Below are 144179 nucleotides of genomic sequence, written 5' to 3' on the forward strand. Positions count from 1 at the left end.
GGACATACGCACACATGTATACATCTATATGCCAGGGGATGATGCCACAGTCATAACCATCATTACAAAAGGTTTTCCTTCCCCAGCCTCCCTCATCTTCCATTTGAAAATGTAACAGGTAGGGCGCCTGGGTGGCTCAGTCAGTTGAGCATCTCGATTTTGGCTCAGATCATGATCTCATGGTCCATGAGTTCGAGCCCCGCATCAGAGCCTGGAGCCTGCTTCGGATTCTGTGTCTCCCTCTCCCTCTGCCCCTCCCCTGCTCATGCTCTGTCTGTCTCTCTCTCTCTGAGATAAACATTAAAAAAAAAAAAATTTTTTTTTTTTATAGCCCATTCAACACTTAAAGTTTTGCAAGCACAGCTCACCCCAAGCTATGATGTGACAGGGTGGGGAGGGGTGTCTGAGACACAGTCTTCGCCAGGCAAAACTCACAGGTGGGGCAGACACATGGCACAGATAATGCCACGTGGCTCGACTCTAGAATGAAGTAGCAACAGTGTGAGGTACATTCATTATGGGATTCAAAGCAGAAAGGCTCAGGCAACCGTAAGAAAAGGGAGGAGGGGCATCCTACTGGAGCCGGAAGGTTTCAGGACCGCAATCTACAAAAAGGAAGGGGACACGGTGTGCAGGAGCCTGGGAAGAAAACTGTCTCCCCCCAGGCATTCACCCAGGCTACACACATGTCCCTGCCAAGCACCTAAAGTCAGGAACACAGAGGAATGAGGTCTAAATCCCACAGCACTGGAGCCAGCCCCAGGGCTTAAACAGAATGGTATTTCTCGCAAAGGGAACAACGAAGGCAAGAGGAGTTTTGACGACCTCAAGTCCCCGTGAGAATGCAGGGCCAGGGGACTGGGCAGAGGTTGGGAGGAGCCAACCTGTGTTTCAGTTCCCATTCAGTCCCGGATTTGATAGGCGCCTCCAGGAGTCACACTCTCAGATCCCCTTTATGAGAATAATGATCATGGCAGGGTGACTGAAGGTCTAGCCAAGAGAGGCACTGGTGTAGAGGCCCCACTGTTTGCAGTGGCTACACCATACAAGAAAAAAAAAAAAACAAAACCTGTGAGGTGAAGTTTAGCAACAGGGAGAAATCTCCACGGGTGTGGTCAGCAGTTGACCGCCAGTACCACACAAGGCTGAGTGGCCCCTGCCCCATGGTAGTCTCCTTCCGGCGGAACACCCAGAGTCCCCTGGCCAAAGAAGCTTGCAAATCATCAACGCCTCTCCATCCTCAACCCTCAGTGCCCATCTTGCTAGAGACATTCTGAGTGACTACAGAGGAAGGGGACGTGTTTGCTCTGCTTTCCTGCTCACCCTCACCCTCACCTCTTGTAAACCTCTGTCTCCGTTGCCCCCACAAGAGAGCCTTTCCCAAGGGTCATTTGCAAGCCTTTTTCTTCATCCACAAACCCGCAGTTCTCCACTGACCCCAGCTGTCCTGTAAAGCCTACTTCGATGGCCCATCTAGATCATGGACCACCATCCCCCTCCCAGCCCCCTCACCGGGCTGGAAGGTGGCAACCGCGGAAAAACAGGGCCACTCTCCTCGACGGGGCTTCGGGTGACATCACATCCTCCGAACGCGAAATCTGGCTCCTCGGCCGGCCGGCGAAGGGCGCAACTTCCCCCCTCGGGGTCCCACCAGCTCCTGCGCGCGTCCGCTCGTGTCACTCAGCGCCGAGTGCGCCATGGCCTCTCCGGTGACTGCCCAGCTCCTGCCGCTGGCCTTGCTGCTTCGTGAGTTGGCGACCCTCGGGGAGGGCGGGGGCGGGGCAGACGCGGGGAGCCGGGCTCCCGGCTCAGTCTGGACACCTGCCACCCGCAGATGCCGCCGCAGCCGCCGGGCCGAGCCCGTTCCGCTTATCGCCCAGGAAGGTGGAGGGCAGCCTCGGCCAGCGGGTGGAGCTGCAGTGCGAGGTGCTGCTGTCCAGCGCGGCGCCGGGCTGCACCTGGCTCTTCCAGAAGAACGAACCTGCCGCCCGCCCCATCTTCCTGGCGTACCTCTCCAGAAGCCGGACCAAGTTGGCCGAGGGGCTGGACCCCAAACAGATCTCGGGCCAGAGGATTCAGGACACCCTCTACAGTCTCACCCTGCACAGATTCCGCAAGGAGGAAGAAGGCTACTATTTCTGCTCGGTCGTGAGCAACTCCGTTCTGTACTTCAGCGCCTTCGTCCCGGTCTTCCTGCCAGGTCCGAGCGCCCAGGGCGCGGCACCTCTCGGTGTGCGGTTTAGGACTCCTCTCTGAACCCGTGTTCACACGAACCCCCCGCTTTCGAGCCTCTTAGAGACCTTTTGGGGGGGGGGGCTCCTTCATACTGCTCCCATTTCACAGACGAGGAAGCTGAGGCTAAGATGCGGCTGGGTCGAGGCTGAAGATGGCTTCTTAGGTCCGGCCGATTTGGGCTCGAGTTCGGGTGCTCGTCTACTCCTGGGCAGTTACTTAAATTCTGTGAGTCAGCGTTTGCTCGTCAGTGACCGGCGGATATCAACCCAAGCCCGCAAGCTTGCGGGTTGAGCCATGGAGAGAGGCTGGGTGACCGGGAGCGGGCTCCTGCGTTCCGGTCCGAGGCGCCGGGTGCGCTTGGCGGAGCCGGGGACTCGGCAGGGTACCGCGCGCGCCGCAAAGGGGTGAGCGCGAATCCTCGAAGTCCCTAATCCGTCTCCCCGCCTTGAGTGCAGAGATCCGCGAGCGCGGAGGAGGCGCCCCCTGGGGCAGAGGCGCGTGGGGCAGTGGGGAGGGTTAAGGTAGATGTCCCCGGTCCGACTCCAACTAGGCTGTGTTTTTCCCGCAGTCAAGCCCACCACTACGCCCGCGCCGCGACCGCCCACTCAGGCGCCCATCACCACGTCGCAGCGGGTGTCTCTGCGCCCGGGGACCTGCCAGCCTTCAGCGGGCAGCACAGGTGAGACAGGCACAAGGTCCCGGGGCGGGAACCGGCCAGGGGCCGTGCGGACCGCAGGGAGAGCCCCTGCTAGGGCCAGCCCTGATCCTGGAGGTAGAGGCGAAAGCTGTCCACGTGGTGGGAAAACAGACCCGGACCCAAGAGACAGGCCCAAGCTGGTGGTATGGGGTGGGAGGATCGCCGGCCGGCTCCTAAATGTCGGCGTTTTCGGTGTCTTCAGTGGAAGCAAGTGGGCTGGACTTGTCCTGTGACATCTACATCTGGGCACCCCTGGCTGGGACCTGCGCCTTCCTTCTCCTGTCGCTGGTCATCACCGTCATCTGCAACCACAGTAAGTCCTAGGGAAGCGCGGAGTTATGGGAAGCGGTCTGCTCCACTGGCTCCGACTGCGCGGCTTGCTCTAAGCAGCCCTTGCCCGCAGACAGGATGGAGATTTCTGGGACTCCGAGCTGCACTGTAGGGTAAGGCAGGGCCCATTTTTTTCCTGGAGACAGAACTCGAGAAAGTCCCTTGTCCCTCTGCTTTCCACTCTCCGGGACATTTTCCCGACGACAGAGCCCTTATCCCAGGGGCCGTAGCTGTGGTGAGTCCATTGGCTAAGGACAAGCGAGCGCACAGATCCTGGCTTATCCCAAACGCCCGCGGGGGAGGCTGCCGCTGTGGCCCTGGGACCAGTGCCCAGAAAGGCTGGTCAAAACCATGAGGAGTTGAGACTGACCCTTAGCCGCCTCCTCATGAATCCCTTACTACTTTGGGTCCCACCGTGGGTGACTGTACTAACCCATCTTAACCCACATCTGTATTTTCAATGCTTTTTAAAATTGATGAGAAGAGGGAAGGAAAATTCCCTTACCTGGCTCTCAAAAGTTATAATCCTAAAGAAATAGGAAAAGGGAGGGAGAAACTCTATCTGGGGACTGTTGGGGGGGGTCAGTCACTTTACCCCTTCTTTTTCTTATCCAGGGAACCGAAGACGTGTTTGCAAATGTCCGAGGTGAGTGTTTTGTAATCCCTGGGCCTAACACTGGGCAGCCCTGGGCAGAGGCCGGGCTTCCCAAACAGTAGTCGGTGGGAACCCTTCCCAGAGAGAGGCCACAGCAGTGGAATTCTGGGAGCAGGGAATCAGCATAGTTCTTGAGCAAAGAGAGGCACAAGGCAGGCACTGTGGGGGAAATGGGGGCACAGGTTGGGCTAATGGGGAGAGCAGTGTGACTATAGTAAATCTCCCTCTTATTTGGCCTAGCACCAAAAATCCCATCTGAAGCATTCCCCCAATGAATCCTAGCTCCTCAAAGACCTGAGGTCTCTTCATCTGGATGATTCCAGCTGGCTTTTATTGTTTTCTTAAGAAAACTTTTCCTTCCCACTTGCTTGTTCTAGATTTTTGAGAGTCTAGTGTTTTGAGAGAGAGCCAATCTTCTATCAGGGAACCAAATAAACAATGGTCTAGGTTCCTAATTTCCCTGTGTCAATGCAGGGCCTGGATTTATGACCAAGGACTGGAATGGAAGAAAAGGGAACCAGAGGCAGGGGCAGTTAACTATCTGGCAGCTCAAGTGACTCCCTGATCCAATTCCAGGCTGTGATCATTCTGAAATGATCAGGAAAGAAACAAAAACAAAGACCAGTGTCTGGAAGAGAGGTCTCCGTCTCCACTGTCCTTTGAATTTAGGCTGAGGCAGCCCTGCCCTAACATCTCACTGGCACCACTGGAGCCCTGCACTGTGGTGGGGCTACACTCAGGATCTCTCTTATCCACACAGCAACCCCATGTGAGAGATACCACAGTCCCATCTCACAGATTAGCAGCTCAGCTCAAGAAACCCACCAAAGACGGCAGAGACATGATGACACCCAGATTATCGATAATAATAAACCACTTGATAAAGCCTGCAGAGTCCCAGCTACTAGCCATATATATACGTGTATATATATATATATATATATATATATACACGTATATATATTAATTTCAAGTTTCATAACAATTTTACAAGTAGTTACCATGACCACCATTTTTCAGATGAGGAAACTAATGGGTAGGACATTTAGTGACTTGTCCAAGGCCATACAATCAGCAGGTAGCAGAGCTGCGATGTCTATCCAAAACTCAGGCTGCTTCCTACGATTGGGGGGTTGGGGGATGGGGTTGTTTAAGGATAACATGTAAGAATTATATTCACTGGTTTCTTTCAGTAGATAAAAATATTTCAAGGTTTGTTTTTTAAGTTTGAGAGAGAGATAGCATGGGCGCATGCACACACACACACACACACACACACACACACACATACACACAAGCAGGGGAGGGGCAGAGAGAAGGGAGAGACAGAATCCCAAGCAGGCTTTGCACCATCAGTGCAGAGCCCGATGTGGGGCTTGAACTCACCAACTGTGAAATTATGACCTAAGCTGAGATCAAGACTCTGACACTTAACTGAGTCATTAATTTTTGAGGCGCCCCCAAATTATTTCAAGTTTCATTCCTAGGGTTTGCATTTCACACTCCTTGATATTTCCCTGCAGGAAGTCAACTTCACTATCGCATATATCTTTATATATATATATATATATATATATATATATATATATATATGTAACAATGGAAATGTAATGAATTTCCAATGCCTGTTTTAAATGCTATAACAAGGGGATAAAGACCCTTTCAAAACAGAGAAAGATTTTTAGCATTTTCAAGTACTCGGGGTGCAGTTGGGAGCTTTTGGAGGAGAATCATCCCTTATCTGTATCTTTTCTGAAAATTCTCATTCTGAAATGAACGGAGAGGAGCACCTGGATGGCTCAGTTGTTTCAATGTCTGACTCTTGATCTTGGCTCAGGTCATGATCTCACGGTTTGTGAGTCTGAGCCCCACATCAGGCTGTGCACTGGCGATGCAGACCCTACTTGGGATTCTCTCTCTCTGTCTCTGTCTCTCTGCCCCTCCCATGCACTCTTTCTCTCAAAATAAATAAAAAAAGAAAAAGGAACTGAGAACGCAACTCTGCCCTAGAATGCAAAGCTATACTGAGTAAGCATATCTCAGGGAACCACATGCCTGAGTTAACATATCTAGTGATGACTGAGGGCAGCTCAGCTTCCACAGAGACGTTTGGGAGGATGGTGTGTGTAGACATGACACTCATGATGCATTAGCCCATTTAGGAGGCACTAGCCCAGTACTGAATTAACACACATTTTTAGTGTGACATCAAATGTGGGTTGTTTGTGTGAGATAAAGTAGCTCTGCGTGGCTGATGGTGGTGGTTTGCTCACATCCTCCCCTATCCCTGTGATCCTCCCAGGGGCTGAGAATCAGGTCAACTGATGATGTTGGTTATCAGCCTCTTTTTGTCACCTCCATGGGTACCCTGACAAAGGCTCCAAGAAGCTAGACAAACTGGTTTCAGACCCTGGCTCCACCACCTCCTGGATATGTGACCTTGGGCAAGTTCTCCAGTCTCTCATTCCCAGTGCCCCTCACTCCTCAGGTAGCTGTGACCGCGAGACGACAGACACGTGATGCTTGACAGGGTTGCTGACATCACTCACCCAGCCCCATGCTGGTGTTCCAGGGACAAGTCCTCAGGCCCTGTAGGGGCCGGGAGGCTGGAGAGGGTGGGGAGACATGCATGGATGTTGCATCACACCGTGGGGGCTCTTGCTGCAGTAACAGTTGGTCACCTGTCTCTCTTTCAGGCCCGTGGTCAGAGCAGGAGGCAAGCCTAGCCCTTCAGAGAGATACGTCTAACATGGAGATGGGCCCCATGCACCAGCCACTACAAGACCAAATAAAACTCTCTTTATGAGGACAGTAACAGTCCTTCCCTTTCTGTTTTTCCAGCTTCCTTCTTAATGTATCTGTTCTCATTATTATTTTCATGGGGGTGGGGTGGGGAAGTGACTTTTTCTTTATGTGTTTTCCTCAGTTGACACAAAACAAGACTGTATGTCTACAGTACACCACAAGGGTTACGATACCATTGTGTGCACGCACTGGGGTAAAGGGTGGGCAGGCCAGAGCTACTGTGAGCCATGTTCTCGGAATCTGGCGGTTAGAGCTGGTGGGGGAGGAGGGAGCCTTGACATAGCTTAGCCCAAACCTCTTCAGTGGACATCCAGGGATGGGGGGGGGCGCAGCTTGATCAGAGTCACAGCAAGGTTCAAGGCTCTTCCTCCAGCCATTCAGATCTTTCTTCTGGAGACCTCTGTTTCAGCGCGGGGTGTTGTGTCTCAAACCTCAAGGGCACAAATTATTTCTTGAGCACCAGTGATAGAGCCATAGCCCCAAAGAGGTAATAGAATAAGAGAACTTCTGCCTTTCAGAGTTCGATAATGTAGTTGAATAGTATCAGACTTTGTAAATTATGAAGTGTGAAACTGTATGGAGTAGGAATGCCTCAAAACGGAAAGGGTTAACTGAATCCTGGCACATGAAGAAAATCTCTGTGAAATCTGCAGGGGAGGGGGACAAAACTGCTCGCCCAGCCCTTGCATTGCAGAGGGGCCCATGAAGGAGGGGAGACCACTCCTTTCCGAGTGTGATTTGCGTGTCAGTCTGGTAAGGAAGCTGAGAGCCAAGCATGCTGCCCTACATGCACACTTCCTCTCTTATGGACTTGCGGAAGCAGTGAGTGCTGCTTGGAAGAAAAAAACGTAGATAAGGAAATAAGAATCACCTGTAATTCTTTGTCTCGGGTATAGTCCATTGTTAATATTACGGTGCACATTCTCTATTTTCTATGCATGTATGTGAAGTACATACTTCCGTTTTTAAAAAGTGGGATTGCACTGTGTGTTTATAAATGGCTTTAAAAAACAAACATTTATGGCATGCTTTTTTTTTTTTTTTTTTTTTTTTTTTTTTATTTATTTTTGGGACAGAGAGAGACAGAGCATGAACGGGGGAGGGGCAGAGAGAGAGGGAGGCACAGAAGCGGAAACAGGCTCCAGGCTCCGAGCCATCAGCCCAGAGCCTGACGCGGGGCTCGAACTCACGGACCGCGAGATCGTGACCTGGCTGAAGTCGGACGCTTAACCGACTGCGCCACCCAGGCGCCCCTATGGCATGCTTTTTAAGGACAAGATAGCACTCCGTTTTTGATTGTAGCATCTTTTATGTATTTAACTATTACTCAGGATTGAAGTTTCCAGTTTTCACTACTGTAATAACGCTGACAAAACTTTGCACACAGCTTTGTTTCTTTAGGGTAAAAACCTAAAAGTAAAATGACTGGGTCGGTCCCTACTTTCACTGTGCACTCCCCTATTTTCACATCAGTTAAAACTGGTTAGCCTTGGGGCCCCTGAGTGGCTCAGTCGGTTGAGCATCCGACTTTGGCTCGGGTCATAATCTCATGGTTCGTGGGTTTGGGCCCCGAACTGGGTTCTGTGCTGATAGCTCGGGCAGAGCCTGGATCCTGTTTTGGATTCTGTGTCTCCCTCTCGCTCTCTGCCCCTCCCCTGCTTGTGCTTTTTCTCTCAAAAATCGATAAATAAACTTAAAAAGAAAAACTGATTAGCGTCTTCTCGCAACACCTTGTCTTTTGTTCTTTCGTGGTAACAGATGAGCTGATACCTCTAATAAGGAAGCATAAAATCTTCAGGCTGTGGTTGAGGTCAAATATACATACTGAAAAGTGCCCAAATCCTAAGTATACAGCAGCTCCAAGACGTCATTACGTGAACACACTCAACACAGCCAGCACCAGGTCCACAGAGAACTTTCCCTGCCTTCCTAAAACTGCCTTCTGCAACCTTAATTTTCAAAAACCAAAAGTTTTAAGGAACAGAAATCAAGAGGAAAAAGTGTCGCAAATGTGAAAAGGCAGTTGTGAAAGCTAAGAAACTTCCCGTAAGACAAAGTCTTGCCCCTGCCCCCCTCCTCCCCGAACATATCCAGCTGACCAGAACCAGACGCCAGTCCAGGGACTGAGACTCAGCTCAGAGCTGGCTCCAGGCTCAGAGCTGCCTGTGGAAGCTGTCCCTGGGTCCCTGAAAAGGGTGACAAGGAGCATCCGGCCTCCTCATGGCGCTGGCTGTGGAGGGCCAATGTCAAAGAACCAGGGCCAGGGTGAAGGCAGGAAAAGGGCCTTCCCTCCTCCACTTTCAGCTCAGGTGATGAGCAGCAGGGAAGCCGCACTGAGGAGGCTCTGGAGAGGGTTCAAGACTTACTGATTTTTTCATACTCCCTAATTTACCACACCATACTTACCACAACTAAGATGGTAAACACTACTTTGGGGATTCAAAGTATCAACATAGGAAAAGGTATGCATTAGAGTTGGCGCTCAGGACCAGGGAGAAAATAGAAAAACAATGTGCAGGCTGAGGCCTAAAGCATGTTCAAGGTGGGCTGTGAATTTAGGCTCAGGGCTTGCTGGCGACCACAAACACCCGCCATTCATCCTGCACAGGCACAAGAAGCACCTCATGGTTCAAAGCCGGAAGCCTCAGGTCCAGGTCATGGTTCACTTGCAAGTTCTAGCCTGAAGCATTGGTTCTACAAACTCCCCCTGGAGGATGATGCCCACAACACATTCTTTGGACCCTGAAAAACAGGAAGTAGAGAAATGAGTTCTCCATTATGCAGTTAACTTGGTCACAGTTGGCTGGAAACAGCTCCAAGGCAGTTCACTTAACATTCATTCATTCAACAAAACATACCCCATTGGCGGAAGAAAAAAAGTCAGAGAACTTTGTCGTTTCTTTCTCCAGTTGTGACACTGCTCTTCAGAGATCCCACCCTACACTTGAACATCCCGCATGACTCCACAACCACTGAGAGGGGGAGAAGTTTCTCTTTTTCACCAGCAAGAAGCCACCCCTTCCTCCAGCCCCGGGGGCAGATTCTTCCCCCCCCCCCCCCCCCCACAGTTTTGTGACCACGAGGGTCAGGTACCACCTAACCTGCTCCTAAAAGAAGCCTGAGCTATGTTTCTCCACCAAAAGGAACCGAAGGAGGCCACGATTGCCTTAGATTAAGTTAAATGCAGAGGCTGTGAAGGCAGCTTCCTGGCTCTGCTACTTTGTGTGTTCTCTAGCAAGCACTTAAGGCCTCGAAACTTCTGTCTCCCCACTTGTAAAATGGGGGTAATGATAGTCCCTACCTCAAAGGTTGTTGGGAAGGATATGAGTTCAAATGTATTTTTAAGCTCCTGGAACAGCTCCTGGAACATAGTAACAAAATGTATACGAAAAAAGTACCAATTTTTCAAAACTGGTGTAGTACCTATTACACTCTGAATGCAGTCACCTGATTCTCCCAATTCCTATTCTCAGAAATGGGCACACAGTAACCATTTCCAACAGATACACATTTATGTGTGTACCCAGGGATCTCAGCATCCCAGTGCTAGGGAGGACAACCCTTCCTGCGCAGCTCACCTCAGGAGAGCTCACTCCCAGATGCACACAGCCTTCACACTGTCATCGAAGCTCCCCTCAGCCTCACCTTCTGAGTGCCACCCCTTACGCCCCCCACCGCCCTGCTGCGAGAGAGCTCCACCATCCTTACAGCCGTCGAATAAAGTTGGCAGAGCAGAAAAAGCCTGTGTGTTCTACCATTTTGTCACCTCACCACCTACTGAAGCCCCCATCACTTTGGGAAACCTCCCTTTTGCAGGCCAGTTACTAATTCCCCTTTTCTGCTCTCCTTTAGGTGGTTGTGATCTGCAGATGTCATTTGTTCTTATGTTTTAGCGACTGAAATAAAATAATAGCTACCAGTTATTTAGCACTCGGCATGGGCCCGCTCTCTCATTCGGGCCTCATCAGAACGATGAAGTAGGAACTGGTACCATTCTTCTTACAGATGAGAAAACTAAGGCATAGGAAGTTTTGGTCATTTGCCCAAGATCACACTAGAACCTGGTGGGATCAAGGTCTGAACTCAGGTCCAATCCTGTAGCCCAAACTCTCAGCTGCTACGCTATTACTGAGTATCTTATCTGCCTTTTTTTTTTTTTTAATATTTATTTTTGAGAGACAGAGCAAGCGAGTGCATGAGCTGGGGAGGGAGAGAGAGGGAGACACAGAATCCAAAGCAGGCTCCAGGCTCTGAGCAGTCTGCACAGAGTCCGACGCGGGGCTCGAACTCATGAGCTGTGAGATCGTGACCTGAGCCGAAGTCAGATGCCTAACCGACTGAGCCACCCGGGCGCCGCCCCCCCGCCCCCACCTTTTTTTAATTGAAGTATAGTTAAGACACGATGTTAGTTTCAGGTGTACAACATAGTGATTCAACAACTCTATACACTATGCTATGCCACCACAAGTGTAGCTACCATCTGTCACCATATAATGTGTTAATAATACCATTGACTATATCCCCTACATTGTTTTTAATTTTAAAATTTAGAAGTTCTCTAAACTCTCTGTAAGCACCTCAAACCAAAAGTGTTTTTTTTCACCTATGCTGCCCAAGGTAGAAAACGAAGGTTACCACCTGCTCTGAAATGAAACAAATGGGAAAGAGTATGTTCTAGAACAAGGGTAGAGTAGGGAATCCTGTCTGAAGTTAGGGTGAGGGCTTTGCTTCTAAAACAAATACCAAGAGGGGCCAAGAAATGCAGCTCATGGAGATGGTTCAGGGATAGCTAACTCCTCATTTGTCTAATATCTCAGGGCAGGTGGAAGGCTGCACTGACTGCTGGTGCTGATGGTTTATTCCTTTATGTGAATGAAATGTCACCTGTTTCCTGGCTGAGATGCACAGTGCAGGGGGGTAGAATTCGCAGGTTGCTTGCCTACCAACCATTCTCCCCTTTTCCCTTACCAGCAGAACCCTTGTTGTATTACAGGGGGTGACGTGCCCAGACATTTCCCAGACTTGCCCCCAGCCAAGTGTGGCTAATAAGTCATTGGCTGGAGCTTCCAGGAGACTCTTCAAAGGGGCTAATTCAACTGCAAGCTCCTTTTCCCACCCCTTTCCTCCTCTTTTTGCCTAACACAGTTATATGTCTAACAAAGGGGTGAAACTGAAGCCACACCTTAAGGTTGTGGAGAACAGGAGCCTGGGCCCCTGACGGCAAAAACCCTAGACTGCCTACTCTTCACATGCCACTGGTACACACTAGTCAAGTCAAAGGCCATCCGCCCAAATTTCCTGTACTACTTCTCAAAGCTTTCATGACAATTTAATAATGTCCTGTACAATTCCTCTTTAGGACTAATTGATGAACTCACTAATCTAAAATCACTAGAAGCAACAGGGTCTTAAGAATGGAAGGAAACCTAAAATGCATGTTCAGAAACTCCCAAAATGATTAGTCTTGAACACTGACAAATAACAGGTTTCCTTTTAAAGAACACTTTTCTTCTAGAGGGGAAACAACATCAAAGTCCTTTCCTTGAACGGCGGCCCTTGCACAGTGGCTGAATGCAGCCTTCAAACGGAGTTAAAAAGATCCCTCCTGACTAGAAATTGGCAGAAAATCATACAACCCATGTAGTGTAGAGACCAACATATAGAGTCTGAAGTGAGAAATTCACCTTTCTAGAAAATGTAGACGACAGAAAGAATGGAGAGTGTATTTTAGAACACCAGGGCAAGGAAGCCCATCATTTAAGAGACCTCACCATAAATTGGTTCTCTGAATTATAAAAACGTTCAGAGCACTGACATTTTATGATAAAAACATCTTGCTGGGTTTTCTTCATTGGATTTCTCACTCTCACAATATCTGGGTCTCCACTGAGTAGAGACCAAGTTTGTCTTGTTCACCATTCTATTCTCAGGACATACAATGCTCAATACTCACTTTAATTGCTTACTGTACTGGCCTCCCCTGCTCTAACCTCATCCCCTCCCCAACCATCTTTCATCCTACTGTAGCCAGAGTGGGCCTTAAAAATACACAACTTATGGGGTGCACGGATGGCTGTCAATTAAGCATCCAACTCTTGAATCCAGCTCAGGTCATGATCTCATGGTCTGAGATCGAGCCCCTCGTAAGGCTCCATGCTGAACGCAGAGCCTGCTTGGGATTCTCTCCTTCTCTGCCCCTCCCCCACGTGTGCACACTCTTTCAAAATAAGTAAACATTAAAAAAATACACAACTTATTACATCTCTCCCTTCTCATCCCTCCCATTGTCCTCCAGTAGTTAGGTCACTGGTGGGAATTAACCTCACCAGAAGGGTCTTGGTGCTCTACTTTTCTCTACCTCCCAGCAGTCCTAAGCTGCAGGAGGCCCAGGGAGGGCCCTGTTCTCTCTCAATGCCTTAAAAAAACCCCATGTCGAATGACTGAAGGTGCCATATCATTGTATGTAAGATGTTTTCTGCATTTAACATACACACATCTGGGGCGCCTGGGTGGCTCAGTCAGTTAAGCATCCGCCTTTGGCTCAGGTCATGATCTCATGGTTTGTGGGCTCAAGCCCTGCATCAGGCTCTGTGCTGACCGCTCGGAGCCTGGAGCCTGCTTCGGATTCTGTGTCTCCCTCACTCTCTGCCCCTCCCCCACTTGTGCTCTCTCAAAAATAAATAAAAATGTTTAAAAAATTTTTTTAGACTTTAAAAAAAAGCAAAAAAACCATACACACATCTGTCTGTTATTAAACGAAAGGATTCTAATGCACAAGCCAGTATTTAGAATGAAACACTGGCTTTTCCAAGGAAACTCAAAATTCTCTGTCACATAGCGCTTTCCTAGGCACTACTTACAATGTTGAGGTATGTTACGTTAGCATAGAAGATTCATAGGAGTGTTAAGAACACCCCACTACAAGGAAAAGTTTTGGAAAAAAAATTAAAAAAAAAATGAGTATAATACTTTCTGTCATACATACATATACTGACAGAGATTTCAAAGTAGCTTTGCGAATGGATCATTCTCTTGTCCCTTAATGCAAAGTTTTTAAAATTGGATCTCGACCCATTAGCAGGTCATAAAATCAACTTAGAGACTTGGTGAACATTAACAAATAAATCTAAAGTATCAGTGTTATCACACTTTAGAAGCATTCATTTTGTAAAACTTGTCTCAGAACTATAAACTTTGTGTATACAGGGTTATGAGATTTTCTTACTGGCTGCCACAAAACAGTGTGTCCTCTGTGAGAGGGTGAGGGGCACCAAGCTACTGTTTAGTTTGGTCTAAGGGTGCATTTCCAGGCTTTATCTTGCCATTACAAAAAATCCAGTTTTCCATCTTTGGTGATCATCATTGCCCATTTTAGTGGGTAGGGGATGGGAAATGCATTTTGGCATGCTGCAAATACAACACTCCTTTCAACTGCCTGGGTTTTTATTTATTTATTTTTTTTTTTATTTTTATTTTTTTTATTTATTTTTTAAAAAAAAATTTTTTTTTTTTTAACGTTTATTTATTTTTGAGACAGAGAGAGACAGAGCATGAACAGGGGAGGAGCAGACAGAGAGGGAGACACAGAATCTGAAACAGGCTCCAGGCTCTGAGCTGTCAGCACAGAGCCCGATGCGGGGCTCGAACTCACGGACCGTGAGATCATGACCTGAGCCGAAGTCAGACGCTTAACCGACCAAGCCACCCAGGCGCCCCCAACTGCCTGGGTTTTTAAAGAAATACACTGATTTTTAAAGTAACTGTACTCAAACTGAATTCAAAGCACACTAAATTTAACTTTTCTTGAGGACTCAAGTCTTAATCATCAAGAAAAGGGTAAATTTTGCCCAGTGGGCGTGATCCTTACCTCAGAAAATAGGGGACATCCGAGAGTCTCCTCGTAAGGGAAGCCAGTTCTCTCACAAGTGTGCAGATTCTGATTCAGAAGATCTGGGCTGAGGCCTGAGATTCTGCCTTTCTCACAAGCTCTCGGGTGATGCCAACACTGCTGGAAACTCCACTTCTGAGTCCTAGAGAGCCCCACACGTTGCAGGGATAGGTGGTGAGCTCTTTGGCCGGGCTGGCCAGACCTCACCTATATACCACCTGAGCCACTAGCTCCAAAAGCAACGGGGTGGGACCCAAGCGAGGACCCACTTGTTCCCAAGTAGGAAACATTCTGAAATCTCCCATGAGTCTTAAAAAATACACAAAAGCAGCACACAAAGATCCTTGGTCTCTACCACCTTAGCTCATCACTGAACAGGATAGACAACTGAGCCTGCTTCTTCTCCCTGGCAATGCCGACTGTGCGTGCCCCACTCTACCGACAGCCCGAGTACAGCGGTCTCAGGGCTCCTCTTCCAGGTGACACGCATCGATCACTCCCGTCAAAGGGTCCCGGCTATGCACAGGGTACAGGAGCCTGCAAACACTGATGTGAGCCTGCCCTAGGAATTGGGATGGTGACCGGCCACCTCCTCTTCTTACACTGCTATGGCACAGAACAGGACGGGATGGAGACAAAGAGATTCTCTTAAATTCTTTGCATGCAGGCCCTTCACAAACACAGGCAGCAGTGTCCTCTTCTTACAACTGACGCCTCCATGCTCCCCTGCCCTCGTACCTCTGTCAGCTGTCACATTTATACAGACGGGTTCCACAAAACACTTTTTAAATGTGCATTTCTTTAATTTTTAAAAATATACACAGGAGAAGCCATGTGTTTTACATAGGAATACACACATTAACAAAGCATTTGTTATAGTTTTCCAAAATTCTATTATATCAGTCTGAAATTTATAAATTAAGTATAGCAGAACTTTTAAAGTCAAAATGAAATCCCTGAAACTACTGGATGCAGTGGACTTTTTCCAAAATCAAATGAACAGAGAATATGAATATGGTTTGTGTTAAATAAGGTTTATTGTTAGCTTTATTGCCTATAGTCTATAAGATGCAACTTTATTGTGCCTTTGCAAACAGGATACATTTCTTAAAAAACTGATCAAAATTTTCCATACATATAGCTCTATATGATAGATTACAGTGCAACACTATTTTTGTTACATAATTATAGAAATACTATAGAACCCAAGAGCACAGCGTAAGCAAAAGAAATACAATCCTGAGCCATCTGAACAAGATGATTTAATGAATCCTTTTAGTGTAAGTTTAGAAAACACGGAGGAGAAAAAAAAAAGATACATGCACACTGCAGTCATGAGCAAAATACATTAAATACCTGTTCCTTGCTAGACACAGGTGGGGGATTATGGTGAATTTCAGACACATGCACACGCACTCACACTCCCATCTACTCCTGCTTCCCTCCCATCCCCAATACATTCACTCCCACCCCTTCCCCAAAGAAAAGATCAGGCACTAAATCCTAGTGAACCCCACATCTGCCTTGCTGGAGAACGTGAAGGGACTGCTAAAATAAGAGTAGAAATCCTCACCCACAACATGAAACAAAGCATGTGCCGTAAGCCAATTCTAGCTGCTTTTGCCTCTTTGGAAGTAAACGAAGCATATGCTCACTACAGTTTACAACTGTAGAGGGAAAGGTCTTGAAAACAAAACTGTTTTCCCTCCCTATCCCCTGAAGTAAAATCAACAGCGGAAAACTCACCCTAAAACTAATTGCCTCATCTGCTATTAAAATACATTTGTCATTCTATTTTTGGTATCTATTCAATCATAGTTCAGTAAGAACAGTTCATGAAGTTTGTACCTGCTTATAGTAAACACTACTGTACCACATAAAACCCACCACGGCTGGACAGGCTTATGAAGCACCAAACCTTCTACGTGTGTGTTCCTTGCTAACATTCGCTCAAGACCACAGCATCCTAGTGTTACCAAGGATAATGTACGTAGAGTTAAGTAACGAAAGGTATTTGGTTTGTGTCTTCACCTTACACATCCTGGTGATGAAATTAACCAAACCATGCCTTCCCTGAAAATAACCTGAGTCTGCTGACTACGCAAACTGACCAGCTCGACTGTCAGTCCACTAATCAGAGGTTGAGCTGGAAAACCAGAGGGCTAATGTCTACCAGCAGCTTGTCTTGTGCGGATAACCAAGAGTTCTTGGTTTTTGCAGTATCTATTGTCCCAAAGGCTGAACCACTGAGGTGGAAAGAACTCACAGCATCAAGAATACTGAACGAACTACACAGCCTGCGGGACTGCCTGGAGAGAAAAGAGGATCCTCATTCCCCACAGGATGTGCTGTGGGTTTTAGTGTCTCTGTGTACATCAGCTGCTACAGAAAGAAAAAAAAAAAGATTAACTCCATAACTTTCTTATTTTCAATTAAATGCTCATACACTCACAAAATACTCACACACCCTATGAATATGAGGTGGCTCTTCTCTTCAACATTTTTAAAATCAAGAGGCACCAATACCCGTTCATTTATGTATTAGAAGTCTCACAGAATCACCACCAAAACGACAGAAATGGCATTTGTGATCACACAAAGGAGAAAAAAATCGAAAGACAAATTTAGCCGCTGTATTTCAGACTGTACTTGAAAGCACAGACGCTCTGGCTAAATTAGAATCTAAGGTTCTAATAAGGTTTTCTTGGTTTCGCATAGTCCCATGGCCTTTGTCCGTGACTGATAAATGGAATGGTTCCTAAGGTAATTGAGGAAACCACTCTGCAATTCTGTTTTCGATGTATATTATTATAATTAGTCTGCCTAGAAAAAAAAAACCCTTGGCTCTGTCATGGCCTTCTGCAAACAGAGGAAGAGCATGGCGAAGAGCATCCTCCTGCACTGTTGACTACACGGCCTCGGCAATAAGGTCCTGACGCCACTGGTGAAGGGGGTTCCAGAGCAGAAAGGACCACATGTTGTATTTCAGCATCTTTGGTTAAGGTCTGGCCTTGTCAAATCCACCTCTCCGTCCCATTTCGTCACCAATGTTTTAAGCCCATGCCTTTAGTTAAAGGTCACAAGACATAATTTTCATGTCAAATCAAGAGTTTCAAATTTCTGGCCCTACCCTGCCCAGTAGGACTGTAAGGACCTTACACAGGAAACTGTAAAATCCAATGCTTCAGTGAAAAGCATGCTCTTTTTAAAGTTTCATGAGCTGCATAGAAAACTGTCAACAGGATTCCCAACACTGGGAGAGGGACAGAGCACTTTGTCCTTAAAAGTGGCCTGAGCCAACTGTATGAAGTGTGTGGCCCCCCAAAATATTTACCACCAGCCTCTAGAGCAACATCTATATTGTACAAATCTTATGTGAAGCCTAAATGTTTTATACGTTTTTCAGGTGGAAAGGTGAGAATAAGAGTTGTGAGTAAAGCTAAATCTGGCCTAGTGAGAAAAAAGAAGTAAACAAACAAACAAACAAACAACCTCTGGATTTTAATTCAAAGGAAAATATAGGTCATAAACCTGTTTTACATCCTCAGCCAGAGTTGCCTGGAATTCTCTACCTTCTGTTATGGAGTCCAACGAGCTTCTCTCTGCTCTCTTCCTTCAATGCTTAACCGGATAGAGGGGAAACTTTAGGGAGGGTTCCAACAGGAAAGCAGAAACATGGCTAAAGTCCCGGTGGGGCCAAGACTGGCGAGGTCGGACAGAGCAAGCGTCGTGCCTGGATAGCCTAACGCTGCCCAAAGCGGTCACCCGGAAGCCTGACCACACACAGCAGTCAAGCAGCGTTCTCCTGCAGGTACTCCTTTCCTTTAGACGTACCCCCGCTCTCCCAGACAAACATTTCAGGACAAACCACCTGGTCTGGTATGGGCTGGTATGCTACTGCAAATGCTGACACTTTCCAGTGAACTCAGCACCAAACCTGTTTTCTCCCTCCCTGCGGAAGAAACCAATCTGCAGTTTAAAACACAAAGTGTCCCAGTCCTTTACTTCTGTGTTTTCTTCTTTCTCCGTTTTCTCATCAAAGTTTTCCTATATTGACGTTCAGTTCCATGTCAGATGAAATAAAGTTGCAAAATATTTGGTGATTTCCACAGAACATTCTTCTCGTAATGAACTGACTTAACGCGCTTAAGTCAAACTGACTTAACGCGCTTAAGTCAGAAGTATGTCCAAAGAAGTCCTTTCCATGTAGTTCGTTCATCATATAGAGAAAGACTCTTACACATGGCTATTTCTGGACAGTGCATTAAACGAAGATACCTCACAAGAGAAAAGATCATTATCTGTATCCATTAGAATAATATACAGATTCACAGTCAATGAGATGATACACTTTGCAGAAGAGAGGCATTGAACGGTATACTATTCAAATACAAAAACAGCAATAAACATATTCTGCACTACAGAAAATATGCTAACTTCTAACTTTAAGGATTTAAAGTAATGAGTCTGGTAACTGCATTTTAGGACTGGAACATGCTTCTTCCCTTCCAGGGACACAATGTTTGATGCCGGTGCACATATATATATACACACACACACACAACACTGTGTCTGCAATGATATACAAAGAGACAGACAGCCAAGTCCTGAAGGCAGATTTCAGAGAATAGGGCTACCAAGACCAAGAGAGCAAATATTAACTTAAGAACACCTCTAACTTCAGAATTTCATTTTATTGAACACACCTTTTAAAACAAGCACCTCTTGGCAATAAAAGCAAAGAAACACGAGTACTCCTTCCACTCTGTTCTAGTGGAAGGCTTCTCACACCAACCTGCTAAATTCATGATGGAATCAGAAACAGGCAGCCCACTGGGGCTACAAGCAGAGCTCAAATGCAGGTCTGCTAACTTCTCGGGGAGAGCTGGAGCAGAGGAAAACACCAAAAAGCAAACTGGGCATCTATCACAGCTTTCTTCCTTAAGCAAAACAAATGCAAATTAGTTTTATAACCACAATTCAGTTTTTCAAACTTTTTCTGAAGAATTTTCATTTAATTTTGTATACATAACAGGAAGTAAAACTTTTTCACAAACATTCTCAAACCTTACAATTATCAAGAAATGACTAAAGTAAAAGCAGGAGAAATATTAAACACATGGCAGGGAGGTTGATTTCTGTTTCTGCTCTTAAAAAGTAAAAAAATCACCATATAATTAAGTACAAAAACCTGCATTGAATGACAACTGCTGGTGTATTTACTTGATCAAAAATGAAGACCAAGAATATAATAAAGCCCTATGATAATATTCATCTGGAGCACTCCCCTCAGTGTGTGTACACTAAAATGTTGGCAAAGTTTCTGGAGCATTAGCTTATATAAACACGGGAGTCCTCAGTTAGCTGCATTAAATGGAACGTTCTCTTCTGAAATGCGCCACAATTCAGTTTCACTTACAAATCGCAAATTAAAGTTATCTCTTCAGAAAAATATCTGTTTGGCATCTCCTGGACTTTGTTCCATTGGACAATATGGACATTTTAATCTAAAGACAAGAAAGAAAACATTGAATCAAGGAACAGGATCAGTACTGAGCATTCAATTTTCCTCTACGGAATGTCAATGTCTTTAACAGTCACACACTCTCCACACACTCACGTCTGTATTTTGTTTTGAGGGTTAACTGTGCTTTCCCTTATTATACCAGCCAAGCTCTGAAGGGTCACAAATAAATACCAATCAAGCCAGATGCTAAACTGAAGGCTTTCCTTCAGTGGAAATGAGTGAAAACTGTTTTGTAACAAACAAAACAAAGACAACGGTTTTGAAAATTGCTCTTTTAGTTTCAAAAGTAAGCCCAATTTTCCTCCTCCAAAGTTTAGGCTGTGCCTGTCTTTGAACAAGCTTCAAATGGACTGGTCACACAACCCACTCAAGTGCAGCAAATCTGATGCCAGCGGCTGAGCCTAGAAGGCTTGCTGCCGACAAAGAACGACGCCCAGAACCAGCACGGTCTAGTCACCATCCACCGGCACCACCAGGGTTGCTGCATGGTCTGGGAAGGGCACAGATAGCTTCCTTACATGCGAAGACTTTCTTTTAAAAGAAAGACTTTACCATAACAGGTCTCAAGTGAACTCCAATGAAAAATGTTCTAACTGCCTAAGCTAGAAATAGGCTTTTGTGACTTTTTTCTTTTTATTATAAGTTGGGCCCGGTATGAGTATAAAAATCATAAATGTATATACCCTGCGAATTAGCAATTCCAAGTCTACAATTTATATATCACATGTAGATAAAGTAATTCTCTTTACAACAAAAAAATGTTTAAATGTTCATTGATAGGGAATTGGTTAAATAAATTATCACATTTCCATATGGTAGAATACTCTGCAGCTCTAAAAAAAGAATGAGGGCTCTTTCTGTAGCACATAAAAGACCTTCAAAATACATCATTAAGTAAAAAAAGCAAACTTGAGTACCATATAGGGTATGTTACCATTTGTGTAAAGGCAGGGGGAAAATGACAATGTACTGCCTACCCAAAAGTTAAGAGTTAAAGATCATGCTTATAAATCGAATCATCAAATTCATGAACAAATAAAAAGACTGGCAAGAAAAGAAAAGAAAAGAAAAGAAAAGAAAAGAAAAGAAAAGAAAAGAAAAGAAAAAGAAAAAACATCAGATACCACCTTCCCACTAAGTTTCAAAAGAAAATTTTTTTACCAACATTTAAAAAAATCACTTACTTGCTACCATTAAACATTTTATTCAGGGCATCTCTTGATATAATATGACCACAGACCAATTTCATGGGTGGATTGTTATCTGTTGTTTGCTGACGAAGAATGGGACAGGCAAATATAGAGTGATACCAGCACTTTTTACCAAGGTCCACTTCAATCTTCAAAAAACAGTAAAAAGGCTCAAGTTACATCTCGGAAAACCATCTACATGTCAATACGCACTGGGAAGCAAAAACATTTATCAGTCTACTCATCCAAATGTATCTTTTTACAGCACTCTTACCTCAAAGACAGGCAGTCTTAGGGATTCAAGCCTTACTTCATAATTCTAATTAACCTTCAAGATTATTTATAACACTACTTTTCAACCAAATTCTGATGTCTGAGGAGTCAAAGGAAGGCAATGCTCTAGATGTCGAACACTCCTGAAAATCTGTCAGAATAGATATACCCTAAGAGCAAAGCCCACCAGAAACCCTGTTTTGCAGCACACTCAGGTAGGTGGCAAAATTCAGTGTAATAATTCCTTTAAAGACAGAATAAACAAGGCTTACTTTTATGCAAGCTTCAGATCTGAGTTTCCCATGTTCTGTGTATAATGGTCCAGAGAAACTATCTGAAACAAGGACTTTAAGCTCAAGTTCAGCAAGACCTCTCACAATCTGTACATCAGAGCCATGGTAGGTGTACCAGTCATTTCTCTTCACAGGGAACAAAACAAACAAAAGCTATGAAATCACCTAGCACAATGGTTGGCACACGACAGCGGGCTCCACAAACGTCAGTTCTTTCTGTTTTCTTTCCTTCCAAAATGGTTATCAATATAAAGTCTATTACCCAGACTCTTTCAAGAATGTTGACCAAGTGTAACAGAACAATCCTGAGAAATAATGGTCCGATCATCACCTCCCATTGCTTTACTACCCCAACACACAGGTGTCAGGTGAATTCAGACTTCAGCGTGCTCTGTGCTCATGCACAAATGTCAGAGATGCACGTAGCACAGCTGGGAAGCTGCCAGATTCTTGCAGGCACCTTCCTCAGCAAAGCAAGTGAAGGCTCAACTTCTTTTCACTTGTTCAAATAAGCAAGCAGCAGTCAAGCAGGGGTGCTGCCTGTGTCCTGACCACACTCAGACTGGGAATGCACCTGTGTCTTTAATCAAAACAGATCTCTGAGGAGGAGCTGGGGCAGCCAACCGACAGTTACCAGCTGGAAGGTGACTGTGGATAAACCTGTGCACAGGCGTGGCAGACAAAAAGCAAAAGCCAAATGCGTATTTAGCCTTTTAGGATCCGTGACACAACCGTGACAGGCATGATAAATGCAGTCCAAGTTTTAGTGCTTACTGTCAAAGGTCACATACAATGACCTTTGCCACTCCATGTCATAACTCCTATGGCAGCAAAGCTGGAGTCCCTACTATGTGTCCCATGTTATTCTAAGCATACCAGTTATCTCTAGTCTTTAACAGCCCCAGAAAGGGAAGGAAGGTACCACAAACTACTGCTTAGAGAAGTAATAGGGTTGGCAAGTGACTAGAGGTGATGTTTAAAATCATGGCCAGGAGAGCAGTGGACACGCAGCACTGGAGGGCCGCTGAGGACTGCACGTGTACCAGGGACAACCTTTATTTTAGCAGCTCTGTGCTTATTTTAAGCACAAACCCATGACTTCATAAATATCGATGCTTAACACAAAACTAAATTAATTCAACCAGTTGACTCACCGCTCTTGTATTTTAAAAAACCGTAGTCCGAGTGGTTTCTCCAGGGCCCTGCAGAACACACTGTGTGCCACAGTACAGACGCCACGCACACCTGTGACGTCTTCCTTCACTAGCTCTCTACGTCAAAATTGTATTCGTTTTTTTCTACGTCAAAATTAAAGACCAAAAACTCCAGCGCCTCCAAAACGTACTAGCTCCCCATTTCTATTGTTTTTAATCATGTCTACACATGACATACAAGAATCCTGGCTGAACGGCTACAACGGTGTTCTCTCGTTAAAAGGCAAAACAGGCATTTTAAACCCTTAGCATCCATGTTCTTCTCATGGCAGGAAAAAACAGAATGGTAGAAAGTGGAACTCACAGGTAATTCATCTTTCTGGTTCCAAACTCCTGTGCACTGCCTCTGTTCTATCACGGCTTTGATATTAATTAACGCTGGCAGTGCCACACAACCTGCTGAGAAACTGGGAGAGAAGAGGAAATGTCAGTGCCAGGCCAGGTGTCAGACAGCTTGGTCCCAGGAAACATCAATCCCTCCAGACTCCATGTGCACAGGGTCCTGGCCATTGGACAGGGCACAATGCCCTCTGCTTTGTTAAATCAGTGCCAAGAAAAAAAAAAACAAAAACCTTCACATTTTACAAAACCACCAGATTCAATGGGCTCTGCTTATCAGTCATTAACGATATCCTGAAACAGTTTCTTGCTCAGCCTCCTTCTAGACCCTAGACCAGGATGCCCCTGTCCAGGGCAGAAGTGCTCATTTCTCAGACCCAGAAATGCTCGCAGTTGTCTCTCAGCGGAGTCCCTCTTCAGGACTGCCCTCAGTTGAAGCAAGTCACCTGACCAGGGTCACATCTGATGACTGCTCTGGGTAAGGATACAGAAGCCCAGCTTGTCGCCCTAATTTGGAACAGCTTCACAGGCCCACCGTGGCGCCAGATCTCCTCAGGGATGTGCTGAGGCCTCTGATAAGACTACTCTGCAGTCCAACTTACCCTAATCCTGCTGCTTTCATTCTGCCACGGGGGCTCATCCTAACAAACCTCCCGCGTGTCATCTCCACCATTTCACACTCTGTTCCCCCAGAGAACCTGACCTGCAGCCTGCTCATGCATTATAACAAACTGCCTCAGTGTCTCCTATGCTCAGCTGGAACACCCCACGGAAGGCAGAAGGTACCTTGTTCACCTTTGTAGCTCACACAATGCCTGGCACATAGCAGGGATCTAAAACACTTGAGGAATTAAATAAATAGGAGAGCTAAAGAAGTTATTTTCTTAAACAGGTTCATCGACTTCTTGTTTTCAAGACCCACTTACATGCTTAGATATTAAGAATCTCAAAGGCATTTGTTTCTGTGGGTTATATTATTGTACTAGAAATTAAAACTGACACATTTAAAAAATATCAATTTGTTTAAAATAATAAATATATCACATTATAAATAACATTCTTACCAAAAAACAAAACAAAACAAAAAATCCATATTTTCCAATCCAAAAATTGTGAGAAGACTGGCACTGTTTTACATTTTTACAAATCTCTTTATGCCTAGCTTTATAGAAGACAGATTCTTATATCTTGTGCTGCATTCAATTTGTTGCAATGTGTTCTTTTGATTTAAATAAATGGGGGAAAAAATCTGGCTTTAAACAGATAGGCAGTAATTTAATTGCCTTTTCAGATAATTGTGATATTCCTTTAATGCCACACCAAAACTCAACAAGTAGTAGATTCTTAAAGGTTAGTTGCAGAGTGGAGTGAATCCTTGCCACTGAATTTTTTTGTTTTCTGCTACATTAAAATCCAATTGTCTGTCTCACACTGTGAATGAATCTTTTACTCATGCACGATTTTATAAGATCACAGTGAATTAAGATCTTCTAAGTGTTAACACATTTCATTACACAATCTCAAAAAAATAAAATTCATTAATATCACCAATCTCATCAGAAAAGTATTGGGAAGGGACCCCTGGGCAGTTCAGTCAGTTAAGCATCTGACTTTGGCTCAACTTAGGTCATGATCTCACGGTTCATGAGTTCCAAATCTACACTGGGTGAGCTCAAGCCCCACTGCAGGAGCACTGTCAGCACAAAGCCTGCATGGGATTCTCTCTCTCTGCCCCTCACTCACCTGTGCACTCGCTTGCATGCTCTCTCTCAGATAAATAAGGGAAGGAAGGAAAAGAAGGAGGCAGGGAGAAAGAACAGTATTGGGAAGCTGCATGCCCACAGTGGCAGATACAAGTTTTCCAAAATTGTTATCTTAGCTTAAACTCATGAATTTAAAAGATACAAAAAGATATAGTCAGTTGCTTTCCTTGACATGACAGGCTCACTTCATACATGTGAAAAAACATCTGCCAAAAACCTAAGTGTAATTAACTGTAGTGATTCTAATTTTTTTTTTTAATGTTTACTTATTTTTGAGAGTGAGAGAGACAGAGCACAAGCAGGGGAGGGGCAGAGAGAGAGGGAGACACAGAATCCTAAGCAGGTTCCAGGCTCTGAACCATCAGCACAGAGCCCGATGCAGGGCTTAAATCCACGAGCTGTGAGATTAGGAACTGAGCCAAAGTCAGACACTTAACCAACTGAGCCACCCAGGAGCCCCAGCTGTAGTGATTTTTTTCAAGTAAGAACTATTTCATGAAAAAAACAACTAGCGGGGGCACTTGGATGGCTCAGTTGGTTGAGCGTCCCGACTTTGGCTCAGCTCATGATCTCATGGCCCCGTGAGTTCAAGCCCCGCATCAGGCTCTGTGCTGACAGCTCAGAGCCTGGAGCCTGCTTCAGATTCTGTGTCTCCCTCTCTCTGACCCTCCCCCACTTGCACACTTACACACACACACACACACACACACACACACTCTCTCTCTCTCTCAAAAATAAACAGTTAAAAAAATTAAAAAACAACAACAACTAGTGTATTGGCTCATAACAATCAAGCAACATACACAGGTGTTTTCTGAGACAAGAGGATACTTTGGCTTGAAGTTGAAGTGCTTTATGAGAACTTCCCACTTTGTCACACAGAATATCAAAAAGGTGTGTACTCAAAGGTGAAGATGTAATAAAACTAATAATTTTAAATGTTTTGTCAAGAGCAATCTTTTTTTTTTTTTTTTAAGAACAGTCTTAAGTAAAACTAGTGTGTCTTAAACTGCAAGTGTGTGGTGAAGTATGATGTGTGGGGAATATGCCAAGTCCTTTAGGAGTCTGGGACCGCTCTGCTGATCTGTGAGCTAAGGCTCAAGCAGTTTAATACACCACTGCTGCTGCACCATCTGTGGAAATATCGGCACAGTGAAAAAGGCTCTGGGGGACCCCCAGAGGTTCACAGATGACACTGCTCTAAGACTGTTTCATCACCAATTGTGATGATCTCCTGAAATACCAACCGTACTCTTCTTCAGAAAGACAAACATTCTCTTCAAAAGCTAGACAGGAAATTAAGAAAAACTAAAGCAAGCAGTGCATATTTCAATAGCAGGACCCATTTCCATACCTGACGCTGAGAGGGGACTCCACCGAAAGCCCCAGGAGGGCACAGGCGTCCCGAGTAAAGATGTCACAGATGTCAGCCCACTGGTTTGCATCAAGTAGGTGAACATATGGGGAGTTCTCAATCCCTTGTCTCAGGTACACAAGGCTTCCCATCAAAACCTGAATGTCTAAACAAAACCAGTGACAATTTGGAGGTATGAATGAGCACTCCTGAAATAGGGGCTGATGTGGGGGTGGGAAGCTGAGAAAGGCAAAAATTCCCCCAACTGACATAGCCTAAGTTATTAACAATGTCTTTTAAAATTCTGGTCCTTGGGGCGCCTGGGTGGCTCAGTCGGTTAAACGTCTGACTTCGGCTCAGGTCACGATCTCGCAGTCCGTGAGTTCGAGCCCCACGTCAGGCTCTGGGCTGATGGCTCAGAGCCTGGAGCCTGCTTCGGATTCTGTGTCTCCCTCTCTCTCTGCCCCTCCCCCATTCATGCTCTGTCTCTCTCTGTCTCAAAAATAATAAACGTTAAGGGGCGCCTGGGTGGCGCAGTCAGTTAAGCGCCCGACTTCAGCCAGGTCACGATCTCGCGGTCTGTGAGTTCGAGCCCCGCGTCAGGCTCTGGGCTGATGGCTCGGAGCCTGGAGCCTGTTTCCGATTCTGTGTCTCCCTCTCTCTCTGCCCCTCCCCCGTTCATGCTCTGTCTCTCTCTGTCCCAAAAATAAATTAAAAAAAAAAAAAAATGTTGAAAAAAAATAATAAACGTTAAAAAAAATTTTAAAAATAAAAAAATAAAAATAAAATAAAATTCTGGTCCTTAAGCTTGGTTTATCCCTTCACTGTAAATCAAAGAAACAGCATTGAGAGAAAGGGGAAGAAAAGGAAAACACTGAATACGAACTTCAAGTTACTTTACTCTTATACACAGCATAGTGTAACTACCATTATCTAGATGAGTAATGATAACGTCGTAAATGGGGCCACCAAACATTTCTGGCTGTAGAACTGGCCAGGACTCCCACACTGACATTCGGTGTCACTGCTGCCACTTTGGACACTTTGTGGTGGCATGCCTGCCTGCTCTTTCTCCTATCTCTTACATACAGAATCCCCAAAATGCAATGTCTCTTTCTGACTTTGAATCCAAGAGGCTTCAATGTTTTACTTTTGTTCTAGGTCCAATCAGCGATCTAATAATAATCTAAGCGATTAGCATCTACAATTATTTTAGTTCCTTAGCAAATTGGTATTAGATCTCCTTAAGATAAACCTAAATCCCAGTGGTGGCTATAGGTCTGTTCCAATTAAAAACATTTGACTCTAGACTCACCTTTTTGATGATTTAGGGCAAATGGCTGAAAATTTTTAGCATATTGTAATGCTTCTCGCTGATTCGTAGTTCCGCCCATCAACAAGCTAATAAAATACAGTCTGTGTAGTTTAAATTCCAAGGAACTGTTTTGGGCTATGAGCATTTCTCGGTTTGATACTGCCCATCTAAAGGAAAAGCAGAAAAGATTTTAACAGTAATTAAGAGCCGGCAAAGAGTGTCAAAAATTCTTTGAAACCTAACAACACACAAAAAACGGTCTGGTCTGCCATCTTGTGGAAATCAGTGGTAACATCAATCCCTTGGCCCAGAGACTTTTGTAAAGAAAATAAACAGAACTACACCCAAAGAGACACTTCAGCTAGTGAAAGTAAGATAAAAATAGTTAAGTCAGATGACAATTAAATATTTAGTAAGGTTTTATACCAAGACAAGATGGACTCTGATGAGTCACAGGATATATTTGGAACTTGTACAAGGCCCACTTTGAAGCAGGTGTCAGCCATGAGATTCACTACTCAATTGCCCGTATCCACTACTCTTTTCCTGTTAAACTGGCATGGCATATTTATAAATGAATCATAAGATTCTGAATGGGAACCATCTATTTTTAGACTTTTTGGGGGCACAAGATTTTGTGCTGCACACTTTGAGATTAAAAACAGCAAACAAGGTTATTTGTGCTTCAAGGTGTTTCAGTCTAATCCGGCAGATAAAACTACATATATATCACATTTATATCACACTGTGCCATAACGATTTGTACAAACATACTGCTAATGAAGGAAAGAATATCCAGTTCTGAAAGATCCAAAGTACAGGGACTCAGGACTCTCCAGTACACACAGTTGGGATAACCAATGTTGAGCTGGGTCTACCACTCCAGGTGGGCACTAGGCAGAAAAGTGTACCAACCAGCTGTTAAAATCAATTTTGCAATCAAATGGTAAGGAAGCATTACTTTATCTCTTTAAACAGATTAAGATGTAGAAGCCATATCATATTTTTCATCTGACTTTCAGTTGGACAAATATTCTAACCCATTTCACCAAGGACCAGTGGAACGTGAACTGGGTATGATTATAAACCCGGAGCAGCTCTGCAAACTACAGAAGTAAAATGTTTCAGGTTCCTCATAATGATCAGTTGAATGGGATTAGACTTCACAGAACTCTACTGTTACAGGATCCTACCCTAAGGGTTCCACATGCACATGGGTATTCTAATCAACCTGTTGATGCATCCACATCTTAGAGTCCAAACGTGAAGCTTCTGTGACTTCAAAATCAAGGTTATTGCTAAAAATATTTTAAAACTATATTCATCACTTAGACTTTGGCAATATTTACTTAAATTTAAGTAAGCTTTGAAACCTTGCCTGGTCGCAACACCAAGTCTGAGATAAATCCTGCTGACACCAGCAACGTACTTTTGGCAGCGATCTTTCATGAATGCCCAGTGCCAACTGCCAGTACCAAAAGTATTGAGCGTCTGGCAATATCTAGCTTGTCAGGGACCTTCATGATTTCCAGTTCCAAGGAGTACTTTTATTTTTATTTTTATTCCAGTATAGTTAATATACAGTGTTGTATCAGTTTCAGGTGTACAATCTAATGATTCCACACTTCCATACATGACCCAGTGATCAACATAACAACTACCCTCCTTAACCCCCTCACCTATTTCACATATCCCCCTACCCACCTCCCCTCTGGAAACCATCAGTTTGTCCTCTATAGTTAAAAGTCTGTTTCTGGGTTTGCTTCTCTCTTTTTTCCTTTGCTTGTCTGTTTTCTTAAGTTCCACATGAGTGAAATCCCATGGTATTTGTCTATTTGGCTTTGCAGCTCCATCCACTTGGCTGCTAATGGCAAGATTTCATTCTTTTTTATGGCTGAGTAATATCTCATTATGTGTATACACCACATCTTCTTTATCCATCTATCTATAGACACTTGGCCAAGCAGTACATTTAAATCATGTTGCTTACCAAAAGTTTATCCTACACCCCTCACTCATAAAATCATGAGTTAGTAGGAAAACACACGTTTTCCTACTAACAAGGAAGGAGAGGCAGCAAGCTACTTGTTTTCTGTTTCTGATATGAGGTACATGTGTAAGAGTCTACAGAGTCCAAGAAGGGAACTAATAGAGAGTAACTACAAATTTTAATAAACAATGAAAGTCAACAGAGAGGGCAAAGTCCTTATGTAGGCAATTCACAAAGGAAAAAATCTATTTCATTTTCACAGGCAGATTTTCAGGATATAATATTAAAGGTGGGGAAAACTGTCCTGTCTAGGAAAAAATAACTCCCAGTTACAAGAAACTTTAATGGTAATGACTCCAGGGAAGCTGGACTGCATGCACTGTTCACCAACTGTTATGGTGCATGGGCTACAACAACCCAGACCAGGGCATCAACTCTCAGAGCAGCACCAGGAGGCCAGAAATAATGGGAGGACATAACGGTGGTCCAGAGGACAGTGATTAACACAGTCTATGCTGTCCTACGTTTTACAAAATTACTTTCAGTTAAGAAGGCAGTAACTTTTTAAGCAAATGCAAAAGTAAACGAAATTCTTAACTTCTTTTTTTAATCAAAAAAGCTAACAGTAATTGCAAATTACATTTCCTAAAAGTAATCCAAGCCATGAGTTATGATTTTAAGCTCTGCAAACTATATATGTATATGTAACCCATTTAACTTGGAGAGGTATTTAAATACTGGACAATGTAGTTCCTAATTTATCACTTATTTTTACTCACTTTCAAATTTAGCTATAAACAAGGCTACAAAATAATCAGAAAAAAGCTAACATTGCTAGTTCCTAACCCCCAGGCCCACCAAGAAATTTTCAGGAAAAGTAAATAGCTATTTCATTACAAAAAGGAGCTGGAGAAATGTGGGGAAAATGAAAACTCCAAATTCACAGAATACAAGTTGTCATGTATTTCTTAAATTACATTTCTTGACCTTCTGTCTTGAAACAATGTATTATCTTAACTTTTGAATATTATATTAAGCCTAAATCTCACAAAGCAAAGCATTAGATTAACCATTTCTAAGCTTCTCCCTTCCTGGCAAAATGTCATTTTCTACACTAAGGATCTCTGCCCTCAAACGTGTAAACATATGTAAGTAAGCATTAAGGTGAAAACCTTGCCTTATAGCACCTCTCCCTCATACCTCCAGGCACCCACATTTGTATTGTCCTGACCCCAATTCCTTGGCCACAGTTGACTGGCCAGGTAAACATGGGTTTTAAAGTCACATTCTTGTGGTGTCTCATATAAATGAATTCATCTATCCCTTATCTCCTTCATGATCACTTCATGATCCTGTATCTTTTGTGCTTGAAGTTCTTAATGATTGCCTTCCTTGACAATCAGAACATCTGCCTTAACTAATCTCTGGAATCTGGGTACAAATTTCACAGCAGCATTTTTATCTACACTAGCAGCCTCCCCAGAGAGCTAAACGTTAGCCAGTTCATGATGACTTCTGAATTGATGAAACCATCTTTGGCAGTAAAGTTCTTCTTCAATCTCCTTATAATTACTGTTTTCTTTCAATACGGCCAACTGCCACATGGCCAAACTAACCTTTAAAAAAAAAAAAAAACTGCAATCCAAAGTAGAAGTAAACATTCCTTTTAAACCATAAGCAGCTTTCTGTTCCTAGTGCAATTTAAATTACAGAATGTCAAAGTGGCTCTACCTTGATTTTTCACATTCATAGTGCTTTTTCAGTACGGCTTCTATCATGACTTTGTTCAGGCCTGCATCTCATCCTGGCTCCGCTCTGTCGATGGCATTTTCAACTTTTTTTTTGTTTTTTAATGTTTATTTTTGAGAGACAGTGTGTGTGAGTGGGGGGCAGGGGGCAGTGGGGAGAGAGAGAGGGAGACACAGAATCCGAAGCAGGCTCCAGGCTCTGAATCATCAGCACAGAGCCTGATGTGGGGCTCAAACTCACGAACTGTGAGATCATGACTTGAACCGAAGTTGAACTCTTAACCGACTGAGACACCCAGGCACCCCTCAACTCTTTCTAATCACGTGCAATTTCACTTCTAGCAATTCACCTTTGTTGACCAAGCTCCTCTTTCAAAAATCCATTTCTGTAATATGTTGCACGTGTTTATCTCTGGGGGATGAGGAGGCAAGACAACTACATGCTTGCTGAGGGGTAACGAATGTGCGGTGACCAGTCACTGACAGACTTGGAAGAAGTGATGTGGTTGGCTGTGATCAAGATGCACATCTGTTATTTATGTGGTGATTTGTTATTTATGTGGTGATTTGGGAGTAAGGTTTGTAGCTTATGCAATTACTTACAGTTTACACAGAACTCGAAGCAGGATCCAGGCTCTGAGCGGTCAGCACAGAGCCTGATGCAGGGCTCGAACCCACAACGGCAAGTCATGACCTGAGCTGCAGTCAGAAGGTTAACCAACTGAGCCACCCAGGCACCCCAACTTTATAAAAGCCAAGAAGGCCCAGAGTGGCACAAAGGAGAAAGATGCAATGTTTGAAGAACTAATAAGCAAGTCCACGTGTCTATGGCACAACTCTTTTTAAAGTAGGCTTCGTGCCCAATGAGGGGCTTGAACTCACGACCCTGAGATCAAGAGCCGCATGCTCCACCGAGCCAGCCAGGTGCCCTCACTACGGCACAACTCTTAAAGAAAGAAAATTAGGTTAGTTTTCTTTTTCTCACCAAGATCCCTGCCCCTCCACTTTTCTTAAGCAGCACAGGGGTAGGTGTCGGCAGGAGCAAGAAGTGGTTGGCCAATAGGAGAAATTAGAGGTGTTTGTCATGTGGTGTGACAAATTAAAGGAGGAAAATAATGAGACTAGAATGGAGACACAGGTTCAGGCCAAGAACCTGACATCTGAACCTAACACATTCAGATAACCTGATCTAGCAAACTTCATTACCATCAAGAGTGATGTGTCCAAGTGAATGAAAGCTGGTCTAGATGGAAGACCTGTTTGCTTTGTGCAGTGAGAAGCCATGATCCTACCTCCCAGTGGCGGTGCTGGTTAATTTTTTGCAAACGAACAATCAAACACAAAGTGAGTAGCTGAGAATAGAGCAGAAAAACTCAAGGGCCAGGCTCAATTGCCACATTTTCTACAACTTTCCTAAATAATCTCTGCAGCCACAGAACTCTTGACGTCCCTTGTATCTGAACCTCTTACATGGCTCATCTCACATTTGTAGGATAGTTTCTGGTCTTTTATAAGGCAGGGACTCTGTCTTGCTCATCTTGGCACACCCTGCCTACTCTGAACGGGGTATACTGATAAAGAATACAGGTTAGTAGAGTCAATTACGCGTGGACTTTAATCTTAGCTCTGCAATGTGAATTTGGGCAACTGAAATCTGTTTCCTTACTGTAAAATGGGGGTACCTCAAAGGGTTGTGGGCATCAAACAAGGGGGCTAGTTAAAGCGCTGAGCACAGAGATGGGCACAAATAGATATTCAATAATAAGCAACTTAATTTGTATTTACTGAACGGATGAACTCTAATGGTTCTTCAAAGTCATGATTTTTAATAAGAAAATTATACTTAAAAGACAAGAATTATTTGGGCGCTTCCATGTAATACTCAAGTAGTGCTGCTTTGGTTTTTACAGTCTCAACTGTGTTGGAATATGATGATATCCATGTATCAGTTAACCCTCTTCAAAACATTCAAATTTTTGTAGCTAGAAGTTTACATTGAATATTCACTTGGGTATTTGCTTCTCTGAGCAGGAATAAGAGGTAGAAGACCGTCAGAGCCTTAATTAACCTGGTAATAACCAAATCCAAAGCACAGGAAACTACAAAAGCACGAAATATAATTGGCCCCCAAAACTTAACCCACTGCCTATAAAGCAATACAAGACACATACAAAAAAATAGTTGAGATGTTAAGAAATAGAATGCTATTTTCTAGATAATGGCATTTCCAACAGAAAACTTTTGATTTTTAATTTTTAAAAGAAAACAACTAGTACGATACACAACCAAAAAGCCAACTAAACATTCAATTATAACTTCACTGTGATTTGTTAAAAAAAAATTCTGATCCCAAATCTCCTATGTGGGTTATTGAGAGCACCATGAGCTTTAGAACTATTCCTCATTTAAAGACACACTGTTGGGGCACCTGGGTGGCTCAGTCGGTTAAGCGTCTGACTTTGGCTCAGGTCATGATCTCTCGGCTTGTGGGTTCGACCCCCACGTCAGGCTCTGTGCTGACAGCTCAGAGCCTGGAGCCTACTTTGGATTCTGTGTCTCCTGTTCTGCCCTCCCCCGCCCCCCAAAAATAAACATTTAAAAAAATTTTTAAAAAAAGACACTGTAGACAACCCCCCAAAAAGGGCTAAAAGGCACCCAGTAAGGTCACTGATATCACAATTATCTCTGTTCACTGCCACTCCATTCCCTAATAAAGAGACCTTTTGTGCCTCTTCCATAAAAAGACCCCAAAACAATACTACTGACTTAGGTGACTAAGTTAGAAGCAACCCACTCCACACAATTATCCCACAAAGCATTAAGCATTAATTATCCTAACTGTCAGGCCTCTGAAAAGACTTGGCACATTGTTAGCTCCATATTTAGAATTTCCATGTTATTCCAAAAATAATTAAAACAAGATCCCACCTTCACAGTTAGCTGCTGTCCCCCAGGAACCTAACTGACAGCCTCATCTATTTACCTCACTCCTCTTATAATTTTGCCAATCTGGGTTGATGTCTATTTCTGGTAATAATGAAAAATATATCTTGCCAATTCCCACAGACACTCCACTACAACCTTTCAGAAAATTTTTAAAAGACTTACAAATATATTCTTTTTCTGTTCTCCTCTAGGGCTATATTCTTGGGCGGCGGGGGGGGGGGGAGGGGGTGGTGTACAAGCTTAAGTTCAGTGAAATGAATGACGTTTATTTACTCCACAGACGTGGACTTGGCTCAATGTTATTGGTGACCAAATCAAGTGCTTAAAAAATTCAGAGAATGGCAAAAATGACAAAAATCAAAGTTCAGCCAAAAAAGGTTAAGAATCCTATAACTTTGCTTTAGAGACCAAAAAGAATAGCTTAATATTTCTTTTCTGAAATATGTGCAAATGGCAGTTTCTCAGATATGGACTGAGTTCATCACTGGAACTACTAACATTTTATTCATCTCAGACTGGTGTGAATCTTTGTCCTTCTTACATGCTATTTTAAAAAACAATACAGGGGCGCCTGGGTGGCTCGGTTAAGCATCCGACTTCAGCTCAGGTCATTATCTCCTGGTTTGTGAGTTCGAGCTCTGGGTCGGGCTTTGTGCTGACAGCTCAGAGCCTAGACCCTGCTTTGGATTCTGTGTCTCCCCCTTCTCTGCCCTTCCCATGCTCATGTTCTGTCTCTGTCTCGCAATAATAAATAAACGTTAAAAACAAAATTTTTTTTTAAATACAAACTATAGTGTTACGCATTTAATTTACTTCAAACAAAACAAAACAAAACAAAGCAAACAACACGCACACTTTTAATTTGAGCCTCTCCATAATGCAGTGTCTGGTAAGAGTCCCAAAAGCAATGTGAGGCAAGTGGCCACCATGCTGGACGACACAGTTCTACCAATTAGCGATTTTTTTTTAAATAAAGTTCTTAAATATGACATGCTTTTTATTTACTGCTAATAAATAAACCCACAAACCATGAAATCATGACCTGAGCCAAAGTCAGACACTCAGCCCACTGAGCCACCCAGGCGCACCTCAATTGGTTTCTTTTTAATAGAACAGCTCCGTCTCCACCAGACTTAGCGCATGGGCACAGTGAGTTAAAAATGTATCCCTTAACTCACCTTTTCTGCCTTTTCAGAATTAAGAACCATCCTGAACAGCAACAACAAAAAACCCAAAAAGAACAAAAATAAAAACAAAAAACTCAAGCTCTGGAAAAAAAAAAAAAATCCAACTTGAATTCCTTTTCTCCAATGGTATATCTATCAGAGCCTTCTTTCTTCTGTGGTTCTATGTGGCTATTAAAAAATGTCTGAGTCAGCAAGACTGCCCACCTACAGGAAGCCAAAACTAAAAACAAGAAAACAAATACCAGAAACTGCCTAATCATTGTCACCCTCATTGCCAGTGGTAGTCAAGGCTCTGTGATCAGGTACTTCAGCTTGCTGCCTTCATTTTCATTTTCTAAAAACTTTCTCCGCTTATAAATGGTGTTTTATTCACAGATACTACAATTTCTCTAAGTCTGGCAAACACTTTCTTCTCCTTAGATCCACTGTTCATACCACAAAGAAACTACAATGGTTAAGCTCATCCTAATCCCTCTGTGGTTTTTATTTCTAGCCCCACCTAATCACTAGGCTTAGAGATGGAGTCCTTTCATTTTTCAACAGGCGGCCTCATACTGTTCATGGCCTGTCCAATCTAAAATTCTTCTGTGGTCTAAACTAACAGAATATTTTTCTCTCTTCTGTGAAAAAATCTTTTAACTTCTCTCTCTCTGTCTCCTTCTCATAACCATTCAGTTATTGTCTGTTCCCTCACAGTGTTCTATTGAGGCTTTGCAAACTCTATTAAACTGCAAATTCTTCTAAACAAGTGCTGGGGGCCCCTGGGCCTACTCCTCGGTGTTGAAAAACCAGGTTTCCAAGTCTGCAAGGTTGTCAGCCAGACCACAGACTGTGGCAAATCCAAGAAGGTGGTATTACTCTTTGAAACACCTTTAAGGAAGGCAACCTGAAGACAGGCTTCCCCTGAAGACAGCACTTAAAATGTCAGTAACTGGCTCATACCTATAACAACAGTTTCTGTCTCTCTAATATTTCTCTATCCCTTTGTGTTAAGTTGCTATTACTCTCTTGTTGACACGAGTTACTTTTGGCTTGACCTCTATCTCCCCCATGAAGGAAGAGGTCTCACGTTTGCTCAAAGTTCTCCTTCTAACTATTCCATCATTTACTGAAGTATGCCATACGCTTATGAAGTAAAGCACCATGCCAGGTGCCAAGAAGAACTTAAAAAATAGATAAGGCAATCTGGAGGAGAAGAAAAATCCATATATAAAGTCAGAAATATAAGGGGGCAGGAACAAAAGAGTAGGCAGTGTCCTAACCAGCTCTGTGTATATAATTAGCTGTTGTTCTGCCACTTCTGCCATATCAACATTCTTTTCTTCCTTCTTTCCATTGTCTCTTACCATTTGCAACTGATAGCTAATGCTCTCCAAAGTTCCTTTCATGGCCTCTATCCATACTAATCTGTTTGGTTGGCTTCTGCCTCCCCAAATGTCTAGACTGCCTGGAGGAAGTGCTGCAGCCCCTCGTGGATGGTTCCATGCTGCTGCCTCTCCCAGCGTGGACAAATAGAAAGTGCCACAATGACTGAAAGATACTCTGTCTTGTACCTGAACCAGAATTCTTCAAAAACTGATGTCCCATATTCGTCAACTTTTGCTATGAGCTGAATAAAGTGAATTCTCTGTACTTTGGACATTAAAGATGCTGAGGAAATAATGGCTTTGTAGCCACCAGTAACAGGCAAGAATTGGAAAAGTCAGAGTTGTTGTAACAGACATTTCTATTAAACTATCATTTTCAAAGCTTGTGTTCTGTAGGTCTCCAATTTTGTGGGTTTTAGCGTTTTGGGGGAGGGGGTTGGGGACAAGAACAAGGATTCTGTGGTCAGATATGCACGGGGAACATGGAGTTTGGCGACGTTAAATGTTTCTTTAGGACTGCTGATGACCCCTGTAATGTGCTAAAGTAATAAGTCTCTTAGAGAAGAGTATTATTCACGGGACATCATGTGAAGTGCTTCTCATGTGACCTTTTGATTCCATATCCTTTTCTTCCACAAAGCACCTGCCAGGCCTCGATTCGTCCTCTATAAAATGAGTATTTATTTCATAGGGTTATGATGAGAATTTAATAAGTTAATACACGTAAAATGCTTAGAACAATGCTCGGTATATAAGCACTCAAGAAAAGTTAACTGTAATTGCCGCCACATCCCCCTATACTGATAATATTTAATATGGCAACCTTCCCATAAAAGTGAAGTAACAAAATTTTTACTGTGTAGTAATTTCCACTATTACAACCAAGGGGATAGAATGAACCCTGCCTTTGCCTGAGAGGCACTGCTTGAGGCTACCAGTTTAACAGAAAATATTGATAGAAATAATTGATACATATGATATAGTTATCAGTAAGAATCTTAGATCTTACAGAAAAAGCATAAAGTTAAAAGGGTGTTATCAATTTTCTTCACTCCAAAAGGGAAACGCCTTGAGTACTTTGAGAGGCTGAGGTGGTCTAAATACTCAGCACAGTCTGTGGCACATGGTAAGCACTCAACAAAAATTTGATGAAAAAAATCCTGAGAAATTAACGGATAAATGACTATCAGTTGAATAACCCAAATATTATTTCCAAATCATTATGTAACAAGTGGAAAACCCATACATTTCTATATTTAGGCTCCCTCACTCTTCTCTATAGATGTTTAATCATATAGGTAAAACATGAAAGTAGATGGGAGAGTGGCTATTTAAGAGTTATGACTGGTACTTGACAGAATTTAATCTCCCAGGTGTGTCAAAATCTAGTATCTGCTAAAAAACAAAACCCAAAAAAACTGTAAAGGTAATGTATGCCATACACAGTGGTACAATTTGATGTCTATCTTTAAAGACACAGGACCTACCTGCCTCATATTTATAATGTATACAGGAATTTATCATTTATAAATGTACACAGGAATCTATCTCTACATGTTCATCTGAGCTTGTTTCAAAACACTGCAAATCTTTTAAGAACTGATAAATGATCAGAAACAGAAAACTAAATATGCAGAATTAAATAGGTTAGTGGAATTTTACAAAAAAAAAAAAAATCAAAAATCTTCCCACCTTTTTCTGAAAACAATACTCTCAAATACTTCCAATTTTAAAATACCAGAATTCTATGCCTAGAACCCCATAACAGTATCACTGTTTCTATCATCCAGTTTCTTCCTTTTATTTTATGAGTTTTTGTTTTTTTTCTAAACCACCTGGTAATCCTCACATTAAAAAATTCTAGGACAGGGGTCAGCAAATTATGGCTAAGGTTCAAATATGGCTTGCTGCCCATTTTATATACCAGATGGCCAAGATGGTTTTGTGGGTTTTTTTGTTTTGTTTTTTTACATTTTTAAAGGGTTGTAAAATAAAGCAAAGAAGAATATGTGACAGAGACCTTATGTGGCTTGCAAAACTTAAAATATTTACTGTCTTGCCTTTGACAAAAAACCTTTTTTGATCCTGCTCTAGGGTATTACTTATCATAGCTTACTCAGTAATTTAAGATAATTCATATCAATGACAAGTTCACAGTGAATCATTACATTTTATAATGTAGTAATGAGCACAGAACTCCTTCATAACAATATCTGCAGTCTTCCTGCATACCACTTAGTTCCAATAGCCAATTAAGTTGTTTTTTTTAGAATGCTAGCACAGAACCCCGCACATTATGGAGGTTCAAATATCAAACTGAGACCACTTGAACAATAGTACTTCAGTTACAATGCTAGTCTAAAGTAGTAGAATAGCCTGGATATAGGAAACCCTTTTTCTCTTCTGGGAATTCAGATCAACTGATAAGAAGGCTCTAACCATTTTCTCATATTTGTCCATCCTCCATTCTCACTTTGCTAAAACAAAGAAAATAATTCTTCTTCACTTTCTCTGAAGTCTACCCCAGGTGAGATATATAGAGGGGTACAGATATACGTCAAAATCTCTAATGTGTTTTCTAATTAAGTTTCCTTACAGAGAGTTCTCCCCAAGTATTCAAAAGAAAACAAACATAGGAACTCACTCCAGAGCAGGTCTCAGAACTCTGACTTTTAATGCTTCTAAAATTCTATTTAACTCCACAAACGGTTCTTTCTGACTTGGGTCTACAGAAAGACCAGATTCCTGAAAAAACAGAAAGAACTTTTGTTAGCAGTAATCAGACAAAGAAATATATTAAAAGCATATTCTAAATTATAAAATATGAGGCAAGCCATTAAAAAATAATTTTTAACGTGTGTTTCTATGGTACAGACTGATGACTGAGTCCTACTAACATTCCTTCTTCTTTCCCAAAGTAGCAGAGCCCCCAGATTTTAGCCGAGTACATAACTGTATGGAATAAAGCTGTACTCCATAACTGTATGGAGTATGACTTTGCGAGATGGAAGTTCTGGCCGGTGAAATACAAACATGTACTCTTTGCCCTTTCTTGGAATACCAAAAGGTGTACCTAGAGTTCTGGTTGCTATCCTGGACCATAAGGACAGGGGACACCTTAGTAACAGCAGAGCTACACGGAGGCTAGGTCCCCAAAAGCCTCATGGATCATAGCTACTATACATGCTGTGGATGGCTTACTACTACCTATTTCTGTGCAAGAGAAATATAATCCATTATTTTTAAGCCAGTGGTATTTTGGGTCTTTGTTACTTATAAATAAGCTTAACGCTAAAAGACACAACTCACTTTAGGAAATTTACATGGACACACACAAAATTCCCATAAAGGTACAGAGAAAGACTTGAATTATTGGCTTTCTGAATTATTTAAAATAGAAGGCTGCCTGGCTGGCTAAGTCAGTAGAGCATGCAACTCTTGAGCCTGGCGTAAGTTCAAGCCCCACGCTGGGTGTAGAGATTACTTAACAATAAAATCTTGAAAAAAAAAAAAAAAAAAGAAAAAAGAAAAGGCTTAGATTAGAGGTCTAGCTTACACACTGACATTAAACTACTGAATTTTTATAGTCCTTCACTTTTCTAAACAGAAAATACAATAACATATGGTGGACTAAAAGGGAGTTTGAAGACACATGAATTTGGGACTGAATCCTAGTTTCTTCACGAAGAACCCATATGGCTTTGGGCAAGCTACTTCTCCAGACCTCGGGTTCCTTATCTGTAGAATGGAAGCAATTTCTACCTCACAGGATTGCAGTAAGGAATAAAGGCAGGGCTTGACCTGTGGCTCTAAATACATGGCAGCTGCCATTATTACAACTAGGTAGAATGGATGAACTATTCTGAGATCCTTAGGTTCATATCTACTAGCAATAAAAGGCAAAGCTGCTCACTGAAGTAAATTTTAGCTTGAAACTTATTTGATAAACAAAATGCTGCAAGTTGGGCCAGATCAGCAGAACATACGTAAACTTCTTTATCCTCTTCTTCTCTGCTATACTACCTTCCCTAACAAAAGAGGAAATGGAGAAAGTAGTATCGCTTTTGACCCCTTGGTTGATTACCTGGGACCGCTGTGATGAGGCAGGAATAAGGAAAAAAAACAACTCAAATAAGAAGTTCTAGAACTGTGGGGCATGTGGGTGGCTCAGTCAGTTAAGCATCTGCCTTCAGCTCAGGTCATGATCTCACAGTTCATGAGTTCCAGTCCCACACTGAACTCTACACTGACAGTGCAGAGCCTGCTTCGGATCCTCTGTATCCCTCTCTTTTAGCCCCTCCCCCTGCTCGCGCTCTCACGTGCTCTCTCTCAAAAATAAACACAAAAAAATTCTTCAAAAAAAAGAAAAGAAAAGAAAAGAAAAGAAAAGAAAAGAAAAGAAAAGAAAAGAAAAGAAAAGAAAAGAAAAGAAAAGAAAAGAAAAAAGGACTTCCTAGTAAAATGAGGTCAGCCCTGGTACTTAACATATTAAAAATCTGTCTGTGGCCAAAAGAAAACTCCCCTGAGTTCCCTCATTTTGTATCATGTTCTCACCCACCGGCACACTGTTAGCAGGCACACTGTTACCTGGCAGAGCTCCTCAGCTACGTCCAGCATCCCTTGTCGAAAGAAGTGCTCCACCATCACCTCATTGAGCAGCCTCTGACTGTCTGCCTGCCAGCAGCCATCTATTCCCACACTGCTAATGTCAGAATCAAAATTCTGAAAAAAAGAAAACAAATCATGAGTTGACTAGGATATACCATTTTATATGATCTTCACCCTACCTAACAGAAAGAATACCCTTCGTTTCACTCAGATATCCACAGTAAGTACCCAATTCAAATTATCTGCAGCCTACCACAAGAAGTAGTTTTTCCACTGCTTTCCAAAACTGCTGGAAGAGTAAATGGGTACATTTTCAGAGGGGATTTGAGAAAATACATACATTTAATCATTTCTGTGGATAAACTGATTTCTAGTGAATACAGCAATATTTTCAGGTATACAGTGCTAACTATACAAACATGTTCAATACAGCACTAACTGGAAAAGAGAGAAAACCCATACGCCCAACACAGGATTAAATAATCACGGCAAGGCCCAACAACTGCCGTGCCAAGGTAGGGGTCGGGGGGAGGGAAAATGGCCAAGTAATTAAGAGAGCAGGCTCTGAGGCTAATCTACCTGGGTTTGAATCCTCATTCTCTCTCTTACTAGCTGTGTGATCTTCGCCAAATTAGTCAAAGTCTTTCAGCCTCAGCTTCCTTAAGTGGAGAAAATAAAAGTACCTTCCTATTATGGGCTGAACTTCATCTCAAAATTCCCATGTTGAAGTCCTAATTCTCAGTACCTCACTAAATTAAAATGAAGTCATTACAGTGAGACCTAATCCAACAGGACTGGTATCCTTATAAAAAGAGGGAATTAGGACACAGGTACAGAGGAAAGGCCATGTGTTATTAACTGAATATCTAGATGTCCCCATCTCCACCCCCCCGGAATTCCTACATTGAAGCCCCAACCACCAACATAACTGTATTTAGAGACATCTGTGAGGAAGTGATAATAGTTAAATGATGCCACAAGGGTGGGGCCTTAATCTGATAGGGCTAGGGCTCTTATCAGACAACAGGAGAAACACCAGAGTGTTCTCTGTCTCTCTACCCTGTGAGGACAGTGTGAGAAGGCAATCATCTATAAGCCAGGAAGGAGGCTGTCTGCCCTCAATAGGAAATGAATTGGCCAGCACCTTGATCTTAGACTTCCCAGTCCTCAGCACTGTGAGAAAAATAAATTTCTGTTGTTTAAATAACCTAGTCTATGGTATTTTGTTTTGGCAGTTCAAATGGACTAAGACACCATGTGAAGACACCAGGAAAAGATGGCTATCTACCAGCCACGAAGACCGGTCTCAGAAGAAACCAACCCTGCCAGCATCTTGATCTTGAACTTCCAGTCTCCAGAGCTGTGGAAAAATAGAGGTCTGTTTAAGCCACCCAGTCTGTGGCATTTTGTTACAGCAGCCCTGGCAAATTAATACACTCCCTTATTGGTTAAATGAAATGGTAGTTGCTATTATTCTAGTATTACCATTCACAATGAAAAAGTGAGGTTCATTACTCTACATCTACTAACACAGAAAAATGCCCAGGACACCTTAAGGGGAAAAAAAAGCAAGTTTTACAAAATTATGACCCCATTTTTGTTTAAAAAAAAAAAAAAAAGAAATTCTTGTAAAAGCTTAGGAAAAAGCCTGAAAGAATACACATTAAAGTTTTAGCAGAGATTATCACTGGAGATTACCACTCTCCACACAAAGAACAAATGTTCCTTTTATAAGAAAATAGAGGATTTTTTCAAAACACATGTTAAGAGTTCCAGTTCTGGGTAAGATCATGTAAACACATTCCACTCTATCCCACTGAACACAGTTATAAAATCAGGACAGAATGAATGCAGCAGCCATTTAAGGACACTAAAAAGTAACTACAAGGGCACTTGGGTGGCTGACTTCAGCTAGGTCATGATCTCACAGTTTGTGAGTTCAAGCCCCACATCAGGCTCGCTGCTGTCAGCACAGAGCCTGCTTTGGATCATCTGTCCCCCACTCTCTCTGCCCCTCTCCTGCTTGTTCTCTCAATTAATTAATTAATTTTTTAAAAAGTAATTACATATGTTCCTCCACTTATGATTACATCCTGATAAACTCATACGTTGAAAATAAGGTAAACTGAAAATGCATTTAATACACCTAAGTTACTAAACATCGTAACTTGGCCTAGCCTATCTTAAACATGCTTAGAATGCTTACGTTAGCCTATAGTTGGGCAAAATCATGTAACACAAAGCCTATTTTATAATAAAGTATAGAATATCTCATGTAATTTATTGAATATTATAATGCAGATCATACTGCAAAGTATCACTAGCCCAGGAAAAGATCAAAATTCAAAATTCCAAGTACAGTTTCTACTGAATGCCTATCACTTTCACACCATCATAAAGTCAAAAAATTTTAAGTCAAATCATTGCAAGTCAGGGACCATAACAGTAGTAAGTGGATTGAGAAGAGGGTCACAGAACTAGTAGTGAGTTTACTATTTTTCTCCCACCACTACCTCTCATACAGCCAAAACACAGAATGAGGCACCCAGAATATGGACACAGAACTCCAGGAGAAGCCCTCTAGTTCTGGCATGAGAAACAGGAATGGGTTTCTCCTACCGTTCAGAAAGACAGGAAGGGAAATCACATGTTTTTCCCCTCCATTTTCTTGCAACTCTAGCTCAAGGCAGTCTGTAGGTGCACTAGTTTTTGACTGTTAATTTAAATCAATTTTATTATCTCACAGCTTGATAGATCAGAAGTCCAACAGGCTCCAGCAGTTTCTCTGTTCCAGGTCCCACGAAGCTGAAATCAAGGTGTCGGTGACCTAGGCTCTTGTTTCGAGAATATGGAACGAATCTGCTTCCAGATTCATTCAGGTTCTTGCAGAATGCAGTTCCGTGCAGTTTTAAGACCAGGGTCCTTGTTTCCTAACTGGCATAGGGAGTGTTTTCAGCTTATAGAAGCCACTCACATTCCCTAGCTCATGGCCCCCTCTATCTTCCAAGCCAACAACAGAGGTGACATCCCTCACACTTTGAATTTCTTTCTACCAACCTCTACTGCTTTTAAGAACTCATGTGAATTATACCAGGCTCACCTAGATAATCTCCCTATTTTAAGGTCGACTGCTTAGTAACCTTAATTATACCTGTAAAGTCCCTTCACAGTGGTAACTAGATTAATGTCTGAATAACCAGGGGACAAGAATCTTGGGAGGATATCTTTAGAAATCTACCTCTACAGCGAGCAACCTAAAACTCTGAGGGGGGGGGGGGGTCCTTTCTCTCTAATCAGAAGAGCTGTGGTCCCAAGAAGGAGGGGCAAAAACCTCTACTGCATCTGCTCTCTATCCTTCTACCACCCACCCCCAGGTACAGGCATAATCTCAGTAAATACACAGAGCAGGGTAAACAAAGCCCCGGCTTTCAGGCTGAATGACCAAAACAGCAGCCCCAGAGAACCATAAAGTCATAGGGAGATCCCAGAGAGGGAAGAATTAAACAACATGACCCTTTAAAGTTGTTTCTGAACCCTTGGGTTCACTCTCAAGTTTCACGTGCATGGGTTTGACCCTAAGGAATATGCCAGACTTTGAAAACTAAACTAGGGGACAGAACTAGATTCCAGGTTCCAGAATGGCTGTTGGTTGGCATACAAACAGGACACATTAAAATAGCTCAGACACTGAAATTACAACTCAGAGAAGACTGACCAGAACTTACAGCCTGAACCCAACCAGGTTGACTGTCTGCTAAAACAAAAACATTAACATTCTCCATAGAATTTACACAAGACCCAGAATCTCGTAACATAACATGGGTGACCCTTGAACAACATGGGTTTGAACTACAAAGATCCACTTATATGTGAATTCTTTTTCTGATAAATACAGTAAGATAAATGTATGTTCTCTTCCTTACGATTTTCTCAGTAACGTTTTCTTTTCTCTAGCTTACTTTACTGTAAGAATATAGTATATAACACATGCAACATACAAAATGTGTGTTAGGGCACCTGGGTGGCTCAGTCGGTTAAGCGTCCTACTTTGGCTCAGGACATGATCTCACAGTTTGTGGGTTCGAGCCCCGAGTCAGGCAGGCTCTGTGCTGACAGCTTGGAGCCTGGAGCCCACTTCAGATTCTGTGTCTCCCTCTCTCTCTCTCTGCCCCTCCCCTGCTTGCTCTCTCTCTCAAAAATAAAAACATTTTAAAAAATGTGTGTTAACTGTTTATGTTATCAGTATGGCTTCTGGTCACAGTAAGTTATCAGTTTCGGGGGAGTCAAAAGTTATATGCAGAATTTCAATTGTGCAGGATATTGTTCAAGGGTCAACTGTATTTAATTTTTTTTTTTTTAACGTTTATTTTTGAGACAAAGAGAGACAAAGCATGAACGGGGGAGGGTCAGAGAGAGGGAGACACAGAATCTGAAACAGGCTCCAGGCTCTGAGCTGTCAGCACAGAGCCCGACGCGGGGCTCGAACTCACGGACCGCGAGATAATGACCTGGGCCGAAGTCGGCCACTTAACCAACTGAGCCAGCCAGGCGCCCCTAGGGTCAACTGTATTTAAAAATGTCCAGGATACAATCCAAAATTACTTGGCATACAAAGAGCTAAGAAAATCTAAACTCACATGGGAATAAATGTTCAGCAGACGTCAATGCCAAGAGAACAAAGACACTGAAATCATCAAAGACTTTAGATATCAAGTTATAAAACTGCTCTAATAAGGAAGAACAAACACTTTCAAACAAAAGACAGAAGGTCTTAGCAAAGAAACAGAAGATACGGTAGTCAAAATAAACTCATTGGATGGACTCAATAATAGAATGGAGGTGATAACACAAAAAGCCAGTGAAAATCAATAGAAACGATCTAAACAACAATAAAAAGGGGTGCCTGGGTGGTTTAGTCAGTTAGTGTCTGACTTCGGCTCAGGTCATGATCTTGCAGCCTGGAGCCTGCTTCAGATTCTGTGTCTCCCTCTCTCTTTGCTCCTCCTCTGCTCGTGCTCTCTCTCTCAAAAATGAATAAACATTAAGAAAATAATGAAAATAAACAAAAAAAACCTGGAAAACATGAAGAGAGCGTCAGAGACCTGTGGGACAAAAAACACCTGACATGCACTTCATCAGAGTATCAGAAGGAGAGAAGAGTGTAATGTAGAAAAAAATATTCCCAAGTCTTACCGAAAGACATAAACCTACAGATTCAAGAAGCTCAGCAAACTTGTAAAAGGATACACTCAAAGAAATTCAAACCCAGACACCTCACAATCAAACTGCTGAAAACTGAAGACAAAGAAAAAATCTTGAAAGTTGCCAGAGAAAAGTGATGCACTGCTTATAGAATTCTCCACAGAAACCATGGAGACTAGAAAGAAGTGGCATGTTTTTCAAGTACTGAAAGAAAAGAACGGTCATCCCAGAATTTTATGTCAAGTAAAAATATCCTCTACAAATGAAGATGAAATAAAAACATTCCCAGATAAAGGAAAGCTGAATTTGTTGCCAGAAGACCTGCTCTGAAACAACTGTTATAATAGGTTCTCTAGATAGAAAATGATACCGTAAGTAAACTCTGAACATCAAGAGTAAAGGAAGAAAAGTCTACTTTGTGGTCCTAAAGCTTTCCCTGACCAATTTTATTTCTATTCCCTAAATCTTTCATAGGCATTACCCCCTAATAACCTTCTTGCATTTTTTAAGTACATAAATTTAATTAGGTAAGATCATTTAGATTTAACTGAAATTATAATCCTAGGAAATCACTGCTTAAATCAGACCAAGAAACACAGGATTATTTTATAGCACATACAACAACAGGCAGGAACTACTAATCACCTACCATTTACAATTACCACAATGAAGGAGTTGTCCTCTCCCAAACTGAGCATCTCTTTCTTTAAAGAGCTATCTACCCTATTTTTAGATGTCAACACATACATCAAGACTAAGACTTATTCAGACAAAAACCAAAATGAGCAATCCAAAATTACTGTCAGAGTCTAAATTTTTATTTACTTGTTTTTTATAAACATCTTTCTTGGTCTAGTACTTAACGTAAAGAATACTAATAACACAAAGCACCGAGACGCTAAAGCAATAGCTTCCACACGCGTACTAAATCTAGGTTGCCCCTAGCACTGAAGAAAAGGCCACAAATGCTTGGATAAGGCTCTCTAATTTCAAATCAGCTTATGAGATTCTGCCTGTTGAGAGATGCCTTCATAACAGTTTACCAATGCTTCTGAGTAGATTATTGTAGCTTTATGCCGTCTATGACCACTAGAACGCTAGAAGTAGAGATGGTGCTAATTCTGTTCCTCTTCTAATACTGTCCAGTATCTGTGGGTACACAAAGCCCCAAGCAAATGGTCATTCAAATGAATAAAGGAATGGGTATCTGAAGATGATTTCATTTATATATTTGATTTATATATATTTACATATTCATTCATAGATATTTCATTTTTTTATATATTTCATACATATTTATATATTCGTTTATATTATATATTTATATATTTCATTTATAACAAACTCAGGAATCTGCCAGTATTTCTCTAAATGTCTAAGTGTAACCTATAAGCAAGAATTATTGAGACTACATAAGAAAGATTCCTCACTGATCTGTCGACCTCATTCAATCCAAACATAGTCTTCAGACTTCCAAATATTCATTTAGTAATTATTCTCCAATCCCATCAATCTCCAACAAATTTATAAGGTATCTGTTCTGTAGGAAAGAAATGAAACAACTTTGGAAGACATACTTATCAGCTCAAAGGACAGGACATGTTAAAAGAAACTATTTCATTTGGTAGTACATATTAAGTCCAAATTTTAATAGCTACCATCAGATAGTAACTGCTCAAGAATTCCTTTGTGGCACCTGGGCGACTGAGTCAAGCCTCTAACTCTTGATTTCAGCTCAGGTCATGATCTCATAGTTCATGGTATCAAGACCCGAGTCGGGATCCACAATGAGTCTGGTGGGATTCTCTCCCTCCCTCCCCAACTCTCTCTCAAAATAAACATTAAAAAAAAAAAATCCTTCAAATCTTCTCTTAATATACATAAAAAAGTAAAATTCGACCATTTGGAAATGTTAAAATTTAATATTTAAACAAATTTAAACAATTTTACTATGCCCCTCACATACCTTTATTTCCATAAGGTATGCCATGGTCCCTGTTACACGGGTAAGAAAAAAATCAAACACTCACGCTCACGATGTCTTTTTACTACGTTCAAGTTCTATAACTTATTTGGTAGGTTTGGAAAATATAACTAAGCATGAATAAGCAATGTACTAGATGAAATGTTCTGAGCTCCCTTCTGCCGTTCTGACTTTCCAGTATAAACTACTAAGAAAATAAAATACTTTCATAGCTTATTTTCTGTTCACCTATAGTAAAAATTACAGCTAAAATTATAAAAAGCGGCTGAGGAAATGCAACACAGTGTTAGAACTCCTTTTGTTATAACTGCACGTTCTTACTGTTGCATCAGTGCTAGGATCAGTTCCAGCTTCTGTTGCTAGGTGACCAAATTCGTTTGCATGGCTGTAGGAAATCAGTAGCATTGCACAGAAGCCAAGAAGTGGCTAATAAAAAGAAATATCTATTATTAGTACTTCTGTTTTACTGTACTTTTCCCTCTCATATTTTTAAAGAAAAAAGGATGTGAGAAGAGGTTCTTAAAAGGTGAAAGCAGGATTCAAACATGAATCAAAAGCAAAAGAGCACACATTCAAGGGTGTGTCTGTCTGAAGAGGATGTTATAGCTTAGAAAGAAACTCAAGGATACACGAATTCATATACTACCTCATATATGTACTTCGTGTCATTCATATTTTTGATGAATTTAAGTTTTAAAATCTGGAAGCTGAGACAGAGAAGGAATAAATGGCTTTAATAAAACATTATGAGGGGTGCCTGGGTGGCTCAGTCGGTTAGGCAGCCGACTCTTGATTCCAGGTCAGGTTATGATCTCAGGTTCTTAAGTTTGAGCCCCTCATCGGGCTCTGAACTGACAGTGAGGAGCCTGCTTGGGATTCTCTCTTTTTCTCTCTCCGTTCTTCCCCAACTTGTGCTCCCTCTCTCTACTTCAAAATAGATGAATAAACTTAAAAAAAAAAAAAATTACAAAACTATGAAATCTAAACAGATCATCCTCTTTGGCCACATCACGAACATGCTTACACACTGGTTAAACTTTAAGGACTGTTTTTGACTGTTCACCATCCAAAACCAATACACTTCTGAAATACAGTTCATGAGATTATAATTATTGAGAAAGTGGTAACAATACATGATAAAACTCAGAATATGTTTCAATTCTTAAGTACAAATTCTTTAATACTATTAATAATATTTTTAAAAACTACCTACTTTTGAAGAAAAATTGGTGTTATAAACCTAACAATGTGCTATTGTTGCACATACCAGGAATCAATTCCCCTTCTAAGCATCCAGTCAATCTGGTTTAGCAGTGAGAGACAGAGATAAACTGCAAAAAAATGCTTAATAGGGAATAAAAAGACCTGAATTCTGGTTACACACAATCTAGAAAAAGAAATCTACTTAACATATGTACATATTTTACATACATCTAAAAGAGGTGTTTTTTTAAAATTCTTCCCAAAATGAGAACAATCAAAATCCCCCAATCAATAATAAAGACAAACAACCTAACTGAAAAAAATGGACAATGAATAAGAAATTCACAAAAGAGAGACATTCTGATAGTCAAACACATGAATCGATGTTCAACCCCGAAGATGATGATGGAAATGCAAATTGATACAACTAGATAATATTTCACATCTGATTAATTTAAGAAATCTTAAATCTGATAATACCAAGTATAGGTGAGAAGTGAGAAAACAGGGCTGATACCGTACATGTTTGGTAGGACTGGAATTTGGTATAAGCTTTTCAGGGAAAAATGCAGCAAACCTAGTAAAGCTGATGATGAGGTGCAAGGCCTCAGATGAAAATAACCCATATTTGGGCATATACCAGCCAGCAGTGCCTTGCAAACTATGGCTGGAAAATAAACTCAGTAGTGTGTCATAATCAGCATTTGTAGATGAATTTTTAGATGTAGATACTACCTTCTTAGGCATTCCATTCTGTCCTCTCTAGAATATTCATACCTCTATTTTTATTTTCAAAATAGAGAGGTAGGTTGTGCCAAATCAAGGAAGGAGGAGGGGAAAGCCACACTAGTAAGTTCTTACCTTATAAACGAAGGGGAGAGTAATGTGGTGTGGTCAGAGATATGCCTGACTTCTGTGCTGGGCTTTTTAAAATCCTTAAAATGCTCCACAATCTAACCATCTGTCACATTTGCATCCTTATCCCTCACAATTATTTTACATACCTTCCTGCTCTGGTCTGACTGCCTCCTTATCTGAACAGATTACAGAAATCTGAGGGACTATTTTACTAATTCTCCCAAAGATGTCACATACCTCTTTCCACTCTAGATGCACACGAGAGAAATTCATACATACAGTGGCTACCCAAGGACACCAGGAGTTAATTCTCTCAAGGAACTCCAACTGAGGAAGTTTCTTCAAAGTCATAAAATCTGAGTATTTACCCAGTTCCTCCATTTGTTTTCTAGTTCTTTGATCAAAGTTTTCCCATCTGTATCTGTGGACAATCATCCCTATCTTACAAAGTGTTGATAATAACTTATCCTAAAACATCTATCAGGACCTATCCCACAATAAGCCTTCAATACACAGTAGCTGAATCAAAAACCAGGCCTTGCCACCAAATCCTCTGATTCTACATTTAAGAGAGTCTTCATTTTAGAAAACATAAATAAAAACAAAAAACACATTAACAGAAGCATTAATAACAAATTCATTAATTTAAAAATCACTTGAATACAATTACACACTGGATTAGTTGGCACAACTTACTGGGTGTAAGATCCCTTTTCCCTCTCAACCCAACCTGACCAGGACTCTAGAACAAGCTAGCTATTTCATCTTCTGGCCTCAGGCCAAAGCGGGTCTGTACCACCTCCAGGTTCAGTGGGATTATCTGATCCTGTATCCTAATAGGAGACGTGATTGCAAAGGTGTAGGCTTTCCACTGTGGACTATACTTTAATGCAAATAATTATCATTACCAACTAAAGAATATAGTTTCATTCCGCTTGAAACAGGGTAAGAACAATACAGGCCCAGAGCTTACAGCTAATGACGTAATGTAACAGATGGCAAAGAAAACAGAACTTAACTCATCTTCGCTTTTGAGAATGATCTTCAGACTGAAAAAGGCAAAACCACTATTGTTTCAGAGAAAATGGAGCCCAACACAAGTGAAGAGACCCAGAGAGCATCTAGCTGCTTACGTGAGTCAGGACTCTTCGTTCTTATAAACAGAGAAGTCTGTTTTGCCCAAACAAGTTGGATTTGAAGGACGCCCAGGTAACCAGGGGTAGGTAAGAGGGTAACTGAACCTCAAAAAATGTTCGTTCCCTCCCCACCTTTTGCCTCTATTTCTCTCTGCGAAAGCGTTTTGTTTCCTACAACAGACCAGACTCTTTCAAGGACTACTAATCACTTCTAGGCTCACATATTCCCAGCCCTTCCTTCCATTAAGAGCTCTAATGAAAAAGGTCCTACAAGAGGACTTTGAGGTACTCACCCTGGAGCAAACAATTGTGGCCAAGCCTGGGGGGTCAGATCCATCCTCAGACCATGCACTGTGGCCAAACCCAATGAGGTATTGAGGATGCAGCTGCTCCCAGTCAAATCACATAATTTAAAAACAAACATCTTCCATCTTGACCACAAAGGTATGAGATTTTTATTTAGACACATAGTCTACTCCATTTCCTTGCATTACTAAGTAGTAATTTGGGGAGAGGAGTTAGTTTGACATGTTTTATTTTATTTCTAGGGGACTATATTCCTGGCTTTTTATTATTGTTGCCTTTTTCATAATTTTGTTAACCATTCCTTTTCAGTAATTCTAAAAATTCCACTCAAAATATATTATCAAATTATCTGTCTATATTTCAGAACTCAACTTAGGTCTTTTTCTTCTCAGAGTGAAATTTCCATTTCTAGTCATTTTAATTTCCTTTTTCCTTCATTACCAGTAACATCTCTCTACTACATAAGGATTTATCCATTACATAACAAAACTTTAGAGCTAGTACATATCTGACTTCACCCACTCTGTATCTATATGGCTAAATCCAACACCTTTTCTCCCATTGGTATCTTTTTCTCCTCTCATGCCACAGTCAAACCTACATAAAAGGCAGTTCCAGATGGTTCACACAGAACTATCTTAAATATTCTACATTTCATTTTTTATAGCTTTATGCCATTTTTTAACATAGTCAGCATTTTGCCTCACCCATGCAGATGCTCCATCTACTGGTAGAATATCAGCTTAGGCTTATGGTTTTTATTTTATCTTTTTTTAATGTTTATTCATTTTTGAGAGACAGAAAAAGAGAGAGCACGAGCAGGGGAGAGGCAGAAAGAGACGGAGATACAGAATCTGAACAGGTTCCAAGCTGTCAGTACAGAGTCCCCCAATGCAGGGCTTGAACCCACGGACCGTGAGATCATAAACTGAGCTGAAGTTGGACAGTTAACTGAGCAAGCCAGCCAGGCGCACCTAGGCCAATAGTTTTTAAAACTACTTTTTAACCCTTATTTTCTGCCCTTAAAACACTACTGCCCCTGCAAAGGCCTAACTGATTTCCTAGCACAGTGTTTAAGCACAGACTCAGGAGTGAGATCTTTTTCCAAAACCTGATTCAGCACTTCCAAGCTGCACACCTGGGGTATGTTACTTAATATCTGAGTCTTAAAATGGGAAAAAAGTACCAGCATCATAGAATATAGATATATGTACAGCACTCAGCCCAGTAGCTGGAACATTGTCAAAATTCAGTAAGTGACAGCTATTATCTTCCTACTCCTGACTTCTCCTTAGTCTAATTTCACCCTATTTAATGAGGGCAAGCAAATGATTTAAGCAACTGCTTAAATCATTCACTCCCTTTTCCCCTAATCTCAAATCATTAGGCTTTCCATCAACCTGATCCTGCTTTTTCCTGATAAGGCAGCCACTCCAATTGAGTCAGTCCCTGAGAGTCTTTCACAGTCCAGCATTTATTTCACTGTTGTTCAGCCTCCTTCTCAGCCTTGCAGAAAACCACACCTCACTCTGCTGTTTTGAAATCTTACCTGCTCTTCCAAGTCAAATTTAAGATACCAACTCCACAAAGCTTAAACAAGGGCACAATGATCTTCCATTTACAGTAAGCAAAGCCCATCCCATGCAAATTTATTTTACATTGCCTCAGAAGTTTTCCAGTTCTTTCACGTGTACAAGCAGCACTCTTACGTGACCAACTAGACCATAATCTTCTAAAGAACATGGACTATGTATTTTGCTTTCAATTATCCCACAGCAAATTTCAGACAATTTCAAATCTTAACACTATTTATTTTAACACACACACACACACACACACACACACACACACACCCCTAAAGCAGTAATCACATATCTAAAGCAGTAATGGTTTTATTGACTTTTCTTACTTAGGAAGTAAACTAAAAAAAAAAAAAGCCAAAAGACTAAGTAAAACACTAAGTAAATGCCCTAAGCAGGAGAGAACTCTAGATGTTCTTAAAATGGTAAAGGAAATAAGAAATAGCCCAACACATTGTTTTTACTAAAAATAACTTGCCACAGAACCCAATGGCTGATACTATTTATTTTAAATAGTGATCATACTGTGGGCATCTGAAAAGAGTCAACACATTAAGGCAGAAATCTTCAATAATTTTTTATGTTCACAATAATTAAAAGCCAGAAAGTGCCTTAGCTAATGCCACAAACTTCTTTTCTGCTTACTTTAAGTGATGACTAAAGAACTTTAAAACAAGCATTAAAACATTAAAGGAAGAAAAACCATCAAGCATGTCAAAAATTTACTCATGTTCCTCACTCAAAACCAGCCTGCTCATAAAGGAGTCACCAGCTTCTCTGTCCTCCTCTTGGCAGGGTGGAAAAATGTGTCCATAACATGGTGCTCACAGGCTGCTTCACAGCATTCCAGTTCATTACTCAAGTCTGTTTGTGGTACTTAAAGGCTTGTGCCACAATGGCTTCAGCTTCATCCTGTTTGCTCACCACCAGCCCAAAGGAGTCCACCCTGCCCTGTTACAACAGGTGGCCCTGGAAGCTTGCACAGATTTATTTACCAGATCTAAGCTAAAAGAAAAGGAAGACTTTACAAGTCAGTGGAATCTTCTACAACAGCCTACACAGAATTCCTTATGTATGCAGGAAGCACAATGTCTGGTTCGTTCTAGTGGGGTAACAGCTTCCTACAGCTGAGGCCAAGCAGATACTCCCACCCCGAAAAAGGGGGAGGGAAGGAGAAAATGCAGTGAAACATGTTAGAGAAGTGGGCTAAAAGATCCAGGCTTTCTTCTGTGCCCCAGGACTATAATTCAACAAACAGTTATCAATATCAACCTAACAATGTAGTTTCATAGGACGGATCAGAAGAATCTGGAATCCAGGTCACCTAAAACCTAAACTACTTTCACAGCAACATAAAGCTCCAAAAAAAAAAAATAAATAATAATAATAATAATAATAATAATAATTTTTTTTTACTTGAAAAAGCCCTTATAACTTCCACATACATGAAAAAAAATGTCCTCAAAAGAGAAATGAGTAAATTAAAATATATAACTAGGAATATCCACCTCAAACACATCCCCACCAAAAAAGCCAGAACGTAGATTACTCCTCATGCATTCACTGGGTATCCATGTTTGTTTGTCCCAAACAAAAAGGGACACTTTTGTTTCGAGTACCAAATACACTTAAATGTTTTGTCTCAAAGATTAGCCAAAATATCTGACAAGCATTATGAATATTTGTAAAGACCTGGTGGATCAGAAGGAAGACACACTTCCCAATTCACTGATAGCTGAGGAACAAGAATTAAGAAGAGGATTCTGATAATCATGACAGGACAACAGGCACAATCTAGGAAATGAGGACAGGTGGTCACCCTGTCAGTGGTAGAATACAGAGCTAGTGAATTACTGGCCCAAATGCTCCAGATCCTAGTGGCCAGCAGTCCAAGTACTTGAGCTATGGCTGCTGAGGCCATCCTCACCTCTCCCGATTCTCAGATCTCTTCTCAGATTCTTTCTCTGATTGGCTGTGAAAACTTCAGCTCTTGCCACTGTCATGGCCATCTTCTGGTCTTACTCTCCCCCCACTCTGTCATAACTACAGGCAGCCTGATGGTCAAGCAGATGCCTCCTAGAACGTCTAGGAACCTCCAACCTCTAGGTTTGAACCATCAGAACCATTAGATTGCCTTGACCACTGTCAGCCACCAAACCCTGAAGCTTCCTAAATAGCACCAGTAGTTACTCTACCTAGAGAAACTGAAGGTTCCTCACCCACAGTGATTTAAGATTCTCTCTAAAGGCCCCATCACCATTCCAGTAAGTACTAAAGCCAGTACAGGCCAACTGAAGACTTCCAATCCCATAGCCCCCAAAAAGTCTAATACCAAAGCCACTTCCAATGCTGTGTTCACTCACTTGGAGTCACCAAATAGGCATCACAACCTCAAAGCTATTTCAGAGAATACTCACTGCCTTCCCAGCCTTTGCTAGCAAATGCCATCACTAACCCAAAATGGGGCTGCTGCTGCCAACACTACTTCTCTGGCCTCGTTTGCGGAGTTGAAGCCCTCAGCACTACGATAGTGGCAAAAGCTCTCTCAAAGGGCGCTAACACTTCTGTAAACCACAGCTACCCAAACAATCCCGAGAGCCTCTGCCACACACAGTCCTGCCACACTGTACCTACCAGTTAAAGAGATCTATCTCCTTAGAAGCATATAGTTCTGCCTTAGGCTGCCTTGTCTAGCCCTTCAATACTACTGCTTTATAGGGTAATTTCTAACAGCTAGGTTTACCCATGAGTTAGACAAAGCCACTCTCCGGATTCCATGAGTTTCCATCTACATCATAGCTATTAGCTCTCTTATATACAAACTAAGTAACTCATAGGACTGCTTTTGCTACAAAAAGCTCTTCCCAAAAGTTCTTCCTACCTTCCCAGAAGTTTACAATGGGTCAACAAAAACGTCCATAACCAGTTACAAACTCCCCAATGGCTGAGGTAGTCAGGGGTATCACATAGTAACCTTATGCCTCTTCTCTTAGGCCCCACTAGGACTATGAACTCCAAAGGCAAAAGTGGTCCAGTGCTAAAAATAACTGCTTATAAGGAAGATTCAAGAGATGTCACTGGAACAATCACCCAACAGAAATGACTGGCCCTGCTGGCTAGCAACCAACCCACTCACTCACACAGAACACAACACTGGAGAAAAGCAGCTAGCATGTCCACAGGAAGACAAGAGTTAGGATGATGCAGGGGAGACGGATGCAAGGGTGTTATTCTAATTGCCCCATAAGAGAGACACAGCCAGGGAACTACTCAGGAAGGAGGAAAAGTTACCCCTGTAAACACACTCCCTCACAGTAGCTAAAATTTCTTTGTAAATTTACTCATCATGATACTAGGAACTGCAATCATACAAGCAAATGGATAAACAACAAGGCTGTAACAAGATTTGCTGTATTTTTCTTTTTCTTTTTTTAAATGTCAATAGAAAACTTTAAGAATAACATAATAAAACCAGATCTGCAGAAGTTGTTAAAAGCAAGCATAAAATAATTGGAGAAAGCAAATGTTATCAAAGCAGTGACAGGAGATGAAGGATGCTTTTTAAAAATCTCAAACACTTCCTTCAACACCATACCTTATCAATGGCTTTTCCAACCCGAGAAACACTGCTGTGGATGTCTTTGTGGTCTGAGGCCAATTTTTGAACAGTATCCTTTATTCTTTTACAGCACTGTGTCAAAACAAGTGAAAGTGTCCCTGATAATTCAGCATCTTGGCCTATAAAAATGAAAGAAAGAAAGAAAAGAAAGAAGGAAGATTGGTTACTCATGAAAGCAAACCCAAAAGACAGCAAATTTCAAATAGGCCCTTTAGAACATGAGAGTTGGAAGAAAAGTGAAGAAAAACAAATATCTGCTTTGAAGCAGATGGTCACACTCACAGATAACATTTTTCAAGTGAATGCTAAGAAAGCTATCTTAATTTATTTTTTGGAATAAATAAGAAAACTTTACTAGGAAATAAACCACTTTTGTAATTACCAAAATAGCACAGACTGTGAATAATACTGCCAAGGCATTTTTCAAAAAATATGTCTAAGTGAATAAACTCAGTTATTCAATCCACTTAAAGTAAACTGTTCAAATTATTCTCAAAACAGTTTCATCATTACTAAATTTCCCGAAGAGATTATTTAGTCCAAATGCTTTATATTCTATATGAAAGATAGGAAAAAACCCAACAAACTTCTTTGGATACCATGTTGAAAAGCATGAACATAGCAGAAAAAGTTATCATATCCCCATGTATAAGGCACAGTGAGCCATTCTTTTTTTTTTTTTTTTTTAATTTTTTTTTTCAACTTTTTTTTTTTTTAATTTATTTTTGGGACAGAGAGAGACAGAGCATGAATGGGGGAGGGGCAGAGAGAGAGAGGGAGACACAGAATCGGAAACAGGCTCCAGGCTCCAAGCCATCAGCCCAGAGCCTGACGCGGGGCTCGAACTCACAGACTGCGAGATCGTGACCTGGCTGAAGCCGGAGGCTTAACCGACTGCGCCACCCAGGCGCCCCACAGTGAGCCATTCTTATAAGGGTTCCCACCACCCTACCTGATAACAGAGGCTTACTGTGCCCTAAAGTGTATACAATGTGGTTTATGATGAATTCCTGCTTTCCTTATGGGAGTCTAGAATTACGCTATACGCTAAGGCAGAGAGTGCCTATATGACCAGTCCCCGATAAACACCCTGAGCACTACCTCTCTAGAGAGCTTCCCTGGTAGACAACACTTCAAACTTACTACAATTTGATGTCAGAGGAATTAAATGTGCCCTGCCTGTGTGACACCACACTGAGAGAGGACTCTTGGAAATCTTTTCCTGGTTTCCTCTGGACTTTGCCCCATGAGCCTTTTCCCTTGGTTGATTTTGCTTTGTACCCTCTTGCTATATAATAAACCTTAGCCATGAGTGTGACTACATGCTGAGTCCTATGTGTCTTCCTAGTGATCACTGGAATCTAAAGGTGGTCTTGGGGACCTTGATACACATGACAAATCAACGGAAAGTTACTAGAATTTAAATCCTCTTTCCCAGTGCTACCTCCTCCTCAGGAAAAAGGGAGAAAAAGAAGATGGGAGGAAGAGAGAGAACAAATTGAGTCATGTTGTCAATTACCTCATATATCTACATATCCCCACCTGTGAGTAACACCCCTGGCTTCTAAACCCCTACTCACTATAACAGTGATTCTTAAACTGTAATTTACATCAGAATCACCTGAAGATCTAGTTAAAACAAAAGAGTTGCCCCCCCCCCATCCCCAGTTTCTAATTCAAGAGCTCTGGGATGGGGCCCAAGAACCCGAACAAGAACAACCACAAAACTACAGTAGTCCTAGGATGTTCATTTATTCAACAAATATTTATAGAGAACTCATTATGTGACAGGTATAGCAGTGACGCAAAACCATCAAGTACCACCATCAAGTACCTAGGTTGCCTTAAAACGTACCTTCTGGTGAGCAAGATAAACAACACTAAGTATCAATTATATACAGCATGACAAAAGATGATATATGCTACTGGGGGAGAAAAAGTTGTGTAGAAGAGATGGGAAGTGCATTTGAACTGAACAATCACAATCTTAAACAGAGTGGACATTATAGGCCTCACTGAGAAAGTCGTATCTGAGTAAATACCTGAAAGAAATGAGGGAACCAGCCTTGGGGCTACTGTGGGGGTTGAAGGGCAGCATATCTGCCACCCTAAAATTAGCTTCTTTGGCATAAGGATTATTTTGAGCATATTATTGTGAGAAACAGCAGATGCAGGAAAAACTCTGAAAACAGTAAAAGTTACCCTTTTGTAAGGGAAATTTACATTTAGAAATCTCCATCGGTAAGAATGTTTCCCTCTCTATACTTGGAAAAGAAGAATGGCACTAAATCATAAGAAACCTATCAATGAAGAAGGCTCAGATTTATACCTGAATAACAAACTTTACTCTTACTGTGCTTTTCCTGATAAACTGGTCTCCCCACACCTTTCCTGAACTCTAAGCCACCTTTTTGACTTGCTCATTTTTCTCCGGGAACCTCCCACATATATATGAGGTATATATGTTAAACTGTTTTTCTCTTGTTAATCTGCCTTTTATTACAGGGGTCTCAGCCAAGAACTCACAAGGTTAGAGGAACAATTCTTTTTCCTCTCCTTCAGGGGAAAGCATTCCAGGCAGAGGGAGCAAAAGCCCTTACAGAAATATCCTAGATTATTCAAGGAACAGCAAAGAAGCCAGTGTGGCTAAAGTAGATGTCTGGCAAAGAAAAAGAGGAGAAAATGTTTAAAAGATTACGGGGTCATGATCTTGCAGGGCCTTTTTGGCATTATAAAAGGCTTCTTAGACTTTATTTTGAGTGAAAGGGATATCCACTGCAAGGTTCTGAACAGAGCAGGTACAAAAACTGACACATTTTAGTATGGCCATTCTGGCTCAGGACAGGAGTAGAAGAACAGAAGCAGGAAGAGTAATTAGGAGGCTGTGGCAGCAATCTAGATGAGAGGACAGTCGCTCAGCCCAGGGTGTTAGACGTGGAGGTGGTGAGAAGTGGCTGGATTCTGGATATATTTTGATGATAAAGCCAACAGGATTTCCTAAGTATGAGGAAAGAAAAGGACTTACAGATGACTCTAAACTTTTTAGCTTAAGTCAACTGGAAAGATGGAGTTGTCTTCAATTAGAATAATATAGATGAAAAGCTGAGCAGGTATGAGAGGAAGAAGAGATAGAGTTCAGTTTCAGCTTGTTAAATTTCATATGAGAGCAGTCACCTCAGTGCACATGAGGAGGAGTTACATATACAAACTTGGGAGTTCAAGAGCAAAAACAGGGCTGGATATATAAACTTGTGAGTCACTGGCATGTAGATGATACTTAAAGCCATGAGGCTAAATCAATGAAATCATCAAAAGAATCAGTACAGACACAAAGAAGTAGTAAAAGACGAGAGTCCTGGAAACTCCAAGTTTATAAGACCACGATAAAGTCGAACTGGAAAAGGAGACTAACTGAAACACTGTGATGTAGGAGAAAAATCAAGTATGGTGCTGGGGAAGCCAAGTAAAGAAAATGTGTCAAGGAGGAAGAAGTAACCAAGTGTATTAATGCTCTGCTATGTTAAGTAAGATGTGGACTAAGAGCTGACCACTGGATTTATAATGTGGAAGTTATCAGTGACCATGACAAGAACAGTTTCTCTCAAATTTCAAGAAAAGAAACCTAGAAGGGGCATCTGCATGGCTTAATTGGTTGAGTGTCTGACTCTTGATTTTGGCTCAGGTCATGATCCTATGCTGACGGTTCAGAGCCTGGTTGGGATTCTCTCTGTCCCTGTCTCTCTCAAAATTAAAGGAAAGGGATAAGGGGGAAGGGGGAAGGGGGAAGGGGGAAAGGATAAGGGGGAAGAGAGAAGAAGGAAGTGGGAAAGGAAAGGAAAGGAAAACAAAGGAAAGGAAAGGAAAGGAAAGGAAAGGAAAGGAAAGGAAAGGAAAGGAAAGGAAAGGGAAGGGAAGGGGAAAGAGGGAGGGAAGGAAGAAACCAAACCTAGGGACTTCTAGGCACTATGAAGAAGGGAATATGTTTGGTTCAGTGACAACCACTGAGAGAAGTAAAACGATAAACAGACAGAAAATAGTGTCCATAAGGTAAGCAATCCAGTATGATGTGGCCAAAATAAATTGCCCTGATCTCTATTTACAATTATACGAAGTATGTATCAGGTGCTTCCAACATCTAATAACATAATTTAAGCTAAGAGAAGACCTGGAAATTCAGGAAAATTTCAAAATCTGTCTAAAAGGTATTCCATACATACCTTGAGCCAAAAGAATCTAACTGCTTCAGTAGCTCTACTCTGGCCATTTCTGTATCTAAACCTTACCTAACGTCAATAGCTTCATCTCCTCTATAAATCTCTCTGTTCACCGATTCGAGTGAATCTCAATTCCTAATTCGAGTCTTCTCAATTCCTAATGAATTCTGTTCTCTCCACCATTCCTCTGGCACTGAATCATATCCCACTCAACAATTTTATGTATAATCCCATCATCCATCTCAATTAGATACAAGTCCTGAAGGGAAGACAGATTCTTATTGTTAACTGTGTATTCCAGTCTTATCCTATTGCCTTGCAGTTTCATGCGCTATTAATGTAAGTATTTGGATTGATGGCAGAGAGAAAAAAACAGGTAAAAAGAATGCCATATTCAACAAATGGTGCTGGAATAACCAGACATGCAAAAGAATCATACCATATACAAAAATTAACTCAAAATGGAATGAAGATCTAAATATAAAAGCCAAAACTATCAAATACCTAGAAGAGAATAAGAGCATTCTCGACCTTGGATTGAGCAATGGCTTCTTAGACATTATACCAAAAGCACAAGCAACAACAACAACAAAAAAAACCAGACAGATAAATTAAATACTTAATTCCTTCATTTGTTCAGTTGGCCTTTACCAAAACTAAAAACTCTTGTGCTCCAAATACTACCAAGAAAGTGAAAAGATAATCCACAGAATGGGAAAAAACATTTACAAGTCATATGTCAGATACGGGCCTAGTATCCAGAATATATAAAGAACTGTTAGAACCCTACAAGACAAATAACCCAATTTAAAAGTGGGCAAAGAATTTTAATAGACATTTTCTTCCCAGAGAGAATAAGACAACCATAAAAACAGGAAAAGATGCTCAACATCATTAGTCAAAAGAAAAATGCAAATCAAAACTACAATGAGAAACTACTTCACTCCCACTGGGATAGCTATGATGAAAAAGATGGACAACGAGAAGCGTTGGGGAGGATGCGGAAAATTTAGAACCCTCATATATTGCTGGTGGCTGTACAATGGTGTAGCACTGAAAAAAACAGTTTGACAGTTCCTCAGAAAGTTAAAGAGTTACTGTATGATCCAGGAATTCCACTCTGAGGTACATACCCAAGAGAAATGAACACAGAGGTCCACACATAAGTTTGTACATGAACGTTCACAGCAGCATTATTCATACTAACCAAGAAGTGGAATCAATCCAAATGTCCAAATGATGAATAGATAAGTGGGGCATATCCATAAAATGGAATATTATTTAGCCATAAGGAATGGAGCACTAATACATACTACAACACGGATGAACTTCAAAAACACTGTGTTAACTGAAATAAGCCAGACACAAAAGGCCATACATTGTGTGGTTCTACTTATATGAAATCTCCAAATCCATGGACAGAAGTAGATTCATGGGGGCCAGAGGCTGGGGAAGAGTAGAACGAAGAATGACTGTTAATAAGTTTGAGGTTTATTTTCGGAGTGATGAAAATGTTCTGGGATTAGATAACGGTAATGGGTGCACATCTCTGAACATACTGAAAGGCAGTGAGTGAATCATACCCTTTAAAAGGGTGACTTTTATGGTATGTGAACTATTTTTCAATTTTAAAAATCTTAAAAATGCAAGCTGTAAGTCCTATCCATTCTATCATATTTTTTTTTCCTACACTCAGTAGACAGCAAAGTAAACAAAAGGTTAAAGAACAAAACGGCAAAGACCAAAGCAGAGGATAGAGGTCATCTGGAATTTACCAATTGAACTTCCAAGCCCCAATCTTGAAATCCATCATTTTCCAATCTCAGCAACTTAAATGTCTGAAGTTTGGTGCCTTTGTCATCTCTTTTTTTCCTTTACCATCTACAAGACCCTCCACTTTTTGTTTTTCAAGTTTATAAATGACAGACACTAGTAGCATAAGGTCGATTAATAAACACTGAGAGTTTTCAGTATGCCCCAAGGAAAAATAATTTCTACAATGTATTTGGAAATGTAGGAAAAGTACAATGGAATAATCTGAAAGAGAACCCTGGGAAAGCCCTGTTCAAAGAGAAAGATTCCACTAATGCATTTTCAAATGGATTTAGTGGAAAGCAGCCAAAGGTAAAAACAGGTTTAGAAATCACTATAATAATCAAATTGACTGAGACCAAACCTCTAAGTCCTAAAGGGAGAGTTCTAATGTTCTTCTGATTTCTCTGTCTTAAAACGAAACCTGCTTCTAGGAGAACCTTTCTGTGAAAGAAATCTAATTGGATTTAGTTCCTAGAAATAAAGTGGGAGGATTACTGTGACAACCATCTTTACCATAACTAAACTGGATGTGAAAGTATATGTTAGAACCCCGACTGGCCACTGCAAGGGTCACTTTTTACCCAGAATGACGTCCTGTGCCAACCGTCTTTCCATGCAGTAAACCTCTTTGGACTCAAGCCCCATGCACAAGCATAAAAGAAATAGTTCTGAGGCAGTGCTCATTACTTACAGTGACCAAAAGTATTTTTTTAAGACTGTTTTTTTAGAGCAGTTTTAGGTTTACAACAAAATTGAGAAGGAGATACAGAGATTCCCCATTTTCACCTTGCCCCTATGCATGCACAGCCTCTCCCATTATCAACATCCCCCACCTGAAACGTACTTTATTTTTAAAACAAGGATGAACCTACGCCGACACATCATTATCACCCAAAGTCCACAGTTACTGTAGAGTTCACCCTTGGTGTTGCACCTATGGGTTTTGACAAATGTGTAAGAGCATATATCCCTCACTATGGTATCATGCAGAGTATTTTTACTGCCCTAAAAATCCTCTGTGCTCTGCCTCTTCATCTCTCTCCTCCACCCCACCCCTGGCAAGTGCTAATTCTTTTGTCTCCTTCCATAGGTTTCCCTTCCTCAGAAGGTTAGATAGCTGGAATCACATAGCACGTAGCATTTTCAGATTGGCCTTTCATCTGGTAATACGCATTTTTAAGGTTCTTCCATGTCTTTTCATGGCTTGATCCTTTCTTTTCAGCTATGCATAATATTACATTATCTGCATGTACTGCACTTTAGCCATTCACCTAACTAAAGAACATCTTGGTTGCTTCCAAGTTTTGGCAATTATGAATTAAAAGCTACTATAAACAGTCTGTGAAGGTTTTTGTATGGGCATGTTTTCAACTCCTTTGGGTAAATACCAAGGTGCACGATTGCTGCATTTCATAGTAAGAGTAGTGTTTACTTTTGTAAGAAATTGCCAAGCTGTCTTCCAAAGTGGCTGTACCACAAAACTACTTTTTACAATTTTTTTTTTTTTTTTTTTTTTTTTTTTTTTAATTTTAGAGCAAGAGAAAGCAGGGGAGAGAAAGAATCTTAAGCAGGTTCCATGCTCAGTGTGGAGTCCAACTCAGGGCTCAATACCACAATCCTAGAATCAGGACCTGAGCCAAAATCAAGAGTCAAACGCTCAACTGACTGAGCCACCAAAACACCCCTAAAATCACTTTTATCATTATTTAATTCAACAGATAAAATAATTGGTACATCCATAAGAGATTTTAAATCCAAGCAAAGAACCAACACACATGGTTGGTCTTTCAATACAATAGAATGATATTCTCAGAGACTAGAATAATCATAGTCTCTTCCAAAATCAGACAAACTAAATTAAACATATCTGAGTGAACTCCTAAACCATTTTTTTTTTAATTTTTTTTTTTCAACGTTTTTTATTTATTTTTGGGACAGAGAGAGACAGAGCATGAACAGGGGAGGGGCAGAGAGAGAGGGAGACACAGAATCGGAAACAGGCTCCAGGCTCTGAGCCATCAGCCCAGAGCCTGACGCGGGGCCCGAACTCACGGACCGCGAGATCGTGACCTGGCTGAAGTCGGACGCTTAACCGACTGCGCCACCCAGGCGCCCCAAAACCATTTTTTTTAATAGAGCACAGCTATGACTTCAAGCTCTACCTTGGGCTTCATTTACTGCCTAGCGATTTCAAGATTTATGTCCACTAGTTTCACAGAAATAAACTAGAAAAATGTTTGTTTCCATAGCATCATGTACTTCCCTATCAGAGTTTCAGACTTAATTGTAAATATTTGTCTATCACCCCCATGAAATTACTTGAAGACAGGAAACTCGATTGCTTAATCTCCAGTGTTTAGCATGGTAACTGACATATATTAGGCATCCAATAACTATTTACCAAAGAAATAGAAAAATAATAATTTTTTTTTTATTTAAGAAGGCTCCATGCCCAACGTGGGGCTCTATCTTACGACCCCAAGATCGAAAGTCACATGCTCTACTGACCGAGCCAGCCAAGGGCCCCTAAAAATTATGTATTACATATTCTAATTTTCAAGCCCAGCACTGGAGACTCCCGGCACTATGACATACTCTGAACTAACTCCCTCTGAAACTGCAGGCAGTGTCACACTCAGCAGCTCACTCACCTTCCACTTCCTTCCAGGATGTTTAGTGCATACTACACAATAGCATTATGGCTTAAAATTTCCAAATACCAAATAAATAAATACACACACACACAACACAAATTTCCAAATAAAACACATTCATAGAATAGAGTCCCCAGTTGTAAGCACCTTCCCCTTTCCAGATAATGACCAATCCCTCCCCTCAAAAACCTTAAATAAGTACGTAAAGACGTGGAAAAAAATTAACAGGCTCGTGTCTGAGCCAGTCTGTGTTTGTAAAACAAAATCATGCCACGGTGTGTCGAAAAAATGACACACATTTCAACTTTAGTAGATACATGTTCCTATAAAAGTACACCCCAAGTCAAAATGTAGGAAAGCAGGACAAACTTACACAATTAAGAGTGCCCTGTTCCCACAAAGGGAAAAATTATAAAATTCCTATTTATACCTTGGTTTTTATAAATAACTTTTCAAGGCAGTCTATCATTTTTTACATTTATTTATCCAATTATTTTCCTTCAGTACTAATCACATGGCTTAAGACAACCATAGGTTCAACTATGTGACAAGATTTACTCATCACTTTGGCTAATCTAATACAATCAAGACAAAGATGATTGAAAGCTATGTTCTCATCCCTACTCAGTGTTTACATTTTCAATTTGTTTGCCATTTATTTTTATGGTATCAGGAGGAAAAAAAACCCTCAAATAATTGCACATACTGTTAAAGAAAGATAAACAGCTTGTTGGTAGGCAGCACTATAATGGTGTGGCTTGATATGTCTGCTCATGGACAGATAATTAAAAGTTCTAATTTGGTCTGTAAAAGGCAGCTTAAAGGTGTCAATTACACTATGCAGTGCATGCTGCCTAAGAGTCCAACACATGAGACTATAATTAAGAGCATTCTATAAAAAAGTGGTGAGGCACAACACAGGAAGGTGACTACTATGATGATGATTACTCAGATGTCCAAAACGGCTGAAAACCTTACCACCTAGGACTACAATATTTTGATAGAAGCAAATAGTAGCATTCCCCAGAAATCACGAAGACTTGACCTTACAATCTTATGAATATCATGGAGGCAGAAAAAAATTTAAATATCCAAGTTTATAAATATTGTATATATTGCATTTGAGCTCCTTTGCATTATTAAAAGTTAATTTCACTTCATAAAATGGACAGAGATCTTAAATTTGGAATTAACTGGAAAGCAAAATGGCACACAAGTTTTTATATAAATACAAAGAAATCCACTTAGTAAACATAATCCATTTAGTCAACATAACTGTGTCTAAATGAAAACCCAGACCTCATAGAGCTATACCCCAGAATTCATTCTAGTTTAGTTCCTTAAAAAATATTAAAATAAAAAAAGTCAAAAGAAGGCTGTAAGGGGGCAAAAAATTCTACATTATCCCATTATATTATACCACTCTTAATACCTTCAAATAAACAAAATGAGACTAGACAAAGACAAAACAGAAAACAACAGCAACAACAACAACAAAACACTAAAGTCAAAAGGGAGAATCATGACATTCAGAGTCAATTTACTGAGTGCAGAATACCCATGTCAGTAGTGTTCAAGGTACAGATCAAGTATTTTAGATTAAGAAATTTAGGATGTGAATAAAAAGAGAAAAAATAAAATGGTCTAAGATTGATTCTAAAGAAGTCACTGAAAAGGGCCATCTGGGTGGCTCAGTTGGTTAAAGGCCTCTTTGATTTCAGCTCAAGTCATGATCTCACGGTTTGTGGGATGGAGCCCAGCGCCAGGCTCTGTGTTGACAGTACAGAGCCTGCTTGGGATTCTCTCTCTCCCTCTCTCTCTCAAAATAAGTAAATAAAGCATTAAAAAAAAAAAAAAGTCACTGGCAAGGTGAACATGAATCTACTTGTAAAATATTAAAATAGGAAAACTGGCATCCTGAAAAGGTAAGGTTTGTATTTAAAAAACAATAAAAGGACTGTTTCATACTGTGAGTAGCAAACTAAATTGTGGCCTATTGGAGCTTGGGGCTTCTTAAGAGCTACCTCAGCACCTAAGGCACAGCAGCTGCTCACAGAGATTCACTCAAAGGAGGAAGGGGAAGGCACAAATAGAGCACACCCTTTTTCGTTTCTAGGGGCAGTATACACTGAAAACAATTTTCAGTATATTAATTGGTGGTAAATCTACAAAGTACAGTATTTTGGGGGTCAACCCTGACCTTTCAGAACAAAATAAAGGTTCAGACAGGTGTGTTCTGATCCAGTGCAGCAAATCGCAGCCTAGTGTGCTGCAAAACCAACCATGGGGGGAGGGGGGGGGAGTTTATATTTAAAAATGAAATTACATGGTACAGACTAATAGTGTTCCTAGAGCAGAGAGCTAGATCAAAATGAGTGGCATAGGGAAGAAAGGGAAGACTTCAAAAATACACAATGAGGCAAGACTGAGAGAAATGACCGAAAAAAAAAAAGAGGACACAAAGCACCAGTTTTGAAATGTCTGTGAGACAGTCCCACTTTATAGAGCCTGTTCACTCCCTTCTAATTCAAAATAGAATTGATCTCTAACCATCTCCTTATTTATCTCTGAAATGAATGACTGAACCAGATGAAGTTTCTTTTAGTCTTTAAATGTAAAACTTCATACTTAAAAATCAAACTCAAATCTCCACCTTTCTCTCTCATAAACTTCCTATTTTCTATTTAGTTCCATAACTGTCTACCTCTCACTCATGCTCAAACCTTAGATTAACCTTTGATTTTTCCAACCCTTCTCTCCCATTCTGCCAGACTGCATCCATGCACCGAGTCCTGGCAATTCTTTCCCTCAGGAGATCCCATGCATGGGTCCCTTTACAATCTCTACCACCACTACCCAAAGACAGGTCCCTCTTTCCTCAGATCTAAGCTGGCACTTAACTAGTCATCTTGCCTGTAGCCAAACTGCACTCCCAACTCCAGTCAACCTAAATGCTGCTAATCGGTCTCCGATCAAGTCCCTGCCCAGTCCCTGTTCGAAATGTACCACCCACCCAAGTCATTCAAGGTCTTCTCAGTCTACTACACTACTTTCCCTGGTATCTAAGAGTCTGTAAACCCTGATTCCAACTTTAATTCTTTATTCTATTTCTCCCCACCCTGGTCCTTCCTTGTTCCCAGAATGCCTCTTGTATTCTCAGTCTTCTGCATCTTTTTTCTTGCCAACCTCCACTCCTGGCACTTTGTCCTACCTTCCTACTATCCTCATTCAATCTCTGTTACTGAAACTTGACAGGTTAGAAGACTTGGTTTCAAATCCCACCCCTTCTTGCCAGTACCACTCAATCAACATTGGCCAATACACATGGCCTTGCATTATAGGGCACTGTTTGTTAAAAACACACCAATGTCATCTCCCTAACTAGACAGAAAGTTCTTAGAGCACAAGAACGATTCCTTCTCCTTTGTTAACCCCCACAAGAGTTAGCCTAGTCCCACATATATATATATATAATTGGCGATTAGTAACTATTGACCAGGTGCTCTAAAACTCAAGTGAAATAACAACCCCCCACCCCCAGCCATTCTTTCTAAAGGTTTCTTCTCCTCCCATTTCTCTGAACTGCTAGTATTTATACCAACCAGAAACACTGTTATACTGTGCCAAGACAATGACTTTCTTTTCCCCTCTCAAATATACATGTCTGGTCTCATTAGCCAACCAAAGTTCCTTGAAGATTGTTTCTTATACCTTTTGAATATTCCTTATGGTGTTACAGGCAGACCACTGGGCACAGAATGGTAGCTAACATACACCAATTAAAAAAGATACCTAATAGTCAAAATGTCTTAATTAAGACAGTGCTTAACACTACTTAAAGGCACAGACCTAAAAAAAAAGGGAGGGGGGGCACTGATCTTAAAAATAACAAATACACCTTGTTAAAAATAACAAATACACCAGATTTTAAAGCCAGTTTATACCAATTGACTATTTAATTCCCGTAACTCTTGCAATGTAAGTTACCAGTTTACTGAAGAAGAAATAGGTTAAGTAAGATTATAAAACCACTCAGCAAAGTGGCAAACACTCAAACCCAGATTTCCCTAGCTCAAGGACAATATTTCATGGTCTACTCTCCAAGTGGCAGACTCATTTTCTCATCTTCTATCTCCCTAACTAGCCTCCAAGTTCCTAGAGGGCTAAAGCCATGTATAATCCTTCTTTTAAATCACTCCTTATCTCCTCTTGAATACCTTCATATAATCACTAATAAATTCATTATTATACCATGTGTTAGCTAACCTGGATTTAAATGAAATTTAAAAGTTAAAAAAAAACCAATAAGAAGATACTGAATCTATATAGATCCCACAGATAGAGCAAACTCTTCAAAGATAACACACAGCCAGACACTGTGCCCCAAAATGAGAAGAAATTACCATTCAGGCTCAATGTTAGGTGTTAAAAGACTTTGCAATACAGTCTTATGGACTCCCAGGACAAGGCTACCTAAGAACCACTCTGAGCTCAGCCATACTATCACCAAACCCAAATAAGGCGAAACTATTATTTCTAAAAGCTTCAGGTCTTGCTGGAGATTCTAGTCTCTGTTCTTTGTGGCATTAGACAAGAATCTAATCCAAGAGAAAGGACAGATGTTTATGCCACTCTTCTACAAACTCTTGGAGCTTTCCAAAACATGCCAGTCTAGAGAGCATCATGTCCCTGGTATCTATCAACTTCTGGGGGTTACACAGAGTACCATGGGGCTCCAATACACAGCGCAGGGCCGGGACCCTCTAGAATTCTCCCCTATACTGCATTTTAGGGTCATTTTCAAAGATTTTACAGATGAAGAAGCAGGGCCCCAAATAAAAACAAGTCAGTTTCAATGTCCTAAGTGAATAGTTTACTAAAACAGCATTTTCACTTTCCTAACCACTAAGAGACTAAGACATGGAAACAATGGAGATTTCTTTATATACTCTAGTATGATAGTATCACAGAAGTATTAGCAAGCTTCTCCTTCACAAATATTATCCAGGGTTAGAAACTACTTAAGATATAAAATAACCTTAGGAAAATGATTTTATTATGCCAAGCATACAAGCAATTTCAAGTAAGTTCCCAAAGGTAACATGAACCAAATTATATTTTTTAATCTATAGATTAAGTTGTCCTAACAACTCAGTATTTGAACTGTTTGAACATTACAGTTAGGAGGCAAGACAAAAGCTGAGAAATAAAGGTTTGGCTAGTCAAGAAAACATTGCAAAGAACATTGCTATTAGTCTAACTTGCAGCTGCTCAACTATAATAGCCATCTATCACTTTTGTCTGGATACAAGTTTTCCTTCTTAGAACTCTCTCCTCTGTATGATCACACGGCCGTACATCTCCGTACACAGGGTAAGCAAAGACAGCCCAAGGTGGCCAATGGACTCCATGCCCTGGCCCCTGTTACTGATTCAAGAAAAGGTTTATGACCCTTACCAAGGCAATACGGACACTCCCTGGTAATTTTGTTTTTGAAAATACAAGGGGAAAAAAAGGCATGTTCCTGTCTTTAGGATCACTAGCAGGATAAGGATGACATGAACTCCATTGGCCACCTTTAACTTCCGTGTAGAGAAAGCTCCTCTGAGAATGAAGCCAACCATGGAAAGCACAGGTGAGTGAGGAAGAGAAAAAGACCAGTCCTTATGGTACCTTCTCTAGTCCTGGAGCCAGCTGGCCTTACCTCAGCCTATTTAGTCATGAGTCAACAAAGCCCACTTTAATTAAAACTATTTGATTGCCACTTGCAATCAAAAGAATCCTGAGTAATATACTAGTCTCCTGGTGTATTGAATGAATGAATGAATAATGAGCCAAATAACAAAGAATTATCTCCTAAAAGAGCCTGGAAAGGAATGGCTGACAAAGTTAAATCTGCTTCTAAACCTAACTGGAGATGCCCACACTAACCTATTCTTCTCACCATCTAAAACAGCCCAAGTAGTGCCTTAACTGCTCTATTCTTCTCTTAGAGTATTTGAACAATGACTACTGTTATCCACCCTAACTTTTCTGACCTACTTATCTGCTACTTTCCACACTAGATGTTAAATGTAGATATCAAATTTTATTCAATTCAAAATTTAAAGTCCTTATTCTCTCAATCTTGTTAATATTTAGCAAAAAGTTCAGTTGACAAATGAGAGACCAGATACCGTAGCTTACTCCAAGTACACCAAAGAGTGAGACTGAATAAGTAAACTATTCCTCTACCAAACTCTGATCCTTTAATAATTCATTCAAGATCACACATTCGACCCTGGGAGGCTCTAAAAAGCACAGAGAATTTACGTGCATAAATAAGCATGCTTTTCAATATATACAACTCAAATTCTAGAATGAAAAGTTATACCTACCATGTGGCCCTGAATCTGTGTTCTGTCTACTGATACAAACCATACCATAGAAATTAGTGAAAAACATGACCACCACAATTTGCCTTTTCTTTCATGCTTAATTGCCTACTTACCTTCTCATTTATTACCTTCAAATTTTAAAAACTGGAAGCAGTTCTGCAACTAGTAACTAAATATTCTTTGAATCACCAAAGAGAGAAAGATGGACGGTTATGGTTTAAATGAGTTTTACTACTAGGAGTCATACCCCTCTCTCTCCCTCCCTCTCTCCCTCTCCCTATTCCTCTCTCTCTCTCTCTCTCTCTCACACACACACACACACACACAAGGAGTTTTAGAAGCTAACAAATACATGTATTGATCACTCCTACAAATTAAGTTGTCTTTACCAGCTTGCAAACTGCAATAATACTAAGCTTAAATCACAGTAAGTAGAACTACATGTTCCGTACCTCAAAGTAAAAAGGAATAGTGACAAATTACCATTTCCCTGAATTTTCTTAAAAATTTTCCTGGAAGCAAGCTAGCATCTTTGTATGAGGTAGAAGACTAGGTGGTCCAGAAATAAGAAAGAGTAGGAAGGAGATTTCTTAGTGAGTATCCTTTTTTATTATTTGAATTTATACCATTTGAACGTACTACCTACTCAAATAAAATTAAAATTTAGAAAATTCACTGAGACTCATTTTCAGAAAGTACATTATAACTCTCTGTAATAGCCTAGAAATAATTTTTTAAAAATACTGCACACTTTTGACTCTTACAAAGATAGTAATTTTCCAAAATATACTTCAGATACATCATAAATGCTACCCTCTTGTTTCAGTCCATTCTCTACTCACCAAATGTGAAATCAGAATACCAGCAAAACATGATATACAGTTCTTTTTTGCTCTCCCTTCCAGAACAGAAGTGCTAGTGGGAAACAAAATGTATTTGCCAAAAGAAAAAAATTGCTAAAAAGCATACAAATAATCACAAGTCAAATCACCAAAATTTATCCATACTGTTAATTAAGGGTTGCCCAAAGTATGGTTTCCATACCATTGATGCAAATGGTGACTTTAATTGTATGTGAAACAATATTTTAATAGTTATGAATTTGCTTTTAATAGTTTATTATACCTAGTACACCAAATCAATGACTTCACAAATACTAGTGCCTACAATGAGGCTAAATCTATTTAAGTGAAATCATGAATCTATCTGGGAAAAAAAAAGAGTGCATATGTGTGAGTAAAGTTTGAGAACCACTTGTGCATTACCCAAAGATCAAGGGCTCACCAGGAACGACCACCAAACAGAATCAACCATACTGAATCCTAAATTAGCTCAAACCTCATGCATATGGGGGAACTCACTGAAAAGCTGGTACAACTAAATGACACCAGTGCTCTCCTCTTTCTTAAGAGTTACGGAAATTAAGCAAACCTGAAGTTTAAATAAAGTAAGGGTAAGACTCAGAGCTTGGTACAATCCTTGAACTTCTGGCTAATGACGCTAAAAAATGGTATTCCTTTCCACAGACCTTTCATGTGCTGTCAACAGTCATGTCTAATCCCTTTTACCTCAGACACCTCACTCTGCAGGCTCTGGCTCACTCTCCCATCCTGCAATCTACCACCCTAAGGTTTCCAAGGCAGTTCTAGGGCCTGAAGAAAGCCTTTACAGTCGATCAGTCTCCAGGAAGAGGAACGAATCAGGCTCCGGCAGAACTTCTGTTTAGTATTCTCTGTGATTCTTTAATGCCTCTTCACACTTCTGTTACTGCTATGTTGCCCCTCAACCACCAAAACACTGGCCACGACCCAGTCGAAGCCTGCACTTATCTGTCAGAGCCTTATACTCTGAAATTACTCCTCGGTCTCAGGCCTCACACTCCCATTAAAAAATTAATTAAAAAAAATTTTTTTTTCCTTCTCCCAGGCCGGACTTGGTGAGGAGTGGATTAAATGGCAGAGCACAAATTAATCCTCCAGGCGTGAGTGACCATCCACCTCACCTTATTCTCCCAAAGGTATCTGAATTAAGAAAAGTGCATTTTAAAAGAAATAGTTAATTAAAGAAAGTTTATATGAAAGAATTCTAGGCTATATAGAGGCAATTTAGAGCAGATGAAAAGAGATTTTAGGGCTCACTGCAGGACTACTTCCAGGCCATCTGCCAGGCGAGCCCCCTCTGGGCAGTCTCACAATCTGGAATAAGAGTGATGAGGGTGGACAAGGGTTGTCAATGGGCTTCCTAACTAAACTTCATTTATGCATGATCAGTTCCCACCACAAACTACCCTAACTGTCCTCATTTAGTATGGTTTGCTCACTTTAGGAAAAAGACATCTAAACACAAGAAAATGTAAATCACCCTCAAAAACTATACTGATCCCCTGACTGTAGCCAAAAAGATACTTCCAAATCAGACAGTTACTCGCCATCAGTATGATGCCATGTTGGGGAATCCATATGGTTCTCAAGATTCTACTTTATGCACATTACATTCTTACAAGAATATTATCACAATAACCCCAGAGAGTGAGATCCAAAGCCCTGACAGATGGTCCCAATTGGAGACCCTCTCTCATGTCACAGGAGCCCACAATATCAATTGCCTAGACAAGCACATTCACTTGAAAACGCAGTTCTAAATTCAGATTTCAGTAGACCTAACTTTAGAAAGGGTATATTTAAGATACAAATGTAATACCCACATCCTGAGCAAAGAACATTAGAAATTATCTGCTTTGAAAATTACCATAACCCAGATACCAAAGCATGATGTTTGCCTTCACACCTAAGAACACCATAAGAAAAACCATTCTGTTTTGGAAACTAGACCTGGCACTTGCAGTATTTATTTTTTCTTTTATGTTTCATAACTGCCTTTAGTCACTTGATCCTATTAATAAAGAATTCAAGAAAATTAAAGAATTGCAATATCAAACTGCAATTTGGTAGACACAGTAAAAAACAGGTTGAAAGTGGAACACAGGCAATTCACCAAGTCAGACTGTTTGAATAGCATGGCACAATCTGTGGCTAATACCCTCAGACCACATATATTCCTTGCAAAGTTACCTGATACCAAGCAAAAACAATTTGTCTAAAACAAACTCCTGCTCCAGCAATTTCTGGCAATTATCTTATCCGTCCAGGATGGGTCCCAAATTCCCTAAAATGAGGCTTGCAATCACATCCCCTTCAATTAATATCCCCCCCCTCTCTTACAGGAAAGTATTTCACTTTTCATCTCTCTCAAATTCTGCCTATCCATCCCCTCAATCCTGACCTGGTCCCTAAAAAGGAAATGCTCCTTCCACCTCTCCAAGTCTAGACCCTTGACTCATTCTCTTCCTTTCAGCCTTTAACAAGACATAGATTGCCTGGAACGGATGGACAAGCAGGTGGACACACAAGGACACACACACACACACACACACACACCTTTCCCACCGCTTTACTTAAACAGCTTTAGGCTTCCCTACACTTCAGTTTACACAGCTTTCTTAACTCCCACTAATCTAGTTTATTTTAACTCTATGAAGCTCCAAGCACAGAGGGTCACTGACTCCCAACAGCCCAATACCAGCTGACCAACTTCTCTTTTTCTAAGCTCCTACCCTTTTCTGTTTCTGCTGGCTCCTCCATGGCCCTCTACTCTCCAAGAGTTCAAGGTGTGGTTAGACCCTGGAGTCTTTCCTCCCTCCAGCCTACATGACTTCCTTCACTCTCCTCTGTAGCAATGATACCAGGGATCTATATTGGACCTCACTTTCCCCTCAGATTCTAACTATGCATCTTTGGCCACCAGTAAACATTAAGCCCTTGCCTCCATCCTCCTTAGCCCTTCCGCTTTGTCCCACAACCAAATTCACCAGAGCCTTCCCAGGATTCGCACTCAACTCCCACCTCCACTTCCCCCTTTACAGGCAGCCATCTAGGTCTGCTTATGTTTCCGTATTAATATTTTAACTCCTATTCCCACTATGGTTGCAGGCTTGCTCCTTCCCCAGAGTTCCAAAGTGACTGCCATGTCCAGAATGGGATGTTATGGACTCCCTTACCATGGGCTAGCACTTGCTCTCAACTGAAAGGAGTCATGAAAGAAGGGCACAGAAGGAAGGAGAAGCTCAGGTGGTGCCCCTGCCTTCACGTCACCTGCCAAAGTCCTGCATTTCACCCCAAATACCAAACTTTCCTTTCCATAAATTTCTGTCTAACCTAGCTGAGAACACTGCCCCAAACTCTTGAATAAGTCCATTAAATAAAATCCTTTTTTGATCAGAAGAAATCACTTCTATGAATACTGCAATTAAAGGTACCAGACCTTCAATGTTATTGAAAAAAACAAAACCAAAAACCCTTCCCAATCAGCTTCCACAAGCTAACTTCGGCCAAGTATCTGCCCCCAGGTCCTAGAGCAATAACAAAATAATCTAGGTAAAACACCTTCTATAGAAAATCTGTTTTCTAAAGGGAAACAAGTAAAAATCTGACCAGGTAAGGCAAGTAACTAACAACGCGTGCCACAATTTTCTTCAGGAAAGTTGCCTGTTCTTCCTCATGCTACACTAGGAGAGCTGAACAGCTCGATTCAGCTAGCTTCCTAGGAATCAGGTCTGTGCTGCTGCGGAATTGAAGAGCTGCTTCCTTCCACACAGCAGTCAAATCATGAAGTTGCAGCAGCGGCTGTTCTGTTAACCCGCAGCTAAGAATAACACTCGACTTTCTAATTTTAAAAAAAAGAAAAGAAAGACAAAAAAAAAAAAAAAAAAAGACTTGGAAAGTAAGTCCCTGGGTCAAGGATCTGGGGCACGAGAAGAGGAAGAAGGGGCTTCCTGCACTGACCCTCTTATCACCCAGACCCTTGGGTCCAACGCAATTAGCGCACCTTCAGCCCGCGGGGACAACCCGAGAGCGCCGGGCGGGGTGAGGGGCGCCCACCTCGGGAGGGCGGCAGTTTGCAGGTGCCACGGACTGGCCACCCACGCGTTTAACCCGGCTGGAACTCGCGGTTCGGGGATGGGTTTCCGGGTGGATCGCGCTCACTCTCAATTGACAACGAGGTCGGGGCAGGTTCGAGAGAAACAGGAGGAAAAGTCACAAGAGGGCTGAGGAGGAGGGGGTCTCCGCGCTTCGGGGGGAGGCGGGGACCCGGCCCTCCAGAGGGCACCCCTGCTGGCCCGCCGGGGCCCGGCCCTGCCCCGCGCGCCCACCCGGGCCGCCCTACCGTGGCTCTGCAGGATCTCGTGCTTGAGGCCGCCGGTGTAGTCGATGAGCTCCTCCAGGCCGCGCTCGCACAGCTGCCCATAGCCCGAGAACTTGTGCAGCACCTTCTCCAGCTCGCGCTCCACCGTCACGCACTGATCCATCCCGGAGGCGGCGGCGGCGCCAGGCTCCCCGGCGCCCGGGTATCCGCAGCCGTTCGGCCCGGGCCCGGCCGAGGCCGCGTCCTGCTCCTCGTCCCCCAGGCGGGCGGCGCGGGCGGCTGAAGCGGCCGAGGCAGCGGGCGCGCTAGCCGCGGCGCCGGGGGAGCCCCGCGCAGCCAGTGCCCGCCTGCCCCATGCCCCCCCCCCCCCCACGGCCCCCGGGAGCGTCGCCGCCGCTCCCGCTTGCTCTCCCCACCCGGCCCCGCGACCCTGGTCCTCACTCGCCGCGTTCGGCTGCCCGCAGCGGCGCCGCCGATTGTTTTTGTTTTCACGGAAACCGACCGATGACCTGGTTCTCCCGGGCGGCACCAAGCGCCGCCGACCCGAGGGGGGGGGGGGCAGCCACCCCAGCAAGGGAGAGAGGCGGCGCGGGCTGTACCAAGCGCACACTAGAGAGGGGGGCAGCCTGGAGAGCGCGGGCGGAGGAACGCGACGGGCGTCCGCTCGCGCCGCCGCTGTAAAGGTGTGGGCAGTACCACGCGGGTAAGCGTGCAAGGGAGAGGGCGAGGGTGGAGCAAGAACCCAATTGGTCCAAGGAGCTAAATAAGGAACTTTGGAGACAGCCCCGGAGCTTGCAGAGCGCTACAACTACGCTCTCCGTAAACAAGAGGGTGGAAACCGTCCCTAACCACTCCGCCCAGAAACGGGGAAAAAGAACCAATGGGCGCGGAGTATACCTAAGGAACAAACGTCCTCCAATCCCTGACCGAGGCGTAAACCTTCAGCCAATCCGAGTCTAGGGGCCAAACCAATAGTCTCGCTGTTGGAGGGGGTGACTTTGGAGTACATACTGGAACCAAGTTGTTTCTGGAAAGCCATGAGGGAAAATAAGACAGAGATGAAAAGGTCTGTTTCCTGTAGGAGTTCGCTCATGTCATAATTTATGTCATCTCCCCATTACTCCTGGGAGCACTGTCATTCCGAAGTTTTGAAGGCTGGACTCGCCGCCCCGGACGAAAAACCGAGCCGGGCGGGGCGGGTGGTGCTGCGGGAGGGAGTCACTGACGACAATTCCAGGCGGAGGTGATGCTGGAGGGCGGGGGAGGAGAGCTGCTTGCTAGCCGCGCGGGCCGGCGCCGGGAAGGGCCCGGCGCGACCAACGGTGAAGCCCGGACGCGGGCGCCGCGGGGAGGTCACACTCCCCACCCCCCGCGGGCCTCAACCCCGTGGCCCCAAGGCCTGGGACCTCTCCGGACCGGTAACCTCCCCACCGCGCGGACAGGCAGCTTCCCGCGGTGGAAACTCTCGTGGGAGAGTGGCTCCACAGCCTGGCTCCCGCTGTCGGGCGCCTTATTCCATCGATACGAATTGAGTTACCTCCTCTGCGTACATTCTTCCCCGGACTTGCCGTGGTGCCTCCAACCTTGGCCTGTATCCCCTTGTTCACTCAGCTTCAGTGGCGCAAACGTTACCTTTCCTCCAAAAGCCATGTTAGTAAATTGCTTCACAGCCTCTGCATTTACCCTTTCCTTTGACCGTACACCTTTCTCATCCTGAAGTTCTCAGCTTACTTGTCCCCTGAGGAGGGCCCTCTCCCTGACCACTAATAAAGCCTCTACCTTCCCACACTCCTCCGTGGCTGTATCATCTTAATCATATTTATTATGCTATCAAGTGTATCCCCAGTTTTCGTATTTTCACCCCATTTATTAAAAGTTTAAATGATCTGGTTCGTTTATCCGTTTACTTTTCTCCTGCACCTCTCCAGTAAATCTCTATAAAGGCAAGGCTTGCCTGTCTTTTTCCCGGCCCAGGAACAGTGCCTGGCAACGTAGTAGGGATTTTTTTTTGTTTGTTTTTAAATTAAGGTGAAATATTTTTGTGTTTCAGTTTCCTTTTTTTATAACTTGCAAATAATTGGAATTAATACTTAATTGGATTCTTAGGAAATTGAGATAATATATCAAAACATTTGTAGTAAGCACGCAATAGCCACATGATAAATGGTGGTGGTGGTTGTTACCATTGTCAGTTCCCAGATGTAAATCTGGGATGGCAACCTAAAATGCAATCAGGTTGGCGTAGTCCCCAATCCTTCCATTCATTTCTTGGTGATTCTCAAGGGCAGCCCCAGACTGCTATTACATATCTCCTTTCTCCTCCCCACCTAACCCATTTAACTTTCTCTTTCTTGACAGATGGCCCTGATTGCAGTATCACTGAGAAGATAAAAAACTCAGCTCCAGCATCCTCTGCCACTCTTCTCAAAGTATTTCTGTCTGCACCATCAATTTTGTGAACTGTTGTCAAGTACCTGGAGGAACAGGAGCCTCTTTTCCCTTCTAAGTTGCCAACCCTTGGCCTGCTGGCTTCATCTCACCTCCGTCCAGATCTTCTTCCCCTGCTTTGCACTAGGTTCTGCTTTCAGACTGAATGGAACTCGCCTATCTGGGGAGTTGGGGTGGGGGTGGGGGGCGGTGAGGGTGGAGGTAATCTTTATTTATCCCTTTCCAAGCTGTTTCCCTTTTTCTCTCATTCCTTTCACAGCCAAAATGCCCAGACAAATCCTTCACACTTGTTCCTCCCTTTTCTCCAAGGATCTCCTTGGTAAGCTCAGTCACCTTTTTCACAGTGTTTTTTTTTTTTTTTTTCCCTTGACCTCACTGCAATGCAAGAAAATTATGACTCACTTCCACTTGTAAAATTCTCCCTTGACATTGCCCTAGTATGGTTCAGTCACCCTTTCTTCCTTGCTGGCTCTTCTTTCTCATTTAGCGCTCTGGGTGGGTGGGCATTTGCCCCAGGTTCTATTCTCAACCTTCTTGTTTCTCTTTACCGGCTGTCCTGGGACAACATATTACAATTGCCCATCTCCATCCTTGATCTGCTTCATAAAGTCTAACTTCACATTCCCTCCAACCAGCAAGACATCATCGTCCAGAGGACTCATTACCTCTAGTCAGCATGTCAAAAAACATTGATACTTCCCTGCAAAATCAACTTGTCTCCCTTTTACTCAGTTTTTGTCCGCATTACCTTGCCTCCCAGGTACGACTGCCACTTTTCCATCCTCATCTTTAATTCACCTATAGGACTCTCAAAAATCTTTTCTTTATCAGATTCCTCAACTCCACTAGTGTGTTTCCATTGCCACCTATCTTGCCAAGATCGCTTTGCTAAGTCAACTGCCTTCATTCACCCCAGAATCCTTGGTGTTCCCCAGGATTTTGTCCTCATCAGTATCTCTAGGGATACAGATTGTCTCCTCCCTTTTTCAATTCACCCTCTACATGTAGTCAGATGTCACGTTCTATTGAATCTAACTTCCTAATGTCCTAATGAGGCTTTTTAACTTCCACATTCTCATCATCAGTACCTCAGAGATATTTCCAAGATTATAATTGCTTCTTTTACCCCTACGGTGACATCAAATAAATCTTCATTCCCCTAAAAAGGTTGTTATAATAATTAAGTGAGATATAATCCATCTATCACACTCAACATAATGCTGACCCACAGTAAGAGCTATTATTATATACTGATCAGATATAATCATACAAATACCAAATCATGTTGTACACCTGAAACTAATATAATGTTACATATCAATTATACGTCAATTTAAAAAGAAATAACCAATTGCTCCCCATTTCCTGCAGCTCCAAGTCCTAACTCTAAGCTGCATCTACACTGGTCTGCCCGGTGTCGTAACCCATCACAATCCCCCCATCCAAACACTGGACGTTTTCACATTTTCAATGTGAAGTAAGCACAGTTCATGTTTTTTTCTTCTCCCGGAATGCCTTTCTTTGTCCTCAGCCATTCAAATCTTCCCCCTTTCTTCAAGTAACAAGACAAGTCCTCCTTTATTGGTACCTTCTAAATCTTGGCTTGCACTCTTCAATATGGTAAGTCACCAACTCTCTGTAACTTTTTAAATTAAATGAAATTAAAAATTCAGTTCCTCGGTTGTACAGGCAGCATTTCAAGTACTTAGTAACTACATGTGGCTAAGGGCTTCTGTTCTAATCAGTATAGAGTGAACACTATCATCACTGTAGAAAGTTATATTGAACAGTGCAGATCTAGACCATGACCACAGTGGAGTTACCAGCCTGCTATAGGACTGCTATAGGACTTCTCTGTGTTAAGTCATTTAATTCCTAAGTGCATAGTGCTCTTTTCTTGGTTAACTTTTCCAATATGTTCCTTGTTTACTCAATTAGATTGTTAGCTCCTAGGTCGGGGCTGATGTTTCTTTTTTATTTAATCAGAATATAAAAGGTGTTTTAGGTGTTAAAGGAAAGAGCATAAATAAGAGAAGAGACTTCAAATTTAACCAAGGAGAGAAAAATAGTACTTGTAAGGGCAGAGATCTTTATGTTCCCTCTTTAGTTTGTATTGGCCCTTCCTACCCAGTGCATAATTGCTTTAACCCTATACCTTGATTTCTCAGAGTAGGATCTCTAGAAGCAAGAGGGGAAAAAAATCAGTTTTCAGAACAACTGAAAATTATTTATCTATGGTTGCATTTTTACCACACAACAAAAAAGAATTCACACACAAGGAACCTGGGTGGCTTAGTCCATTGAGCATCCGACTTCAGCTCAGGTCATGATCTCACAGTTCGTGAGTTTGAGCTTTGCACTGACAGCACAGAGCCTGCTTTGGATTCTCTGCCTCCTCTCTTTCTGTCCCTCCCCCACTTGTGCACACTCTCTCTCAAAAATAAAGAAACATTAAAAAAAATTCACATACAAACACAAACAAAAACCCCACTCTAGTATCAAATGGACTCCTGCTCCACTTATTCTGTTCAGTCTGGAGAACCTCTCATTTACAATCATTCTGGACTTTGGTCTTTCCCTTCACTTTAAATTGGATTCTCTGTAACATTTAAGTAAACATGAATGAAAAGAAAGGGAAAATGTATACCCTTTGTCTTCTGACCAAAACACATATTCATTGTAAAGAAATAAGAAAAAAAATACATAAATATTTTGTGATCTCATGAAATCACAGAAGCCAGAAAAAAATGTTTTAACATTTGGGGTGAATTTCCAGAATTTTTCTTCTGTGTGTACATATACCCATATGTGCATTCTCATAAAAGATAGCTCTTTTTATATATATTTTGTAAACTGCTTTTGTTGTACACTTAACATTTCTCTAAGAAAAAAAAAGCTCTTAGAACTGCTTTTGTTTTTTTGAGTAATCTCTACACCCAACATAGGGCTTGAACTCATGACCCCAAGATCAAGAGTCATACACTCTTCTGACTGACCCAGCCAGGTGCCCCAGAACTGCTTTTGACATCCTTTGAAATGTTTAATAGCTGTTGTACATAACTAGAGCTTAGCACTCACCCTTATTCAACATATCTCATATATATTTTTTTCATTCTCATTTATACTTACAAACCTGAAATTACACAAAGGCAAGATAGAGAAAGTCAAGGGGCACATGGGTGGCTCAGTTAGTTAAGCATCTGACTCTTGATTTTGGCTCAAGGCATGGTCTCACAGTCATGGGATCAAGCCACACATTGGGCTCTGCGCTGACAGCGCTGAACCTGCTAGGGATTCTCTCTCTCCTCTCTCTGCCCCTCCCCTGCTCAGGCTCTGTCTCTCAAAATAAATAAATAAACTTAATATGAGAAAAAAATCAAAATTTCATCTTTCAGATTTGAGACTATTTTTAAAAACTGCTTTAAAAATGTACTTTCATGAAAAATACACTTAAGAAAGATGGTTTCTAATCATAATCATAAAAAAAGACCTTGTAGAAAAGATCTTGCTAATTTACTGACTGTTGTAGCTCATGGTTAATATAAAAGTAAGAGTAAACTGACAAAATGGATAATGAAATACTGAATTACAAAAAATATTCCTCCTCATCACTTAAAAAAAGTCAATGTTCATCATTTTCAAGCTAAAAAAAATTTCCACACATTGCTGGAAATTGTTACTAAGACCACTTTAATAAGTAGGTAAAAGTACCACGACAAGCAAAAAATATCCTTGTGAATGTTTTCCACTTCTTTTACGTCTCCTGTGGGGTTTGGGGCACATTGCCACTTAAATGCCTGTCTGCTGGCTGGTTAGATGATACTTGCCTGCCATTATGACCTACTGTTAGGAATTGGATGGGCAGTGTTGACAATGACTTGTCTTCTGTATCCACCACCCCCTTCTTTCAACCCCACTAATGTTTGTAACAGACTGCCTCTCTCACCAGCAAAACTTCTCCAGTGTAGCCTTCATTGCTTCCAGGAGCCAGGACACTTGTAATTTGTTGTCCACCAATTAAGCTACACCCCTTATAGATCTCTGTGAGGATGGTGTGCAGGCATTGCCCTCATTCATGGGGACCAACCTTTAGGGAGGTATTTATACCTTTTGTACCCGTCCCCACCTCCCCAGATGTTATTGGCCCAAATCTTTTTCTTTCTGGAATCTGGGATGTCTTTCTGTACTTTATTTCCTGCTCACTCTTTTGTGTGCTTTACCAGGTGTAGCAGGAAGGGTGCTGACACTGTAACTCTGAAGTAATTCATTCAACCCCTCCCAACCTAAGTTTCCTTATCTATAAAATGAGAAGCTTGAAATAGATGACCTTTTAGGTCCTTCCAGTTTTAAAATTACAGAGATGCCGATGTTTATTAAGCAACATGTGAGGTGTGTGACACAACCAAACAGGAATGAACAGATGCACCCTCTCTGCTTTTGAAAGCTTTGAGTCTGAATCATTATTTCCTCATTATGGAAATGCAGTGGGGTTTTTTATTTTTTGCTTTATTTAGCCCTAATTATAATAATAGCTACCATTTATTGAGTGCTTACCATATGCCAGGCACTTTGCTTTAAATATGTGATTATCCAAAGCAACCTTTTGAAGTAAATATTATTACAGTTATCCCCATTTTACAGATGAAGAAACTGAGGTATAGAGGGGTTAAGTAATTTCTCCAAGATTACACAAATAAGACATGGTGGAACTGGAATTTGAATTCGAATCTGACTCCATAGCCCACAAGCCACTATGCCCCCAAAAAGCAAAGTTATGCTTTGTGATTATTTGTTAAGCACAGGATTTCTACTACAACAAAGGGTCATTTACCCTAGGTAGTGTGGTTTGGTATCAGGAGCTCAGGACTAAGAGTCACAAAAATTGTAACACTTCTACTTACCAACCTTAGGCAAGAACCTTAACCAAACAGCCTTTATTTTTTTTGATACCAATATCTGCTCTACCTACCTTGTAATATTGTTGAGAGTAATATTTATATTTATGAAGTGATATGAATATATAGTAAATATACACTTAACCAGTAAATATATGAGTGTGTGTATACATATATATGTATATACATTTGTATACATGTATATACATATATATGCATACAAAGCATTCTGTAAACTATTAAGCCCCATAAAAACTTAAGGTATTGTTATTTCTTCATTTTATGTATGCATTTGATTCATCTATTTAGGTATCTTCCTGTGCATCTGTTCAGTGCAGAGTCTAGGCTGTAAATTGCTACAATACAAGATTCATGACTTTTGACAACCTGGGGAGATTCTAGGTAGTAAACTAAGAAAATATTTAAAAATGGCCTTTGGGGCACCTGGGTGGCTCAGTTGGTTAAGCGTCCAACTTCAGCTCAGGTCATGATCTTGCAGTTCACAAGTTCAAGCCCCACGTCGGGCTCTGTGCTGACAGCTCGGAGCCTGGAGCCTGCTTCGGATTCTGTCTCTCTCTCTCTCTCCCCCTCCCCGACTCATGCTCTGTCTCTCTCTCTCTCTCTCTCTCTCTCTCAGAAATAAAGAAATATTAAATAAAAATAAAAATGTCCTTTTAAGGAGACTTCCAATTCAACTGACATGAAGTAATCCCATTCCTCTGGGTTTCCCTAAAAAGCCCTAGACATGGCACAAAAACTAAGCACGGTAATATTTAGGAAGGTAAGAAGGTAAGGAAAAGTTGGGCTGCATAGGAATCTGGAGACTTAAGGAATGACACAATGGTAAGTTTCCCAGTTTCCTTATTTCCTCTCATATCTCAGAGCACTATAACATCCTCCAACCCAACACTACGAATGAGCACAGGCAATAAAAGCTCAGCCTGTTCTCCCTAGCCAAAGGATGGAAAAAAGAGTGGCTTAACAAAGGAAAGCCTTATTGGCAATTTTGTCCTACTTAAGCCAAAGACAGAAAAGCTACATGGTTTTCAGCAGAGATGAGCAAACAAGGAGTTAATTTTCCATTCGACCTTTCATAATACATGGACATGAGAGGCAGCATTCCAGTTCCCCTGCAGGATGGTTTTGGCATAGCTGGAGTGGGGAGCTGACCTTCCACCTCCTGCCTGGCAAATGCAGGTGGTGCTCCATTTTCCCCAGCAGGTGGTATCAGCAGATTGATAGGGGAGCTGAGTTTATGCCCCCACTCAGATGCAACGAGACAGTGGGGGTTGGTGCCCCACTTTCACTGGGAAGTTGTCAATGGAGTAAGGGGAGAGCTGAACTCCTACCCCACCCATTTGCAACAAGGCAGTGTGAGTCAGTGCTCCACTTTTGCCAAAGTGGTGTTGGCAGGGCTCAGAGAGAAGCTAAACATACACACCCAGCAGCCCATGTGCTAAATCTCAACAGGGGACTTCCTGCTTTAAAAATAAATTCATAAATAATTGATTAAAAAGGATCTAGAGCTTTATAATGTAATACAGTAAAACCTTGGATTGAAAGTAACATGTTCTGCAAGTGTTCCGCAAGATAAACAAATATTTCTAATAAATTTTAACTTGATAAACGAGCAATGTCTTGCAATACGTGTAGTACGTGATGCCAAACATCACATGATCACAACTAAGCAGGTTTCCTCTCTCTCTCTCTCTCTCTCTCTCTCTCTCTCTCTCACTGCGGGATTGTGGGTGATTGCTAATGAAATGTCACATTTCTGCGAAATCCTCAAGAGGAGGCAAAAATCCTCATTGGATACATTCGTTGTTAAATTTACACAAAAAGAAAAAATTCTATTCAGCCAATAGATAGCAGTAATTCCTTTAGTGATAGTGAAAGTTGTTCTACACAATAACCCTCCTCTCTCTTGTCTCCCTCATACCAGCCACAAAGGTTTTCAAAGGTAAGTGCAGATTAATTTGTTTATTTTTCTTTATATTTTATATTTTTGCTATTATTTTATATTATATTAAATCATATAATTTTTATATGAATATTTTTGGGTTGTAGAATGAATCATCTGAGTTTCCATTTCTTATGGGGAAATTAGCTTTGATATACAAGTGCTTTGGATTACAAGCATGTTTCTAGAACGAATTATGCTTGTAAACCAAAGTTTTACTGTATCCAAAATGTCCAAGATTAAAAAAAAAGAAAAAAAATCACTCATCCAAGAATGAAGAAAATCACAACGTGAATGAATGAGAAAAGACAATCAATAGATGCTAATAATGAGATAAATCAAATGTTGGAATTGTCTGATAATTATGTTAAAGCAGCTATCATAAAAATGCTTCATCAATCATTTATAAATACTCTTGAAACAAATTGAAAATAAATATTACAGCAAAGAAATAGAAAGTATAAAAAAACTAAATGAGGGACGCCTGGGTGGCTCAGTCAGTTGAGTATCTGATTCTTTTGTTTATTTATTTTTGAGAGAAATAGAGCACAAATGGGGGAGGGGCAGAGAGAGGGGGAGACACAGAATCCAAAGCAGGCTCCAGGCACTGAGCTGTCAGCACTGAGCCAGACCCAGTTTCAAACTCACAAACTGTGAGATCATGACCTGAGCTGGAGTTGGGCACTTAACTGACTGAGTCACCCAGGCATCCCTTGACTCTTGATCTCAGCTCAGGTCTTGACCTCAGGGTTGTGAATTCAAGGCCCACGTTGGGCTACATGGCATGAAGCCTACTTAAAAACAAAAAACAAAACAAAACAAACCAGCAACAACTAATTCGAAATTATAGAACTGAAAGATACATGAGTAAAATTAAAACAAACCAAAACCATAAGAGCTCAATAATAAACTGAGGATAACAGAGTTTAGAATCAGTGAACTTGAGGAACAGACCAATGGAACTTAGCTGAACTATTGGAGAAAATAGTCTGGAATAAAATTAATGGAATCTTAGGGACTTTGAGATATATAATTAAAAAAAAAAAGTAGCAATCATATCATTATCACCAGAGGAGAAAGAGAAGAACTAAAAAAATATTCAAAGAAATAATAGTTGAAAACTTTCCTAACTTGGCAAAATACATAAACCTACAAATTTAAGAAGTTATTTCACAAAAAAAGACAAACCCAAAGAAATCCACTCCAAAACATACAATTAAACTTCTGAAAACTAAACACAGACAAAATATTTTGAAAGCAGCCAGCGAGAAATAACTTTACTTATAGAGGAACACCAATATGAAACACAGCAGATTTCTTACCTGAGGTTCTGTGGAGACCAGAAGGAAGTGGCACAATATTTTTCAAATATTAAAAGGACTGTCAACCCAGAATCCTATACCCAGTGAAATATTCTTCAATAATGAAAGGGAAATCAGTTTTATTAATTTTTAGTTTATTTTTATTTTTAAAGTTTATTTATTTTGAGAGACAGAGCACAAGCTGGGGAGGGGCAGAGACAGAGAGGGACAGAGGATCCCAAGCAGGCTCTGCACTGACAGCAGTGAGCCTGATAACCGTGAAATCATGACCTGAGCAGAAGTCAGAGGCTTAACCAACTGAGCCACCCAGGCACCCCAAAAAGAATATTTTCTAAACAGAAAGACAATGGTAAAAGAAGGAAACTTAGAACATCAGGAAGAAAGAACACAATAAGCAAAAATATTGCTGTATACAATAGACTCTGCTTGAGTTTTATAAATTTCTAAGTTGACAGTTGCAAAAATTATAACACTATTTTATGTGGTTCTAAATGTATGTAAAGTAGGGGCGCTTGGGTGGCTCAGTCAGTTAAGCGTCTGACTTCACCTCAGGTCATGATCTCATGGTTGGTGGCTTCAAGCCCCGCATCAGGCTCTGTGCTATTAGTTCAGAGCCTGGAGCTTGCTTCAGATTCTGTCTCCCTCTCTCTCTGTCCCTCCCCCACTCACTTTCTGTCTCTATCAAAAAATGAATAAACAGCAAACTATATATATTTAAATGTATGTAAAGTAAATGTTTAACACAATTTTAAGCAGGGAGGGTATTTTTTACCTGTTGTATAGTTTTTTTAGTGATTGCTCTAGGTATTACAGTATATATACATATCACAGTCTACTGGTGTCATCATTTTACCAGCTTAAGTATAGAAGCCTTAACTCCCTTTATGTCTCTGCCCTCCCTGTTTATAATTGTCTTAAGTATTTACTCTATATACATTTAGGGGCACTTGGGTGGCCCGGTTGATTAAACATTTGGTTCTTGGTTTCAGCTCAGGTCATGATCTCACAGTTTGTGATTTAGAGCCCTGCATCAAGATCTGCACTGACAGCATGGAGCCTGCTTGGAATTCTCTGTCTCCCTCTCTCTCTGGCCCTCCCCTGCTCTCTCTGTATTTCTGTCTCTCTAAATAAATACATAAATAAATAAATAAATATTTTTTTAAATACTAAAAAAAATAAATACTATAGACAAAGGGGAAGTGGGGAATTACTGTTTAAGTGGTACAGAGTTTCTGTATGAGATGAAAGATTCTATAAATGGGTAGTGGTGATGGTTGCACAACATTGTGAATGTACTTAATGCTCCTGATTTACACACTTAGAAATGTTTAAAAATGGTAATTTTTATGTTATGCATATTTTACCAACAAGGAAAAAAATAGCTAAATTTAAAAAACACTATAGAAGTGGCAATCAATTTTGCAATATATCAGTGTATCAAATCAACACATTGTACACCTTAAACTTACACAATGTTACATGTCAATTATATCTCAATAAAGTTGGGGAAAAACACTATAGATAAATTAGAATTTTCAAAAATGTTCAAGTAACTAACATGATGGCAGGAAAAAAGAAACTACAGAAATGGAAAACAGTACACACAGAAAACAAATAAAATGGCACAATTAAGTTGTATCATATCAATAATTACATTAAATATTAATAGTCTAGTATACCAATTAAAGGATAAAATTGGAAGAATGATTTAAGAACATGGCCTAACTATATGATGTGTACAATAAGGTCATTTCAAGTACAATGATAGAGGCAAGTTAAATGAAAAGGATTTAAAAAGATACATCATACAAATGTTAAAGGAAAACATGAGTGACTATTAATATCACATATAGAAGACTCAAGAACAAAGAAAATTATCAGAGACAGAAATGGCCATATTGTGATAAAAGGGTCAGTTCACCAAGAAGACACGGCAATTCAAAATATGCATGCACCAGACAACAGAGCCGCAAATAAAATGTGAAACAAAAACTGATAGAACTAAAATAGGTAAATTCACAATAATAGTTGGAGACTTCAACACCCTTCTCTCAACAGCTGGTAGAACAACTAGACAAAATCAGCAGGGATATAACAGAACTCAACACCAACAACCAGTAGGATCTGGTCAACATTTATAGAATACTTCACCCGATAATAGCTACATACATATTCTTATCAAGTGCTCATGGAACACATACCATAATAGATCATTTCCTGGGCCATGAAACAATTCTCACTCAAAAGAAATGAAATTAAAAACAAAAAGATGAAATCCTACCGACTATGTTGTCCAACCACAATGGAATCAAACTAGAAATAAGTAACAGAAAGATAACAGGAAAATCTCCAAACACTTGGAACTAAGCACACTTCTAAATAATGCATGGGTCAAAGAAAAAGTCTCACCTCAAAGAACTAGGAAAAGAAGTGCAAAACAAACTCAAAGCAAGCAGAGGAAGGAAATAATAGATATAAAAGCCGGCAGCAATAAAAGCGAAAATAGGAAAACAATAGAGAAAATCTATAAAAGAAAACCTCTAGCAAGATTGACAAAGAATAAAAGAGGCATGACACTAATTATAAATACCAGGAATGAAACAGGGAATATCACTACAGACCCTCTAGACATTAAAAAGATAACAAGGAAATACTACTACAACTGTATACATATAAATAGTTCCTCAAAAAAACACTCAACTACTGCAACTCACTCTATATGAAATATATTATTTGAGTAGTCCTAAGGCTATTAAGGAAATTGAATTCATAATTTTGAAACTCTCAAAAAAGAAATCTCTAGACTCACATGGTTTCACTGGAGAATTCTGCCAAATCTTTAAAGAGTAATTAATGCCAATTCTATACAACCCCTTCCAGTTTAAAATATGAGATGATGAATACTTCACAATTCATTCTGTGAAGCTAGTATTACCCGGACACCAAAACCAGATAAAGATAGTAAGCCAAAACAAAACTATAGACCAATATCTCATGAGCTTAGTTGCAAAAATGCTCACAGAATAGTAAATTGATTCCTGCATTACATAAAAGATTTATATATCATAATGTAGAGGGGTTTATTTTAGGAATACAAGGTGGGTTGAATGCTCAAAAATCAACTAATGTAATCAACCATATCAACAGGTTAAAGAAGAAAAATCATATGATCATATCAATTGATGCAGAAAAGGCATTTGGTAACATCCAACATCCATTCATGATTAAAAGCCTTAGTAAGCTAAGCATAAGGGGGGAATTCCTCATCTTGTTAAAGAAAGACTATAAAAACCTACAGCTAATGTCATAACTACTGGTGAAAGGTTAAAAAGACTGAATACTTCTCCCTAAGATGTCCTAGAATGTCCACTCTCACCACCTAGTGAAGCAACAGGAAGTGCTAGCCAGTTCAGTAAAGCAAGAAAGAGAAATTGGAAAGGAGGAAATAATACTGTCCCTATTTGCCAATAACATTAGTGTCTATGTAGAAAATTCCAAGGAATCTACACACACACATACACAGTCCCAAAACTTAATAACTAAGTTCAGCAAGGTCACAAGATGCAAGATTAACACACAAAACCCAATTATATTTCAATATACTAACAACATTAGTTGAGGAAACAAATTAAAAACAATGACATTTATAATTGCTTCCAAAGAAAAATGGTTAGGTGTAAATCTTATGAAACGTATACAGGGTCTATATTCTGAAAATTATAAAATACTGATGAAAGAAAAATACCTAAATAAATGGATAAATATACTGTATTCATAAATTGAAAGAGTAAAGATATCAACTCCCAAATTGATTACTATAGATTTAATGCAATTCTGATTAAAATCTCACAAGGTATTTTGTAACATAGGCAATTTTGCTGTAAAATTTATATGTAAAGGTGTAGGAACTGTAATAGCTAAAACAACTTTGAAAAAGAAGAATAAAATGGGAGGAATCACTCTATGCAATGTTAAATCTCAGTGTACAGTGACAGCAATCAAGACTGTATGGTATTGGCACAGGGATAGACACAAAGATCAATGGAATAGAATAAAGAACCCAGAAATAAGCTGACACGAATATGCCCAAGTGATTTTTAACAAAGGTGCAAAAGAAATCAATAGAGGAAGAATAGCCTTTCAGCAAATAGAGTCATAAAGTATTTTGAGCATTCATAGCTGCCCCTCTCCCCCCCCAATAACCTTGATATAAGTCTCACAGTTTTTACAAAAATGTTATCAGGGCACCTGGGTGGTTCAGTCAGTTGAGCATCTGACTCATGGTTTTGGCTCAGGTCATGATCTCATGATCCAACCCTGTGTTGGGTTCTGCGCTGACAGTGTAGACCCTACTTGGGATTCTCTCTCCCTTTCTCTTTGCCCCCCCCCCCCCTCTCTCTCTCAAAATAAATAAACATTAAAAAAAAAAATCCCAAAACAGATCACTGACTTAAATGTCAGACAAGTAATACAAAATTTAAAACTTAAAAAAAATAGGCAAAAATCATTAGGGCTAAGCAAAGAATTTTTAGATTTGACACCAAAAGCACAATACATAAAATGAAAAATTGATTAAGTTGAATCTCATCAAAATTAAGAACTTTTGCTCTGTGAAACGTCCTGTAAAGAGAATGAAAAAGACAACTATAGACTGAGAGAATATATTTGCAGACCACTTATCTGCCAAAGAACTTGTATCTAGAGTATATAAAGAACTCTCAAAACTCAACAGTAAAAAACCAAACAATCTAATCAGAAAAAAGCAAAGGACATGAACATAATTATCACTGAAGAGGGTATACAGACAACAAATAAGCACATAAGAAGCTGTCCGACAATCATTAACAATTAGCAAAATAAGAATTTAAACAATAATATCACTACACACCTGTTAGGATGGCTAAAATAAAATATAGTGATATACCAAATGCAAGTAGGGATGCAGAGAAACTGGATCACTCATACATTGCTGGTGGGAATGTAAAAAGATACAGCCATTCTTCTGAAGCAGAGTTTGGCAGTTTCATACAAAACTAAACCTGCACTTGCCATGTAACCCAGAAATTGCACTTTGGGGGCATTTATCCCAGAGAAATGAGAACTTATGTTCACACAAAAACCTGTACACAAATGCTCACAGAAGTTTTATTTGTGTTAGCCCCAAACAGGAAACAACACCAATGTCCTTCAACAGGTGGCTGGTTAAAAAACAAAAACAAAAAATGTCGTACAGTCATACCATAGCATACTACTCAGCAATAAAAAGGTATGAACTATTATACATGCAACATCCTGAATGAATCTCAAGGGAATTATGCTGGAGTGTGGGGAAGCCAGTCTCATAGTTTCCTTTTATATCACATTCTTGAATAATGAAATTCTAGAGATGGAGAACAGATTTTGAATGTTGCCAGGGATTAGGGATAGTAGGAGGGATAGGCTGGCTGTGGCTACAAAAGAGTAATATGAGGGATCTTTGTGATGGAACTCTTCTGTCTCTTGATTGTGGTAGCCACACAATTCTACATATGTAATAAAATTGCATAGAAGCTTGCCTGTGCACACACACAAGTGCATATAAAACTGGTGAAAGCTAGAGGAGAAAGCAGGAACAAACCTCTCTGGCCTTAGCCACAGCAATTTCTTACCTGACACATCTCCAAAGGCAAGGGAATTAAAAGCAAAAATGAACTACTGGGACCTCATCAAGATAAAAAGCTTCTGCACTGCAAAGGAAACAACAAAACTAAAAGGCAACCAACGGAATGGGAAAAGATATTTGCAAATGACATAGCGGACAAAGGGCTAGTATCAAAATCTATAAAGAACTCACCAAACTCCACACTCGAAAAACAAATAATCCAGTGAAGAAATGGGCAGGAGACATGAATAGACACTTTTCTAAAGAAGACATCCAGATGGCCAATAGGCACATGAAAAGATGCTCAACATCACTCCCCATCAGGGAAATACAAATCAAGACCACACTGAGATATCACCTTACCCCGGTCAGAGTAGCTAAAATGAACAAATCAGGAGACTATAGATGCTGGTGAGGATGTAGAGAAACAGGAACCCTCTTGCTCTGTTGGTGGGAATGCAAACTGGTGTGGCCACTCTGGAAAACAGTGTGGAGGTTCCTCAAAAAATTAAAAATAGATCTACCCTATGACCCAGCAATAGCACTGCTAGGAATTTACCCAAGGGATACAGGAGTGCTGATGCATAGGGGCACTTGTACCCCAATATTTATAGCAGCACTTTCAACAATAGCTAAATTATGGAAAGAGCCTAAATGTCCATCAACTGACAAATGGACAAAGAAGTTGTGGTTTATATATACAGTGGAACGCTACTTAGCAATGAGAAAGAATGAAATATGGCCTTTTGTAGCAACGTGGATGGAACTAAAGAGTGTTATGCTAAGTGAAATAAGTCAGGCAGAGAAAGACAGATGCCATATGTTTTCACTCTTATGTGGATCCTGAGAAACTTGACAGAAGACCATGGGGGAGGGGAAGGGGAAAAAAAAGTTACAGAGAGGGAAGGAGGCAAACCATAAGAGACTCTTAAATACTGAGAATAAACTGAGGGTTGATGGGGGGCGGCGGGGAGGGGAAAGTGGGTGATGGGCCTTGAGGAGGGCACCTGTTGGGATGAGCACTGGGTGTTGTATGGAAACCAATTTGACAATAAATTTCATATTAAAAAAAAAAAACTGGTGAAAACTGAATAATTCTATGGATTGTACCAGTGTTAATTTTTGGTTGCGATATTGCACTATGCAGTATCTTTCTGCATTATTTCTTATAACTGCATGTGAATCTACAGTATCTCAAAAAAATTTTTAATTGGCTTTTTGAGGTAATTATGATGATGAAGGGGGAAAGGCACCACTCCTTTTATGTCCATAATTTTTTTATGTTTATTATTTATTTTTGAGACAGAGAGAGACAGAGAGGACAAGGGAGGGTTAGAGAGAGAGAGGAAGACACAGATTCTGAAGTAGGCTCCAGGCTCTGAGCTGTCATCACAGAGCCCGAGTCAGGGCCCAAACCCAAGAACCACGAGATCATGACCTGGGCCGAAGTCAGACGCTCAACCGACTGAGCCACCCATACATCCCCTATGTCTGTAATTATTATATCTACAGCCACTTCTCTTTGTTTTTAGGGTTACCTGGTTTACTTTTTCCAATGATTAATTCTGAGTTATGTTTTTTATTATTTTTTATTTTTTTTAATGAGTTATGTTTAATCCCCCTTTTTCTCTCCTGTCCATTTTCCTGTCAAATAATACATCATTTGGATCTGATGCAAGATTATTTAGAGTTACATTTCAGTATAAAGACTTGTGGTTCTCAAACCTATGACTGATATTCCTCATCATCCCAAAGGCTGGGAGAGCATTATGGTTTTTGGGTACTCTTCAATAGCACATGGGAGGTGTGTAAAGAGTATGCTTTTGTTGCTACAAAAGACAAATGCCTCCATTACTAATTCTCTAAATCACTTTGAGTGTTGAAACCAATGGGGATATTTTTCTGCTCAACTCATTCTGAGCTCCTGCCTTTGCCCTTGGTTGAGAATCAGGCATTATTCTTTCTAAAAAGAGTAAAGGCTTACTAGAATTCAGAGAGTGTAGTGTTTACCAATAGAAATAAAGGTCAGAATATGAAGAAGACCACATAATTGATTACAAACATTTGAAAGGAGTAGTAACATATATCCTTGGCAAGTACAGTGTTGTTTTTGCCCCCCTACCTTAGCCTATGCCATTCCAATCTGTCTGGAATGCCTTCTTTCCAGAAGGCATTTTGCTTAAGTGTCTGTGAATCCTTCTGACCCCTTTATCCTATAGATACAATCATTCCTTATGCTGTACTTCTTCTATAAAGAGTACCTACTTCTATATAAGTATGTATATAAGATGGAAAGAGGTACAGTACAGTGATTAAGAACTTGAACTCTGAAGCAAAAACAAAACACTCAAACCAAACCAGGTTTGAATCCCAGCTCCACTAGCTGTGTGACAGTGAGCAAGGTATTTAACCACTTGTTGCTTTAATTTCCTCATCTATAAAGCGGCATGGGAGTTTACCTCATAGAGTTATTGTAAGGATTAAATTAATGTATGTAAAATGCTTACTAAAGTACCTGGCATATAATAAGCACTACAAAATTGTTAACTGTTATCTTCATTTTCATGTTTATTTTACTTAATTAGACCATAATCTACTTGAGGGCAGTGTAAGTTATCTATTGCTATATTCAAATTATTCCAAAACTTAATGGCTAAAACAACAAACATGACCTCATGGTTTTTGTGGGTCAGGAATTCAGGAGCAGCTAGTTGAGTCCTCTGGTTCAAGGTTTCTTATAAGGCTGTAATCAAGATGTTAGCTATGCTGGTAGTGTAGTTATCTGAAGGCTCAACTATGCTGGTGATGTAGTTATTGGAAGGCTCACATGGTTGCTAGCATGATTAAATTACTCATAGATTGTTGGACTGAGGCCTCAGTTCCTCAGAGGCCACCCTTGGTTTCTTGCCACTGGGCCTCTCCATAGGGGCTGCTCACAACATGGCAGTGGCTTCCATCAAATGAACAAGTTGGAGAAGGTGAGCAAGACAGAAGTCACCCTATTTTTATAACCTGACCTCAGAAGTGACATCCCTCACCTTTCCTGCATTGTTTTTAGAAATGAGTCACTAGGTCTAGCCCACATTCAAGGTGAGGGGATTACACAAGAGCAAGGCTAAGAGGAGGCAGGAATCATTAGGATCCAACTTAGAGGCTGCCTCCCAATTATTCCTATTCCTCCTACGTGCAAAATACACTCATTGCCTCCCAATGTTCCCAAAAGTCTCATCCCAATATAGGCAGGGACTATATTTTATTCATATTTGTAACTACAGCCACCTTTTTTTTTTTTACTGATTTGAGCAAAAGAAAAAGGGTATTCTTTTGGGGAATGAAAGAAAAGTGGAGAACCTCATGTCACTAAAACTTAAGCTATATGAATAAAATTCTATAAATAGGGGTGCATGGGTGGCTCAGTCAGTTAAGCGTTCAACTGTTGGTTTTGGCTTAGGTCACAGATCTCAAGAACTGTGAGACTGAGCCCCACATCAGGCTCTTTGCTTACAGTGCAGAGACTGCTTAGGATTGTCTCTCCCTCTTTCTGCCAAAATAAAATAAATAAATAAATAAGCAAACATTTTTTAAAATAATAAATAAAATTCTATTAAAAATGTAATGAAGAACAAGATTTTTCTTAGCTGATATTTTGAATGCCCTGAAATTTTTGGAGAATTTAATAACTACAGAAATTTTAAGGATTCATCATTTTATTTCATTTCCATGTTTGGTTTGAATGTGAAGATATTTCAAGAGATCAGAAGGTAAAACCTAATCTTGCATCTTAAATTTCTGTAAGCTCATTCATATATTCCTTATCTTCTCTGTTTACAGTTGGATTCATGATAGCAAGGGATGTAGATATTTTAAACTCTTTTTTCCGAATAAACTCCTGATCATGGATGTCCAATAAGGTACAACTAACTAAAACGCATCATTGCATTGAGATAGAACTTTTCTCATCCAGCCATATCTAGGGCATTCCTCCAATCTCTAACTATAGGTGCATTCATCTGTGAAGTGGAAGGAACATAGTAGGTATATGCCATACCAGGTGACTCTGTCTCTATCTCTCTTCTCATCATGCACATGTTTCTGAGGCATAAGCAAAACCACAAAACCAACTGCTTTGCCCTGGAGCTTCTCCTTAGATCTTCAACAGCCTGTTGAAGCAGGACATTTGGAGAAGGGACAGGGGGAGGGTATTTTTCCTTTTAAAGAGCTGAATTCAATGCCCATGAGGAAAACCAGAGGAATTGAACCTGGTGGACAAGGTGTATATTTAAATGGCAAAATAATTAAAATCTATTTTTCTTGTTTTTTTTTTTATTTTACCAGTCCAGTGGGCCAAAAAACATATTTTTCTCTTTAAAAACTCTGGGATTTTAAGGGTGCCTGGTTGGCTCAGTCAGTTAAGTGTCCAACATCAGCTCAAGTCATGATCTCATGGTTCATGAGTTCGAGCCCTGCCTCGGGCTCTGTGCTGACAGCTCAGAGCCTAGAGCCTGCTTCAGATTCTGTGTCTCCCTCTCTCTCTGCCCCTCCCCTGCTCACACTCTGTCTCTCTCTCTCTCAAAAATAAACAAACATTAAAAAAAATGTTTTTAAACTACTTCCTAGCATGAACTTTCAGTTCTGGTCTAAATCAGTCTCATTTTCTCTTCTCACACCGTTCTTGCTCTTGTCCCCACCCGTCTGCCAATCTAATACAATTCTCCCAATCCCCTGAAGTCTGATCCTATGCTTCAGACCCCAGCTGATTTTTCCTCAAAGCCTCCCTACATCACGAGAGCTGTCCTGGATCTCCCTTCTGTGGATTTCTTTTATAGATAGAATTTTCAGTGCTTAATTTTTTTTCCTAACCTAATACTCTCTTTTTAGTTATAACATTTTCATGAGTGAGTTCTATCATAAAGCTATAGCCTCAGGATATTTGTTTTGCAATTTTAGAGATTAATGGATTATGAAGTGCCAGATATTCCTACAGATGCTGTACAATGCTACCAAGTGGTGGTAAACAGTGCTGCATATTCTTGAGATTGAAGGGTACAGGAGCAGAAGAAGGTGTTTTTCATGAATTAAATGGTGGGTTTCTGCATGACTTTATATTAAACTTATAATTTCAAATCATAGTACCTAAGTAAACTAAAACAACTTGCAATTACAGTAAAAGGTGTATATACCTTTAGCACATCCTACTAAAAAATATGTGTGTGTGTGCATTTGCCTGTACACCTGTATGTTTGTATTCTATGATATATGTGGATTTCTTTCCTCATGGTTTTCTTTTTAACGTTTATTCATCTTTGAGAGAGAGAGACAGAAAGACAGAGTGCCAGCAGGGAAGGGGGCAGAGAGAGAAGGAGACACAGAATCTGAAGCAGGTCCAGGCTCTGAGCTGTCAGCACAGAGCCCAATGTGGGGCTCAAACTCACAAACTGCAAGATCATGACCTGAGTTGAAGTCAGAAACTTAACCAACTGAGTCACCCAGGCTCCCCCCTCATGATTTCTTAATTATTTCTAAATCCCTTTAATTTTCAAATTTCCCTGAATATTTACTTAAACTAAGTCATTTTGCAGGCAGTTTGTGAAGTTTGCTATTTATTCTGGCAAGAGTTTTGTGCAGCTACTCCTGAGGCTCAGAAGTAAAACATCTATGTGCTTTTGAACTAAATTGCACTAAGAGTCACAGGTTTTTTCACCCCTCCCTGGGCAGCTACTCACATAATTTTCTATTCTCTCTCTTACTTTGCTCTCTGGCCATTTCTCCACACAAAATACACGAAACACTATTTTATAGTCAGCAGCCAAAACTGCTTGTATATTTTCCTCCAAACAGAAGATAATACTAAGCCACTTAGGAAAATCTATCTTGATTTTACCCACTCTCATGACCATCTCAGGGAGGGAGCCAGTTTGGCAATTTTTATTTGCTGACCTAAGTTGCCAATTTAACAACTCTTACCAGTTTCCCCTGGCAAATTACAGTGTGTGTGTGTGTGTGTGTGTGTGTGTGTGTGTGTGTGTGTGTCTTGTTTCAGTACTTCACTTCTTATTAAATTTAAAGTGACAGTACTCGTTGGCAGGGGGAGGGGAGGGGGGAGAGGAGAAAAATAGCTGGTTTCATCATACTCTATGTCTAAATTGTAGGTTTCGGGGCACCTGGGTGGCGCAGTCGGTTGGGCGTCCGACTTCAGCCAGGTCACGATCTCGCGGTCCGTGGGTTCGAGCCCCGCGTCAGGCTCTGGGTTGATGGCTCAGAGCCTGGAGCCTGTTTCCGATTCTGTGTCTCCCTCTCTCTCTGCCCCTCTCCTGTTCATGCTCTGTCTCTCTCTGTCCCAAAAATAAATAAATGTTGAAAAAAAAATTAAAAAAAAAAATAAATAAATTGTAGGTTTCTCTTTAATTTTCTCTTTCCTGCACCTCTCCCAACTTAGCATAAGTGTTTAAATAGTATAGTACTACTGAATTAAAATTCTGTTTATAATACAAAAATTATAATATTTAAGGTATTGACTACTACAAAAAGTTCTAGGAGTGCCTGACTACCTTAGTCAGTGGAGCATGTGACTCTCGATCTCAGGGTTGTAAGTTCGAGCCCCACATTGGGTGTAGAGATTACTTAAAGAATAAAATCTTTCCCAAAAAAGTTATAGGTGTTTCCTTTTATATTAATTACCATTAATATTAACCATAATCTTATAAATTTCATTTGTTGGAAATGAAATTTTTAATTTTATGACTAATGCATAATCAGCAATTTGACAAATTACATTTTATATATCTGATGAGAGTTTAAGACAGTGCAACTGCTTAATTTCTTAACACATTGCCCTTTACTCACACAAGAGAAAAGGGCTCTCTCTCAGACACCCCATGTTCTTGCTGTGATCTGAGTCCTAGTTTTCCCTTTAGAATTAATGAAGTGCCTAAAAATAAAATAGTCATAATAATAAATTAAAAATAAAGAATTAATGGAGTGCCTAAAATCCATGACTCAACATACTATAGGAGAAGTGATAAAGCATTGATTCAACAACTCCCAAGAATGAAAACTCTTCCTGGGCTGGTCTTCCTGTCTCAATATCCAGCTCTCTGGACCCAGAATGAGTTGAGAGGAAATGTCATGATAGCGTTGCTGTATTAGTTTTCTATCGCTACATAGCAAATTATCCCAAAATTTAGCAGCTTAAAACAGCAAACATTAATTATCTCACATAGTTTCTTAGGTTCAGAAATCCAAGAGTGGCTTACCTGGGTGGTTCATGGCTCAGCATCTGAAAAACAGAGGATTCTTTTAAGTATATACATACAAATGTGCAAACAAGTGAGCACATTTTATTTTACATGAATGTTAATTATACTTAATCAGAATGTATCCTGTGTTTCATTATCATGTCAATTGATTTCTCATCTTTTTTTAAATTGAGGTATAATTAGCATACAATGTTATATTAGTTTCAGGTATGTAACATTGATTCACCAATTCCATACATTACTCAGTGCTCACCATGACAAGTGTAGTTACCGTCACTATACATTATTACAATATTATTAACTATACTCCCTATACAGTACTTTTCATCTCTGTGACTTATTTATTTTATAAATTATAAATTGTACCTCTTAATCCCCTTTATCTATCTCACCCACCCCTCTGCCTACTTTCCTTCTGGCAACCATCAGTTTGTTCTCTGCATTTTTAAATGAGTGCTTCTGTTTGTTCATTTGTTTTGTTTTTTAGATCCACATATAAGTGAAATCATATGGAATTTGACTTTCTCTGACTTATTTCACTTAGTATAATACACTCTAGATCTATCCATGTTGTCACAAGTGGCAAAATCTCATTAATTTTTATGGCTGAGTAAAATTCCATTGTATATATATTCCACATCTTCTTTATCTGTTCATCTCTCAATGGACACTTGGGCTGCTTCCATACCTTGGCTGTTGTCAATAATGCTGCAATAATCATATGGGTGCATACATTCTTTTGAATTAGTAGGTTTAAAAATTTTTTTTTAAGTTTTACTTATTTAAGTAATCTCTACACCCAATGTGGGGCTTGAACTCATTACCCTGAGATCAAGAGTTGTATGCTCTTCCAATTGAGCCAGTGGGCACCCCTTGAATTAGTGTTTTCATTTTAGGGGGTAGATACCCAAATGGTAGAATTACTGGATCATATAGTATTTGTATTTTTAATTTTTTGAGGATCCTTCCTACTGTTTTCCACAATGGTCACACCAATTTACATAGCCACAAATGGTGCACAAGAGTTCCTTATTCTCCACATCCTCACCAACACTTGTTATTTCTTGTCTTTTTGATACTAGTCATTCTGACAGATGTGAAGTGATATCTCATTGTTGTTTTGATTTGCATTTCCATAATGATTAGTGATGTTGAGCATCTTTTATTGTGTCATGCGTATGTTGTTTTGTATATAATCATCTGTATGTCTTCTTTGAAGTAATGTCTATTCAGGTCCTTTGTCCATTTTTTAATCAGATTGTTTGGGGGGTTTTGGTGTTGGTGTTGAGTTATATAACTTCCTTTTTTTAATGTTTATTTATTTTTGAGGCAGAGAGAGAGACAGAGCATGAATGGGGGAGGGTCAGAGAGAGAGAGACACACAATCTGAAACAGGCTCCAGGCTCTGAGCTGTCAGCACAGAACCCGACACGGGGCTTGAACTCACAAACCGCAGGATCATGACCTAAGCCAAAGTTGGACGCTTAACCAACTGAGCCACCCAGGCGCCCCTATAACTTCTTTATATATTTTTGGTATTAACCCCTTGTTGGATATATCATTTACAAATATCTTAACTAGGTTAATCCATTAACTAGACTGTCTTTTTGTTTTGTGTAAGGAAACTTCATTTATAATGGAGTCAGGAAGCCCTGAAGGGGGAACTTTCACCCATGTATACCTAAATGAGGTTTCCTTAATTTTATACTGCAGCAACATAGCAAATAATAAAGGGAAAAAAATTAAAACATCAGTCACAAATCATGGAAAGATTAAGCAGAGAGCCATTAAAAAGAAATGGACAATCCATTGTAGAAAAATGAAGAAGATGATGATTTCAAAGGGCAAAGAACAGGGAATCAAAAGTTTGGGGTTCCAGCCCAATTCTCTCAATTGTTTGGCTTTAGGTAAGACATTTACTTCTCTGTGACTTTGTTCCCTCATCTATAAATTAAGGAGGTTGGAAAATCATGGTATCTGAGATCTTTCTGATATGATGTGGTTCTGAATTAAAAAAAAAATTTAATGATGTGGTTCTATGCATCTAAGCTCTAGTTGGCAAGACATAGTGGTATACAATAAAGTAATGGAAAGTCAGCAAAATTCACAATTTAAGGAAGTTGAAGAAAATTTTCTGAATCAAAAACAAAATTTAGAGGTAAAATTTAAGTTGTCTCCAAGAATAATCCTCAAAGAGAGATTCCCACCACTCTCCATCACTAGTCAAGCAAATATGAGAGAATAATCCATCATAAATTAAACAATAAGCACAACCATAATTGTAATTAAATATATGAAATCTGCATTTTCAAAAGATTATGATAATGAAGTTAATAAAGATAGAGTAGATTTGAACAATATAATGAATAACATGTAACTGATATAAAATCTGTAAATTTTTTCAAATGAAAAGATGCAAATGAATCTTTTATAAAAACTACACATAAGCATAAAGAGCCTCAATGTATAAATGACTTCATATAATTTCAAATAAATTTTTTAAGTACCCAACCATAAAGAAACTGGTAAAACATTATTTTTAAAAAGATTCTCTTCAGAGAGGAAATACAGAATATAAAAATGAAATTTTTAATTAGCTTTGACGTATAGTTAAAATATAATAAACTACCCATATGTAAAGTGTACACCTTGATAAGTTTTGACATAGGTATATACCCATGAAACCATTGCCACAATCCACAATAAGCACAGTCATCACCCCCAGGTTCCTTGTGCCCCTTGATAATCTCTTTCCTGTACTGCCCTGTCTTCTACCCATCTACATGATCTACTTTTTTGTAATTCTAAATTTCTTTGCATATTCTAGAGTTTTATGTAGATAAAATTACATAGTACGTACTCTTTTGTGCCTGGCCTCTTACTCAGCATAATTATTTTAAGGTTCATCTATGTTATAGCATATATGAATAGTCATCCTTTTTTTTTTTTCTCAGTAGTATTGCATTACATGGATATACCACAATTTGTTTATTCACTCACCCACTGGTGCACATTTGGGTCATTTCTAGTTTGACACTTTTATGAATAAAGCCAATATGAATATTTGTGCACAAGTTACTGTATGGACATATACTTTAATTTCTCTTAGGTAAATATCTAGAAATAAAACGGATGGTAAGTTTATGGTGAATATGGTAAGGTTATGCTTAAATTTTAAGAAAGTGTCAAACTGTTTTTCAAAATGGTTGTACCACTTTTTATTCCTATCTCCACATCCTTCTATTCATATCCTTGCCAATGCTTGATATGGACAGTCTTCTAAATTTAAGACATTCTAATTGGGGTGTAGCAGTGTCTCACTTTGGTTTTTAATTTGCATTTCCCTAATAGCTAATGATTTTAAACATCTCTTCATACGCTTATTTGCCATCTGTGGATCTTTAGTGACGAACCATCTTGTTTTGCCCATTTCTATGACAGATTGTCAGATTTTAAAAATTTTTAATAGTTTTGAGAATATTTATGTATCCTAGATCCAAGTCACTAGCAATTATAGTGCCTATCTCATTTGTTTCTTACCTCCCAGGGATCACCTTCCATCACTGCCCTAGATGCAGTGTTGAAAACTATTGTTTCAAATATTTTGTCTGATTCTGTTGTTGTTTCAGGTGGGAGGATAAATCCACTTCGCATTGCTCCATGTTGGCCAAAAACTCAAGTCCATTAATCTTTTATAAAAACTACCCAATTATCTTAAAGAAGCTAAATTTTACCAAAAATTCTATGTAACTTTAAAATTACATTATTTTAGAGTACCAATTTACGTGAGGAAACAGTAAAAATAGGAAATAGGAAATAGTAAAAATTATCTTGAAAAGAATTCTCTTCAGGAGAAAGTCCAGAAATGATCATGGAATATATATTTTTAAAATTCATTTATTTAATTTCAAGTTAGTTAACATACAGTGCACTCCTTATTGCTCATCATCCATGTAACCCATCCCCCTACCCATCTCCCCTTGAACAACCCTCAGTTTGTTCTCTGTCTTTAAGGATCTTTTATGGTTTGCCTCCCTCTCTGTTTTTATCTTATTTTTGCTTCCCTTCCCTTGTGTTCATCAGTTTTGTTTCTTAAATTCCACATATGAGTGAAATCATACGATATTTGTCTTTCTCTGACTGACTTATTTCACTTAGCAGAATACCTCTCGTTCCATACATGTTGCAAATGTCAAGATTTCATTCTTTTTGATCACCAAGTAGTACTCCATTGTGTGTATGTGTGTGGTGTGTGTGTATACGTGTGTTTGTGTGTGTGTGTGTATACCACATCTTCTTTATTTTTTTATATATTTTTAATCATTTATTTTTGAGACAGAGAGAGCAAGTGAGGGGGGGGAGGTGCGCAGAGAGATGGAGATAGAGGATCTGAAATAGATCATAGATCTCATAGTCCTGAGTTGGGCTCTGTGCTGACAGCTCGGAGCCTGGAGCCTGCTTTGGATTCTGTGTCTCCCTCTCTCTCTGCCCCTCCCCTGCTCATGCTCTGTCTGTCTCCCAAAAATAAATAAACATTCAAAAAAATTTTGTTAATTATTTTACCTACAGATCATAGTACGTTAGCGTGGCTAGTAAATTATAGATATAACAATCAATAATAATATCCAATGTTCTGAGCAAATATATGTATTTTTGGGGATCTGTTTATTTTGGCTAACTAATTAGCCTTCCATTTTTGTGTGACTCTTCCTCCTGATAAAAGGTATTAACTCATAATACCTACTTGATTTCTTTTTTACCTTGTCTTTGTAGATCTGAAATTCTTAACGCAAATTCTAACTACATGAGATTCTAATGAGGTTGGAATGTGGTATATGATATATGTAAGAGTAGTTATTTTCTTTATTTAAAATTAACATATCTTTTTAATCATCTGTTCTTGAAAAAGAATCAGATAGTTAAGATTAGCTTATCTTTCTTGACATTTATCTTATTGCTGTGTCATAAATATTTAAAACTCACAAAACAAATATACTACATTTTTGTTAAATAACTGGCTTAAGACAAAATGAAATTTAATTTTTTTAAAGGTAAGGGGAGTAGATTTAATCTACACAAAGGCTGTAAATTGATTTTAATTAACGTTATTTACAATGTGAAATTTACTGACAATGTTGAAAAGAAACGCTACAGAAAAGTTATAGATAAAACTATAAACCAAGCAATATGAATAAAAGTATGGCCTAAGACAATTTTATTCAAAACAGTATAAAAAAGCATTTCCTTACTCACTGATATGATCAGGCTCCCATTGCAAAATTGCAAAACTATAGACATGTATTACTTCTTTATCTCTTTTATCAGACTACATAAACGCATTGAAAGTATTCTTTTTGAAACTAACACTGAAGAATGAAATTTACCTTTTTGTTGAAACCTGTGTTTGTTCTTTCGTTGGTTCAACACAAAGATTTCATTTTTAACTGAAATAGACAATTTCTGATGCTTGTTAAATAAGAAAAAAGCTTATTTACATATTTCAAAAAGTTTAGTACTTCAACAAAATGCCCGTTGTTTTCCCCTGAATAACAGGATCCCACTTATGCACAGAAATCCAGGGGCGCCTGGGTGGCGCAGTCGGTTAATCGTCCGACTTCAGCCAGGTCACGATCTCGCGGTCCGTGAGTTCGAGCCCCGCGTCAGGCTCTGGGCTGATGGCTCGGAGCCTGGAGCCTGTTTCCGATTCTGTGTCTCCCTCTCTCTCTGCCCCTCCCCCGTTCATGCTCTGTCTCTCTCTGTCCCAAAAATAAATTAAAAACGTTGAAAAATAAATAAATAAATAAATAAATAAATAAATAAATAAATAAATTTAAAAAAGAAATACAGAACTTGTCTAGAGGTAGATCAGTAAATCTCATCTTGAGTATACTTGTCAGCCTGCAGCTCACAAAGTCCTTTTCTCAAAGTCACATTTTCAGGCAGAAGATTCGGTGAGTGTAATTTAAGTCACTCCCTTGTGTTGACAAGGGAGGGAACATACCAAGGCTGTGGTTCTGTGGTTCTCCCAGGTGGTGTTCAAGAAGATGTGAAAGATGCAGAGGCCCTTCTCACTTCCAAATCCAATCAATAGGGGAAACATGTCAAGATTTCCGGTTGCAGCATAATTTGACAAAAGATTCCATTTCTTTGAAATCCAAGAATCTGGTCAGTTGTAGTCAAAATATTTCCTCTGAGCCTTTGTGATTCATTTTTTTCGCCCAAAACTCCTGTTGAGAATTCTTCCTCCACTAAGCCAGCAGATTTCTGCCTGTAGCAGATTTATGTGCCCTTTATCTAGGTGTTCACACAGTATAAAAAATTTTTCTCAGGTGAATTGTTCTTTCTTTAATAAAGTTGACCATTTTTGTCACATCATGCAGACTTTCAAAATTTCTTCATTAGCAGGCTTCAATACCAGCACCTCTCCGTGAAGAAAACTGTGTGTTGTGATCAAAATCAGATTTTCGCCTCTCCTGGAACCAACCACTGGTGAGCCCTGTCAGTCCAGATGCCTACACAGCTCCTCAGGTCAGATCTTTTGATTCCAAATATGAAGACTAAGCACTAAATGTTATCTTGGTCTTAACTTGTTTGGACTGCTCTTTTTGCAGCAGAAAAGAAAAAAAAAAGTTGTCAGTATTCACTATTTTTACAAATCTTAACAAATGTTATGATAAGACATCTAATGGTAAAATCTGCTGACTCATTGACCTCGATACAAAAGCAATATTTGTTCAACTTATTGCACAAAACTTCTTTGACATAATGTTACATGTCATGTATATATACATGTCATGTATACATGTCATGTATATATACATGACATAATGTTACATGTCATGTAATCAGTATGTTGACTCACTGGGCTGCTGAAGAGGAACCAGCAGCTTATCCTAATATTTTACTCACTCTACTTTTACACACTGATGTTACTAGGTTCTCACCAACTGGGTGCCTTTTCCTTTCTGGACACTAAATAAATGCTACTAAATAATTTGCTTCCTGAACCTTTTCACTGATTATGATTGTTTGTTTGTTTGTTTGTTTTAAACAAGAGCTTTACTCTGTTTTGAGATTTCAGTACCATTTAAAACACTTGTCAGATGACTGTAATTTGGAGTTAAGTGTCTTTGCAGTTTGGGGGGAGACATTGCTTAATGTGTAAGTTGTTTAGCACAGACAATGCACAAAAGAATAGAGCAGCTTGGAAGACCAGACCCCCTTGTCTCTGAGTGCAATGAGGTGTCTCAAAAGATTGAAACACTTCATCATTAACTTTATCAGAAGGGTCCACAGATCCAGGCGCAGAACTGTTCTCTTCTATCTCATCTCTTGTCTTTAAAAAAAAGTCACCATACTGGACAAAACACATATGTTTAAAAACACAAACCCTAATAAAACATAAAATGATAGAATAATTAATATGTGAAAACAAGGGGCTCTGCATTTTCATTTTGCACTGGGTCTTGCAAATTATGTAACTGATCCTGTTCCAGGGAAGGAAGAAACAGCAAAATTCAAGTACAGGCTGACAGATTTCTCTTTAGGATATCCACAAGCTCCCAGAACTAACATGATGAGAGTTGGTGGGGAAGAGCTCTCCATCTCCAATGAAACTGGGTTTTTGCCAATTCTGGCAAATAGGGGATGAAGCAACTTTGATTTGATTTTGGAGCCCAACAACATTTCTTGCCCTTCAGGTGTTACAGAGCAAATTCTTACCCCTTTTGTGAAGATTTTATCTTATCAGTCTTCTGTTTAAAATTCTGTAGCAGTTCTCCATTATCTGGAAGCTAAAATACAAATACAAACCCTGTCATAAAGAATTTAAGCTTTGTGTGATCTAACATTACCCTAGTCCTGCTGTCCACCAAATTCTCTCTCCAGTCCCCAGTACCAAGTCTTCCCCCCTCTCCTGTTCCCCCTCCACTCAGATTCCATACCTGACTCCAAATGGTCAACCACTGATACTAGTTTCTTGTGAGGATGCAGAAACCATACAAGTAAATAATATGTACTTTGTTTCCTTTCTTACACAAAAGTCCACAAAATAGTGGACTCAGAGTTCTATCCATTCTTTTACTTATGCTACTGTCTTTGGTCTGGGATATATTTCTATGCCATCTCCATCACCAAGTCAGGCAGTCTTTGACATCCATTGTAAACACCTCTCCCCGAAGCTTTCTGAAATCTCACTAATTGCAATGAAAGGTAATGTTCCTGGGAGATTAAACAGGCACTTTAAATTTTTTTTTTCAACGTTTTTTATTTATTTTTGGGACAGAGAGAGACAGAGCATGAACGGGGGAGGGGCAGAGAGAGAGGGAGACACAGAATCGGAAACAGGCTCCAGGCTCCGAGCCATCAGCCCAGAGCCTGACACGGGGCTCGAACTCACGGACCGCGAGATCGTGACCTGGCTGAAGTCGGACGCTTAACCGACTGCGCCACCCAGGCGCCCCAAAACAGGCACTTTAAAATTAAACTGTAATTAGCCATTTAACATGTCAGAAAGTACTTTGTTCTTATTTGACATAGCAAAAGACAGAGTCTATATATTCGGGAAAAATCATTTGGAATGGCTGTTATGTGACATTTTTGACTTAAAAATGGCATTTCATACGGGTAATCTGATAGATTTGAATTTAAATAAAACTTTTCCCTACCTCTTCAGTTTCCTATAGGATTCTTTCTTTTCCTACTGACAAACATAGCATTTAGTGACCTATATTCTTTTATTCCAATACTTTCCATCAACAATATTAATCCTGTATGAATCTAAGGCTTTCTAGGTTTATAATTATCTTTTATTTCCATATTATACAAGGCTCTTTTACTCAACAGAAGTGACCTTTATTTTATTTTACTACCTCCACCGTTGTTATCATTAGCACAATCTGTACACATTCTTATCAACTTTACATCCTACTGCTTTGATAAGCCAAATATGAAATTACTCAGACATTGCAGCTGGTATTGTTTCCAACAATGTTTTTCCTGCTCTGCTTGCTAGTTCTAAAAGAGGTTATAACAACAGTAGTCAAAGATCATGTTCTCTGATTAATCAATCACCTCATAACTAATTCATGTTAGAAAAGCTTGTGCTGAAGGTCTGTTCTTGCAGATAGACTCTCCATCCCCAGCAGGGAGTATGCCCTCAAACATCTCTGGGCCCACAGCCAAAGAATTCAGTGACCAAACGAGAAGAAAAGAAGACCAGTCCAGTTAGAATATGTTTGGACAAGGATTCTGATTGTTCTGGCTGGGGTCATATGCCTATCCCTGAACCAGTCATTGTGTCCACGGGGATGGAATAATATTATTGCCCACTGCTATAACCAAGCACCGGGTTATTAACAGAAGAAAGTGAGAAGGCAAAGACATCCTGAATAGATAAGAACACTAAATACTGCTCCATGTTGAATTAGAAGATTTCCCCACCTACCCCTTTACCCACTGGATTTTGTCTTACCTCTTGTGTTATATAAAAACTTGTTACATAAAGTAAGTTTAAGCTCTTTTTCATAAAACCTTCAAATATGTTAACAGTACGTGTGTTCTCCTTGTTTCTTCCTTTCTCAGGCCAGTGACCCAACTGCTGGTTTCCCCCTGGGTATCTAGCCATTCCTTCCTTTTCTCCTCCTCTGGCCTTTCTTCCCTGGCCCTTATCCCCTTCAAGATGTTGGCCCTTTTCTTCACTATGCACATTCTCCCTGGGTTAATTAACATTGCCCACTGCTCTATCATTAGCACACCAAACCAGCATTTCCTGTGCTTTCGGAGTCTTTCTGACTCTATCTAACAGGGTTTGCCTCAGTTTCGTTTAAAATCTTGCAACACCCTCCCTTAGGAATTTTATATTTCATCACTTATATAAGTTAGGATTGTATTTGCCTCCATGTAAAAGATAGCTGGTGTCTTAGTCCATTCAGACTGCTTAGTCCAGTCCAAAAATACCATAGACTGGGTATCTTAAATAACCAGCATTTATTTCTCACAGTTTTGGAAGCTGAGAAGTCCAAGATTAAGGTGGAGGCAGACCTCCCTGAAGCCTCTTTGTTCTTTTGTAAAAAATATATTGATAAGAGCAGTTTTCTAAGATCAACAGCAAAAATACGTATTGATTGCTTTGCCTCTCCTTGAGTAGGGTTTTCCTTTTTCCTATTTCTTCTATTTTTATCCATCATTTAATGTTTCAAGATCCCCCAACCCTGAAGAAATCCATCTGCCTGCCTGGCCCTGATTACTGTGAGCTGCCTACTCTAATCCCAATGAAAGCAACTCAATTTGCATTGTATTTGGTTGCTCACAGATTAAAAAAAAAAAAAAAAGGACATACTAAAAATTAATATTTAAGACTTTTCTCAGCTTGAATTGTTTTCCTTTTCTACCCCAAAGAAAATACATGAGTTTATCACATCTTCTCTTATGGAGCCTGTCTTAAAGTGATAGTATGTGCACTAAGAGTGAGATTTGTAAATTGGTACAATTTTGTTAAAAGGCAATTTACAAAATATATCAAAGCATCTTTTAAATGTTCATGTCCTTTGAAAAGGCAATTCTTCTTTTAGGGAATTTCTGCTGATTTGTAGCATCATGTGTTAGAATCAAAGTCTTACTTGGAATCTCAAATAGTTAGAAATGTCTAAGAGTGCTTGGGTGGCTCAGTCAGTTAAGTGCCCAAGTCTTGATTTCGTCTCAGGTCATGGTCTTATGGTTCATGAGTTTGAGCCCTACATCCCACTCTGTGCTGACAGCACAGAGCCTGCTTGGGGTTCTCTGTCTCCCTCTCTCTCTGCCCCTCCCCTCCCCTGCTCGCTCTCTCTTTCTCTCTCTCTCTCTCTCTCAAAAATAAATAAATAAAACATTTTAAAAAATGTCTAAAATTAGGGGATTGATTATATAAGTAATTGTATATCCATACAAAGATGAACGATGTTGTAGAAATGCATGAAATGAAATGAAAAAAATTTCAGAACATATTGCTAAGGGAAGAAAACAACTTATAAAAAATTATGTATAGTTCTATTGTCCCTTTTTTGTTTTTTTTAAGAATGTATAGAAAAAGTTCTGGGAAGATTTCCACTAAGGTATTAATAAATAGGTGAAATTATGAGACTATGGTAATGATACTCTCTGCTTATTTGCTCATGTTTTTCTATTTTTTCTCTGAAGATCAGGAATTACTTGTGTAATCAATGATAACAATAAATAATGTTTTGATTGCTAGAAAAGTTATGTGAAAAGTTAATGACCCTGCCTCTTCTAATAAGCTGTCACCTGCTCTGGAAGATGCCTTCAAAACAAAGTCATCTAATTTCACATCCTGATCATCTCTGTTCAAGCAATTGCAGAACTATCAGGAATTACAGGTTTCACATATCGAGGCTCTGATGCAGACAATTTGGCCCAAATTTCAACAGATTTGCCTACTTGCTAAATGAGTGAAGTCTTCAAACCTCACTCACTATGTCCAGAATTAAGTACTTTATCAAAATCTGATACTGTTTCCTTAAAAAAAGAGCTTTTTATATTTAACTTCTCTAAGATACATAGCAAAATATGGCAAATCATTCTATACATTCTAGATTCTCTCAATTATAGCCTCTGCTTACATGCCCTGCTATACATAACATTGCCCTGCTATACAATTATCATTGTCATCAATCACATTATTGAGTACATACAACATGCTAGGCACCACACTATGCACATTATATGTACTATTTAATTTGAACTTCCCAACTCACTTTAAAGCATATGCTTTTATTACCATATATAATATATGTAACAGTATATTTGTGTGTAATTTGAGTCAGGTTATTATTAGCCCTTGTGGTAGACAAGTATAAATGGACAACCAGGCATTTCTCTTCCCCATTTCCTAACAATACCCTGGAAAATGGGGATGATAAGAGTATCTATTCATAGGATGGTTGTGAGCTTTAGATAAGTTAATACATGACTATTACAAATAAAGCTGCTATACATGTTCATTTTCAAGGCTTTGTATGGATACAGGTTTTCTCTTGGGAGAATAAATGAGGACAATAGCTGGTTCATATAACATATGTTTAACTTTAAAAAAAAATCTGATCACTAAAAAAAGTGATTTTTCCAAAGTTGGCATACCATTTTACATTCTCATCAACAATGTGTGAGTTCTAGTTCCTTTATGTCATTGTCAACACTTGGAATAGCGAGTTTTAAATTTTAGCCAGTCTAGTAAGTGTGTAGTAATATCTCATTGTGGTTTTAATTTATATTTTCCTAGTAGCTAATGATGTTGTGCACCATTTTATATGTTTTATCTGCCAGGTATATATCTTTTTTAATTAAATGTGTATTCAAATCTTTTGCCAACTTTTCTTGAGTTATGGGCTTGCTTATAATTGAATTTTTAAAATTTTTGTATATTTTGGATCTAAGACTTCTATCAGATATATGATTTGAGAATATTTTCTCTGTCTGTGGGTTCTCCTTTTATTCTCTTAGCAATGTCTTTTGAAGAATCAAAATGCTTAATTTTGATTAAGAGAAATATATTAATTTTTAATGAATTTTTTAATCTGAGCATAAGAGGCCTTAATTTTTTTTTAAAGTAATTTTCTTTAACATTCATTTATTTTTGAGACAGAGAGAGACAGAGCACGAATGGGGGAGGGTCAGAGAGAGAGGGAGAAACAGAATCCAAAACAGGCTCCAGACTCTGAGCTGTCAGCACAGAGCCCGTTGCGGGGCTTGAACTCACAGACCACGAGATCATGACCTGAGCTGAAGTCAGACGCTTAACCGACTGAGCCACCCAGGCGCCCCGAGGCCTTAATTTTTTTTTAGTTTATTTATTTTGAGAAAGAGAAAGTGCATACACACACAGGGGAGGGGCAGAGAGAGGGACACAGAAATACCAAGCAGGCTCTGTGCTGTCAGTGTGAAACCCAATGCAGAGCTTGAACTCAGGAACTGTGAGATCATGACCTGAGCTGAAATCAAGACTCGGAGGCTTAATGGACTGAGCTACTCAGGCACCCCAAATCTATTCATTTCTTTTAATGAATTGTACTTTTGGTAGCATATCTAAGAAATCTTTATCTAACCCAAGGACACAAAGATTATATCATATTTTCTCTTAAAAATTTTATAATTTTAGATCTAAGATCGATTTTGAGTAAATTTTTGTATATGGCACAGGAATGGATGGAAGTATAGTTTATTTGGGGTTTTTTGCAGATGGATATCCAATTTTTCCAGCACCATTTAATGACAAACCTATCCTTTCTCCACTAAATTGTTTTGCACCTTTGTGAAAAATCAGTTGTCTATATATGTATAGGTTTTATTGCTAAACTTTTTTCTGTTTCATGGATATATTTCTAATTTTGTACCAATACTGCATTGTCTTGATTACTATAGTTTTGTAATAATTTATTTTATTTTATTGTTTTACTTATTTGAGAGAGAGAGAGAACATGAGTGGAGAAGGGGGCAGAGGGAGAGAATCCCAAGCAGACTCCACACTCAGTGCAGAGCCTAATGCAGGTCTCAATCCCATGACCCTAGGATCGTGACCTGAGCTGAAATCAAGATTGGACACTCAACCGACTGAGCCACTCAGGCACCCCTTATAATTTTTGAAATCGGATAGTGTTAGTTTTGAATCTTCTACTTTTTCAATGATGTTTTCACTTTTTTCAGGTCCTTTGCATTTTCATACGAATTTTAGAATCAGTTTGTCAATTTCTACCATAAAAAAGTCTGATAAGATTTTGATTAACATTTCATTAAATCCATTGACCAATTTGGGAAGAAATGACATCATAATATTAAGTCTTCTGACCTATGAACACAGTATATCTATTTTATTGATTTCTTTAGTTTTTCTCAGCAGTATACTGTCATTTTCAGTGTACAAGTCTTTCGTATCATTGTCAGACCTATCTCTATTCAATATTTTTTATGTTATTATAAATGGTAATTTTTATTTCATTTTTATTTGTTTATTGCTAGTACATAGAAAACAATTGATTTTGTCTATTGATCTTGTGTTCTACAACCTTGAAAAATTCATTTATTCTAAACCCACAATGGAATTGGGAGATTCTATTGAATTTCCTACACAGCCTCTCATGCTATTTCAAATAAAAACAGTTTTACTTCTTCCTTTCCAATCTGAATGCCTTTTTCTTTTTCTTGCCTTATTGCACTGGCTAGAATCTCCAGAATGATGTTAAATAGAGTGGAAAAGCATTTGTCTTTTACCATTGTGATGCTATTACAGGGTTTTTTTGTAGATGCTCTTCATCATGGTGAGGAAGCTCACTTCTACTTCTTATTTTCTGAGAGTTTTTATCAGGAATTAACGTTAGATTTTGTCAAATGCTTCTCCTGCATCTATTTAGGTAATTATATGACTTTCTTTTTTAGTTTGTTAAGGAAAATTACATTGACTGATTTTCAAATATTAAGCAACCTGGCATTCCTGGGGTAAACCACACTTGCTCATGATGTATTATCTTTTTTATTCTTTGTTGGTTTGAATCACTAAGATTTTGTTTAGAATTTTGCATCCATGTTTATAAGGGCTATTATTATATAGTTTTCTGCTGTAAAGATTTTGCTTGGTTTTGATATTAGAGAAGAGTTTATATAATACAATTTCTTTCTTAAGTATTTGGTAGAATTCACCAGTGAAGTAATTTGGACCTAGAATTTTCTTTGTGGGAAAGTATTTAACTATAGATTCAATTTCTTTGACAGATATGGGGCTACTCAGGCCATCTATTTCTTCCTGAATAAATTTTAGCAGTTTGTATCATTCAAGGAATTTGGCCATTTCCTCTAAGTTGTTGAATTTACACGCATAAAGATGTTTATAATAATCCCTTCTTATCCTTTTATTATCTGCAAAATATGTTGTGATGTCACCTTCTCCTCTTGATGCTATTATTGTCTCTATTTTAGTTTATTTATTTCTGAGAGAGAGAAAGTGCACATGCATGATCAGGGTGGGAGCAGAGAGAGAATGAGATGGAGGATCCAAAGCTGGCTCTGCACTGACAGCAGAGAACCTGATGCAGGGCCCAAACTCATGAACTGTGAGATCACAACCTGAGCTGAGGCCAGCCACCCAACCAACTGAGCCACCCAGGCACCCCTATGCTATTGTTGTTTTACATTTACTAATACATGTAGTATAAACATTATAATGCATCTTTATTATTTCATCATTATTTGCATTTAAAAAGTAAGTTCTTTTTTAAAGAGATCTAAGTTTAAAAAAGTCATATATTTACCATATAGTTGACATTTCCAGTGCTTTTCATTCCTTTGTGTAGATCTGTATTTCCATCTGGTATCATTTTCCTTCTGCTTTTAGGATTTTCTTTAACTTTCTTTCTTTTTTTTTTTTTCAGTTTATCCACAATGTACTTTATTTTTTCTTCTTTTTCTTTTTTCTTTTTTTTTGTAGTTTCAAGTTTTTCTTTAAATTCCAGTTAGTTAACATATAGTGTAATAAAATTGGTTTTAGGAGTAGAATTTGGTGACTCATCACTCACATAGAACACCCAGTGCTCATCACAACAAGTGTGTTCCTTAATACCCATCATCCATTTAACCCATCCCCCTGCCCACCTCCCTTCCAGCAACCCTCAATTTGTTCTCTCTTGTTAAAAGTCTGTTTTATGGTTTACCTCTCTCTTCTTTTTTCCCCTATGTTCATCGGATTAACTTCTTAAGTTCTACATATGAATGAAATCATATGGTATTTGTCTTTCTCTGACTGACTTTTTTCACTTAGCATAATACACTCTTGCTCCACCCACTACATTGCAAATGGCAAGATTTCATTCTTTTTGATGGCTCAGTAATATGCCATTATATATATGCACTTCTTTATCCATTCATCAGTCAGTGAACATTTAGGCTTTTTCCATAGTTTGACTATTGTTGATTAGACTGCTATAAACATTGGGCTACATATATCCCTTTGGATCAATATTATTGTATCCTTTGGGTAAATACCTAGTGGTGCCATTGCTGGATTGTAGGGCAGTTCTATTTTTAACTTTTTGAGGAACCTCCATACTGTTTGCCAGAGTTCCTGCTCCAGTTTGCTTTCCAACCAATAGTGCAGGAGTGCTCCCCTTTCTCTGCATCCTCGCCAAAATCTGTTGTTTCCTGTGTTGTTAATTTTAGCCAATCTGACAGGTATGAAGTGATATCTTATTGTAGTTTTTATTTGTATTTCCCCGATGAGTGATGTTGAGCATCTTTTCATGTGTTTGTTAGCTATCTGAATGTCTTCTTGGGGAAAATGTCTATTCATGTGTTTGGCCTATTTTTTAACTAAACTCTTTGTTTTTTGGGGGTGCTGAGTTTAATAAGTTCTTTTTACATTTTGGATACTAACCCTTTATCAGATATGTCATTTGCAAATATCTTCTCCCATTCTGAAGGTTGACTTCTAGTTTTGTTGATTGATTCCTTTGCTGTGCAGAAGACTTATCTTGATGAAATCCCAATAGTTCATGTTTGCTTTTGTTTCCCTTGCCTCAGGAGACATGTCTAATAAGAAGGTGGTATGGTCAATGTCAAAGAAGTTACTGCCTGTGTTCTCTTCCAGGATTTTAATGGTATCCTGTCTCACATTCAGGTCTTTCATTCAGTTTGAATTTATTTTTGTGTACAGTATAAGAATGTGGTCCAGTTTCATTCTTTTGCATGTTGCTTTCCAGTTTTCCCAGCCCCATTTGTTGAAGAGACTGTCTTTGTTCCATTGGATATTCTTTCCTGCTTTGTCGAAGATGAGTTGTTGGTCCATTGCTGAGTTTTATATTCTGTTCCATTTATCTATATGTCTGTTTTTGTGCCAGTACCACACTGTCTTGATCACTACAGCTTTGCAATAGAACTTGTAGTCTGGAATTGTGATGCCTCCAGCTTTGCTTTTCTTCTTCCAGATTGCTTTGGCTATTTGGGATCTTTTGTGGTTCCATACAAATTTTTAGGATTATTTGTTCTAGCTTGGTGAAAAGTGCTGGATTGCATTAACTCTGTAGATTTCTTTTGGTAGTGTAGTTATTTTAACAATATTTTTCTTCCAATCCATGGGCATGGAATGTTTTTCTATCTCTTTGTGTCTTCTTCAATTTCTTTCCTAAGTGTTCTAAAGTTTTCAGAGTATAGATCTATTACATCTTTGGTTAGGTTTATTCCTAGCCTATGGGCTAGGGTTTTGGTGCAATTATAAATCAGATCAATTCCTTGATTTCTTTCTGCTGCTTCATTATTGATGTATAGAAATGCCACAGATTTCTCTGTACATTGATTTTGTATCCTGCCACTTTACTGAAATTGTGCATCAATTCTAGCAATTTTTTAAATATTTATTTTTGAGAGAGAGAGCAAGTGGAGAGGGGCAGAGAGAGGGGGCAGAGGATCCGAAGCATGCTCTGCACCGAAAGCAGAGAGCCTGATGCAGGGCTCGAATTCACAAATTGTGAGATCATGACCTGAGCCAAAGTTGGACACTCAACTGACTGAGCCACCCAGCTGCCCCTGGCAATGTTTTAATTTGGGTCTTTTCTCTTTCTGATGTCTGGCTAAGGGTTTATCAATTTTTTAAGTTTTTCAAAGAACTAGCTCCTGGTTTCATTGATCAGTTCTACTGTTTTTTTGTTGTTATTGCTGTTTTTTTGTTTGTTTATTTTGTTTGTTTGTTTGTTTTAGTTTCTGTATCATTTATTTCTGCCCTAATCTTTATTATTTCCCTTCTTCTGCTGGCTTAGGTTTCATTTGTTGTTCTTTTTCTAGCTCCTTTAGGTGTAAGGTTAGCTTGCATATTTGAGATTTTTCTTACTTTTTGAGGTAGGCCTGTATTACTATATACTTCCCTCTTGTGACTGCTTTTGCTACATCCCAAAAGTTTTGGACGGTAGTGTGTCATTTTATTTTGTTTCCATGTGTTTTTTAAATTTCTGCTTTAATATCCTGGTTGACCCATTCTTTAGTAGGATGTTCTTTGACCTCCATGTATTTGTGGTCTTTCCAAATCTTTTCATGTGGTTGACTCCAAGTTTCATAGTGTTATGGTTGGAAAATATGCATGGTATGATCTCAGTCTTTTTGTACTTGCTGAGGCCTGATTTGTGACCTAGTATATAATCTATTCTGGAGAATGTCCTACATGTACCCGGAAAGAATGTATATTCTGCTTTAGGGTGGAATGTTCTGAATATATCTGTTAAATTCACCTGGTCCAGTTTGTCATTCAAAGCCATTGTTTTCTTATTGATTTTCTGCTTAGATGACCTGTCCATTCATGTAAGTGGGATGTTGAAGTCCCCTACTTTTACTGTATTATTATCAGTGGGTTTCTTTTTTTAATTTTCTTCTTAATGTTTATTTATTTTTTACAGAGAGGGAGACAGACAGAGTTAGAGCAGGGGAGGGGCAGAGAAAGAGGGAGACACAGAATCTGAAGTAGGCTCCAGGCTCTGAGCTGTCAGCACAGAGCCCGATGTGGGGCTCGAACTCATGAGCCATGAGATCATGACCTGAGCTGAAGTCGGATGCTTAACCAACTGAGCCACCCAGGCACCCCTCTATGGGTTTCTTTGTTTGTTATTGTTTTATATATTTGGGTTCTTTCAAGTTGGGGACATAAATATTTACAATTGTTAGATCTTCTTGTCGGATAGACCCCTTTATTATGATATAGTGCCCTTCTTCATCTCTTGTTACAGTCTTTGATTTAAAATCTAGTTTGTCTGATCTAAGTATTGGTAGTCTGTCTTTATTTTGACATCAATTTGCATGATAAGTGGTTCTCCATCCCATCACTTGCAATCTGCCAGTGCCTTTAGATCTAAAATGAATCTCTTATAGCATATAGATGGGTATTGTTTTTTTATCCACTGACACCCTATGTCTTTTGATTGGAGCATTTAGTCCATTTACATTCAGAGTAATTATTGATAGATACGAATTTAGTGCCATTTAATCACGTGTTTTGTCATTATTTCTGAAAAATTTCTGTTTCTTTCTAGTCTTTGTTGCTTTTGGTTTTTCTTTCTCCCTCAAACAGTCCCCATTAATAATTCTTGCAGGACTGGTTTAGTAGTCATGAACTCCTTTAGTTTTTGTTTGTTCAGGAAAATCTATTTCTCCTTCTATTCTGAACTATAGCCTTGCTGGATAGAGTATTCTTGGCTGCATATTTTCCCATTCAGCATATTGAATATATCATGCTGCTCCCTTCATGCCTGCCAAGTTTCTGTGGAGAAATCTGTGGCTAATTTTATTTTCTTCCCTTATAAGTTAGGGACTATTTTTGTCTTGGTGCTTTTAGGATTTTTTTCTTTATCTCTACAGTTTGCTAATTTAACTACTATATATCTTGGTGTTGGCTTTTGTTGATTTTGATGGCAGTTCTTTGTGCCTCCTGGATGTGGATGTCTGTTTCTTTCCCCAGATTAGGGATGTTTTCAGCTATAATTTCCTCAAAAAACTCTTCTGCTCCCTTTTCCCACTCTCCTTCTGGGACTCCTATGATGTGAATGGTATTCTGCTTTATGGAATCACTAAGTTCCTATGTCTCCATTCATGATCTAATATCTTTCTTTCCCTCTTCTTTTCAGCTTCATTATTTCCCATAATTTTATCTTCTATATCACTTATTCATTCCTCTGCTTCTTCCATCCTTGTGGTCATTTCATACAGTCAGTTTCAAGTCTCAGTTATATTTTCATTTCAGCCCAACTAGTTTTTAGGTCTTTTATCTCTGTAGTCCCTAACTTCAGAGATAAAAGACCTAAAAACTAGTGTCTTCTATGCTATTCTCAAACCCAGCTAGTATTCTTATTATTGTTGCTTTAAATTTTGGATCAGGCATATTGCTAATATCTTTTTTGATTAGATTACTGGCTATGACATTTTCTTATTCTTTCCTTTGGGATGAATTCCTCCATCTTGGCATTTTGTCTAGGTCTCTATCTTCTCCGTGTTAGGAAAGCCTGTTATCTTTCCTGCTTCTGAGAGTAATGGCTTTATGAAGAAGGGGTCACATACTGTCCAGGGCCTGGCACTTCAGAATTATTTGATATTTATTTAGCCATGTTTGAGGAAGGAAGCAAGCCTAGGGTCCTCCTCCTACTCCTCCATCTTAGCTCCTCCCCCTCTTTAATATTTCTTAAAATTCATGTTGGCTTATGATAAATTCTTTCATCTCTTGTATATCAGTGGCTTTTAGTATATTCACAAAGTTATATATTAACAAAGTTCACAAAATTATTACCACTTTTTAAAAATTATTACCTCTATCTAACTCCAGAACATTTAATCACTAACACCCCTGCTCCCAACCATACCCATACCCATTAGTAGTCACTCTTCATTCTTCCTTCCTCCCAGACCCTGGTAAACACAAACCTACTAATCTACTTTCTGTCTCCATGTCCTTCATTTTTGAAAGATATTTTTTACTACATAAACTATACTAAGTTGAGAGTTTTGTGTGTGTGTGTATGTGTGTGTGTGTGTGTGTTTATAGTTCTTTAAAGACTTTTTTCTGTTGTTGTCTCATATTACTTTTGACAAGAAAACTATTATTTTCCTCTTATGTTTTCCTCTGAGATGTAGCTTTCCACTCTGGCTGCTTTTCAGATTTCCTCTTTATCATTGTTTGTTGTTGTTGTTGTTGTTGTTGTTGATCAATTTGATTATGTCTCCTGGTATCATTTTCTTCATATTTCTTGTTTTGGAGGTCCATTGAGTACCTTGGATCTGTGGGCTTATGGTTTTCATCAAGTTTGAAAAAAATTTGGACATTATTTCTTCAGATATTTTTCAATTCACCTAGTTCCCCTTCCACCTTGCCTGAGGACTCCAATGATATATGTATTGAAGTTCAGATATGTATATCTGAAGTTGTCCCACAGCTTACTGATGCTCTTTACTCTTTCTTTTCTTTTTTAAATTTTAATTCTAGTATAGTTAACCTACATTGTTATATTAGTTTCAGGTGTACAATATAGTGATTCAGCAATTCTATATGTTACTCAGTGCTTATCATGATAAGTGTACTCTTAATACCCTTTACCTATTTCCCCAATCCTCCCCCCATCCTCCCCTTTGGTAACCATAAGTTTGTTCTCTATAATTAAGAGTCTGTTTTTTGGTTTGTCTTTTTTTGTCTTTGTTTTGTTTCTGAAATTCCACATATGAATGAAATCACATGGTATTTGTCTTCTTCTCCCTTATTTCACTTAGCATTATACCTTCTAGATCCATTCATGCTGTTGCAAATGGCAAAATTTCATTCGTTTTTTATGACTGATTAATATTCCACTACATATATATAATCCATTCATCTATTGATGGATACTTGGGCTGCTTCCATATCTTGACTATTGTAAATAATGCTGCAATATATATAGGGCTGCATATGTCTTTTTGAATTAGTGTTTTCATTTTCTTTGGGTAAATACCCAGTAGTGGAATTACTGGATTATGTAGGATCTCTATTTTTAATTTTTTTGAGAAACCTCTATACCATTTTCCATGCTGGCTACACCAGTTTGCATTCTCACTAACATTTCATGAGGGTTCCTTTTTCTCCTCATCCTTGCCAACATTTGTTTCTTGTGTTTTTTATTTTAGCCATTCTGACAGGTATGAGGTACTATCTCATTTTGCTTTTGATTAACATTTCTATGACATATTAGTGATATTGAGCATCTTTTCATGGGTCTGTTGGCCATCTGTATGTCTTATTTGAAAAATTTCTGTTCATTTCTTCTGCCCATTTTTAATTTTGGCTTATTTGGGGGGTGTTTTGGTATTGAGTGTTAGAAGTTCTTTATGTATTTGGATACTAACCCTTTATTAGGTACATCATTTGCAAATACCATCTCCCACTCAGTACATCATCTTTTAGTTTTGTTGATTGTTTCCTTTGCTGTGCAGAAGTTTTTATTTGGATGTAATCCCAGCAGTGTATTTTTGGTTTTGTTTCCCTTGCCTCAAAACATATCTAGAAAAAAGTTACTATGGTCAATGTCAAAGAAAGAACACTGCCTGTGCTCTCTTCTAGAATTTTTATAATTTCAGACCTCACATTTAGGTCTTTAATCCATTTTGAGTTTATTTTTGTGTATACTGTAAGAAAGTTGTCCCATTTCATTCTCTTGCATATAGCTGTCCTGTTTTCCCAACACCATTTGTTGAAGAGACTGACTTTTCCCTATTGCTTTTTCTTGCCTACTTTGTTGAACATTAATTGACCATATAATCATGGGTTTATTTTTGGGCTTTCTATTCTGTTCTGCTGATGTATGTGTCTATTTTTGTGCCAGTACCAAACTGTTATGATTACTATAGCTCTGTAGTATATCTTGAAATTTGGGATTGTAACACCTCCAGTTGGGTTTTTTTGTTTGTTTTTTGTTTTTTCAGTACTGCTTTGGCTATTCAGGGTCTTTTGTAATTCCCTACAAATTTTAGTAGTATTTGGTCTAGATCTGTGAAAAATGCTATGTATGTATTTTGATAGGGATTGCATTAAATTTGTAAGTTGTTTTGGGTAGTATTGACATTTTAACAATATTTTTTCTTCCAATCCATGAGCATGGAATGTCTTTCCATTTGTTTTAATCGTCTTCAATTTCTTTCATCAGTGTTTTATAGCTCTGCAGAGTACAGAGCTCCTTGGTTAAGTTTGTCTTCTAGGTATTTTATTATTTTTGGTACCAGTTGGAAATGGGATAGTTCTCTCTCTCTTTCTAAATGTTTATTTATTTATTTTGAGAAGGAGAGAGAAAGTATAATTGGGGCAGGGACAGAGAGAGAGGGAGAGAGAAAATCCCAAGCAGGCTCCACACTGTCAACACAGAGCCCAATGTGGGGCTCAATCCCATGAACCATGAGATCATGCCTGACGTGAGCAGAAATCAGTAGTCAGACACTTAACCAATTGAGCCACCCAGGTGCCCCTGGAAATGGGATAATTTTCTTAATTTCTCTTTATGCCACTTTATTATTTGTGTATAGAAACACAACAGATACTGTATTTTGATTTTGTACCCTGGGACCTTACTGAATTCATTTATCAGTTCTAGCATTTTTTTAGTGGAGTCTTTAGAATTTCCTGAATATAGTATCATGTCATCTGCAAATAGTGAAAGTTTGACTTCTTCCTTACCAATTTGGATGCCTTCTATTTCTTTTTGTTGTCTTGTTGTGGCTAGGACTTCCAGTACTATGTTGAATAAAAGTTGTGAGAGTGAACATCTTTGTCTTCTTCCTGATCTTAGTGGGAAAACTCTCAGTTTTTCCCCAATGAGTGTGAAGTTACCTGTGGGTTTTTCAATCTTTTTGAATTTGTTGAGACGTGTTTTGTGGCCTAATATGTGATGTATTCTGGAGAAAGTTCCATGTGCACTTGAAAAGAACATGTATTCCGTTGTTTTAGGATGGAATTTTCAGAATATATCTGTTAGATCCATCTGATCCAATGTGTCATTCAAAGCCACTGTTTTCTTGTTTATTTTCTGTTTGGATGATCTATCCATTGATGTAAGTGGACTGGTAAAGTCCCCTACTATTATTGTATTACTATCAATTTGTTCTTTTATGTTTGTTATTAGCTGTTTATGTATTTGGGTGCTCCAATGTTGGATGCATAAATACTTTCAATTGTTATATCTGTTTGTTAGATTGTTCTCTTTATAATTATATGGAGTTCTTCGCTGTCTCTTGTTACAGTCTTTGGTGGTTTTTTTTGGTTTTATTATTATTTTTTTAAATATGAAATTTATTGTCAAATTGGTTTCCATACAACACCCAGTGCTCATCCCAACACGTGCCCTCCTCAAAACCCATCACTCACCCACCCCTCCCTCCCACCCCCCATAAACCCTCAGTTTGTTCTCAGTTTTTAGGAGTCTCTTATGTTTTGTTTCCCTCCCTCTCTAACCATTTTTTTCCTTCTCCTCCCCCATGGTCTTCTGTTAAGTTTCTCAGGATCCACATAGGAGTGAAAACACATGGAATCTGTCCTTCTCTGTATGACTTATTTCACTTAGCATAACAGTCTCCAGTTCCATCCACGTTGCTACAAAGGGCCATATTTCATTCTTTCTCATTACCACGTAGTATTCCATTGTGTATATAAACCACAATTTCTTTATCCATTCATCAGTTGATGGACATTTAGGCTCTTTCCATAATTTAGCTATTGTTGAGAGTGCTGCTATAAACATTGGGGTACAAGTGCCCCTATGCATCAGTACTCCTGTATCCCTTGGGTAAATTCCTAGCATTGCTACTGCTGGGTCATAGGGTAGGTCTATTTTTAATTTTTTGAGGAACCTCCACACTGTTTTCCAGAGTGGCTGCACCAGTTTGCATTCCCACCAAGAGTGCAAGAGGGTTGCCATTTCTCCACATCCTCTCCAGCATCTATAGTCTCCTGTTTTGTTCATTTTAGCCACTCTGACTGGTGTGAGGTGATATCTGAGTATAGTTTTCATTTGTATTTCCCTGATGAGGAGCGACGTTGAGCATCTTTTCATGTGCCTGCTGGCCATCTGGATGTCTTCTTTAGAGAAGTGTCTATTCATGTTTTCTGCCCATTTATTCACTGGATTATTTGTTTTTCAGGTGTGGAGTTTGGTGAGCTCTTTATAGATTTTGGATACTAGCCCTTTGTCTGATATGTCATTTGCAAATATCTTTTCCCATTCTGTCGGTTGCCTTTTAGTTTTGTTGATTCTTTCCTTTGCAGTGCAGAAGCTTTTTATCTTCATGAGGTCCCAATAGTTCATTTTTGCTTTTAATTCCCTTGCCTTTCGGGATGTGTCAAGTAAGAAATTGCTGCGGCTGAGGTCAGAGAGGTTTTTCCCTGCTTTCTCCTCTAGGGTTTTGATGGTTTCCTGTCTCAAATTCAGGTCCTTTATCCATTTTGAGTTTGTTTTTGTGAATGGTGTAAGAAAGTGGTCCAGTTTCATCCTTCTGCATGTTGCTGTCCAGTTGTCCCAGCACCATTTGTTAAAGACACTGTCCTTTTTCCATTGGATATTCTTTCCTGCTTTGTCAAAGATTAGTTGGCCATACTTTTGTGGGTCTAGTTCTGGAGTTTCTATTCTCTTCCATTGGTCTATGTGTCTGTTTTTGTGCCAATACCATGCTGTCTTGATTATTACAGCTTTGTAGTAGAGGCTAAAGTCTGGGATCGTGATGCCTCATACTTTGGTCTTCTTCAAAATTACTTTGGCTATTCAGGGCCTTTTGGGGTTCCATACAAATTTTAGGATTGCTTGTTCTAGCTTTGAGAAGAATGCTGGTGCAATTTTGATTGGGATTGCATTGAATGTGTAGATAGCTTTGGGCAGTATTGACATTTTAACAATATTTATTCTTCCAATCCATGAGCACGGAATGTTTTTCCATTTCTTTATATCTTCTTCAATTTCCTTCATAAGCTTTCTATAGTTTTCAGCATACAGATCTTTTACATCTTTGGTTAGGTTTATTCCTAGGTATTTTATGCTTCTTGGTGCAATTGTGAATGAGATCACTTTCTTTATTTGTCTTTCTGTTGCTTCATTATTAGTATATAAGAATGCAACTGATTTCTGTACATTGATTTTGTATCCTGCAACTTTGCTGAATTCATGTATCAGTTCTAGCAGACGTTTGGTGGAGTCTATCGGGTTTTCCATGTATAATATCATGTCATCTGCAGAAAGTGAAAGCTTGACTTCATCTTTGCCAATTTTGATGCCTTTGATTTCCTTTTGTTGTCTTATTGCTGACGCTAGAACTTCCAACACTATGTTAAACAACAGCGGTGAGAGTGGACATCTCTGTCGTGTTCCTGATCTCAGGGGGAAAGCTCTCAGTTTTTCCCCATTGAGGATGATATTAGCTGTGGGCTTTTCATAAATGGCTTTTATGATGTTTAAGTATGTTCCTTCTATCCCGACATTCTCGAGGGTTTTCATTAAGAAAGGATGCTGAATTTTGTCAAATGCTTTTTCTGAATCGATTGACAGGATCATATGGTTCTTATCTTTTCTTCTATTAATGTGATGTATCACATTGATTGCTTTGCGAATATTGAACCAGCCCTGCAGCCCAGGAGTGAATCCCACTTGATCATGGTGAATAACTCTTTTTATATGCTGTTGCATTCGATTTGCTAGTATCTTATTGAGAATTTTTGCATCCATATTCATCAGGGATATTGGCCTGTAGTTCTCTTTATTTACTGGGTCTCTGTCTGGTTTAGGAATCAAAGTAATGCTGGCTTCATAGAATGAGTCTGGAAGTTTTCCTTCCCTTTCTATTTTTTGGAATAGCTTGATAAGGATAGGTATTATCTCCGCTTTAAATGTCTGGTAGAATTCCCCTGGGAAGCCATCTGGTCCTGGACTCTTATTTGTTGGGAGGTTTTTGATAACTGCTTCAATTTCTTTGCTGGTTGTGGGTCTGTTCAAGCTTTCTATTTCTTCCTGTTTGAGTTTTGGAAGTGTGTGGGTGTTTAGGAATTTGTCCATTTCTTCCAGGTTGTCCAGTTTGTTGGCATATAATTTTTCATAGTATTCCCTGATAATTGCTTGTATTTCTGAGGGATTGGTTGTAATAATTCCATTTTCATTCATGATTTCATCTATTTGGGTCATCTCCCTTTTCTTTTTGAGAAGCCTGGCTAGAAGTTTATCAATTTTGTTTATTTTTTCAAAAAACCAACTCTTGGTTTCGTTGATCTGCTCTACAGTTTTTTTAGATTCTATATTTATTTCTGCTCTGATCTTTGTTATTTCTCTTCTTCTGCTGGGTTTGGGGTGTCTTTCCTGTTCTGCTTCTATTTCCTTTAGGTGTGCTGTTAGATTTTGTATTTGGGATTTTTCTTGTTTCTTGAGATAGGCCTGGATTGCAATGTATTTTCCTCTCAGGACTGCCTTTGCTGCAGCCCAAAGCATTTGGATTGTTGTATTTTCATTTTCATTTGTTTCCATATTTTTTTAAAATTTCTTCTCTAATTGCCTGGTTGACCCATTCCTTCTTTAGTAGGGTGTTCTTTAGTAGTAGTGTTCTTTATCCTCCATGCTTTTGGAGGTTTTCCAGACCTTTTCTTGTGGTTGATTTCAAGCTTCATAGCATTGTGGTCTGAAAGTATGCATGGTATGTTCTCAATTCTTGTATACTTATGAAAGGCTGTTTTGTGACCCAGTATGTGATCTATCTTGGAGAAGGTTCCATGTGCACTCGAGAAGAAAGTATATTCTGTTGCTTTGGGATGCAGAATTCTAAATATATCTGTCAAGTCCATCTGATTCAGTGTATCATTCAGGGCCCTTGTTTCTTTATTGATCCTGTGTCTAGATGATTTATCCAATGTTGTAAGTGAGTATTAAAGTCCCCTGCAATTACCACATTCTTATCAATAAGGTTGCTTATGTTTGTGATTGGTTTATATATTTGGGGGCTTCCATATTCGGCGCATAGACATTTATAATTGTTAGCTCTTCCTGATGGATAGACCCTGTAATTATTATATAATGCCCTACTTCATCTCTTGTTACAGGCTTTAATTTAAAGTCTAGTTTGTCTGATATAAGTATGGCTACTCCAGCTTTCTTTTGACTTCCAGTAGCATGATAGATAATTCTCCATCCCCTCACTTTCAATCTGAAGGTATCCTCAGGTCTAAGATGAGTCTCTTGTAGACAGCAAATAGATGGGTCTTGTTTTTTTATCGATTCTGATACCCTATGTCTTTTGGTTGGAGCATTTAGTCCATTTACGTTCAGTGTTATTATAGAAAGATATGAGTTTAGAGTCATTGTGATGTCTGTAGGTTTCATGCTTGTAGTGATGTCTCTGGTACTTTGTCTCACAGGATCCCCCTTAGGATCTCTTGTAGGGCTGGTTGAGTGGTGATGAATTCCTTCAGTTTTTGTTTGTTTGGGAAGACCTTTATCTCTCCTTCTATTCTAAATGACATACTTGCTGGATAAAGGATTCTCGGCTGCATATTTTTTCTGTTCATCACATTGAAGATTTCCTGCCATTCCTTTTTGGCCTGCCAAGTTTCAGTAGACAGATCCGTCATGAGTCTTATCAGTCTCCCTTTATATGTTAGAGCATGTTTATCCCTAGCTGCTTTCAGAATTCTCTCTTTATCCTTGTATTTTTCCAGTTTCACTATGATATGTCATGCAGAAGATCGATTCAAGTTACATCTGAAAGGAGTTGTCTGTGCCTCTTGGATTTCAATACCTTTTTCCTTCCCCAGTTCAGGGAAGTTCTCAGCTATGATTTCAAGTACACCTTCAGCACCTTTCCCTCTCTCTTCCTCCTCTGGAATCCCAATTATGCGTATATTATTTCATTTAATTATGTCACTTAGTTCTCTGAGTCTCCCCTCATACTCCTGGATTTTTTTTATCTCTCTTTTTCTCAGCTTCTTCTTTTTCCATAATTTTATCTTCTAATTCACCTATTCTCTCCTCTGTCTCTTCAATCTGAGCTGTGGTCGCCTCAATTTTATTTTGCAGCTCATTTATAGAATTTTTTAGCTCCTCCTGACTGTTTCTTAGCCCCTTGATCTCTGTAGTAATAGATTCTCTGCTGTCCTCTATACTTTTTTCAAGCCCAGTGATTAATTTTATGACTATTATTTAAATTCATTTTCTGCTATATTGTTTAAATTGTTTTTGATCAGTTTGCTAGCTGTCGCTACTTCCTGGAGTTTCTTTTGAGGAGAATTCTTCCGTTTTATCATTTGGGATAGTCCCTGGAGTGGCGCAGAACTGCAGGGCTCTTCCTCTGTGCTGTCTGGAGTAACTTGCGTTGGTGGGCGGGGCCGCAGTCAGACCTGATGTCTGCCCCCAGCCCACTGCTGGGGCCACAGTCAGACTGGTGTGTACCTTATCTTCCCCTCTCTCAGGGGCAGGACTCACTGTGGAGTGGTGTGGCCTCTGTCTGGGCTACTTGCACACTGCCAGGCTTGTGGTGTTGCTTTGATAGGATATGTATTAGCCGGGGTGGATCCACAAGGTGCACAGGGGCTGGAGGGGCAGGCTCAGCTCGCTTTGCCTCTGGTGGGCCGCTTCGGGAGGGGCCCTATGGCACCAGGAGGGATGGATCCGCAGAAGCACTGCATTGGGTGTTTGTGCGGTGCAAGCAAGTTCATGATGGGAACTGGTTCCCTTTGGGATTTTGGCTGGGGGATGGGTGAGGGAGATGGCTCTTCCCAGTGCCTTTGTTCCCTGCCAAGCTGAGCTCTGTCCTCCGGGGCTCAACAACTCTCCCTTCCATTGTCCTTTAGCCCTCCCGCTCTCCGAGCAGAGCTGTTGACTTATAACATTTCAGGTGTTAAGTCCCGCTAGCTGTCAGAACACACTCCGTCCTACCCCTCCGCTTTTGCAAGCCAGACTCTGCCTTGCTGGGTGGGCCCGCTGCCCCTCCACCACCCTGGGTCCCTCCTGCCAGTCCATGTAGCGCGTACCGCCTCTCCACCCTTCCTACCCTCTTCTGTGGGCCTCTCATCTATGCTTGGCTCCGGAGAAACCATTCTGCTAGTCTTCTGGCAGTTTTCTGGGTAAATTCACAGTCTTTGTTTTAAAGTCTGTTTTGTCCAATATAAGTATTGCTGCCCTGGTTTACTTTTCACTTCCATTTGTATGACAAATTCGCTTCCATCCATTCATTTTCATCTGCATATGTCTTTAAGCCTGAAACGAGTCTCTTATAGGCAGCATATAGATGGGTCTTAGTTTTCTTTTCTTTTCTTTCTTTTTATCCATTCTGCCTCTTCATGTCTTTTGATTGTAGCATTTAGTCCATTTACATTTAAAGTAATTGTTGATAGGTATGTACTTATTGCCATTTTTTTGCTTGTTTTGTGGTTGTTTCTCTAGTCTTTCTCTTGTTCTTGTCCTTTTGTTTGCTTGCTTCTTTCTTTCTTTCTTTCTTTTCTTGCTGTCCTTTCTCACAGTTTTATGGCTTTCTTTAGTGACATACTTGGATTCCTTTCTCTTCATTTTTTGCATATCTATTGCTGGTTTTGATTTGTGGTTACCATTAAGTTTGTATATAACATCTTCTGCATATAGCAGTCTATATTGAGTTGATGGTCGCTTAAGTTTGAACCCATTCCTTACTTCTGCTCCCTCCTTCACCACCACATTTTATGTATATGGTGTCACACTTTACATCCTTTTATTTTGTGAATCCCTTGACCAATTTTTATAGATATACTTGTTTTTACTGCTTTTGTGCTTTCTATTTTTCTTACTCCTATTTATGGTCTTTCCTTTCCACCCTTTCCTTATGGGGTTTCCCTTGTATGTAACTGTTTTCTTTTCTCTTGCTCTTAAAATTTTTTTTCAATGTTTATTTATTTTTGAAAGACAGAGCATAAGCGGGGGAGGGGCAGAGAGAGAGGGAGACACAGAATCCGAAGCAGGCTCCAGGCTCCAAGCTGTCGGCACAGTGCCTGATGTGGAGCTCGAACCCACAAGCCGTGAGATCATGACCTGAGCCAAAGTCAGATGCCCTTCTCTTGCTCTTTTAAAATTCTCTCCATGGGGCGCCTGGGTGGCTCAGTCGGTTAAGCGGTCGACTTCGGCTCAGGTCATGATCTCGTGGTCCGTGAGTTCGAGCCCCGCGTCAGGCTCTGTGCTGACAGCTCAGAGCCTGGAGCCTGTTTCAGATTCTGTGTCTCCCTCTCTCTCTGATCCTCCCCCGTTCATGCTCTGTCTCTCTCTGTCTCAAAAATAAATAAACATTTAAAAAATAAATAAATAAAAATAAAATAAAATTCTCTCCTTATCACTATTTTTTGCCATTTTAATTACTGTTTCTTGGCATGGATCTCCTTGGGTTGATTTTGTTGGGGGGGTGTCTCTGTGCCTCTGGGATCTGCATTTCTGTTTTCTTTCTTATACTCAGGAAGTTTTCAGCTATTATTCCTTAAAATAAGCTTTCTGCCCCCCTTTTCTCTCTCTGGGGTCCCTATAATGCAAATGTTGTTATGTATGCTTAATGGTGTTGTTGAATTCCCTAAGTCTATTTTCATTTTTATTATTATTTTTTCTCTCTCCTGTTCAGCTTGATTGCTTTCTGTTACTCAATCCTCCAGGTCGCTGATCCATTCTTCTACTTCCTCTAGTCTACTGTTTATTCCATCTAGTGTGTTTTTAATTTCAGTTATTGAGTTCTCCATCTCTGGTTCTTTCTTACATGTTCTATCTCTTTGTTAAGGGTCTCACTGAAAACCTCCACTCTCTTCTCAAGTCCATTTAGTGTCTTTATAATCATTACTTTAAGTTCTCTATCAAGCATATTACATATATCCATTTCATTTAGGTTTCTTGCTGTGATTTTGTCCTGTGCTTTAATCTGGGACATATTCCTGTCTCCTCATTTTGTCTAACTCCCTGTGTCTGTTTCTTTGTGTTAGGAAAGTCAGCTATGTCTCCTACTCTTCAAAGTAGTGGCTTTATGAAGAAGAGGTCCTGTAGTGCCCTGCAGTGGCCCCTGTTCATCAGAATCTAGTGCTTCAGGGATGTCTCCTATGTGTGTTGTGTGCACTCTACTATTGTGGCTGAGCTGCTTTTGCCTTCAGTCCAGTCATTTACAATGATTCTCTTGCCTGTTGTGGGCAGGGTTTAGTCCCTTTGTTGTTAGTGGGCTAGTTTGGACAGCCTTGGGTTTGAGTTGAGTCAGATCAAATGTTTGCCAAAGATAACAGTAGCATCAAACTGCAGGGCAGTTTCCCTTGATAAGCTTTCATTGATAGGTGGGGCCTGCAATCAGACAAAATGTCTGCCCAAGCCCACTGCTGGAGCCTCATTCCTGTGGCTATCTTTCCTTCTTCCCAGGATAGAAGTCACTTTGGAGGGGTGCTAGCCCCAGTTGGGTCAGCTTGCACACAGCCAGGCTTGTAGCACCTCTTTGGATGGTCTCAGTCCATATAGGAGGGTGCAGGTCTACAGGAGAATGTGGGGGGCATGGAAGGCAGTGCCAGCAGGGTCTCCATTGACCTGGTCAAAACTCCTGTCAAGGCCACCGTGTTGGTAGGGGCAGGTCAGCAGAAGCGCATGGGCCGAGCAAGTGGTGTTAGCAAGTTAGGTGGAGAGTGTTGTCCCTGGGCTGGTTCCTGTAAGTGTCCACTTGTCTAGATTGGCGAGGGGGGGGGGGGGGAGGAGGAGGACAGGGTAGGGAAATGGTGCCTTCAGTTTCTTTGTTCCTGGAGAAGTCTCCCAATGATCCCTGACCCTCTAGCACACCTCTGAGATTAGTAAATAAATCTCCTCGAGTTTTTTTAAACTGCTGCTTCTATGCTGTATCTCCCCAGGGCTGTTTGTTGTGTTATCTCTTTAAGGGTGGGGACTCAGTTTCCTGTCACCCTCTAGCTCTTCCAGAGCCCAATTGTGTTGATTTTTAAAGTTCTAGGTGTTAAGCCCTGCTGATAGTAAGAACTTGCCAAATTTGGCCCCTCTGGGTTTCAAAGCCAAATGCTATGGGGGTTCAACTTCCCCATGCCTGGGGTGCCTGGGGTGCCTGTTTCTTCTCCCTCATCTTCCCAACTGTGTCTCCATCCTTCCTACATGCTTCAATATGGACTTTTCTCTACATTTTCTCTATGTATGTCTGTTCTGCCAGTATTCAGGTCAGTTTTGGGGTTATTTAGACTGATGTAGGTATTATCTAGTTATATTCAATGGACAAGGTGAGCTTCGGGCCCTCCTATCCTGCCATCCTCCCCAGAACCCTCATTTTTCTTTTTTAAACTCAACCTCTCTCTCTCTCTCTCTCTCTCTCTCTCTCTCTCTCTCTTTCTCTCTGTCTCTTTGTATTTCATTTGAATAGTTTCTAGTGCTAGATCTTCACATTTACTAATCCTTTTTCAGTCATGTATAATCTGCCATTAATCACATCCAATGTATTTTTCATCCTAGGCATTGTAGTTTTCATCTCTACAATTTCAGTTTGGATAGTGTTCTATCTTCATGTTTCTACTTAACTTTTTGAACATCTAGAATACAGTTATAATAACTTCTAATTTAGTTGATTTCTTATTCTAACAGCTATGTCAGTTCAAGTTCATTTTTGATTGATTGATTTTTCTCATTATGGGACATATTTTTGTGCTTCCTCAAATGTCTGGCAATCTTTGATTGGATTACGGACATTGCAAATTTCACCTTGTTGGGAGATAGATTTTTTTTTTAAGGATTTACCTTTTTAGGGGCACCTGGGTAACTCAGTCATTTAAGCATCCAACTCTGGATTTTGGCTCAGGTCATGATCTCACAGTTCATGAGTTCAAGTCCCACATCAGACTCTGTGCTGAAAGCATGGAGCCTGCTTGGGATTCTCTCTCTTCCTCTCTCTCTCCCTCCCTTACTCACGTTCTCACTCTCTCTCTCTCTCTCAAAATAAACAAACTAAACAAAAAAGACTTTATCTTTTTAGAACAGTTTCAATTTACAACAAAAATGGAAGCTACAAAGAATTCATATTCCCTGTTCCCACACATGCATAGATTCCCTCATTTTCAACATCACTTACCAAAATGGCACATTTACCAAGGATGAATCTACACTGACATGTCATAATTACCCAAAGTCCATAGTTTACCTTAAGATTCATTCTTGTACATTTTAGGGGTTTGGATAAAAGTATAATGACACATATCCATCATTATAATTCATACAGAATATTTTCACTGCCCTAAAAATCCTCTGTGCTCTGCTCACTCACTTGCCTTCCTCAATCCCTTTCCCAGGTGAATATTTTTGATCCCTACAAATATTCTTTTTTATTAATTTATTTATTTTGAGAGATATAGAAAGCATCAGTGGGGAGAGGGGCAGAGAGAGAGGGAGAATCTCAAGCAGGCTCTGCGTAATCAATGGAAACTGGGAAATCATGACCTGAGCTAAAATCAAGAGTTGGATGCTTAACTGACTGAGCCACCCAGGTGCCCCAATCCCTACAAATATTCTTAAGCTTTGTTGTGGAATGCAGTTATATGAAAACAGTTCAATACTTTTGGGTCTTGCTTTTATGATTTGTCAGGTGGGACCAGACCAATCTTTGGTTTGAAGATAAGTATTCTTCTATTGAAGTAACATCCGTTGTATGCTACCCAATGCCATGTAAATCATGAAGCTGTTCAGTGTAGCTGGTGGAAAGAGGCAGAATTCCCAGCCTATGTGAATGCCAGTCACAGTTGCCAGTAATCTTTATGAGCAGTTCTTCACCTAGCTTTGGCTAGTTCCCACATACACATGTGCTGATCAATAATCAAGGGGCATATTCTAAAAACCTTCAGAGTAGTCTCTGTGAAACTTTTTCCTCTCTGATACTCTGTCCTGCAAACTCTAGCCCCTTTGGTCTTCATGCACTCTGAATTTCATCTCCTTAATTCATGCAGAGCCTCTACCTGGGCTCCTCCTCCCTGTCATCGCCTTAAAACTCTTCCCACACAGAAACTTGAAACAAAGAGCATCTCATATATACACAATTGTATAACTAACTGTTTAATGATATATTAGTAGTTTAGGCATATAGACTTAGCCTAGGATGGGTGTTGAGAAAAGGGTTGTCAGCATAGGCTGAAACAGCTGCTTGTGGCTTAATGGATGACACTGGGCTTCAGCTAGTCTCAGTAGAAGAAGAAGAGTATATTCCAGGACTGGGAGCAGCTTCAGGAGAGGTTATCTCCTAGTGAGTATAACCATTAGCTGAGATTCTAGAGGGAGAAGAAGCAGCAAGATAGGGACCTGAGGTTGCTTCATGGAGAAGAAAAGAGCTGAAAATTTAAGAATGATTCTAAACTGGACAGATGGAGAACAGAGAAAGATATTCCAAGGAAATGGTTTGAAGAAATGCTAAGATGTGGGAAAGTAAAGTCGAGTGTAAAGAGGAGCTGAGGTATGGGAGACATTTCCAAAGAAGACTCTGTGGAACTGGGTGTTGCATTTGACATGGTCTATGAAGGAGAATTAAAAGCCAATGCTGATTCAGATATTCAGAATTCTGACCACACCTTGGAAGTCTTTGGGGGTAGACTTTAGCTATTTAGTTCAAGACACTGCTAGGGGCACCTGGGTGGCTCAGTCAGTTAAGCATCCGACTTCAGCTCAGGTCATGATCTCGCAGTTTGTGAGTTCGAGCCCCGCATCAGGGCCCCGTGCAGACAGCTCAGAACGTGGAGCCTGCTTCAGATTCTGTGTCTCCCTCTCTCTCTGCCCCTCCCTGCTCACGTTCTGACTCTCTCTGTCTTTCAATAATAAATAAACGTTAAAAATTAAAAAAAAAAAAGACACTGCCGACCACCTGTGACAGCTAAGCAAAGACTAGACATATTATGGAGGTGACACACTCAACTCACACAGGGCTGATCTGCAAAACTTTATCTTAAGATAACTGTAAACATTAGTCATGCACCCCCATTTGAGAATTTCCCCCACAGAAGACACGTGAGCGTAGCATGTATATGCAACCTTCAAATAAATTCTGTTTTCTGTTGGTAACCCCCAGGTTATTAAATTTGGGGAGAAAATTTTTCTAACATTTTTGTCTTTGACTTCATGAGTGCCAACTTCCTATGTGGAGCACCTCTATATTCTTCTCTCTTTTGTTTGCTCCCAGCAGAGTAGTTGATAACTTATAAGCCTCCAAGCAGAAAAATTGAGGAAGAAAATAAGAAATGAGAAATAAGGATGTTTATATTGTGGTTAAATTCTTCTCAGACCTAGGGACAAATTGGGTTCTCCATATACATTGAGGGTTCCCTTTTATTCAATAACAACAATAACTGGAGTTCATAGAATGATTGCTATGTACCAGTTTCTTACATGATTTTCATGCATTATTACTTTGGACTCATACAAACCTTGTGAAATAGACACACATATTCCTTATTTTATAGATGAGTTGAGACACAGAGATTAAATAATCTATGTTTCACATAAAGCAAAGCCCAAGACAAATGATTCTGGGTGAGTAGCTTAAATGAGGAAATGGGATTCTAGGGACAGGAGTGAGGGAGAAAGGGAGTGAAATGAGAAGGGAAGGAAACCAACATGATATTGCATACTGAGTTGACAAGCATGGTGGAAAACCGGTTGCCTCATCTCATGGGATTTTCTGAGAATTTTCCATCCAAGGAAGACAGAAGACAAACTATCCATTAGCTAACCCAGCCCACACTGCATTGGTCAAAGTTTGCCCTATAGTACATCAAGTGCCATACTTCCAAGCTGCATATGAGTGAGAGCTGAGAGGAGTATTGTAGAATCACCACAAGGCATGTCAGAAAAGCCCTGGGACTAAAATCAAGAGTCATGTGGCTTAGACACTATCAGATTACACCATCTAGGCTTGCATAGTACTGGTCACCTCATCAATGACCAAATTAAGAAGTGAGGCCAAGGGCTTTTGAAGTGCACAATAGGTATTCTGCTCAAGGCCCAAACACTAGTATGTGTTGGAACATGACAGAGCTGGGATGTGAACACAAAGCCCTATGAGAGCTCTTGCCAGCAAGATGGCATTCTTGTTTCATTCTTACTATTGCTGTGGAGACTGAGGGCAGGTGAGGGGAGGTAAATGAGGCATGGGCAATGGTTTTGTGGCTCTATTCATTTTATAATGTACTACAAGTGTACTACATCTTGTAGTCCCTGCTAGGCATTGCATCCTGAGTTGTCAGAGTGGTAAGATCTGCAAGGTTCACACAAATCTACTGCAGGACCAAAGTCCTCTGGAAGAGGGTCAGATACCTACGTGCACCTACAAAGCCACCTGAGGTGGGAGGGTGGACAGCAAACAGTGTGGTAGTGTGGGTACTTTCATCCTGACAAATGATTTTTGCCCATACATTCCTCATGGTTAGTCTGTTTCCCTATTTGATCCTTTCAATACACAGGAGGTTTCTAAGTAAGCCCAGGTTCCTATCATGTCTTTTGCTTTAACTGTTCATGGACTAGTACATGGTTTCCAATAAAGTATTCCACTTCCTCTCTTACCCCCTTCATTATTGCCTCTTGTCTTCTATTTTGTATTAAATAATTTTAATTTTTTGCAGCAGCATTGGCTTTGAACTTAGATAGATAATTATTTGAATCCCAGTTCTACGTCTTACTACCTCTGTGACTCTGGCAAGTTTCTTTCCTGATCTGTGAAATAAAAGCAGATCTTGTTCTAAAAACTGAAAACAGGGGCGCCTGGGTGGTTCAGTCGGTTGAGCGGCTGACTTTGGCTCAGGTCATGATCTCACGGTCCGTGAGTTCAAGCCCCGCGTCAGGCTCTGTGCTGACAGCTCAGAGCCTGGAGCCTGTTTCGGATTCTGTGTCTCCCTCTCCCTGACCCTCCCCTGTTCATGCTCTGTCTCTCCCTGTCCCAAAAATAAATAAAATGAAAAAAATAAATAAATAAAAATAAAAACTGAAAACAGCCCCAGCCCTTATTGGCTATCAAAGTTCTTATCAAAGCACAGATTATGCTCAGTTCATAGTATTTGGCTCTGTTAAGCACCAGGAAATTTCTGGAGCAAATAATAGAGAGCTATTAACCCCTTACATTTATTCAACAAGTATTTGAACCAGGTATCATTCCAGCTGTTGGAGATAGAGAAGTGAACAGATTAGGCAATAACTCTACCCTTTAAGAGTTTACATTCTAGTTGTGAGATGTCAGGTAATATATTAGTAAATGAATAAATTAAAGATGATAGTAAGTGCTGTGGTAGAAAGAAAATAGGGTACTATATTAAAAAGTGACTTGGGGAAGAAGCAGAGCAGGAAGTTACTTTAGCCAGGCTGGTTAGGAAAGGCCTCTCTGAGGAGGTAACACTTGAGCTGAGCCATGAAGGATGAGACTGAGCCAACTATATGTATTAGTTACCTATTGCTGCATAACAAACTACCTCATAGATTAGCAACTTAAAACAAATGTTTATTATCTCATTATTTCTTTGGGTTGATGATTGAGGTGTGGCTTGGCTAGGTGTCTCTGGCTTGACCTCTCACAAGACTAAAATCCAGAAAATAGCTGGGCAGTGTAGTCAGTTTAAGGCTCCACCGGGGGAAGATCAGCTTACAACCTCACCCACACAGCTGTTGGCAGGCCTTAGGTCTTTGCTGGCTATTGGCCTGAAACATCAGTGCCTTGCCACACATGGGCCTGTCGGTAGAGTAGCTCACAGTAGTCATCTGGCTTCCCTCAGAGCAAGCCAATGACAGAATGAGAAAGAAAGAGTGCACCCCAATGGGAACCACCTTCTTTTTGTAACTCATCACCTCTACTGCATTCTACTTGCCAAAAGCAAGTTTCCGTATTCTAGAGGAGGGACTTACACAAAGGTATGAACACTAGGAGGCAGGAATGGTCAGTACCATCTTAGAGGCTGCCTACCACACCATGCAAAGAGCTGGGAAAAGAGTGTTCAGGCAGAAAAAAGAGAAAATGCAAAGGTCCTGACTGGGGAGAATCCTAGTTGTGTTCGAGGAAGCTGATGGAGATGGAATGTACTAAAGCAAGCTAAAAAAAAAAAAAAAAGTAGTGGTAGATTAGGTAGTCAAAAGCAGACCATGCAGGGCTGAAAAGAAATTTTGGGATTTTATCTAACTGCTGTGGGGAGCAAGGGAGTCAGTGATGTATTCCAACCACTCAACATTTTCTAGAGCTCTATGGTGGATGTAGCCCCAACCAGATTTGATGGAGAAAATGTGGTGGGTGAAGGAAAGGGTCTCTTCTGCTAAAAAAAAAAAAAAAAAATCTCAGTGCCACCTAAATGCCTATTCAGCTAAGTATAAAGACCTCAGGGTCCTAATAAAATATTCTCAAGCTACCCTTCCAGCCTAATCTCCCACCACTCCCCAAACCTCCAGTCCAAGTGAAGTTTCCTGAGCATGCACTATGTTTTCCTGTCTTGAGCTTATTCTGTTTCCTCTTCCTGGAGGGCTGTCTCTACCATCTCTACCTGTCAAACTTAAGCCCTCTTTGTCAAGACCCTTCTTAAGGGCCACCTCCTTTGTGAAACCTTTCCTGATTCTTTTCTTTTTTGAACCCCCTCTGTTCTTTGTTTAATCTGTTTGGGGATTTTACCATGGCTTTCCTAGTATCAGTAGCTAATGTCTAAATTGTAAGTTCCTTGAGATGAAGCACTCTGCTTTCTTTATTTCTGTAACCTGTGCACTACCCAGAGTTTTAGCATATATAATCTGTGTTCAACAAATATTTGTCAACTTGAATTAAATTGGTACCTAGATGGTTATAGCACCTTTAGTTGGTTGGGAGGGCTTCCTGAGAAATAAGAATTCCTCTTTGGTTGATATTAAGTTATAATTTTCCTACTACAACTCACAAGTCCTACATGATATGTTCTTTGACCATAATGAAATTAGATACTAATAACAGAAATTTGTCTTAGAGTTAAGATGTCAGAGCAGTATGGGGACCCAGAGCTTGTCTCATCCCTGAAATGCAGCTAAATCAACATCAAGCCATTTTGAACACCTATGAAATTGATCTAAGGATTAACACAACAATCTGCATAATTTGAGCCACAGAACTTTGCATGTACATGGTGTGGAGAGGTGAAATGGGGGAGAGAAAAGCCACGGAGCTGCAGAAAGTAGAGAGCCATTTTCATGGAGAGAAGACAGAGGGAGAAAGAGAAAGAGGGAGAGTGCGGCCCATTGGGATCACACAAGAAAAGCACTCCCCTCAAAAGTAGCTGGAGAGAAAGAGAGAGAGAGAAGGTGAAAACGTTCACAGGGGACTGGACAAGAAATCTGTTGCCCAAAACCATGGACAGGGAGAAAAGAGAAGGTTTCAATACCACCAGTATATAAATTAGTATATAAATAATACTAATATATAAACAACAGAGTACAGAGTCTGAAGGTCTGGAGCTCAGTGCCTGGCGATGCTCTGTAAGCTTCATCTGGCGATGAAGAAGAAGGTGAATCCCCAGAAGGCAGGCCATGTGGTTTAAGGGGTCCATGTGCCACATGGTGGAAAAGCAGTTTCCATGCTTGGAGGGCATTTGGTAGAGGACATACATAGAGTTTCCCTGTGGGCAAAGGTCCTGGAGGACCTTAAAAAGCATCCACGTTTGCTGGTATTAGGACAAAGACCAGAGTATGGTGAAACCTAGCATGTACTGTGTGTTGTGATTTACTATAAACTCTGAACTTCTACCACTGCAAACATTTTCTGGGACAGGCCAGCACCTGGCCATTGCTTGATGAAACCCTTCTCCAGGGAATCAGTGTGGGTCCAAGCTGTGGGGGTCTTTGAAGCGTGGGATTTTGAAACACAGTCCCATCTGAGCTAAAACTCTGGAGGGAGGTATCACCTGGCAGGCAGACAGCTTGCACATGGACAGGGTAGAGGTGGGGAGTAGACAGAGGCTTGAGACAAAGGAGGGATGCTTGATAGCCAGTCCATGAGAGCAGGCAGTTCCTCTACTAAAGACTAGGGAGCTAGGTGAGGCCATTTTCAACCCTACTGTGCACGTACTCTGCATAGGCACACGCATGCATATGCACACGCCCACAGATCCACCCCAGTAAGCTAAGCAGCACCACCAAGTGGAGAATGGAACCATTACACAAAGCCCCACCCAACTGCACCATCCAGGCACATCCCCCAGAAGATGAGCACAAATCCCTCCACCTGTTTAGTCTACAGACTATGGTGTGCCTCAAAGTTTCCTTCTAGGGGATGGATGTAACTTCATTTGGGTTTCATTGTGTTTGCTGGTTTGTTTATTTGTTCATTTCCTTTGCTTCTGTATTGCTTAAATTGTTTTCTTTTCTCTCTCTCTTTCTTTTCTTTTTTTTTCCTCTTTCTTGGATACAGAAAGACCAAATTATTCTTTATTTTCTTATTTAAAATTTTTTATTCTATTTTATTTTCTTTATTTTATTCTATTTTACTATTTTATTTTTTAAGTTTTAAATTGTTTTAATTTTTTTTCTTTATTTTCTCTCTTTTCTCTATTCTATCAAGCTTTTTTTAACAATCAGACTAAAACACACCTAGGATATAGCTTCCTTTGTTTGATTTTTTTGTTTGGTTTTTAATTTTAATTTTTAATTTCATTGTTTTTTCTTCCTCCAAAATGACAAGACAGAAGAATTCACCCAAGAAAAAGAACAAGAAGAAATGATGTTCAGGGACTCAATCATCACAGATTTTATTAAGATGTCTGAACCATAATTTAAAACCACTGTTAAAAGAATACTAGCTGGGGTTTTCTAGAAAACATCAGAAACATCAGAGAATCCTTTTATGTGGAGACAAAAGAGCTAAAATCTAGTCAGGCCAAAATTAAAAATGCTATAACCAAGATCCAATCTCAAATAGATGCCATAATGGCAAGGATGGGCGAAACAGAGCAGCGAATCAATGAGATAAAGATAAAATTATGGAAAATAATGAAGCAGAAAAAAGAGGAAAACAAAGGCAAAAATCATGATACAAGACATAGAGAACTAAGTGACTTATGAAAAAGGAATTAGGGTTAGGGTTCATATCATTCAAATCATAGGAGTCACAGAAGATGAAGAGAGAGAAAAGGGGGCAGAAGTTTTATGTGAGCAAATTATAGCTCAAAACCTTCCTAATCTGGGGAAGGACACAGACATCAAAATCTAAGAAGCACAGAGAACTCCCATTAGATTCAACAAAAACTGACTAACACCAAGGCATATCATAGTCAAATTCACAAAATACACAGACAAGGAAAGAATCCTGAAAGCAGCAAGGAAAAAAAGTCCTTAACCTACAAGAGAAAACAGATCAGGTTCACAGCAGATATGTCCACAGAAACATGGCAGCCCAGAAGGGAGTGGCAGAATATATTCAATGTGCTGAATCATAAAATATGCAGCCAAGAATTTTTTTTAATATTTATGTATTTTTGAAAGGGAGGAGGGGCAAGAAGAGAGGGGACAGAGGATCTGAAGTAGACTCCACACGGTTGACAACAGAGTCGAATGCGGGGCTCAAACTCACAAACTGTGGGATCATGACCTGAGCCAAATTCGGATGCTTAACTGACTGAGCCACCCAGGTGCCCCACAGGCATGAATTCTTTATCTAGCAACACTGTCTGTCATTCAAAATAGAAGGAAAGATAAAGTTTTCCAGACAAACAAAAACTAAAGGAGTTCATGACCACTAAACCAGCCCTACAAGAAATTTTAAGGGGGACTCTTTGCATGGAGAAAAAAACAAAACAAAAGTAACAAAGACTAGAAAGGACCAGAGAACATCACCAGAAATACCAATGCTACACATGGCACAAAAGCACTAAATCCCTATCTTTCAATAATCACTCTAAATTTAAATGGACTAAATGCTCCAAACAAAAGACATAGGATATCAGGATGGATAAAAAACAATATCCATCTATATGCTGCCTACAAGAGACTCATTTTAGACCCAAAGATACCTGCAGATTGAAAGTAAGGGGATGGAGAACCATCTATCATACTAGCGATGTATGATCTATCATACATCAAAAGAAAGATAGAGTGGCCATACTTATATCAGATAAACTAGATTTTAAACCACACTGTAACAAGGGATGAAGAAGGGCATTATATAATAATTAAGGGGTCTATCCAATAAGAGCTAACAACAGTAAATATTTATGCCCCCAACTTGAAAGTTCCCAAATATATAAATCAATTAATCACAAACATAAAGAAACTCATTGATAATAGTACCATAATAGTAGGGGAC

The 144179-nt window shown here is 40.0% G+C and overlaps 2 protein-coding genes and 1 long non-coding RNA gene across 12 annotated transcripts; 2 read left to right on the forward strand and 1 right to left on the reverse strand.

The window, feature by feature from the left end:
- Window positions 1–1571: 1571 nt before the first annotated feature.
- Window positions 1572–6732, forward strand: CD8A (CD8 subunit alpha). 2 transcript variants are annotated; one of them, XM_058683405.1, is made up of 6 exons: window positions 1572–1746; window positions 1835–2230; window positions 2804–2914; window positions 3135–3245; window positions 3878–3908; window positions 6614–6732. In XM_058683405.1, exons 1-6 carry the CDS (start codon window positions 1698–1700, stop codon window positions 6663–6665), a joined length of 750 nt encoding a protein of 249 aa, XP_058539388.1. In that variant the 5' UTR covers window positions 1572–1697; the 3' UTR covers window positions 6666–6732. The 2 variants fall into 2 exon arrangements, with proteins under 2 accessions (XP_058539388.1, XP_058539389.1); XM_058683406.1 differs by having other exon boundaries at window positions 1575–1746; window positions 1835–2200.
- Window positions 6733–15623: 8891 nt separating this feature from the next.
- RMND5A (required for meiotic nuclear division 5 homolog A) lies at window positions 15624–78613 on the reverse strand. 7 transcript variants are annotated; one of them, XM_058683398.1, is made up of 12 exons: window positions 77896–78613; window positions 57589–57731; window positions 49232–49336; window positions 43046–43084; window positions 41704–41838; window positions 39761–39861; window positions 27879–28045; window positions 26564–26729; window positions 23412–23514; window positions 21322–21476; window positions 20030–20117; window positions 15624–19546 (listed from the first exon to the last, which is right to left on the reverse strand). In XM_058683398.1, exons 1-11 carry the CDS (start codon window positions 78035–78037, stop codon window positions 20054–20056), a joined length of 1320 nt encoding a protein of 439 aa, XP_058539381.1. In that variant the 5' UTR covers window positions 78038–78613; the 3' UTR covers window positions 15624–19546; window positions 20030–20053. The 7 variants fall into 7 exon arrangements, with proteins under 7 accessions (XP_058539381.1, XP_058539380.1, XP_058539383.1 ...); XM_058683397.1 differs by having other exon boundaries at window positions 15624–19550; XM_058683400.1 differs by lacking the exon at window positions 43046–43084 and having other exon boundaries at window positions 15624–20117; window positions 77896–78609.
- A 382-nt stretch (window positions 78614–78995) lies between these two features.
- On the forward strand, window positions 78996–108161 carry LOC131484790 (uncharacterized). Of its 3 annotated transcripts, XR_009248446.1 has the most exons (5): window positions 78996–79524; window positions 80233–80449; window positions 80582–81942; window positions 87160–87177; window positions 89489–89653. It is a non-coding gene; the product is annotated as an uncharacterized LOC131484790 (long non-coding RNA). The 3 variants fall into 3 exon arrangements; XR_009248447.1 differs by lacking the exons at window positions 87160–87177; window positions 89489–89653 and adding an exon at window positions 107799–108161 and having other exon boundaries at window positions 78997–79524; XR_009248448.1 differs by lacking the exons at window positions 87160–87177; window positions 89489–89653 and adding an exon at window positions 107802–108161 and having other exon boundaries at window positions 78997–79524.
- The last annotated feature ends 36018 nt before the right edge of the window (window positions 108162–144179 follow it).

This window comes from Neofelis nebulosa, chromosome 9 (assembly GCF_028018385.1).
Source record: "Neofelis nebulosa isolate mNeoNeb1 chromosome 9, mNeoNeb1.pri, whole genome shotgun sequence".
NCBI lineage: Eukaryota > Metazoa > Chordata > Mammalia > Carnivora > Felidae > Neofelis > Neofelis nebulosa.

What these genes read in the sequence shown, in the direction of transcription:
- RMND5A (XM_058683398.1), bottom strand. Translation starts at nt 78,037, where the DNA reads ATGGATCAGTGCGTGACGGTGGAGCGCGAGCTGGAGAAGGTGCTGCAC. An exon ending in ATCCTAGCACTGATGCAACA is followed by an intron (nt 43,085 to 49,231) that starts GTAAGAACGTGC and finishes ATTTTTCCACAG; the next exon opens with CTCTGGAGACTGGAAGTTCA. An exon ending in TAGCTGAGGAGCTCTGCCAG is followed by an intron (nt 39,862 to 41,703) that starts GTAACAGTGTGC and finishes CTGTTTTTTCAG; the next exon opens with GAATCTGGTCTTTCTGTAGA.
- CD8A (XM_058683405.1), top strand. Translation starts at nt 1,698, where the DNA reads ATGGCCTCTCCGGTGACTGCCCAGCTCCTGCCGCTGGCCTTGCTGCTT. An exon ending in GCCGCTGGCCTTGCTGCTTC is followed by an intron (nt 1,747 to 1,834) that starts GTGAGTTGGCGA and finishes TGCCACCCGCAG; the next exon opens with ATGCCGCCGCAGCCGCCGGG. An exon ending in CGTGTTTGCAAATGTCCGAG is followed by an intron (nt 3,909 to 6,613) that starts GTGAGTGTTTTG and finishes TCTCTCTTTCAG; the next exon opens with GCCCGTGGTCAGAGCAGGAG.